Consider the following 144,179-nt stretch of genomic DNA (forward strand, 5'->3'; position numbering starts at 1 on the left):
GGATATATCACTATTTATTACACCACCGACCTCTCTGCAGAACATCGCTCCTCCACCTCCTGACAGATACATAGTGATATATCCTGCAGATTATTACACCACTGACCTCTCTGCAGAGCATCGCTCCTCCACCTCCTGACAGATACATAGTGATATATCCTGCAGATTATTACACCACTGACCTCTTTGCAGAACATAGCTCCTCCACCTCCTGACAGATACATAGTGATATATCCTGCAGATTCTTACACTACTGACCTCTCTGCAGAACATCGCTCCTCCACCTCCTGACAGATACATAGTGATATATCCTGCAGATTATTACACCACTGACCTCTCTGCAGAACATCGCTCCTCCACCTCCTGACAGATACATAGTGATATATCCTGCAGATTATTACACCACTGACCTCTCCGCAGAACAACACTCCTTTACCTCCTGACAGATACATAGTGATATACCCTGCAGATTATTACACTACTGACCTCTCTGCAGAGCATCGCTCCTCCACCTCCTAACAGATACATAGTGATATATCCTGCAGATTATTACACCACTGACCTCTCTGCAGAACATCGATCCTCCACCTCCTGACAGATACACAGTGATATATCCTGCAGAATATTACACCACTGACCTCTCTCCAGAACATCGCTCCTCCACCTCCTGACAGATACATAGTGATATATTCTGCAGATTATTACACCACTGACCTCTCTGCAGAACATCGCTCCCCACCTCCTGACAGATACATAGTGATATACCCTGCAGATTATTACACCACTGACCTCTCTGCAGAACATCGCTCCTCCACCTCCTGACAGATATAGTGATATATCCTGCAGATTATTACACCACTGACCTCTCTGCAGTACATCGCTCCTCCACCTCCTGACAGATAGTGATATATCCTGCAGATTATTACACCACTGACCTCTCTGCAGAACATCACTCCTCCACCTCCTGACAGATACACAGTGATATATCCTGCAGATTATTACACCACTGACCTCTCTGAAGAACATCGCTCCTCCACCTCCTGACAGATAGTGATATATCCTGCAGATTACTACACCACTTGACCTCTCTGCAGAACATCACTCCTCCACCTCCTGACAGATACATAGTGATATATCCAGATTATTACACCACTTACCTCTGTGCAGAACATCGCTCCTCCACCTCCTGACAGATACATAGTGATATATCTTGCAGATTATTACACCACTGATCTCTCTGCAGAACATCACTCATCCACCTCCTGACAGATACATAGTGATATATCCGGCAGATTATTACACCACTGACCTCTCTGCAGAACATCGCTCTTCCACCTCCTGACAAATACACAGTGATATATCCTGCAGATTATTACACCACTGACCTCTCTGCAGAACATCACTCCTCCACCTCCTGACAGATACATAGTGATATATCCTGCAGATTATGACACCACTGACCTGACTGCAGAACATCACTCCTCCACCTCCTGACAGATACATAGTGATATATCCTGCAAATTATTACACCACTGACCTCTCTGCAGAACATCGCTCCTCCACCTCCTGACAGATACATAGTGATATATCCTGCTGATTATTACACCACTCACCTCTCTGCAGAACATCACTCCTCCACCTCCTGACAGATACATAGTGATATATCCTGTAGATTATTACACCTCTCACCTCTCTGCAGAACATCACTCCTCCACCTCCTGACAGATACATAGTGATATATCCTGCAGATTATTACACCACTGACCTCTCTGCAGAATATCGCTCCTCCACCTCCTGACAGATACATAGTGATATATCCTGCAGATTATTACACCATTGACCTCTCTGCAGAGCATCGCTCCTCCTCCTGATACATAGTGATATATCCTGCAGATTATTACACCACTGACCTCTCTGCAGAACATCGCTCCTCCACCTCCTGACAGATACATAGTGATATATTCTGCAGATTATTACACCACTGACCTCTCTGCAGAACATCACTCCTCCACCTCCTGACAGATACATAGTGATATATCCTGCAGATTATTACACCACTGACCTCTCTGCAGAACATCGCTCCTCCACCTCCTGACAGATACATAGTGATAAATCCTGCAGATTATTACACCACTGATCTATCTGCAGAACATCGCTCCTCCACCTCCTGACAGTCACATAGTGATATATCCTGCAGATTATTACACCACTGACCTCTCTGCAGAACATCGCTCCTCCACCTCCTGACAGATACATAGTGATATATCCTGCAGATTATTACACCACTGACCTCTCTGCAGAACAACACTCCTTTACATCCTGACAGATACATAGTGATATATCCTGCAGATTATTACACTACTGACCTCTCTGCAGAGCATCGCTCCTCCACCTCCTGACAGATACATAGTGATATACCCTGCAGATTATTACACCATTGACCTCTCTGCAGAACATCGCTCCTCCACCTCCTGAAAGATACATAGTGATATATCCTGCTGATTATTACTCCACTGACCTCTATGCAGAACATCACACCTCCAACTCCTGACAGTCACAGTGATATATCCTGCAGATTATTACACCACTGACCTCTCTGCAGAACATCGCTCCTCCACCTCCTGACAGATACATAGTGATATATCCTGCAGATTATTACACCACTGACCTCTCTGCAGAACATCGCTCCTCCACCTCCTGACAGATACATAGTGATATATCCTGCAGATTATTACACCACCGACCTCTCTGCAGAACATTGCTCCTCCACCTCCTGACAGATACATAGTGATATATCCTGCAGATTATTACACCACTGACCAATGCAGAACAGCGCTCCTCCACCTCCTGACAGATACATAGTGATATATCCTGCAGATTATTACACCACTCACCTCTGCAGAACATCACTCCTCCACCTCCTGACAGATACATAGTGACATATCTTGCAGATTATTACACCACTGACCTCTCTGCAGAACATCGCTCCTCCACCTCCTGACAGATACATAGTGATATATCCTGCAGATTATTACACCACTGACCTCTCTGCAGAGCATCGCTCCTCCTCCTGATACATAGTGATATATTCTGTAGATTATTACACCACTGACCTCTCTGCAGAACATCGCTCCTCCACCTCCTGACAGATACATAGTGATATATCCTGCAGATTATTACACCACTGACCTCTCTGAAGAACATCACTCCTCCACCTCCTGACAGATATATAGTGATATATCCTGCAGATTATTACACCACTGACCCCTCTGCAGAACATCGCTCCTCCACCTCCTGACAGATACATAGTGTTATATACTGCAGATTATTACACCACTGGCATCTCTGAAGAACATCGCTCCTCCACCTCCTGACAGATACATAGTGATATATCCTGCAGATTATTACACCACTGACCTCTCTGCAGAACATCGCTACTCAACCTCCTGACAGATATATATTGATATATCCTGCAGATTATTACACCACTGACCCCTCTTCAGAACATCGCTACTCCACCTCCTGACAGATACATAGTGATATATACTGCAGATTATTACACTACTGGCTTCTCTGCAGAACATCTCTCCTCCACCTCCTGACAGATACATAGTGATATATCCTGTAGATTATTACACAACTGACCTCTCTGCAGAACATCGCTCCTCCACCTCCTGACAGATACATAGTGATATATCCTGTAGATTATTACACCACTGACCTCTCTGCAGAACATCTCTCCTCCACCTCCTGACAGATACATAGTGATATATCCTGTAGATTATTACACCACTGACCTCTCTGCAGAACATCGCTCCTCCTGACAGATACATAGTGATATATCCTGCAGATTATTACACCATTGACCTCTCTGCAGAACATCACTCCTCCACCTCCTGACAGTCACATAGTGATATATCCTGCAGATTATTACACCACTGACCTCTATGCAGAACATCACAACTCCACCTCCTGACAGTCACATAGTGATATATCCTGCAGATTATTACACCACTGACCTCTCTGCAGAACATCGCTCCTCCACCTCCTGACAGATACATAGTGATATATCCTGCAGATTATTACACCACTGACCTCTCCGCAGAACATCACTCTTTTACCTTCTGACAGATACATAGTGATATATCCTGCAGATTATTACACTACTGTCCTCTCTGCAGAACATCGCTCCTCCACCTCCTGACAGATACATAGTGATATACCCTGCAGATTATTACACCATTGACCTCTCTGCAGAACATCACTCCTCCACCTCCTGACAGTCACATAGTGATATATCCTGCAGATTATTACACCACTGACCTCTATGCAGAACATCACACCTCCACCTCCTGACAGTCACATAGTGATATATCCTGCAGATTATTACACCACTGACCTCTCTGCAGAACATCGCTCCTCCAACTACTGACAGAGTCATAGCGAAAAATCCTGCAGATTACTACACCAGTGTCCGCTCTGCAGAACATCGCTCCTCCACCTCCTGACAGATACAAAGTGATATATCCTGCAGATTACTACACCAGTGTCCGCTCTGCAGAACATCGCTCCTCCACCTCCTGACAGATACATAGTGATATATCCTGCAGATTATTACACCACTGACCTCTATGCAGAACATCGCTCCTCCACCTCCTGACAGATACAGTGATATATACTGCAGATTATTACACCACTGACCTCTGCAGAATATCGCTCCTCCACCTCCTTACAGATACATAGTGATATCCTGCAGATTATTACACCACTGACCTCTCTGCAGAACATCACTCCTCCACCTCCTGACAGATACATAGTGATATATCCTGCAGATTATTACACCACTGACCTCTGCCGAACATCGCTCCTCCACCTCCTGAAAGATACATAGTGATATATCCTGCTGATTATTACTCCACTGACCTCTCTGCAGAACATCGCTCCTCCACCTCCTGAAAGATACATAGTGTTATATCCTGGAGATTATTACACCACTGACCTCTCTGCAGAACATCGCTCCTCCACCTCCTGACAGATACATATACATGGTGATATATCCTGCAGATTATTACACCACTGACCTCTCTGCAGAACATCGCTGCTCCACCTCCTGACAGATACATAGTGATATATCCTGCAGATTATTACACCACTCACCTCTCTGCAGAACAATCGCTCCTCCACCTCCTGACAGATACATAGTGATATATGCTGCAGATTATTACACCACTGACCTCTCTGCAGAACATCGCTGCTCCACCTCCTGACAGATACATAGTGATATATCCTGCAGATTATTACACTAACCTCTCTGCAGAACATCGCTCCTCCACCTCCTGACAGATACATAGTGATATATCCTGCAGATTATTTCACCACCGACCTCTCTGCAGAACATTGCTTCTCCACCTCCTGACAGATACATAGTGATATATCCTGCAGATTATTACACCACTGACCTCTCTGCAGAATATCACTCCTCCACCTGACAGATGCATAGTGATATATCCTGCAGATTGTTACACCACAGACCTCTGCAGATCATCGCTCCTCCACCTCCTGACAGATACATATTGATATATCCTGCAGAGTACTACACCAGTGTCCGCTCTGCAGAACATCGCTCCTCCACCTCCTGACAGATACATAGTGATATATCCTGCAGATTATTACATCACTGAGCTCTCTGCAGAACATTGCTCCTTCACCTCCTGACAGATACATAGTGATATATCCTGCAGATTATTACACCACTGACCTCTGCAGAGCATCGCTCCTCCACCTCCTTACAGATACATAGTGATATCCTGCAGATTATTACACAACTGACCTCTCTGCAGAACATCGCTCCTCCACCTCCTGACAGATACATAGTGATATATCTTGCAGATTATTACACCACTGACCTCTGCAGAGCATCGCTCCTCCACCTCATGACAGATATATAGTGATATATCCTGCAGATTATTACACCACTGACCCCTCTGCAGAACATCGCTCCTCCACCTCCTGACAGATACATAGTGATATATTCTGCAGATTATTACACCACTGGCCTCTCTGCAGAACATCGCTCCTCCACCTCCTGACCGATACATAGTGATATATCCTGCAGATTATTACACCACTAACCTCTCTGCAGAACATCTCTACTCCACCTCCTGACAGATATATATTGATATATCCTGCAGATTATTACATCACTGACCCCTCTTCAGAACATCGCTACTCCACCTCCTGACAGATACATAGTGATATATACTGCAGATTATTACACCACTGGCTTCTCTGCAGAACATCGCTCCTCCACCTCCTGACAGATACATAGTGATATAATCTGTATATTATTACACCACTGACCTCTCTGCAGAACATCGCTCCTCCACCTCCTGACAGATACATAGTGATATATCCTGGAGATTATTACACCACTGAACTCTCTGCAGAACATCGCTCCTCCACCTCCTGACAGATACATAGTGATATATCCTGCAGATTATTACACCACTGACCTCTCTGTAGAACATCGCTCCTCCACCTCCTGACAGATACATAGTGATATATCCTGCAGATTATTATACCACTGACCTCTCTGCAGAACATCGCTACTCCACCTCCTGACAGATATATATTGATATATCCTGCAGATTATTACACCACTGACCTCTCTGCAGAACATCGCTCCTCCTCCTCCTGACAGATACATAGTGATATATCCTGCAGATTATTACACAACTGATCTCTCTGCAGAATATCACTCCTCCACCTACTGACAGAAACATAGTGATATATCCTGCAGATTTTTACACCACTGACCTCTGCAGAACATCGCTCCTCCACCTCCTGACAGACACATAGTGATATATCCTGCAGATTACTACACCAGTGTCATCTCTGCAGAACATCGCTCCTCCACCTCCTGACAGATATATAGTGATATATCCTGCAGATTATTACACCACTGACCTCTCTGCAGAACATCGCTCCTCCACCTCCTTACAGATACATAGTGATATATCCTGCAGATTATTACACAACTGACCTCTCTGCAGATTTTCACTCCTCCACCTACTGACAGATACATAGTGATATATCCTGCAGATTATTACACCACTGATCTCTGCAGAACATCGCTCCTCCACCTCCTGACAGATACATAGTAATATATCCAGCAGATTATTACACCACTGACCTCTGTGCAGAGCATCACTCCTCCACCTCCTGACAGATACATAGTGATATATCCTGCAGATTATTACACCATTGACCTCTGTGTAGAGCATCACTCCTCCACCTCCTGACAGATACATAGTATATATCCTGCAGATTATTACACCACTGACCTCTCTGCAGAGCATCGCTCCTCCACCTCCTGACAGATACATAGTGATATATCCTGCAGATTACACCACTGAACTCTCTGCAGAACATCACTTCTCCACCTCCTGACAGATACATAGTGATATATCCTGCAGATTATTACACCACTGACCTCTCTGCAGAACATCGCTCCTCCACCTCCTGACAGATACATAGTGATATCCTGCAGATTATTACACCACTTATCTCTCTGCAGTACATCGCTCCTCCACCTCCTGACAGATACATAGTGATATATCCTGCAGATTATTACATCACTGACCTCTCTGCAGTACATCGCTCCTCCACCTCCTGACAGATAGTGATATATCCTGCAGATTTCTACACCTCTGACCTCTCTGCAGAACATCACTCCTCCACCTCCTGACAGATACATAGTGATATATCCAGATTATTACACCACTTACCTCTGTGCAGAACATCGCTCCTCCACCTCCTGACAGATACATAGTGATATCCTGCAGATTATTACACCACTGATCTCTCTGCTGAACATCACTCATCCACCTCCTGACAGATACATAGTGATATATCCGGCAGATTATTACACCACTGACCTCTCTGCAGAACATCGCTCTTCCACCTCCTGACAGATACACAGTGATATATCCTGCAGATTATTACACCACTGACCTCTCTGCAGAACATCACTCCTCCACCTCCTGACAGATACATAGTGATATATCCTGCAGATTATTACACCACTGACCTCTCTGCAGAACATCGCTCCTCCACCTCCTGACAGATACATAGTGATATATCCTGCAGATTATTACACCACTGACATCTCTGCAGAACATCGCTCCTCCACCTCCTGACAGTCACATAGTGATATATCCTGCAGATTATTACACCACTGACCTCTCTGCAGAACATCGCTCCTCCACCTCCTGACAGATACATAGTGATATATCCTGCAGATTATTACACCACTGACCTCTCCGCAGAACAACACTCCTTTACCTCCTGACAGATACATAGTGATATATCCTGCAGATTATTAAACTACTGACCTCTCTGCAGAGCATCGCTCCTCCACCTCCTAACAGATACATAGTGATATATCCTGCAGATTATTACACCACTGACCTCTCTGCAGAACATCGCTCCTCCACCTCCTGACAGATACACAGTGATATATCCTGCAGAATATTACACCACTGACCTCTCTCCAGAACATCGCTCCTCCACCTCCTGACAGATACATAGTGATATATCCTGCAGATTATTACACCACTGACCTCTTCAGAACATCGCTCCCCCACCTCCTGACAGATACATAGTGATATACCCTGCAGATTATTACACCACTGACCTCTCTGCAGAACATCGCTCCTCCACCTCCTGACAGATATAGTGATATATCCTGCAGATTATTACACCACTGACCTCTCTGCAGTACATCGCTCCTCCACCTCCTGACAGATAGTGATATATCCTGCAGATTATTACACCACTGACCTCTCTGCAGAACATCACTCCTCCACCTCCTGACAGATACATAGTGATATATCCAGCAGATTATTACACCACTGACCTCTCTGCAGAACATCGCTCCTCCACCTCCTGACAGATACATAGTGATATATCCTACAGATTATTACACCACTCATCTCTGCAGAACATCGCTCCTCCACCTCCTGACAGATACATAGTGATATATCCTGCAGATTATTACACCACTGACCTCTCTGTAGAACATCACTCCTCCACCTCCTGACAGATACACAGTGATATATCCTGCAGATTAGTACACCACTGACCTCTCTGCAGAACATCGCTCCTCCACCTCCTGACAGATACATAGTGATATATCCTGCAGATTATTACACCACTGACCTCTCTGCAGAACATCGCTCCCCCACCTCCTGACAGATACATAGTGATATACCCTGCAGATTATTACACCACTGACCTCTCTGCAGAGCATCACTCCTCCACCTCCTGACAGATACACAGTGATATATCCTGCAGATTATTACACCACTGACCTCTCTGAAGAACATCGCTCCTCCACCTCCTGACAGATACATAGCGATATATCCTGCAGATTATTACACCACTGACCTCTCTGCAGTACATCGCTCCTCCACCTCCTGACAGATAGTGATATATCCTGCAGATTACTACACCACTGACCTCTCTACAGAACATCACTCCTCCACCTCCTGACAGATACATAGTGATATATCCAGATTATTACACCACTTACCTCTGTGCAGAACATCGCTCCTCCACCTCCTGACAGATACATAGTGATATATCCTGCAAATTATTACACCACTGATCTCTCTGCAGAACATCACTCATCCACCTCCTGACAGATACATAGTGATCTATCTGGCAGATTATTACACCACTGACCTCTCTGCAGAACATCGCTCTTCCACCTCCTGACAGATACACAGTGATATATCCTGCAGATTATTACACCACTGACCTCTCTGTAGAACATCACTCCTCCACCTCCTGACAGATACATAGTGATATATCCTGCAGATTATGACACCACTGACCTCTCTGCAGAACATCACTCCTCCACCTCCTGACAGATACATAGTGATATATCCTGCAAATTATTACACCACTGACCTCTCTGCAGAACATCGCTCCTCCACCTCCTGACAGATACATAGTGATATATCCTGCTGATTATTACACCACTCACCTCTCTGCAGAACATCACTCCTCCACCTCCTGACAGATACATAGTGATATATCCTGTATATTATTACACCTCTCACCTCTCTGCAGAACATCACTCCTCCACCAACTGACAGATACATAGTGATATATCCTGCAGATTATTACACCACTGACCTCTCTGCAGAACATCGCTCCTCCACCTCCTGACAGATACATAGTGATATATCCTGCAGATTATTACACCATTGACCTCTCTGCAGAGCATCGCTCCTTCTCCTGATACATAGTGATATATCCTGCAGATTATTACACCACTGACCTCTCTGCAGAACATCGCTCCTCCACCTCCTGACAGATACATAGTGATATATCCTGCAGATTATTACACCACTGACCTCTCTGCAGAACATCACTCCTCCACCTCCTGACAGATACATAGTGATATATCCTGCAGATTATTACACCACTGACCTCTCTGCAGAACATCGCTCCTCCACCTCCTGACAGATACATAGTGATATATCCTGCAGATTATTACACCACTGATCTCTCTGCAGAACATCGCTCCTCCACCTCCTGACAGTCACATAGTGATATATCCTGCAGATTATTACACCACTGACCTCTCTGCAGAACATCGCTCCTCCACCTCCTGACAGATACATAGTGATATATCCTGCAGATTATTACACCACTGACCTCTCCGCAGAACAACACTCCTTTACATCCTGACAGATATATAGTGATATATCCTGCAGATTATTACACTACTGACCTCTCTACAGAGCATCGCTCCTCCACCTCCTGACAGTCACATAGTGATATATCCTGCAGATTATTACACCACTGACCTCTATGCAGAACATCACACCTCCAACTCCTGACAGTCACAGTGATATATCCTGCAGATTATTACACCACTGACCTCTCTGCAGAACATCGCTCCTCCACCTCCTGACAGATACATAGTGATATATCCTGCAGATTATTACACCACTGACCTCTCTGCAGAACATCGCTCCTCCACCTCCTGACAGATATATAGTGATATATCCTGCAGATTATTACTCCACCGACCTCTCTGCAGAACATTGCTCCTCCACCTCCTGACAGATACATAGTGATATATCCTGCAGATTATTACACCACTGACCAATGCAGAACATCGCTCCTCCACCTCCTGACAGATACATAGTGATATATCCTGCAGATTATTACACCACTCACCTCTGAAGAACATCACTCCTCCACCTCCTGACAGATACATAGTGACATATCCTGCAGATTATTACACCACTGACCTCTCTGCAGAACATTGCTCCTCCACCTCCTGACAGATACATAGTGATATATCCTGCAGATTAATACACCACTGACCTCTCTGCAGAACATCGCTCCTCCACCTCCTGACAGATACATAGTGATATATCCTGCAGATTATTACACCAATGATCTCTATGCAGAACATCACACCTCCACCTCCTGACAGTCACATAGTGATACATCCTGCAGATTATTACACCACTGACCTCTCTGCAGAACATCGCTCCTCCACCTCCTGACAGATACATAGTGATATATCCTGCAGATTATTACGCCACCGACCTCTCTGCAGAACATTGCTCCTCCACCTCCTGACAGATACATAGTGATATATCCTGCAGATTACACCAGTGTCCGCTCTGCAGAACATCGCTCCTCCACCTTCTGACAGATACATAGTGATATATCCTGCAGATTATTACACCACTGACCCCTCTGCAGAACATCGCTCCTCCACCTCCTGACTGATACATAGTGATATATACTGAAGATTATTACACCACTGGCCTCTCTGCAGAACATCGCTCCTTCACCTCCTGACAGATACATAGTGATATATCCAGCAGATTATTACACCACTGACCTCTCTGCAGAACATCGCTCCTCCACCTCCTGACAGATATATAGTGATATATCCTGCAGATTATTACACCATTGACCCCTCTTCAGAACATCGCTACTCCACCTCCTGACAGATACATAGTGATATATCCTGCAGATTGTTACACCACTGACCTCTCTGCAGAATATCACTCCTCCACCTACTGACAGATACATAGTGATATTATCTGAAGATTGTTACACCACTGACCTCTGCAGAACATCGCTCCTCCACCTCCTGACAGATACATAGTGATATATCCTGCAGATTACTACACCAGTGTCCGCTCTGCAGAACATCGCTCCTCCACCTCCTGACAGATACATAGTGATATATCGTGCAGATTATTACACCACTGACCTCTCTGCAGAACATCGCTCCTCCACCTCCTGACAGATACATAGTGATATATCCTGCAGATTATTACACCACTCACCTTTCTGCAGAACATTACTCCTCCACCTCCTGACAGATACATAGTGATATATCCTGCAGATTATTACACCACTGACCTCTCTGCAGAACATCGCTCCTCCACCTCCTGACAGATACATAGTGATATATCCTGCAGATTATTACACCACTGACCTCTCTGCAGAGTATCGCTCCTCCTCCTTATACATAGTGATATATCTGCAGATTATTACACCACTGACCTCTCTGCAGAACATCGCTACTCCACCTCCTGACAGATACATAGTGATATATCCTGCAGATTATTACACCACTGACCTCTCTGCAGAACATCGCTCCTCCACCTCCTGACAGATACATAGTGATATATCCTGGAGATTACTACACCACTGACCTCTCTGCAGAACATCGCTCCTCCACCTCATGACAGATACATAGTGATATATCCTGCAGATTATTACACCATTGACCTCTCTGCAGAACATCACTCCTCCACCTCCTGAGAGTCACATAGTGATATATCCTGCAGATTATTACACCACTGACCTCTATGCAGAACATCACAACTCCACCTCCTGACAGTCACATAGTGATATATCCTGCAGATTATTACACCATTGACCTCTCTGCAGAACATCACTCCTCCACCTCCTGACAGTCACATAGTGATATATCCTGCAGATTATTACACTACTGACCTCTATGCAGAACATCACAACTCCACCTCCTGACAGTCACATAGTGATATATCCTGCAGATTATTACACCACTGACCTCTCCGCAGAACATCACTCCTTTACCTCCTGACAGATACATAGTGATATATCCTGCAGATTATTACACTACTGACCTCTCTGCAGAACATCGCTCCTCCACCTCCTGACAGATACATAGTGATATACCCTGCAGATTATTACACCATTGACCTCTCTGCAGAACATCACTCCTCCACCTCCTGACAGTCATATAGTGATATATCCTGCAGATTATTACACCACTGACCTCTCTGCAGAACATCGCTCCTCCACTTCCTGACAGATACATAGTGATATATCCTGCAGATTATTACACCACCGACCTCTCTGCAGAACATTGCTCCTCCACCTAATGACAGATACAGTGATATATCCTGCACATTATTACACCACTGACCTCTCTGCAGAATATCACTCCTCAAACTACTGACAGAGACATAGCGAAATATCCTGCAGATTACTACACCAGTGTCCGCTCTGCAGAACATCGCTCCTCCACCTCCTGACAGATACATAGTGATATATCCTGCAGATTACTACACCAGTGTCCGCTCTGCAGAACATCGCTCCTCCACCTCCTGACAGATACATAGTGATATATCCTTCAGATTATTACACCACTGACCTCTATGCAGAACATCGCTCCTCCACCTCCTGACAGATACAGTGATATATCCTGCAGATTATTACACCACTGACCTATGCAGAATATCGCTCCTCCACCTCCTTACAGATACATAGTGATATCCTGCAGATTATTACACCACTGACCTCTCTGCAGCATCACTCCTCCACCTCCTGACAGATACATAGTGATATATCCTGCAGATTATTACACCACTGACCTCTCTGCAGAACATCGCTCCTCCACCTCCTGACAGATACATAGTGATATATCCTGCAGATTATTACACCACTGACCTCTCTGCAGAGCATCGCTCCTCCTCCTGATACATAGTGATATATCCTGCAGATTATTACACCACTGACCTCTGCCGAACATCGCTCCTCCACCTCCTGAAAAATACATAGTGATATATCCTGCTGATTATTACTCCACTGAACTATCTGCAGAATATCACTCCTCCACCTCCTGACAGATACATAGTGATATATCCTGCAGATTATTACACCACTGACCTCTCTGCAGAACATCGCTCCTCCACCTCCTGAAAGATACATAGTGATATATCCTGCAGATTATTACACCACTGACTTCTCTGCAGAACATCGCTCATCCACCTCCTGACAGATACATAGTGTTATATCCTGGAGATTATTACACCACTGACCTCTCTGCAGAACATCGCTCCTCCACCTCCTGACAGATACATAGTGATATATCCTGCAGATTATTACACCACTGACCTCTCTGCAGAACATCGCTGCTCCACCTCCTGACAGATACATAGTGATATATCCTGCAGATTATTACACCACTCACCTCTCTGCAGAACAATCGCTCCTCCACCTCCTGACAGATACATAGTGATATATGCTGCAGATTATTACACCACTCACCTCTATGCAGAACATCGCTCCTCCACCTCCTGACAGATACATAGTGATATATCCTGCAGATTATTATACTAACCTCTCTGCAGAACATTGCTTCTCCACCTCCTGACAGATACATAGTGATATATCCTGCAGATTATTACACCACTGACCTCTCTGCAGAATATCACTCCTCCACCTGACAGATGCATAGTGATATATCCTGCAGATTGTTACACCACAGACCTCTGCAGATCATCGCTCCTCCACCTCCTGACAGATACATAGTGATATATCCTGCAGATTATTACACCACCGACCACTCTGCAGAACATTGCTCCTCCACCTAATGACAGATACAGTGATATATCCTGCAGATTATTACACCACTGACCTCTCTGCAGAATATCACTCCTCCAACTACTGACAGAGACATAGCGAAATATCCTGCAGATTACTACACCAGTGTCCGCTCTGCAGAACATCGCTCCTCCACCTCCTGACAGATACATGGTGATATATCCTGCAGATTACTACACCAGTGTCCGCTCTGCAGAACATAGCTCCTCCACCTCCTGACAGATACATAGTGATATATCCTGCAGATTATTACACCACTGACCTCTATGCAGAACATCGCTCCTCCACCTCCTGACAGATACAGTGATATATCCTGCAGATTATTACACCACTGACCTTTGCAGAATATCGCTCCTCCACCTCCTTACAGATACATAGTGATATCCTGCAGATTATTACACCACTGACCTCTCTGCAGAACATCACTCTTCCACCTCCTGACAGATACATAGTGATATATCCTGCAGATTATTACACCACTGACCTCTCTGCAGAACATCGCTCCTCCACCTCCTGACAGATACATAGTGATATATCCTGCAGATTATTACACCACTGACCTCTCTGCAGAGCATCGCTCCTCCTCCTGATACATAGTGATATATCCTGCAGATTATTACACCACTGACCTCTGCCGAACATCGCTCCTCCACCTCCTGACAGATACATAGTGATATATCCTGCAGATTATTACACCAGTGACCTCTCTGCAGAACATCGTTCCTCCACCTCCTGAAAGATACATAGTGATATATCCTGCAGATTATTACACCACTGACCTCTCTGCAGAACATCGCTCCTCCACCTCCTGACAGATACATAGTGATATATCCTGCAGATTATTACACCACTGACCTCTCTGCAGAACATCGCTGCTCCACCTCCTGAAAGATACATAGTGATATATCCTGCAGATTATTACACCACTGACCTCTCTGCAGAACATCGCTGCTCCACCTCCTGACAGATACATAGTGATATATCCTGCAGATTATTACACCACTCACCTCTCTGCAGAACAATCGCTCCTCCACCTCCTGACAGATACATAGTGATATATGCTGCAGATTATTACACCACTCACCTCTATGCAGAACATCGCTCCTCCACCTCCTGACAGATACATAGTGATATATCCTGCAGATTATTATACTAACCTCTCTGCAGAACATCGCTTCTCCACCTCCTGACAGATACATAGTGATATATCCTGCAGATTATTTCACCACCGACCTCTCTGCAGAACATTGCTTCTCCACCTCCTGACAGATACATAGTGATATATCCTGCAGATTATTACACCACTGACCTCTCTGCAGAATATCACTCCTCCACCTGACAGATGCATAGTGATATATCCTGCAGATTGTTACACCACAGACCTCTGCAGATCATCGCTCCTCCACCTCCTGACAGATACATAGTGATATATCCTGCAGATTATTACACCACCGACCTCTCTGCAGAACATTGCTCCTCCACCTAATGACAGATACAGTGATATATCCTGCAGATTATTACACCACTGACCTCTCTGCAGAATATCACTCCTCCAACTACTGACAGAGACATAGCGAAATATCCTGCAGATTACTACACCAGTGTCCGCTCTGCAGAACATCGCTCCTCCACCTCCTGACAGATACATGGTGATATATCCTGCAGATTACTACACCAGTGTCCGCTCTGCAGAACATAGCTCCTCCACCTCCTGACAGATACATAGTGATATATCCTGCAGATTATTACACCACTGACCTCTATGCAGAACATCGCTCCTCCACCTCCTGACAGATACAGTGATATATCCTGCAGATTATTACACCACTGACCTTTGCAGAATATCGCTCCTCCACCTCCTTACAGATACATAGTGATATCCTGCAGATTATTACACCACTGACCTCTCTGCAGAACATCACTCTTCCACCTCCTGACAGATACATAGTGATATATCCTGCAGATTATTACACCACTGACCTCTCTGCAGAACATCGCTCCTCCACCTCCTGACAGATACATAGTGATATATCCTGCAGATTATTACACCACTGACCTCTCTGCAGAGCATCGCTCCTCCTCCTGATACATAGTGATATATCCTGCAGATTATTACACCACTGACCTCTGCCGAACATCGCTCCTCCACCTCCTGAAAGATACATAGTGATATATCCTGCTGATTATTACTCCACTGACCTATCTGCAGAACATCACTCCTCCACCTCCTGACAGATACATAGTGATATATCCTGCAGATTATTACACCAGTGACCTCTCTGCAGAACATCGTTCCTCCACCTCCTGAAAGATACATAGTGATATATCCTGCAGATTATTACACCACTGACCTCTCTGCAGAACATCGCTCCTCCACCTCCTGACAGATACATAGTGATATATCCTGCAGATTATTACACCACTGACCTCTCTGCAGAACATCGCTGCTCCACCTCCTGACAGATACATAGTGATATATCCTGCAGATTATTACACCACTCACCTCTCTGCAGAACAATCGCTCCTCCACCTCCTGACAGATACATAGTGATATATCCTGCAGATTATTACACCACTGACCTCTCCGCCGAACATCACTCCTTTACCTCCTGACAGATACATAGTGATATATGCTGCAGATTATTACACTAACCTCTCTGCAGAACATCGCTTCTCCACCTCCTGACAGATACATAGTGATATATCCTGCAGATTATTTCACCACCGACCTCTCTGCAGAACATTGCTTCTCCACCTCCTGACAGATACATAGTGATATATCCTGCAGATTGTTACACCACAGACCTCTGCAGATCATCGCTCCTCCACCTGCTGACAGATACATAGTGATATATCCTGCAGATTACTACACCAGTGTCCGCTCTGCAGTACATCGCTCCTCCACCTCCTGACAGATACATAGTGATATATCCTGCAGATTATTACACCACTGACCTCTCTGCAGAACATTGCTCCTCCACCTCCTGACAGATACATAGTGATATATCCTGCAGATTATTACACCACTGACCTCTGCAGAGCATCGCTCCTCCACCTCCTTACAGATACATAGTGATATCCTGCAGATTATTACACAACTGACCTCTCTGCAGAACATCGCTCCTCCACCTCCTGACAGATACATAGTGATATATCCTGCCGATTATTACACCACTGAACTCTGCAGAGCATCGCTCCTCCACCTCATGACAGATATATAGTGATATATCCTGCAGATTATTACACCACTGAACCCTCTGCAGAACATCGCTCCTCCACCTCCTGACAGATACATAGTGATATATACTGCAGATTATTACACCACTGGCCTCTCTGCAGAACATCGCTCCTCCACCTCCTGACAGATACATAGTGATATATCCTGCAGATTATTACACCACTGACCTCTCTGCAGAACATCGCTACTCCACCTCCTGACAGATATATATTGATATATCCTGCAGATTATTACACCACTGACCCCTCTTCAGAACATCGCTACTCCACCTCCTGACAGATACATAGTGATATATACTGCAGATTATTACACCACTGGCTTCTCTGCAGAACATCGCTCCTCCACCTCCTGACAGATACATAGTGATATATCCTGTAGATTATTACACCACTGACCTCTCTGCAGAACATCGCTCCTCCACCTCCTGACAGATACATAGTGATATATCCTGGAGATTATTACACCACTGACCTCTCTGCAGAACATCGCTCCTCCACCTCCTGACAGATACATAGTGATATATCCTGCAGATTATTACACCACTGACCTCTCTGCAGAACATCGCTCCTCCACCTCCTGACAGATACATAGTGATATATCCTGCAGATTATTACACCACTGACCTCTCTGCAGAACATCGCTCCTCCACCTCCTCACAGATACATAATGATATATCCTGCAGATTATTACACCACCGACCTCTCTGCAGAACATTGCTCCTCCACCTCCTGACAGATATATATTGATATATCCTGCAGATTATTACACCACTGACCCCTCTTCAGAACATCGCTACTCCACCTCCTGACATATACATAGTGATATATACTGCAGATTATTACACCACTGGCTTCTCTGCAGAACATCGCTCCTCCACCTCCTGACAGATACATAGTGATATATCCTGGAGATTATTACACCACTGACCTCTCTGCAGAACATCGCTCCTCCACCTCCTGACAGATACATAGTGAGATATCCTGTAGATTATTACACCACTGACCTCTCTGCAGAACATCGCTCCTCCACCTCCTGACAGATACATAGTGATATATCCTGGAGATTATTACACCACTGACCTCTCTGCAGAACATCGCTCCTCCACCTCCTGACAGATACATAGTGATATATCCTGGAGATTATTACACCACTGACCTCTCTGCAGAACATCGCTCCTCCACCTCCTGACAGATACATAGTGATATATCCTGCAGATTATTACACTACTGACCTCTCTGCAGAACATCGCTCCTCCACCTCCTGACAGATACATAGTGATATATCCTGCAGATTATTACACCACTGACCTCTCTGCAGAACATCGCTCCTCCACCTCCTCACAGATACATAATGATATATCCTGCAGATTATTACACCACCGACCTCTCTGCAGAACATTGCTCCTCCACCTCCTGACAGATACATAGTGATATATCCTGCAGATTATTACACCACCGACCTCTCTGCAGAACATCGCTCTTCCACCTCTTGACAGATACATAGTGATATATCCTGCAGATTATTACACCACTGACCTCTCTGCAGAACATCGCTCCTCCTCCTCCTGACAGATACATAGTGATATATCCTGCAGATTATTACACAACTGATCTCTCTGCAGAATATCACTCCTCCACCTACTGACAGAAACATAGTGATATATCCTGCAGATTACACCACTGAACTCTCTGCAGAACATCACTTCTCCACCTCCTGACAGATACATAGTGATATATCCGGCAGATTATTACACCACTGACCTCTCTGCAGAACATCGCTCCTCCACCTCCTGACAGATACACAGTGATATATTCTGCAGATTATTACACCACTGACCTCTGTGCAGAGCATCACTCCTCCACCTCCTGACTGATACATAGTATATATCCTGCAGATTATTACACCACTTATCTCTCTGCAGAACATCGCTCCTCCACCTCCTGACAGATACATAGTGATATATCCTGCAGATTATTACACCACTGACCTCTCTGCAGTACATCGCTCCTCCACCTCCTGACAGATAGTGATATATCCTGCAGATTACTACACCACTGACCTCTCTGCAGAACATCACTCCTCCACCTCCTGACAGATACATAGTGATATATCCAGATTATTACACCACTGATCTCTCTGAAGAACATCACTCCTCCACCTCCTGACAGATACATAGTGATATATCCTGCAGATTATGACACCACTGACCTCTCTGCAGAACATCCCTCCTCCACCTCCTGACAGATACATAGTGATATATCCTGCTGATTATTACACCACTCACCTCTCTGCAGAACACCACTCCTCCACCTCCTGACAGATACATAGTGATATATCCTGTAGATTATTACACCTCTCACCTCTCTGCAGAACATCACTCCTCCACCTCCTGACAGATACATAGTGATATATCCTGTAGATTATTACACCACTGACCTCTCTGCAGAACATCGCTCCTCCACCTCCTGACAGATACATAGTGATATATCCTGCAGATTATTACACCATTGACCTCTCTGCAGAGCATCGCTCCTCCTCCTGATACATAGTGATATATCCTGCAGATTAATACAACACTGACCTCTCTGCAGAACATCGCTCCTCCACCTCCTGACAGTCACATAGTGATATATCCTGCAGATTATTACACCACTGACCTCTCTGCAGAACATCGGTCCTCCACCTCCTGACAGATACATAGTGATATATCCTGCAGATTATTACACCACTGACCTCTCCGCAGAACAACACTCCTTTACCTCCTGACAGATACATAGTGATATATCCTGCAGATTATTACACTACTGACCTCTCTGCAGAACATCGCTTCTCCACCTCCTGACAGATACATAGTGATATACCCTGCAGATTATTACACCATTGACCTCTCTGCAGAACATCACTCCTCCACCTCCTGACAGTCACATAGTGATATATCCTGCAGATTATTACACCACTGACCTCTCTGCAGAACATCGCTCCTCCACCTCCTGACAGATACATAGTGATATATCCTGCAGATTATTACACCACTGACCTCTCTGCAGAGCATCGCTCCTCCTCCTGATACATAGTGATATATCCTGCAGATTATTACACCACTGACCTCTGCCGAACATCGCTCCTCCACTGCTGATTATTACTCCACTGACCAATCTGCAGAACATCACTCCTCCACCTCCTGACAGATACATAGTGATATATCCTGCAGATTATTACACAACTGACCTCTCTGCAGAACATCGCTCCTCCACCTCCTGACAGATACATAGTGATATATGCTGCAGATTATTACACCACTGACCTCTCTGCAGAACATCGCTCCTCCACCTCCTGACAGATACATAGTGATATATCCTGCAGATTATTACACCACTGACCTCTCCGCCGAACATCACTCCTTTACCTCCTGACAGATACATAGTGATATATCCTGCAGATTATTACACTAACCTCTCTGCAGAACATCGCTTCTCCACCTCCTGACAGATACATAGTGATATATCCTGCAGATTATTTCACCACCGACCTCTCTGCAGAACATTGCTTCTCCACCTCCTGACAGATACATAGTGATATATCCTGCAGATTATTACACCACTGACCTCTCTGCAGAATATCACTCCTCCACCTGACAGATGCATAGTGATATATCCTGCAGATTACTACACCAGTGTCCGCTCTGCAGAACATTGCTCCTCCACCTCCTGACAGATACATAGTGATATATCCTGCAGATTATTACACCACTGACCTCTGCAGAGCATCGCTCCTCCACCTCCTTACAGATACATAGTGATATCCTGCAGATTATTACACAACTGACCTCTCTGCAGAACATCGCTCCTCCACCTCCTGACAGATACATAGTGATATATCCTGCAGATTATTACACCACTGACTTCTGCAGAGCATCGCTCCTCCACCTCATGACAGATATATAGTGATATATCCTGCAGATTATTACACCACTGACTCCTCTGCAGAACATCGCTCCTTCACCTCCTGACAGATACATAGTGATATATACTGCAGATTATTACACCACTGGCCTCTCTGCAGAACATCGCTCCTCCACCTCCTGACAGATGCATAGTGATATATCCTGCAGATTATTACACCATTGACCTCTCTGCAGAACATCACTCCTCCACCTCCTGACAGTCACATAGTGATATATCCAGCAGATTATTACACCACTGACCTCTATGCAGAACATCACAACTCCACCTCCTGACAGTCACATAGTGATATATCCTGCAGATTATTACACCACTGACCTCTCTGCAGAACATCGCTCCTCCACCTCCTGACAGATACATAGTGATATATCCTGCAGATTATTACACCACCGACCTCTCTGCAGAATATTGCTCCTCCACCTAATGACAGATACAGTGATATATCCTGCAGATTATTACACCACTGACCTCTCTACAGAATATCAATCCTCCAACTACTGACAGAGACATAGCGAAATATCCTGCAGATTACTACACCAGTGTCCGCTCTGCAGAACATCGCTCCTCCACCTCCTGACAGATACATAGTGATATATCCTGCAGATTACTACACCAGTGTCCGCTCTGCAGAACATCGCTCCTCCACCTCCTGACAGATACATAGTGATATATCCTGCAGATTATTACACCACTGACCTCTATGCAGAACATTGCTCCTCCACCTCCTGACAGATACAGTGATATATCCTGCAGATTATTACACCACTGACCTCTGCAGAATATCGCTCCTCCACCTCCTTACAGATACATAGTGATATCCTGCAGATTATTACACCACTGACCTCTCTGCAGAACATCACTCCTCCACCTCCTGACAGATACATAGTGATATATCCTGCAGATTATTACACCACTGACCTCTCTGCAGAACATCGCTCCTCCACCTCCTGACAGATACATAGTGATATATTCTGCAGATTATTACACCACTGACCTCTCTGCAGAGCATCGCTCCTCCTCCTGATACATAGTGATATATCCTGCAGATTATTACACCACTGACCTCTGCCGAACATCGCTCCTCCACCTCCTGAAAGATACATAGTGATATATCCTGCTGATTATTACTCCACTGACCTATCTGCAGAACATCACTCCTCCACCTCCTGACAGATACATAGTGATATATCCTGCAGATTATTACACTACTGACCTATCTGCAGAGCATCGCTCCTCCACCTCCTGACAGATACATAGTGATATACCCTACAGATTATTACACCATTGACCTCTCTGCAGAACATCGCTCCTCCACCTCCTGACAGATACATAGTGTTATATCCTGGAGATTATTACACCACTGACCTCTCTGCAGAACATCGCTCCTCCACCTCCTGACAGATACATAGTGATATATCCTGCAGATTATTACACCACTGACCTCTCCGCCGAACATCACTCCTTTACCTCCTGACAGATACATAGTGATATATCCTGCAGATTATTACACTAACCTCTCTGCAGAACATCGCTCCTCCACCTCCTGACAGATACATAGTGATATATCCTGCAGATTATTTCACCACCGACCTCTCTGCAGAACATTGCTTCTCCACCTCCTGACAGATACATAGTGATATATCCTGCAGATTATTACACCACTGACCTCTCCGCAGAACAACACTCCTTTACCTCCTGACAGATACATAGTGATATATCCTGCAGATTATTACACTACTGACCTCTCTGCAGAGCATCGCTCCTCCACCTCCTGACAGATACATAGTGATATACCCTGCAGATTATTACACCATTGAACTCTCTGCAGAACAATTGCTCCTCCACCTCCTGATAGATACATAGTGATATATGCTGCAGATTATTACACCACTGACCTCTCTGCAGAACATCGCTCCTCCACCTCCTGACAGATACACAGTGATATATCCTGCAGATTATTACACCACTGACCTCTCCGCCGAACATCACTCCTTTACCTCCTGACAGATACATAGTGATATATCCTGCAGATTATTACACTAACCTCTCTGCAGAACATCGCTCCTCCACCTCCTGACAGATACATAGTGATGTATCCTGCAGATTATTTCACCACCGACCTCTCTGCAGAACATTGCTTCTCCACCTCCTGACAGATACATAGTGATATATCCTGCAGATTATTACACCACTGACCTCTCTGCAGAATATCACTCCTCCACCTGACAGATGCATAGTGATATATCCTGCAGATTGTTACACCACAGACCTCTGCAGATCATCGCTCCTCCACCTCCTGACAGATACATAGTGATATATCCTGCAGATTACTACACCAGTGTCCGCTCTGCAGAACATCGCTCCTCCACCTCCTGACAGATACATAGTGATATATCCTGCAGATTATTACACCACTGACCTCTCTGCAGAACATTGCTCCTCCACCTCCTGACAGATACATAGTGATATATCCTGCAGATTATTACACCACTGACCTCTGCAGAGCATCGCTCCTCCACCTCCTTACAGATACATAGTGATATCCTGCAGATTATTACACAACTGACCTCTCTGCAGAACATCGCTCCTCCACCTCCTGACAGATACATAGTGATATATCCTGCAGATTATTACACCACTGACCTCTGCAGAGCATCATTCCTCCACCTCATGACAGATATATAGTGACATATCCTGCAGATTATTACACCACTGACCCCTCTGCAGAACATCGCTCCTCCACCTCCTGACAGATACATAGTGATATATACTTCAGATTATTACACCACTGACCTCTGTGCAGAGCATCACTCCTCCACCTCCTGACTGATACACAGTATATATCCTGCAGATTATTACACCACTTATCTCTCTGCAGAACATCGCTCCTCCACCTCCTGACAGACACATAGTGATATATTCTGCAGATTATTACACCACTGACCTCTCTGCAGTACATCGCTCCTCCACCTCCTGACAGATAGTGATTTATCCTGCAGATTACTACACCACTGACCTCTCTGCAGAACATCACTCCTCCACCTCCTGACAGATACATAGTGATATATCCAGATTATTACACCACTTACCTCTGTGCAGAACATCGCTCCTCCACCTCCTGACAGATACATAGTGATATATCCTGCAGATTATTACACCACTGATCTCTCTGCAGAACATCACTCATCCACCTCCTGACAGATACATAGTGATATATCCGGCAGATTATTTTACCACTGACCTCTCTGCAGAACATCGCTCTTCCACCTCCTGACAGATACACAGTGATATATCCTGCAGATTATTACACCACTGACCTCTCTGCAGAACATCACTCCTCCACCTCCTGACAGATACATAGTGATATATCCTGCAGATTATGACACCACTGACCTCTCTGCAGAACATCACTCCTCCACCTCCTGACAGATACATAGTGATATATCCTGCAAATTATTACACCACTGACCTCTCTGCAGAACATCGCTCCTCCACCTCCTGACATATACATAGTGATATATCCTGCTGATTATTACACCACTCACCTCTCTGCAGAACATCACTCCTCCACCTCCTGACAGATACATAGTGATATATCCTGTAGATTATTACACCTCTCACCTCTCTGCAGAACATCACTCCTCCACCTCCTGACAGATACATAGTGATATATCCTGCAGATTATTACACCACTGACCTCTCTGCAGAACATCGCTCCTCCACCTCCTGACAGATACATAGTGATATATCCTGCAGATTATTACACCATTGACCTCTCTGCAGAGCATCGCTCCTCCTCCTGATACATAGTGATATATCCTGCAGATTATTACACCACTGACCTCTCTGCAGAACATCGCTCCTCCACCTCCTGACAGATACATAGTGATATATCCTGCAGATTATTACACCACTGACCTCTCTGCAGAACATCACTCCTCCACCTCCTGACAGATACATAGTGATATATCCTGCAGATTATTACACCACTGACCTCTCTGCAGAACATCGGTCCTCCACCTCCTGACAGTCACATAGTGATATATCCTGCAGATTATTACACCACTGACCTCTCTGCAGAACATCGCTCCTCCACCTCCTGACAGATACATAGTGATATATCCTGCAGATTATTACACCACTGACCTCTCCGCAGAACAACACTCCTTTACCTCCTGACAGATACATAGTGATATATCCTGCAGATTATTACACCATTGACCTCTCTGCAGAACATCACTCCTCCACCTCCTGACAGTCACATAGTGATATATCCTGCAGAATATTACACCACTGACCTCTATGCAGAACATCACACCTCCAACTCCTGACAGTCACAGTGATATATCCTGCAGATTACACCACTGACCTCTGCAGAACATCGCTCCTCCACCTCCTGACAGATAAATAGTGATATATCCTGCAGATTATTACACCACTGACCTCTCTGCAGAACATCGCTCCTCCACCTCCTGACAGATACATAGTGATATATCCTGCAGATTATTACACCACCGACCTCTCTGCAGAACATTGCTCCTCCACCTCCTGACAGATACATAGTGATATATCCTGCAGATTATTACACCACTGATCTCTGCAGAACATTGGTCCTCCACCTCCTGACAGATACATAGTAATATATCCTGCAGATTATTACACCACTGAACTCTCTGCAGAACATCGCTCCTCCACCTCCTGAGAGATACATAGTGATATATCCTGCAGATTATTACACCACTGATCTCTCTGCAGAGCATCGTTCCTCCACCTCCTGACAGATATAGTGATATATCCTGCAGATTATTACACCACTGACCCCTCTGCAGAACATCGCTCCTCCACATAGTGATATATACTGCAGATTATTACACCACTGGCCTCTCTGCAGAACATCGCTCCTCCACCTCCTGACAGATACAAAGTGATATATCCTGCAGATTATTACACCACTGACCTCTCTGCAGAACATCACTCCTCCACCTCCTGACAGATACATAGTGATATATCCTGCAGATTATTACACCACTGACCTCTCTGCAGAACATCGCTCCTCCACCTCCTGACAGATACATAGTGATATATCCTGCAGATTATTACACCACTGACCTCTCTGCAGAACATCGCTCCTCCACCTCCTGACAGTCACATAGTGATATATCCTGCAGATTATTACACCACTGACCTCTCTGCAGAACATCGCTCCTCCACCTCCTGACAGATACATAGTGATATATCCTGCAGATTATTACACCACTGACCTCTCCGCAGAACACTCCTTTACCGCCTGACAGATACATAGTGATATATCCTGCAGATTATTACACTACTGACCTCTCTGCAGAGCATCACTCCTCCACCTCCTGACAGATACATAGTGATATATCCTGCAGATTATTACACCATTGACCTCTCTGCAGAACATCACTCCTCCACCTCCTGACAGTCACATAGTGATATATCCTGCAGATTATTACACCACTGACCTCTATGCAGAACATCACACCTCCAACTCCTGACAGTCACAGTGATATATCCTGCAGATTATTACACCACTGACCTCTCTGCAGAACATCGCTCCTCCACCTCCTGACAGATACATAGTGATATATCCTGCAGATTATTACACCACTGACCTCTCTGCAGAACATTGCTCCTCCACATCCTGACAGATACATAGTGATATATCCTGCAGATTATTACACCACTGACCTCTGCAGAACATCGCTCCTCCACCTCCTGACAGATACATAGTGATATATCCTGCAGATTATTACACCACTGATCTCTGCAGAACATTGTTCCTCCACCTCCTGACAGATACATAGTAATATATCCTGCAGATTATTACACCACTGACCTCTCTGCAGAACATCGCTCCTCCACCTCCTGAGAGATACATAGTGATATATCCTGCAGATTACACCACTGATCTCTCTGCAGAGCATCGCTCCTCCACCTCCTGACAGATATAGTGATATATCCTGCAGATTATTACACCACTGACCTCTCTGCAGAGCATCGCTCCTCCACCTCCTGACAGATATATAGTGATATATCCTGCAGATTATTACACCACTGACCCCTCTGCAGAACATCGCTCCTCCACATAGTGATATATACTGCAGATTATTACACCACTGGCCTCTCTGCAGAACATCGCTCCTCCACCTCCTGACAGATACAAAGTGATATATCCTGCAGATTATTACACCACTGACCTCTCTGCAGAACATCACTCCTCCACCTCCTGACAGATACATAGTGATATATCCTGCAGATTATTACACCACTGACATCTCTGCAGAACATCGCTCCTCCACCTCCTGACAGATACAGTGATATATCCTGCAGATTATTACACGACTGACATCTCTGCAGAACACCGCTCCTCCATCTCCTGACAGATACTTAGTAATATATCCTGCAGATTACACCTCTGACCTCTCTGCAGAACATCGCTCCTCCACCTCCTGACAGATACATAGTGATATACCCTCCAGATTATTACACCACTGACCTCTTTGCAGAACATCGATCCTCCACCTCCTGACAAATACATAGTGATATATCCTGCAGATTATTACACCACTGACCTCTTTGCAGAACATCGATCCTCCACCTCCTGACAGATACATAGTGATATATCCTGCAGATTACACCACTGACCTCTCTGCAGAACATCGCTCCTCCACCTCCTGACAGATACATAGTGATATATCCTGAAGATTACACCACTTACCTCTCTGCAGAACATCGCTCCTCCACCTCCTGACAGATACAGTGATATACCCTCCAGATTATTACACCACTGACCTCTCTGCAGAACATCGATCCTCCACCTCCTGACAAATACATAGTGATATATCCTGCAGATTATTACACCACTGACCTCTCTGCAGAACATTGCTCCTCCACCTCCTGACAGATACATAGTGATATATCCTGCAGATTATTACACCACTGACCTCTGCAGAACATCGCTCCTCCACCTCCTGACAGATACATAGTGATATATCCTGCAGATTATTACACCACTGATCTCTGCAGAACATTGGTCCTCCACCTCCTGACAGATACATAGTAATATATCCTGCAGATTATTACACCACTGACCTCTCTGCAGAACATCGCTCCTCCACCTCCTGAGATACATAGTGATATATCCTGCAGATTATTACACCACTGATCTCTCTGCAGAGCATCGCTCCTCCACCTCCTGACAGATATAGTGATATATCCTGCAGATTATTACACCACTGACCTCTCTGCAGAGCATCGCTCCTCCACCTCCTGACAGATATATAGTGATATATCCTGCAGATTATTACACCACTGACCCCTCTGCAGAACATCGCTCCTCCACATAGTGATATATACTGCAGATTATTACACCACTGGCCTCTCTGCAGAACATCGCTCCTCCACCTCCTGACAGATACAAAGTGATATATCCTGCAGATTATTACACCACTGACCTCTCTGCAGAACATCACTCCTCCACCTCCTGACAGATACATAGTGATATATCCTGCAGATTATTACACCACTGACATCTCTGCAGAACATCGCTCCTCCACCTCCTGACAGATACAGTGATATATCCTGCAGATTACACCTCTGACCTCTCTGCAGAACATCGCTCCTCCACCTCCTGACAGATACATAGTGATATACCCTCCAGATTATTACACCACTGACCTCTTTGCAGAACATCGATCCTCCACCTCCTGACAAATACATAGTGATATATCCTGCAGATTATTACACCACTGACCTCTTTGCAGAACATCGATCCTCCACCTCCTGACAGATACATAGTGATATATCCTGCAGATTACACCACTGACCTCTCTGCAGAACATCGCTCCTCCACCTCCTGACAGATACATAGTGATATATCCTGAAGATTACACCACTGACCTCTCTGCAGAACATCGCTCCTCCACCTCCTGACAGATACATAGTGATATACCCTCCAGATTATTACACCACTGACCTCTCTGCAGAACATCGATCCTCCACCTCCTGACAAATACATAGTGATATATCCTGCAGATTATTACACCACTGACCTCTTTGCAGAACATCGCTCCTCCACCTCCTGACAGATACATAGTGATATATCCTCCAGATTCTTACACTACTGACCTCTCTGCAGAACATCGCTCCTCCACCTCCTTACAGATACATAGTGATATATCCTGCAGATTATTACACCACTGACCTCTCTGCAGAACATAGCTCCTCCACCTCCTGAGAGTCATATATCCTGCAGATTATTACACCACCAACCTCTCTGCAGAACATCGCTCCTCCACCTCCTGACAGATAAATAGTGATATATCCTGCAGATTATCTGTCAGGAGGTGGAGGAGCGATGTTCTGCAGAGAGGTCGGTGGTGTAATAATCTGCAGGATATATCACTATTTATTACACCACCGACCTCTCTGCAGAACATCGCTCCTCCACCTCCTGACAGATACATAGTGATATATCCTGCAGATTATTACACCACTGACCTCTCTGCAGAGCATCGCTCCTCCACCTCCTGACAGATACATAGTGATATATCCTGCAGATTATTACACCACTGACCTCTTTGCAGAACATAGCTCCTCCACCTCCTGACAGATACATAGTGATATATCCTGCAGATTCTTACACTACTGACCTCTCTGCAGAACATCGCTCCTCCACCTCCTGACAGATACATATTGATATATCCTGCAGATTATTACACCAATGACCTCTCTGCGGAACTTCACTCCTCCTCCTCCTGACAGATATAGTGATATATCCTGCAGATTATTACACCATTGACCTCTCTGCAGAACATCGCTCCTCCACCTCCTGACAGCTACATAGTGATATATCCTGATTATTACACTACTGATCTCTCTGCGGAACATCGCTCCTCCACCTCCTGACAGATACATAGTGATATATCCTGCAGATTATTACACCACTGACCTCTCTGCAGAACATCACTCCTCCACCTCCTGACAGGTAGTGATATATCCTGCAGATTATTACACCACTGACCTGTCTGCAGAACATCGCTCCTCCACCTCCTGATACATAGTGATATATCCTGCAGATTATTACACCACCGACCTCTCGGCAGAGCATCGCTCCTCCACCTCCTGACAGATACAGTGATATATCCTGCAGATTATTACACCACTGACCTCTCTGCAGAACATCACTCCTCCACCTCCTGACAGATACATATTGATATATTCTGCAGATTATTACACCACTGACCTCTCTGCGGAACTTCACTCCTCCTCCTCCTGACAGATATAGTGATATATCCTGCAGATTATTACACCACTGACCTCTCTGAAGAACATCGCTCCTCCACCTCCTGACAGATACATAGTGATATATCCTGCAGATTATTACACCACTGACCTCTCTGCGGAACATCGCTCCTCCACCTCCTGAGATACATAGTGATATATCCTGCAGATTATTACACCAGTGACCTCTCTGCAGAACATCACTCCTCCTCCTGACAGATACATAGTGATATATCCTGCAGATTATTACACCACTGAACTCTCTGCAGAGCATCACTCCATCACCTCCTGACAGATACATAGTGATATATCCTGCAGATAATTACACCACTGACCGCTCTGCAGAACATCACTCCTCCACCTCCTGACAGATACATAGTGATATATCCTGCAGATTATTACACCACTGAACTCTCTGCAGAGCATCGCTCCATCACCTCCTGACAGATACATAGTGATATATCCTGCAGATAATTACACCACTGACCGCTCTGCAGAACATCACTCCTCCACCTTTTGACAGATACATATATACTGTAGATTCTTGCCCCCCTGACCTTTGCTGCTTCCGCTGGCAGTGTAGTCGTACTTACTTTATTAATGAGTCAGGATGCTGCTCTATTTATCCTTCATACTTTACCTTGCAGCTTGGCAGATGTGAAACACAAAAAGAAACCACAAAATGACAAATGTGCAAAAATACCCTGCAGTAAAAAATATGACAATAATCAGCAAGTGCTGGTAAAAAGATGACAACAAATACAGAGTATTTAGTCGATACGTTTTTTTGCAAAAAAATGTATACCAAGCCACTCCACCTCGTCACGGTAACCCTTAATGGAGCAGTCCCTATCTAATGTATTTAAAACGTGAACATATGAACAGTGTTTAAATGAGCAGGATTAAGACAGGCGCTTCCTAGTATGGGCTCGTGGTGCAAGACGGCTCTTTATGTGCATGTCACACGAGAGGGGTGGGGTTTCTCAAACCATGCAAAAGCAAGGAAAAAAATGTTTTAAAAACACGTGACATGCACAAATGTGAACAAGTCGGTCGGACAGTGGTCACACCACCCACTGACTGAAACACAAGAAGAAAGCACAGAACAACAAATGTGCAAAAATACCCTGCAGTTGGCAGCTTGGCAGATGTGTATAAGCACAAACACAGCAATGTCAGTACATAGAAAGCCGACTATAGACTGAATCACCAGTGATGGGTGGACTGCCTCTTTAAATATGGGGTTCAGCTACTTCAGGTTTTGGGGTGACTTTGGAGAAACATTCTCCCTCCGCAGTAATCAGAGGAGACAGGTCACCCTGTGCTCAGATCCAATGTCATTCACACCCTGGAAAGAATACAGCATTATCCACAGCAGATCTACATTCAGCCTTAACCTCTGCACTGCCGCAGCCTATATGCCAGCAGGAGATGGGTTAACCGCCCCTATAAGCCCACACCTGTTACAGCCTTGTTCTCTGCGGCTGCCGGTCTCATTAACATTCAGTGTTCCTGCTCTGCAGATTATCGCCAAGTAAAGTGCTGGAGCCCAGTGCCGGGCCTTGTGCCCCTAACATTCGCCAACAGCACTCCCAAATATGTGAGGGGTCCTGCTGCCCCCGTATACCCGCTGCTTACACAGCAGCTCCCACACTCTCAGCTCGTAGCCGAAAAGTCAGTGACAAAGGAGCAAAGCCATGAAGTCTGAGAACCCAGATCATGTCCTACTCCAATCAAAACTAAAGCAGCAAAGCTTTTCCCTTCAATTACACCCAAACCTGCATTAAGAGTTACCTCCAGTCACATCCAAAGCCGCATGAAGACTCGCCTCCAGTCACATCCATACCTGAAATGCTTTTACCTCCAGTCACATTCAAAGCTGCATCAATGCTTTTATCTTCAATCACATCCAAAGCTACATCACAGCCTTTACCTCCAGTCACGTCCAAAGCAACAAAGCTTTTATCTCCAGTCTCTAAAGCAGCAGTTAAACTTGTACCTCCAAAAGGAAAAGAAAACACAATTGTGTACACAGCTTTGGATGGGACTAGAATATAACCCTAACATTGTCCTTTACCCTTCAGTAACACTTTTCCACGTGTCGACGATGTCATCAATACCCCTCGGTGAGGTCATCACTTCCTGATGATTTCATTGGCTGCCCTCACAGTATATGTTGGAACCAATTAGATGACCAGGAAGTGGTGACATCATCAGTGGGTGTGTTAAAGCATCCTGCCTAGAAAATCCAGCAAAGTAAAAAAAATAACAATAATCAACTTTATTTCACGCACTGTCAGCACACAATGGACACAGGAAGCAGCAGGCGCCAAGTCAATAAAATTCTTCTTTATTTGACACTCTCATAAAGTCAAGAATCTAAAGAAAGAAAACAGGGGATGATGGGAAAAGGGGGAGGGGAAGAGAGTGAGTGGGAGGGGAATGGTACGACATCCAGTCACCACACTACACGAGAGAGAAGTATTTTCACGGCCCCATCAAGCTAGAGGTTCCAGAAGATTGCGGCTGCGACCAGAGGTCAGCGGAGGTCACAACGGGAGATGAAAACCTAGCTTTTCTGAGAGCCAATGGCGGGAAAGCTCCGCTCCTTCCCAAGGCCACACCCACCACACTCGGCGCCACAGATTCTGAATAGGAAGTTCTTGTTTTTCTTGATGATGCGTCTCGACGGTTTCTGATCTTTTACTTCTTTTTATGAACCACCCAACTTATTTTGGTTGTTTTTTTTAAGCTGCGCCAGCTCAAGAGGGAGCAAAGGTTTTATATTCTTACATCACCGGCTCTGAGAACCACAACCCTCAGCCCATCTCTTTCCACTGCTTGTAGAAGTCTACAACGTTCTTCATCTCAATGCTGGAGCCAGACACGGCCTGTAAAGCAGACTGACAGGAGAAGAGCAGAACAGTGAGCGCAGCTCCGGAGCATAACACAGGCTAACTGTGTACACAGTGACTGCACCAGCAGAATAGTGAGTGCAGCTCTGGAGTATAACACAGGATGTAACTCAGGATCAGTAATGTAATGTATGTACACAGTGACTGCACCAGCAGAATAGTGAGTGCAGCTCTGGAGTATAACACAGGATGTAACTTAGGATCAGTAATGTAATGTATGGACACAGTGACTGCACCAGCAGAATAATGAGTGCAGCTCTGGAGTGTGATACAGGATGTAACCCAGGATCAGTACAGGATCAGTAATGTATGTACACAGTGACTGCACCAGCAGAATAGTGAGTGCAGCTCTGGAGTATAATACAGGATGTAACTCCGGATCAGTACAGGATCAGTAATGTAATGTATGTACACAGTGACTGCACCAGGAGAATAATGAGTGCAGCTCTGGGGTATAATACAGGATGTAACTCCGGATCAGTACAGGATCAGTAATGTAATGTATGTACACAGTGACTGCACCAGCAGAATAATGAGTGCAGCTCTGGAGTGTGATACAGGATGTAACCCAGGATCAGTACAGGATCAGTAATGTAATGCATGTACACAGTGACTGCACCAGCAGAATAGTGAGTGCAGCTCTGGGGTATAATACAGGATGTAACTCAGGATCAGTAATGTAATGTATGTACACAGTGACTGCACCAGCAGAATAGTGAGTGCAGCTCTGGAGTATAATACAGGATGTAACTCCGGATCAGTACAGGATCAGTAATGTAATGTATGTACACAGTGACTGCACCAGGAGAATAATGAGTGCAGCTCTGGGGTATAATACAGGATGTAACTCCGGATCAGTACAGGATCAGTAATGTAATGTATGTACACAGTGACAGCACCAGGAGAATAATGAGTGCAGCTCTGGGGTATAATACAGGATGTAACTCCGGATCAGTACAGGATCAGTAATGTAATGTAATGTATGTACACAGTGACTGCACCAGCAGAATAATGAGTGCAGCTCTGGAGTGTGATACAGGATGTAACCCAGGATCAGTACAGGATCAGTAATGTAATGCATGTACACAGTGACTGCACCAGCAGAATAGTGAGTGCAGCTCTGGGGTATAATACAGGATGTAACTCAGGATCAGTAATGTAATGTATGTACACAGTGACTGCACCAGCAGAATAGTGAGTGCAGCTCTGGAGTGTGATACAGGATGTAACTCCGGATCAGTACAGGATCAGTAATGTAATGTATGTACACAGTGACTGCACCAGGAGAATAATGAGTGCAGCTCTGGGGTATAATACTGGATGTAACTCCGGATCAGTACAGGATCAGTAATGTAATGTATGTACACAGTGACTGCACCAGCAGAATAATGAGTGCAGCTCTGGAGTGTGATACAGGATGTAACTCAGGCTCAGTAATGTAATGTATGTACACAGTGACTGCACCAGCAGAATAGTGAGTGCAGCTCTGGAGTATAATACAGGATGTAACTCAGGATCAGTACAGGACAAGTAATGTATGTACACAGTGACTGCACCAGCAGAATAGTGAGTGCAGCTCTGGAGTATAATACAGGATGTAACTCAAGATCAGTAATGTAATGTATGTACACAGTGACTGCACCAAAAGAATAGTGAGCAGAGCTCTGGAGTATAATACAGAAGGTAATTCAGGATCAGTAATGTATGTACACAGTGACTGCACCAGCAGAATAGTGAGTGCAGCTCTGGAGTATTATACAAGATGTAACTCAGGATCAGTACAGGATCGGTAATGTAATGTATGTACACAGTGACTGCACCAGCAGAATAGTGAATGCACCTCTGGAGTATAAAACAGGATGTAACTACTGATCCGGTACGGATCCTGAGTAATATCATGTATTATACCCCAGAGCTGCACTCACTATTCTGCTTGTAGAGTCACTGTGTACATACATTACATTCAGGATAAGTAATGTATGTACACAGTGACTCTACAAGCAGAATAGTGAGTGCAGCTCTGGGGTATAACACAGGATATAACTCAGGATCAGTAATATATGTACACAGTGACTGCACCAGCAGAATAGTGAATGCACCTCTGGAGTATAATACAGGACGTAACTACTGATCCGGTACTGATCCTGAGTTACATCCTGTATTATACCCCAGAGCTGCACTCACTATTCAGCTGGTGCAGTCAGTGTACATACATTACTTATCCTGTACTGATCCTGAATGTAATGTATGTACACAGTGACTCTACAAGCAGAATAGTGAGTGCAGCTCTGGGGTATAACACAAGATATAACTCAGGATCAGTAATATATGTACACAGAGACTGCACCAATAGAATAGTGAGTGCAGCTCTGGAGTATAATACAGGATGTAAAGGGCCCGTCACATAGCGAGATCGCTGATTTTGTGACGCATCAGCGATCTCTCCAGCGATCTCGCTGTCTGTGACATGTATCAGCGACCGCCCCCCCCGCCGGGTATCGCTGATCGTGCACGATCGTCCTGGGCCATTTTTTGATCGTTGGCCCAGGACATGTGGGCCAGCGGGAGACCATCGATCAGCAAGCTCCCAGCGCTGTAAGCAGACGCTGGGAGCTGGTATCCAAGGTAAATAGCGGGTAACTAAGTGCCGCGCGCGCTTAGTTACCCAATATTTACCTTGGATACCAGCTCTCAGTGCGAGCACGCTGGTATCTAAGGCCTGTTTCACACTTCAGTTTTTTGTGTCAGTTAAAATCCGCCAAAAAGGCGGAAAGCGGATCCGTTCCTAACTGATGTGAACGGATGCCACCGGATCCGTTTTTTTGACGGATCCGCCGAATGAAGAATTTTAAAGGAACCACTGCCGGGAGAGGGGAAAGAGAGAAAGAGAAAGAGAGAAAGAGAAAGAGAGAGAGAAAGAGAATTTTTTTTTTTCCTCTGTCCGCCAGAAATGATTTCAGGGTTAAATTTCCGGCTGACTTCATTCCTCCGGGCATGCGCTCTATAAAAATGCGGATCCTGCAGTAGGAAAAACGTTACATGGTCCGTCCAGGCATCTCGGCGGACGTAAAAAAATTGACGGATCCGCAAAAAAACGGATCCAACGGATGGCCATCCGTCAAGATCCGCCGGTAATGCAAGTCAATGGGGAAAAAAACGGATCCGCCAAAAAAAAAAATGGCGGATCTGTTTTTTTGCAAAAACGGCGGATTTTGACTGATGGTCAAAAACGGAAGTGTGAAACAGGCCTAAGGTACACCAGTGGGTAACTAAGTGACGCGCGCGCTTAGTTACCCGATATTTACCTTAGATACTAGCGTCCTAGCTGTTCCTGATCGCTGGTGAAGCTGCCTGTTTGGCCGCTCACCAGCGATCATGTAGCAAGGCACCAGCGTTCCTGACAAGGTCGTATCGTTGTCGGGATCGCTGGTGCATCGTTTAGTGTGACGGGGCCTTTACTCAGGATCAGTAATGTGATGTATGAACACAGTGACTTCAACACCAGCAGAATACTGAATACAGCTCTGCAGTACAGTGACTGCACTACCTCTGTATACACAGTATTCTGGCATCTGCATGTGACGGTTTGCTTTTTTTATGTCTCCGATTTCTTTCCAGTCCTTTACTTTCTACCCTGCAGATTTCGTGGTTTCTAACGTCTTAGGAAACAAACCTATTTTTGAAATAAGGAACTTGTGGTTTTTGTGTTCTGCAGAGTTTCTACAGAAATCTATATACAGCTGGGACCTATCACAGACAATTCCTGAGCTCTCTAGTCACAGAACTAAACATGGAAACTCTGGAAATCACTGGTAGAAACAGAGGTGGGGGGCACACAGTGCCTCAAGTCTTGGGGATTTGTTTCCTCACCTCCTGTACTATTTGTGAAGTGCTGAAGTTCCCGATGACCCAACCTGGCACTGGGCAAGGACCTACCTGCACAGCGGGTGAGAAACATTCCGGGTCATCGAGCTGGAAGCCAGTTATGATGGTCACCATGCCGGCCGTCTCCTCCTCATTGCTGCCCTGGGACACAGTCAGCTGCTTGCAGCTGTCCAGTATCTTATACAGGTGCCTGTTGGGACATGAGAGGGGTAAGGACTTTCCTATAGAGCTGATCAAATAAGGCAGAGAAGGGGCACGGAGTAAACCAGCGCTCATGATGGAAGCAGCTAGAGAGCCAAAACTTACAGTTCCCCCTTTGTCGCGACCGTGGGGGTCACTTACCAGGCGTCCGTATCCTGACGCTTCAGCTTGTTCCTCTCGAAGATCTTCCCGGCTTCCTTTTGGCAGCGGATATACCTAAAACAACAGAGAGGGCGCGAAGACCGATAAATCCTTACCGCCCTCACGGAGCCGCACCACAATCTCACCCTTACCTGTTCCCCTTCTTAAACTCAGTTTCTAAGTATCGGATGCCGTCACGAGCGCCAGCATTCTCCTTCTTCAGGAAGTCCAAGCTGTCTATAACTGGATGACAGGGAGTGGGGGGGCGGATGGGGGTTATTCAGGTGACCGATGAGACTTGTAGGGATCACTAAACTTTTGCGCCACAGACTTGCTTACCTGTCTGGGGGATGATGATGATGAAGCGCCCACTGTTGGCAAGCTGCCGGATGATGCTCAGATGTTGGCAGAGGGCCTGAGTGTCTGGTACAAGGTACGGAGACATGGCGGACTGAGACTTTGGCTGCTGTAGAGTGCCCTCTAGCTGCGACACCTCAAGCTGCAGACAGAGAATATAGAGGTTCTCGACTGGGAGTACCACATGAGCTGTGGGCCTTGTGTCCTCAGGTATGGTGGTGGGCTTACCTGCAGTCGGAGCTGCGCCATGTCCCTCATGAGACGGTTCCTTCGAGCTTCCTCCTGAGCCTGAAAAGAGACACACGAGTCGTAACATCTTGGCCTCAACATACGAGGGGATCATCTTCATTTCCCACCGGAAGTAAGGCCGATTATTAATAGCAGTGCCAACTGTCACCATCGACCTGACTGCAGAAATCCCGGACTCAAAGCCTGCACAGCTGACATAAAGTGAACCTGTCAACAGGATTGTGCACAGTAACCTACAGACAGTGTCAGGTCGGCGCCGTTATACTGATTACAGTGATACCTGGTGATGAAATCTGTCTTGTGGTTGTTGTGTAATCTTTATATTTGTAGTTTTCAGTTCAGGCCAGGCATTATATTAATCAGTAGAACGGCACCGACCTGACACTGTCTGTAGTTTACTATGCACAATCCTGCTGACAGGTTCCCTTTAATGCTCTGTATCCTGGTCCACCTGATTATTGGCCATTTATAACCCCTTTGAGAACCACGATGGTGCTATGTTACACAGCCAGCATCTGCCTATACCAGCAGCGACCGGAGCCAGCCGAGATCACTGATGGTTAACCATTCACTGCCTGTGTCAGCAGCGACCAGGTGCAGCTCCTATCGCTGACATATAACTGTTTATCATTGACAACAAGACTGTGGCTTATTAAATAAAAAGAAAAGAACAGAAGTTACAATAAAAAAAAAGTTCAATCACCCCCTTTTTCTTGTTCAAAAACGCCTAAAAAAAAAAAAAAGGAAAACCAAATTTTTAACATAAAACATCTGATTTCTATGACCCCTGGCATGGCTGCTTGCCAAAGAGTGAAAGCAGCTGTGTCCAAGAAGAAAGTAGTAAAAAACAAGTAGATCGCCACCAACTGGTATCTTACAGGTACTGCACCCTTACGAGTTGCAGCCCGATCCTATACATGGACAATTGTGAAGGGAGACAAGACGTGCTCACAAACAGAGGAAAATTAAAATTCATAAGACATGTCCCCATCACATTGAACATATGGGAAAGTGTGAAAATTACTTCTAACTGGAGAAGAGCTGGTATTTCAATGTCCTTTGAAATAGGACTACACATTGAGCACCTGGGATTATATAGTTAGGGAGACCGGAATGAATTAAAACAACCTTTAAAGCAGAGACCTCCTGCCATGGACAAGTAATTAAAACAGAATATCTGCTGAGGGGCAAACAGACAAGGAGGCTGAGATCTGTTTAGGGGTAGGAGGAGGAGATGTAAAGAAAATGGAACAATTGCATCTAGCCAGCCCGTCTCTGGGGTCGAGATAGGAATATTGGTGTTTGCAATGATCTGATAATTATGGGAGATACATTTTTGGTGTGGTAACGAAAGGAGAAATATGACGCAGTGATGCACGTCATTGTGGGGCCACTAGAACCCTCAAAGTAAATGACCTATAAATGATGCGAACCAGGCCTTGTTTTAGATCTATGGAACGGTAAAAATCACAAAAAAAAACGATGATAATATCTACCACCTGGAGCCTCCGGGGTCGAAGATATCTTGGAAGTTGGTGATCTCATAAGATTCTAACAGACCCAGCACATCCCACAATCTGCCCCCACATGAGCTCATCAAGGGGAGGTGTGAGGATGTTACTCTGAGCTAATAAAAAGGCAACATACGGGTCTGGGTCATTGGTCAGTCCTTGGAAGACGGTCCGTTATTCCTTTTTATTTTAGGTAATTGTATATACTTTTTTTTTTTTCCATTTTTTATCATCTTTGTATATTACACTGCCCTTTCTGGATTAAATATAACTTGGGGTGGCATCTAGAAGTTGATGAGCTGAAAAAACCTACAAGAAGCAAAATAAACCTAAACCCTGCTATAACTAAATAAGTAAAAAGCAAAAGTACGTTTAAATAAAACAGGGTTCTTAGTAATATGATTTTTGATCAAAAATAGCATAAAAGGCATCCCACCGTCATCAAGGTTACTTTGATCGGGACGGTCCTACACTGTCTAATATTAAAAACCTTACCATGTGTTAGAGTTGACCTCAGGGTTAGAATAATGGGAAATAGAAGGACCAGGTCCCAACCTAAGGACACCAGCCTGGGGAGGCTTTTAAATGTAATTTACAGCTCAAGAGAGGGAGACCACACCCGAGCTTGCACAGAATGCAAAAATACAAAGAAAACACAAAAATTGAGCTTAGTTAAAGTTGTTATACATGCAGCATATGAACACATGTTCACTTTGGCCATAAAACATTGAAAAAACCTACAAGAAGCTTTTTTGCTTTTTACGTATTTAGTTATAGCAGAGTTTATTTTGCTTCTTGAAGGTTTTTTCAATGTTTTCTAGCTAAAGTGAACATGCGTGTATATGCTGCATGTATACAAACTTTAAGCTCAATTTTTGTGTGTTTGTTTTTTTATTGATGAGTTGGCAGTGATCGTACGGGGGTATTATAATTATTTTTATATCTATCCATATCTATCCATCTATATCTTTATCTATGCATCCATCTATATCTAGCCATCATCTCTATATCTATCCATCCATCTCTATATCTATCCACCCATATCTATCTATCCACCCATATCTATCTATCCACCCATATCTATCTATCTATCTATCTATATATATAGCGCTCTGGCAAAAATTAAAAACATCAACTTCTCTACATGTCTGACAGCCATTCCATTCCAGTGTCAGTTGAATTCCAACCAGAGTACACCTCATTCTACTTAATGTGCTTCTGATTAGGTGATCAGCTGAACCAAATCTTATTTAGCGAAGGAAAATATAAAAAAAAACCCTCCTGTGGTGTTCACAATCCTCTTGCAATAGGACAAGCTGGATGGCAAATCAAGTGCTAGTAATATCACAGAAGGAATGAAAAAATAACTTTTAACCATGCCAAAGGAGTTGACAAGTGTTGAGTGAGGAAAAGAAAGGCTCAATTCTGGCTTTACTAGCAGAGGGATACAGTGAGCGCCATGTTGCCTTCATCCTTAAAATTTCTAAGACGGCAGTCCATTACAACAAGGTCAAGCAGTAAACATTGGTGACAACAAAGCTCCAGACCGCCAATGGGCAAAAACGACTCTCCACTGACTGAGATGACCGTCATCTTATTCGAATGTCACTGAGCAACCACAGGATGACATCAAGTGACCTACAAAAGGAATAGCAAATGGCAGCTGGGGTGAAGTACACGGCAATAACAGTTCGCAACAGGCTCCTAGAGGCAGGGCTCAAGTCATGTAAAGCTAGAAAAAAGCCTTTCATCAATGAGAAGCAAAGGAGAGCCAGGCTGAAGTTTGCCAAAGACCATAAAGATTGGACTGTTATGATTGGGTCACCGAGGAGGAGAGCAAGCCCAAGCTAAGCCACAGAAAACCAGAGAGGTTGGTAACTAAGCGGATTGCAGACCCCTGATCCTATTCACACAACTAGCAGTAGCCGTGGAGCGTGCCTACGATGATCCTAGACGCCTCGGCACAGCCGGAGAGCTAACTAAGCCGAAATAAAGGGGAAATCTAAACTGCCCCAGAGCAGACCCCAAAGGAATAGATAGCCCCCAAACATATATTGTCGGTAAGACAAGAAGAAAACACAAACGCAGGTAGGAAAATAGACTGAGCAAACGATGGGGCCCACACTGACTAGAAAGGACAGGAAAGGAAAGACACTGTCTGCAATCACGCAAAAAACCCTGCAAAAAAGTCCAACACGTCTGATGCAAAAAATACTGAAGTCGCACGACTTCGCCCACTATATCAGCACTCTGGTATATTCGGAAAGCAGAGCAAAAAGAGACCAATCTAATAAGGGACAAAAGCAAACTGGCACAAGCAATAACATATGGATGGTGATTCAGCACAGCCCCAGCTGGAGCTGGCTGACCCACACAAAACTGAAATAGACAAAAACAGATCAAATGTGAACAGAATAGCAAATGAACACTTAGCTGAACATGCAGGGACTGAGCTGGAAACTAAGACCTCAGGAGGCAGGAAGAAAATCACCAGCAGGGATAGAGGGAGTCGGCTGTCTTAAATCCCAGTCTGAAACCCCAGATCTCCAAGCGTCGTCCTCATTATCAGGTGGCAAGCCTCTGTTAATCAGATCAACTCCATTACCTCCAGTAACCACCAGAGGGAGCCCAGAAAGAGAACTCGCAACCCCTCTGTCAATATGACTAGCTCCACTACCTTCATTAGTAACCAGAGGTAGGCCAGAAAGCGAATTCACAACAGCATTCCCCCCTTGAGGAGGGGGTCACCGAAACCTCATCCACGCCACCTGGCCGATTAGGATGGGTCCGGTGAAAAAGCACGAACCGATCTATCGGCATGAATGTCAGAAGCAGAGACCCAAGAATTATCCTCCTGGCCATAACCCTTCCATTTGACCAAGTACTGGAGTCTCCGTCTAGCCAAATGAGAATCCAATATTTTCTCTACCTCATATTCCACATTGCCTTTAACCAATACAGGGTCAGGAGGCGCCGCCATAGAAACTACTGGCTCCACAAACCTCTTCAACAGATTTATGAAACACGTTATGGATCTTAAACGTAACTGGAAGAGCCAATCGAAAAGAAACAGGATTAAGGATCTCCAAAATCTTATAAGGTCCAATAAATCTTGGCTTGAACTTTGGAGATGCAACCTTTATAGGAATATTCTTTGATGACAACCAAACCATATCACCCACTTTAAACCGGGGACCAATGGTCCTATGCCGGTTGGAAAACAGTTGGGCTTTTTCCTGAGAGAGGGACAACTTATCCACCACTTGGTCCCAAATCTGCTGCATTCTCTCTATCACAGTGTCCACACTTGGGCAGGTCAAAGATTCCACCTGCCCTGAAGAAAATCGAGGATGAAACCCAAAGTTACAGAAAAAGGGCGACATCAAAGTGGCAGAACTAGATCTATTGTTTAGCGCGAATTCGGCCAAGGGCAAAAATGAGTCCCAGTCACCTGATCAGCAGATGTAAAACATCTCAAATAGGACTCCAAAGTCTGGTTTGTTCTCTCAGTCTGCCCGTTGGTCTGATGAAATGCAGAGAACAAGGATAACTGAATTCCCAGTTTGGAACAAAAAGCTCTCCAAAATCTGGAAACAAACTGGACTCCTCTGTCTGACACAATGTTCTCAGGAATCCCGTGCAACCGAACCACCTGTTGTAAAAACAAGGGCACCAACTCAGAAGATGGCAACTATGGGAGTGGTACAAGATGGAGCATCTTAGAAAATCTATCACAAACCACCCAGATAAGTCATTCTCTGAGAGACAGGAAGATCGGAAATAAAATTCATTGAGATATGGGTCCATGGCCTCCTGGGCACCGGCAGGGGCATCAACAACCCACTAGAACGAGAACAGGGTTTGGACCGAGAACAAGTCCCACAGGACTGCACAAAATTCCTGACATCACAAGATAAGGCAGGCCACCAAAAAGACTGACTCACCAAATCTCTGGTACCAAAAATACCTGGATGACCAGCCAACGCGGAGCAATGAATTTCAGACATTACTCTCTTCCTCCACTGGTCAGGGACATACAATTTTCCCATAGGGCAACGTTCAGGGTTTGTCCTCCTGAAATTCCTCCAGGGCACGTCTCAAATCGGGTGAAATGGCGGAAAGAACTACACCCTCATTTAGAATGGTAGTAGGCTCGGTCACAATAAGAGAATCCACAAAGAAACTCCTAGAAAGAGCGTCCGCCTTAACATTCTTAGTGCCCGGAAGAAAAAAAGGGACCACAAAATTAAAACGTGTGAAAAACAAGGCCCACCTAGCCTTTCTAGGATTCAAGCGTTTGGCTGATTCGAGATAAATCAAATTCTTGTGGTCGGTGAGGACCACAACTTGGTGTCTAGCTCCCTCCAACCAATGTCTCCACTCATCAAATGTCCATTTCATGGCCAACAATTCCCGATTCCCCACGTCATAGTTACGTTCAGTTGGGGAGAATTTTCGAGAAAAGAAGGCAAAGGGATTCATTTTAGAAGTCACCAGATCTTTTGGGGACAAAACGGCTCCTGCACCAATCTCAGAAGCATCTACCTCCACCTGAAATGGGAGTGAGACATCAGGTTGCCGTAGAACCGGAGCAGAAGTGAATCTCCGCTTAAGCTCCTGAAATGCCGAGACTGCCTCTGGAGACCAATTCACCACATCAGCGCCCTTTTTGGTCAGGTCAGTGGTTTGACAATACCAGAAAAATTACTTATAAATTTACGGTAGAAATTAGCAAAACCCAAAAACTTCTGGAGAGCTTTCAAATAAGTGGGCTGAACCCAATCATAAATGGCCTGTACCTTGGCCGGGTCCATTTCAATAGCCGACGGGGATAAAATGAATCCCAAAAATGAAATCCTCTGTACACCAAAGAGGCACTTCAAACCCTTAACATACAGGGAATTTTCCCTCAAAATCAGGAACACAGTCCGGACATGTTCCACATGAGAATCCCAATCGCTGGAAAAGATCAAAATATCATCCAGATAAATGATCAAAAACTTATCCACAAAGTCCCGGAAAATATCGTTCAGAAAAGATTTTAAGACAGAAGGGGCATTAGTGAGCCCAAAAGGCATCACCAGGTACTCAAAATGTCCATCCGGAGCATTAAACGCCGTCTTCCATTCATCCCCGTGCTTGATGCGAATAAGATTATACGCCCCCCTGAGGTTAAGCTTGGTAAACCAACAAGCACTTTTAACTCTGGAAAATAAATCAGAAATCAGGGGTAACGGGTACTGATATTTAACAGTGATTTTGTTATGGGAACGATAGTCAATACAAGGCCTTAATGAACCATCTTTCTTGGCCACAAAAAAGAAAAAAAAAAACAGCACCTAAAGGTGAAGAGGATGGTCTAATATGACCCTTCTTCAACGACTCCTTGATATAAGATCGCATAGCATCATTTTCGGGTACCGATAAGTTGAAAAGCCGACCCTTGGGAAATTTACACCCGGGCATTAACTCAATTGCACAGTCATAACTCCTATGAGGAGGCAAAGACGCAGACTTACTCTCACTGAATACATCAAAAAATCAGCCAAATAGTCAGGAATATCATGAGACTGGGGAGAGGTGGAGAAAACAGGAGTGTCACTAAGAACACACTGACAACCCCAACTCACCACAGACACAGATTTCCAATCCAAAACAGGATTATGAGTCTGTAACCAGGGGAACCCCAGAACAATAGTATCATGCAAATTGTGCAACACCAAAAATTTACAATTCTCTTGGTGGTCCGGGGCGACCCACATTATCATCTAGGTCCAAAACTGGGGTTTATTCTCCGCCAAAGGAGTAGCATCAATACCTCTCAAAGGGATAGGAGTCCGCAGGGGTATCATGGGAAAACCACAACGTTTAGCAAAGTCTAAATCCATCAGATTCAAAGCTGCTCCTGAATCTACAAAAGCCTTAGCGGAAAATGTAGACAAGGAGCAGATCAGAGTAATTGCCAAAAGGAACTTAGGCTGTACACTGCCCACGGCAAATGTGTGAGCAAAACGTTTTTCTCGTTTAGGGCAGACAGAAATAGTAAGAGAGGCGCCCCCACAGAAAAAAACACAGCTTATTACGCCTTCTAAACTCCTGACGTTGCGCCCTAGACAAAACCCTATCACATTGCATGGGTTCAGACGTTCGTTCAACAGGCGGCAACACCTCTCGTGTAGTTCTACATTCACATAAACGCCGATCAACCTGAATGGCCAATGACATAGAATCGTCAAGACCAAAGGGAACAGGAAATCCCACCATAACATCTTTTACGGTTTCTGCCAAACCCTTCCGAAAGAGAGTTGCTAGGGCATCGTCATTCTATTTAGTAAGGACCGCCGACTTTTGGAATTTTTGACAATATAACTCTGCAGAATCCTGAGCCAATAAGGTTTTCTCAGCTTGATCAATAGCATTAGGTTCATCATACAACAACCCCAAGGCTTGAAAAAAATGCGTCCACATTAGTCAAAATAGGATCTCCAGGTGTCAGAGAAAAAGCCGAATCCTGGGGATCGCCACGCAGCAGGGAGATGACAATTTTAACCTGCTGCACAGAGCTCCCCGATGAGTTAGGTTTCAAAGCAAAAAGTAGAATACAATTATTCTTAAAATTCAAAAATTTAGACCGATCCCCAGAAAACACATCAGGAGTAGGAATTTTTGGTTCAACAGCAGATGATTGAGCGAGAAAGGCAGAAATTCCCCGCACTTCAGCAGCGAGCTGCTCAACCCGATCGGACAATTTTGCTTAATCTCCAATAAAGGAAAAATCCTCCTATGGCCCCAGAGAAAAAGGAGGAAAAAATATATAAAAAAATTCTTACTTTTTTTTTTTTTTTTTACAATTCTTTCCTTCTTTTGAATAGCCTAGAGTCTGCGGTTGGGCTGGTGATTCTGTTATGATTGGGTCACCGAGGAGGAGAGCAAGCCCAAGCTGAGCCACAGAAAACCAGAGAGATTGGTAACTAAGCGGATTGCAGACCCCTGATCCTATCCACACCACTAGCAGTAGCCGTGGAGCATGCCTACGATGATCCTAGACGCCTCGGCACAGCCGGAGAGCTAATTAAGCCTAAAGAAAGAAAGGGGAAATCTAAACTGCCCCAGAGCAGACCCCAAAGGAATAGATAGCCCCCAAACATATATTGTCGGTGAGACAAGATGAAAAACACAAACGCAGGTAGGAATATAGACTGAGCAAACGATGGGGCCCACACTGACTAGACAGGACAGGAAAGGAAAGACACTGTCTGCAATCACGCAAAAAACCCTGCAAAAAAGTCCATCACGTCTGATTCAAAAAATACTGAAGTCGCACGACTTCGCCCACTATATCAGCACTCTGGTATATTCTGAAAGCAGAGCAAAAAGAGGCCAATCTAATAAGGGACAAAAACAAACTTGCACAAGTAGTAACATATGGATGGTGATTCAGCACAGCCCCAGCCAGAGCTGGCTGACCCACACAAAACTGAAAATAGACAAAACCTGATCAAATGTGAACAGAATAGCAAATTAACACTTAGTTTCCAGCTCAGTCCCTGCATGTTCAGCTAAGAAGAAAATCACCAGCAGGGATAGAGGGAGTCGGCTGTCTTAAATCCCAGTCTGAAACCCCAGATCTACAAGCGTCGTCCTCATTATCAGGTGGCAAGCCTCTGTTAATCAGATCAGCTCCATTACCTCCAGTAACCACCAGAGGGAGCCCAGAAAGAGAACTCGCAACCCCTCTGTCAATATGACTAGCTCCACTACCTTCATTAGTAACCAGAGGTAGGCCAGAAAGCGAATTGGCACCGGTGGTCTTCCTTTTCCATTCTTGTGCACTTTAATACTACTTTTTTGTACTCTTTTTGTATTATTTATATGATATGTAACTAATAAAATATACTTTTTAAACCGATATACTCCTCTCTCCTCCTCCTTTGTGTGTGTGTGTGTATGTGTGTAATATATATTCATTCCATTTGTTGGAATCTGAGGGGTATATACTTCAGGTGCTTCTCACAAAATTAGAATATCATCAATAAGTTAATTTACTTCACTTCAATACAAAAAATGAAACTCAAACATTATATACAATCACATTACAAACAGAGTGATCTATTCCATGTGTTTATTTCTGTTAATGTTGATGATTATGGCTTACAGCGAATGAAAACCCAAAGTCATTATCTCAGTAAATTAGAATACTTTTTTTTACACCATTAAACATCAAAGTTCATAGTGTGTGCAACTTCCAAGTTCAAAACATCATCAAAAAAAAAAAAAAAAAGAAGTCTATCACTTCCTTCTCACGGCTCACTATATTGCACTTTTATGCATCGTCAATGTTACATTGCTATTACAGCTACAATGCCTGCACTTTGGTTAACTCTTTAATGGATGCACAGTTTATTAATTTTACTGAAACACAAGAATTAGCTGGTTTTTCTTGATATATTAAACACAGAAGTGATTTTGGTTTTCAACTATGATCAATTATACCCCTCTTTTAACCTAGCCAAATTACCTTTTTTCTGGTCACTAGGAGGCTGTTTTTTCAGTCCCATATGCATTTTGTAGCACTTTATACATCCCTGACCATTAACTTAACCATAACTACCTTTTCAGGGGAATTTTTTTCTTTTTGTTATAAATGCTTTTATCATGTATTTTCTGCTTTCTGTACTTTGAATGACCGTTTTTTGCATTTTGCTGTCCCCATTTTATTAAATTTGCTGTACAAATTTTAATGATATATTAATAAAATTGGTGATTTTATGGCATAAAGACTTCCTTTTTTTCGATGATTTTTTTTACACCAGCTTGAAAAATTATTTTAAAATCTCAAATGTTGGCCTACTGAAATGTATGTTCAGTAAATACACTCAATACTTGCACTGGAGAAAAATGGGCGACTGGCAATTCAGAATAGCCCCTGGAGAGGAGCAATGTATATGGTAGACGCCCGGGGAGGGGGAAACAAATTATCTCAAGCTCCAACTCTGGCCATGATCTATAAGGTTTGGGATAGAGGAAAGCACCTGTTGGGTGGTCCCGATTGCTCTTTGTTTACACCATTGTGGCATAATCATAGTCATCTGGAATTTCAAACTTTAGAAGGATGCTCTGATTGGGAGGCGAAGGGGGTGATGACGGTGGCACATATTCAGTCTAATAATACATTAAAACAGTTTGAACAACTGCGCACTGAATTTGACATTCCCCATAGGTTTTTCTACAGATTTTTACAGCTCCGGCATGCGTATGCAGCTCAAATCAAAACTAGAGATCTTAGTATAGACCCTAATCCCTTGACAATGCTGGTGGGGGGCTTGGGCTCCAGAAGAGGACAGATTTCCTCGATCTATAAAATACTTCTCAATGCATTACACAATAAATACCCCCTTTGCACCAAAGCTAGATGGGAGGAGGATGTTGGCCAGCTCTCAGATGATCAATGGGACTATGAGTTGAGTTCAGTGCCCTGTCTTTCGCTATCGGAGGCCCAGAGATTATCGCAGGTGTATCTAATACATAGGAAATATAAAACGCCTGCGTTCTTGCACAAAATCGCGATAATGAGTGACACGTGCTGCCCCCGATGTAGCCTACCTGATGCACACCTTATGCATATGTTCTGGGAGTGTCCTTGGCTTGGACGGTTCTGGAATAATGTTCTGAATACGTTGGCAATAGTTTATGGTACAAGATTGCTCCCTGATCCAAAGGTCTGTGTGCTGGGTATTATGCCGGATATTCCTGTGGAAGACCCGCTGGCGATAGGTATGGCTAGAATTTTATATATAGCACGGAAAACTATTGCCTTGCACTGTAAGCAATCTGCACCCCCGACGGTGGAGGAGTTTATTAATAGAGTCAATAGTACTATAAGGCTGGAAAAAGGAGTGTATATTAAAAGAAAAGCTATCGGAAAATTTGATAAAATCTGGAGCCCCTGGCTTGACACCCCGGGTTTGCCATCCCAAACTTTGTTGCTGGAGAATCTGTTCCCTATGCTTCGTTAATTATGGTACCCCTTGCTCCCTCTTGGTTCCATATGATTTCTTGCTTTATGAATAGGTTTCATGAATATGAAACTGTGTGTGCTTTGTCTCAATTTTGTAAGTTAAAACGGTTTAATAAAAATAATCTGATTTTAAAAAAATGCACTCAATGCTTTGTCTGGGCTCCTTTTGCATCAATTACTGCATCAATGCAGCGTGACATGGAGGCGATAAGCCTGTGGCACTGCTGAGGTGTTATGGAAGCCCAGGTTGCTTTGATAGCAGCTTTCAATTCGTCTGCATTGTTGGGTCTGGTGTCTCTCATCTTCCTCTTGCCAATACCCCATAGATTCTCTATGAGATTAAGGTCAGGCAAGTTTGCTGGCCAATCAAGCACTGTGACACTGTTGTTTGTAAACCAGGTATTGGTACTTTTGGCATTGTGGACAGGTGCCAAGTCCTGCTGAAGAATGAAATTTCCATCTCCAAAAAAATTGTCGGCAGAGGGAAGCATGAAGTGCTCTAAACTTTCCTGGTAGACAGCTGCGCTGACTTGATAAAACACAGTGGACCTACACCAGCAGATGACATGGCTCCACAAACCATCACTGATTGTGGAAACTTCACACTAGACCTCCAGCAGCTTGGATTGTGGCCTCTCCGCTCTTCCTCCAGAGTCTGGGACCTTGATATCCAAATGAAAAGCAAAATTTACTTTCATCTGAAAACAACACCTTGGACCACTGAGCAACAGTCCAGTTCTTTTTCTCCTTGGCCCAGGTAAGACACTTCTGGCATTGTCTATTGGTCATGAGTGGCTTGCCACAAGGAATGTGACTCTTGTTGCCCATGTCCGGGTAACGTCTGTGTGTGGTGGCTCTTGAAGTAATGACTCCAGCAGCAGTCCACTCCTCGTGAATCTCCCTCAAATTTTGAATGACCTTATCTTAATCCTTTCAAGGCTGTGGTTATCCCGGTTGCTTGTGTACCTTTTTCTACCACACTTTTTCCATCCACTCAACTTCCCATTAATATGCTTGGATACAGCACTCTGAACAGCCAGCTTATTTAGCAATGACCTTTTGTGGCTTACCCTCCTTGTGGAGTGTCAATGACTGCCTTCTGGACATCTGTCACGTCAGCAGTCTTCCCCATGACTGTGAAGCTACTGAAACAGACTAAGGGACCTTTTTAAACACTTAGGAAGCCTTTGCAGGTGTTTTTTGTTAATTATTCTAATTTACTGAGATAATGACTTTTGGGTTTTCAGTGGCTGTAAGCCATAATCAGCAACATTAACAGAAATAAAATCCTGAAATAGATCACTCTGTGTAATGACTATATAATATGAGTTTCACTGTTTGCATTTAAGAACTGAAATAAATTCACTTTTTGATGATATTCTAATTTTGTGAGAAGCACCTGTATACGCTCACGGAGAGTCCTCAAAAACCAAAACTAGTAGGGGAAGGAGCTGCGGCCTGGTCAATCACTTGTCAGCCAATTGTGTAATTGTCCTGATGATTGGAGGCAGCAGATTTGCGTTCCCTGACCATTGGTGGAAGCAGTGTGATGGCAGAGCATTTGTGATCTGATTTGAGCAATCATCCCTGTCACTAAAAACTTGCACGATCCCTGTAAGGATTCTGTGCAGAGGATTGAGGATTGGACTCAGCTTTTATTTATACCTGGGACAATACTGTACATGTAGCAGTTACACCACCTCCCCTGCTCATTTTTCTGTCCTATTTGGCAGGGGCCCAATGCACTGCAGCTGTAATTTTGTGGGTGGGGTGGTTGGGAGGACCTGTAAAAACTTGCATGGGGTTACTGTGGGTGACACAATCACTGTGGGGCTCAAGGACAGTGGTGCAGAACACACTCTTATCCGCCCTAAATTTGTGTTCCTTGAAGAACACGTCCCTTGGAAGACCCTGACTGTCCCCAGGTTTGGAGGGTGTTCGCCAACCCTTTCTGATGGCCCGGGATTTTTTGAATTGGGGTGCTGGGAGGGGGGTCCGAGAAACTCCCCACAAATGTTTTATTGGGATTGATCTGGGATGGTTGGTTGCCCAATACATTCCTGACAATCTTCCCAGATAGGGTACGTCATGTGATTAAAATTTTGATAATTTGAAGGTCAATGTGATGGATGATACTCTGTCTATGGTACAGAAGAACTGAGCCATGTCAAGCTGCGGGCAATGCTGTGGAGGATCCCCTAAAAAGGAGCCAGCATGAGTGCTAAGAGAGATGGGGATGGGCATCAGAAGCAGGTGGTCCCGTGCACCTGGATGGTGTCACGACGGATGGTGACATGGCCAATGGTGGCTGCCCTATAATTAACACTGGTCCTGAGGTATTAGGTGAGGCAGGGAAAGTAGTGCCCACAGAATGTCACGGTGGTGGGAATGTAGTGTCCACAGCCTGTCAGGGTAATGGCAAAATGTTGTTATTCCAGAAGACCGCCTACGTAGCCGCTGTCACTCACCGTCAGAGTGCCCAGACATAGGTCACACTCTGCCTTCTGGACCCTCATTAACCAGGACCAATCACTGACCCAGAGCAGATCCCAAAGGGGGACCTGTGAGGTTGGGACCTTAGTGTTGCTTCAGGCTACCTCCAGCCAGGAGTTTCAGACATGTCTGAAGGAAGTGAGTGACCTCATGGAGAAGCCCATCTCCGAGTCACGGACGGAGAGGTTATTGTGGGATCCATGGAGGTTGTGCCCTAAGGTGGGCTTAGGAAACAATCTGTAAATCAGTCTCCCATGCCACCTCAAAAAGAGGGAGGTGTCATAGAGGAAAATTAAAATCCATAAGACTTGTCACCCTCACATTGAACATGTGGATAAGTGGGAAAATTACTTATAACTGCAGAAGAGCTGGCACTTTAACTTACTTTGAAATAGGACTACACAGTGAACATCTGCGATTAATTACAGTTACATCATCTATGTAAAAGATAAAATCACAATAAAAAATATGACAATATATCCCGCCTGGGACCTCCGGGGGTGAAGATGTCCTGTAAGTTGGAGGGCTCATAAAATTCTAACAGACCCAGCACATCCCACAATCCACCCCATATGAGCTGATTAAAGGGAGGTGTGAGGGTGTAACTTTGAACTAATAAAAAGGAGTATATGGGTTTGAGTCACTGGTCAGTATATGGAAGACAGTTTGCTGTGGATTCTGTTCCGTTATTCAAAGACATACTGATTGGGAATTTATATTGTGAGCCCCATCGGGGGCAGCAATGATAATGTGTGTAAACTGCAAAGTGCTGCGGAATGTTAGCGCTACATAAAAAACAGGATTTTTTGTTGCTTACCGTAAAATCTGTTTCTCTGAGCCTTCATTGGGGGACACAGAAACCATGGGTGTATGCTGCTGCCACTAGGAGGCTGACACTATGCAAATAAAAAAGTTAGCTCCTCCTCCGCAGTGTACACCCCACCGACAGGAAGTAGGATGCTCAGTTAGTGAGAAAGCAGTAGGAGAAGCAATCTGTAACGAGATAAAAACAGAAAACACAAATCCATACTGTAACAATATTATACAGTAAACAGTGCTGTTCAACTTGGGAGGGTGCTGTGTCCCCCAATGAAGGCTCAGAGAAACAGATTTTACGGTAAGCAACAAAAAATCCTGTTTTCTCTATCGCCTTATTGGGGGACACAGAAACCATGGGACGTCCCAAAGCAGTCCTCAAGGGGAGGGAACAGCAAATAACCCCATCAGGACGAGGGAGTCACCCTCGTCACCTGCAAGGTCACCTGCGAGGTCTTCTTTACCCCGACCGGCACTTGCCGAAGCTAGGCATGGGTTGTGAGAAACCTTATGGACCTGTGGAGGACCAATGACCGTACTGCAGAGGAGCCAGACGAAGGCCCAAAAAGTACCGCCAGGAGGACACGCACTGCCCGGGCAGTGTGCGTCGTACTGAAAAGAACGCAGTCCCTCCTGGGCCGGCAACCCTACTAATGTCGACCAGAATCCGCGAGCAGACGCTGACCTGAAGGCCAGAGGACCTCTATACCTCAAGCCCGAGCTTGATAAGTACCGTTGCTGTGGCCAGGTAGCCTGATGAGAGCACGCCACGAAGGGAAAATTCGAGGCGGATGAAAGAGAGAGAATTTAGAGAGATGTAGAGTGGACCCTTGACCTACAGGAAGTGTACCACAGCTGCTATAGAGTCTGAGGCGCCCTAGGAGTGGTGGAGAGCCTGAAAGGGAAGGCTACCAACTGAAAAGGAAAATGGACCCGTACGTTGCAAAAGCAGATATCTCCAAAGCCCTGAAGAAATCAGGACCTGGATAAGAGCTTCATGGAAAAATCATGCGATTCGCAGGAGGCAAATGCTGAACGAAGAAAAATTTCCACCTGAGAAAAAAGGATGGTCTCCATCCTAGATCCCGGAAAGGCACGCTGAGGAAAAAGCGCTGAAGTACGACGAGGTTCAGCCTGAGGAAGGAAAGCGCTTGTCCTTCCGGTGACCTCCCCAATAATTAAGCGATTGGAGCTACCCGGAAGAAACGGGAAGCTGGTGAGGGACTTGTTTGGAGATAATTTCGCTCGTGAGATCGAAAGCCAAATGAACCCCTAGAAGGGAACGATGAGGCGAAAACCCATGTTTCCATGCAAGTGGAATTTTTTGGACAGTGAGGACGATCAAATCTTCTGACTGGTCCCCAGCAAGAATGCTCTGATGAGCAAGCTAGGCCACGTGTCTATAGAACTTTGCAACACGAGTGGAGACTAAGACAGGACACTATAAAGCGGCGGATGGTTTCAAGGTTGACCTTGCCAACTACTGTGAGAATTTGCCGTGGAATCTCTGAGGGATGCACTTCTGGGACAGGAAGGACCGTAGTAGTGGGAGACTTGGAACCGTAGGGTTCGTAGTCGCAGAAGTAGAGATATACTAAGGCGCCCTCTTGCTTGGAAACGGCTGAAGCCGTTCTGTGAGAAAATGACGAGGCCTGAGAACAGGCCACTGAGAACCTGCGAAAGAGCCAAACACTGAAAACGTACTGAATAGAACCAGGGGATAATCTGGATCTCATCGCCGCGATGTAGGCTCAGGATGGCTATAAAGAGAGAACTGATTGCTCCACTAAGGAGGTAGAACGGAGACTACTGGATGACTGAGATGCAAAGGGAGATAAATCCAGCACCCCGGGATGAGTGTGGATATGGACAAAAATAGTGTAGTTGGACTTAGAAAAGTGATTAGTCGAGTAAGGAAAGTTCAAGCAAAACATGGAGTATGATAACTGTAAGAAAAGTTGGCTCTAGGTAGATCAAATAGACACCAGAAGACAACTAGGCTGACGAAAGGCAGGTCAATTTGTATGACGATGTAAACGACCGAAACCATCCTGGACCCTCTGGAGCAGGGAGGGGATTACGGTGTGTAGACCTGCTAGCCTAAGTCTAAGACAAAACGCGCCTGAGGATAACAGTGAAAAGATACAATACTAGCCGAAGGAAGAAACGCGTTATCACCAGACTCATTCTTGGATCCAGGACTGGAACAGCTTTTTACCCCGGTCGATGCTTGCGTAGAGTTAGATCCCACTCCTGTGAGGTGGGATACTTTTTCCCGGTCACGGTCAGAAGACCCATGTCTGAGCTGCTGAAGGCTTTACTCGGCGTCTGTAAGAAAGAATAGGTAAGTTTCGACAGATAAGGAGCGTATGGTAGTTTTGTTGCTCGAAGTCCCCTAAAGCAGGCTAGAACTTATAAACTACTATTTGCCAAACATTAAAGATAGGCGGACTACACCGGCAGTAAAGATAGCTTCTGGCAAAAACTCCTGTGGTGCAACTCACACTTAGGGTACAGAACATGCCGCAGTAAAACCGCGACCATCAGTACCTGACCCGAGAGAGTCTGACCCACCTGAAGGTGGAGTATCCAGATATGTTGCTACCAAGATCCGCACTGTGGGACAGAGATCCGTTCTGTTTGGACATGGTAGTGGTTACGTTCAACTGTTAAACCACAGATGTTATTGACAATGAACTATGTAGCCGAGAGGTGTCTTTGACTCACCTGAAAGCGACTTGTAACCGCGGCTGTAGCCTGCTATGAGCAATAAATGCCGGCACCTCACCTCAAGTGGCTTTTAGACGGGACCTTAGGTAAAGGCTGCAAAAGACCGTGAGGAACGTGAGAGAGGACGCTTCTGACTCGCCAGAAAACGGGACAGTATAGCCGGATCGGTATAGTTGATGGCCTCGGGTACGTTTGAGTTACCAGAGAGACGGCGTGTATTGACTAAACATGTCTGATAGAGGACTATTCAAGTGCTCAATAAGGGATAGAGTACTGCTGCAATAGAACACGAAGAACCTGAAGGCGAGAGTGTCTGACTCACCTGAATACGGTACAGAACACCAGTACCACTGGAGCAGTCAACCCCAGACGCGTCTCCACAGTAATACAACCGTTTGAACTACTGTACCTGGTAGGTGATGCCGCCGCGGGATCTCGGCTCCTGCTTACTCACGCCCGCCGCGTCTGAAGCCTGGATAGCGGATATAGCCTAGCTGCCGGGGCAGTCTAGGCCTAGATACCTGACGACATTAGGCAGAATAACGGCTTATGTGTTGCGGTCTAGGCCGGAATACCTGATGGCATTAGGCCGAATAACTGCTTCTGGCTGCGGTCTAGGTCTGAAAACCTGGCGGCATTAGGCAGAATAACGGCTTCTGTGATGCGGTCTAGGTCTGGGTACCTGACGGCATTAGGCAGAATAACGGCTTCTGTGATGCGGTCTAGGTCTGGGTACCTGACGGCATTAGGCAGAATAACGGCTTCTGTGATTCAGTCTAGGTCTGGGTACCTGACGGCATTAGGCAGAATAATGGCTTCTGTATTGCGGTATAGAACTGGGTACCTGACGACATTAGGCAGAATAACGGCTTCTGTGTTGCGGTCTAGGTCTGGATACCTGACGACATTAGGCAGAATAATGGCTTCACGCGTAGTAAGCCGTGCCACGAAGTCTGTAGTAAAGTAGATTCTGACCAGTCAATTCTTATGACTGTAGAACAGTAGGCCTGGGATCAGAAAGAGACTAATCTCTACTCTCTGTTGTGCGCCACGGTTCCAACTTCTGGAACAGCGAGTTGTGGTCAGCTTCTCTATCCACTGAGCCACAGCAGACAATTGCCGGATAACACGGACTTCTATTCAGGTAGAAGTCCGGCCCAAATACTGGAGACGTGAAGAGAAAGAAGCAGCACCCTGTTCTGCTTATAGCAGTATGAAACCAGCGTCCGAAGGGGGCTGCAGAAAATTGAAGGGAGAGTGCCTGTGAGCCGTAGATATGGAGTTGCTATGACAGGACCCCAACGTCTTTATGTGAAGCAATGGCTGAGACTTGCTCTGCTGAAAATCAGGGCACCAATCCGTAATGGCCGAAAAACACAACAACCGTGTGACAAAATCAGATCTCCGACATACTGATGCACTAGAAACTGCGCGGCAGAAGATTACAATTATGCCAGTAATTTGAGTACTATTACGTCAGAGACTGTACAGCTCTAGATAACAGTTACTTCAGAGACCGTACGGCTCGAGAAAAACCTTCAAGTTAGTGACTGTACGGCTCCAGAGACTGTACGACCGGGTCAACTGGGGGCTCCTGGACGGTGGGAGAGGACCACAGCGGAGGAATAGGAGGAGAACGAAGTGGCCTAGAGTTAGACATGAGAACAATCCCACTAAGCGCTGCCAGAAGGTTAGGGGACAGGAGAGCAGAGGAGGGGGGGGGGGGATCAGTCTGCAGTGCAGCTACTTACAGCAGATGTCCTGTATGAGACTTCATGGCTGTAGAGAGAGACAGGCAGGTCCCATAGCTGGATGCGGCTCCACTGTACCACAGCCGGAAAATGGCGTCTGCCAGAATACGCAGGGCAGAACGTGCGTGCTGTGAGGGCGGCCAGAGACCGGGAAGCCCACTCTCAGCTAAACGCGGGGCCCGGAGGAGCAATATGGCGGCGGCTCCCGTCCACAGTCTGAGGATAGCGGTCGGAGCCTGACGCCACACAGGAAGAGGCGAGAGGAGAAACGGGCGGGAAAAGGCCCGCCCGAAGCCGAGAGGAAGGGGGGGCGGAGTCAGCGCTTCCACTAGGCCCAAAATGAAGCCGGGACCTAGATTACAGCCGGCGGCCGCCGGAGCGGGAGACCGCGGAGGACATACAATAGTGCCAAACGGGTCCCCACAGTGGCGCCAGGGTGCTAAAAGTGGCGCAAACAAAGTGCCATGACGCCGCTTAGACAGGCTGTACGGGGCACAAAGAACAGGAAGCCTCTGTGTGCCTAAACCCCCTCTCTTCCCCAAAGGATCTGCAAGGCAGTGCTGAGGCCCCTGAAACCAGTCGGAAGGGTATGAACTGCGCCAGCCGCCCAAACTACTATCTCTTTGAATAAAGGGTTGTTTTGTTTTTTTTTTCCCCCCCTTCTTTCTCCTTCTTATCCCATTTTCTTCACCTCTTCAGTGACTGGGGAGAAAAGAGGGAAAGTGCCTCCTCAATCACGAAAATCGGACATCCAGAATCCATGTTGCGGGACGTCCGTGTCTCCTCGACCGACAGGCTCTGGTGGGCGAGTGGGTGGGAGACGTAGGCAGGACCAGGTATTCTTTCTCTTGTGGGATCACCTAAACACGCGCCTGTGTTAGGGATTTTGGGGTCCTGCCGTCCAGACATATGAGGATACGGGGTGGCAGTACACGCCGTACTCATAGTCTCTGTGTGGGAGTACAGTAGTGACTGTTCACACTGTATCCCTCCGGGAACCTGAAAGAAAACGACGCACATTGAGGTAGATAAGGGTCTAGTAAAAGACCCGTGTCCACCTCCTACTGACACTAAGCTAAACTGAGCATCCTACTTCCTGTCAGTGGGGTGTACACTGCGGAGGAGGAGCTAACTTTTTTATTTGCATAGTGGCAGCCTCCTAGTGGCAGCAGCATACACCCATGGTTTCTGTGTCCCCCAATAAGGCGATAGAGAAATAAAATTGTTATTTTGTCCATAGGAGTGCTTCCCTCCATTAAGCACAGTCATTTCTGTGACCAGGTTTAGCAATTTTCTTTTGTTATTTCTTTTTAGCTAATACAATGGTATATATTGTATTGTCTTGATCCCATTTTCTATCTTTATATAAATTGTTTATAAACATAAATATCTTTATGGACTAAATATATAAAATTGAAACGCTTTGCTCATTTTGCTGTGTAAACCACACCCCTGAAGTCAAACGCTACCTGTAAGAGGTGTCCAATCGGCATGAATAAACGGCTGGTGGTGGCAGCTAGCTTCTTTTGTTTTTGTGGAGTTTGGCAGTGACCATACAAGGTATATATATTTCATGCGTCAGAGGTGTATATACCATATGTTCACTGCGAGTTTCCCAATAACTGGCCTAGTAGTAGTAGCCATGGTCTCAACCATCACATTTCAGCCAAATGCGTAATTGTCCTGAGGCAGTGGAGTTGCGCTCCTCTGACACTCACCATGCGGAACTGGGCCTGAGCCTGGTGAAGGATATTGTCTTGCTGGGTCTCGGCGATGCTGGTGAAGATCCCCAGCTCCGGGTTGTATTGCAGGACGCTGCCCTGCAGATGACTAAGAAAGTGCCCAAAGCTTCTAATGTAACCGCTGCGAGCGATGGACTGTAGAAATGGAAAAATCAGAACAAGGAGAATGGAGCAAACCGAATGGAGGAGGCAGCCGAGCGCTGAAGTCAGGACGTACCTCCTCCAGGACGGTCAGCAGTGGCCACTCCTTCTCGAAGTTGAACCTGCGATGTGCAGCCTTGAGTGGTGGCAGGTTCCTCAGAGCAGCATCTTCGGGGAGTAATATGTGCTGGCTCATGTCCGCCTGCTCCGACTCTTGCAGCAGATTCTGCACATCACCGCACAGGGATATCCCTGGAGAAACGAGCAGATTACAATCAGTTCACGCTACATGGACACAGACAGAAGCTATACAGCTCGGCCCATCCGTAGAGACCCCACAACCCCCATCATGCTCTCACCAGACTCCTGGATCTTGGTCGCAGATGGTAACAGATTCAGAAGCACCGAAAGTCTGTTCCATAAGCTCTGTGAGCTCTGAGAAGGGAGAGTTGAGAAAATGTCAATGCCACCTACTGCTGCACCCCAATAGGGACAATTCAGCCCACCAGTCAAGTTCCTATTAAAAGGCCCAAAGGGCCATGTGAACCTATATGGCCCTATTTTGTCCTCATACAATATGCATTTCATTTCTATTTTTGCCTTGTGTCTCCCATCAGCTTTATTGTAGTGGGCAAAATCACATTACCCACTTGTTTGTTTTCCACCTACATTACCCAAAACCCTCTCCATGCACTCTGTATATTCATATCACAAGCAGGGTCCTCCCATAGATATATCCCATAATCAGTCTTCTTCCTCTTCTGTCAGCTGTATAGTCTTCAGCAAATTGCCCAGTCTCTTCTCCCCTCTGGCAGCTGTACATATAATCCCCAGCAAGTTGCCCAATCCATCTCCTCTCCCCTATCTGGCAGCTGTACATATTAGTCACCAGTAATTTGTCCAGTTAAGCCCCCGTTACACATAGCGATATCGCTAGCAATATCGCTGTAACGTCACCGATTTTGTGACGTTATAGCGATATTGCTAGCGATATCGCTATGTCTGATACTTACCTCCGACCGGCTCCCCCGCTGGTCGCGCGAGAAGGTCCTGGATCATTTCTCATCGGGCGCTTCCTGTGGCGCCGACGAGGAGCGCGTGGACGTCAGGATCTCCGCGTCTGACAGGTAAGTAGCGACCCCCGACCCCTGCGATGTCGCTGGTGAGATCTGCCTGTGTGGCAGCTCACTAGCGACCACTTAGCGATGCACCAGCGATCCATATCGTTGTCGGGATCGCTGGTGCATTGCTAAGTGTAACGGTACCCTAAGTCTTCTTCGTCTTCTTCATCTTCTGGCTGCTGTACATATAATGCCCAGTAATACCCCTTGTGCTCTGGCAGCTGCAAATATAATTCCTAATAAACTCCAGATGTTTTTTCCCAAGCTCTAAGATCTAAAATATGTCCTTAGTCAGGCTACAGCCCCCTCTGGCAGCTGACAAGCAGAATAGAAAGTTCTTACTATTGGCTTCTCAGCAGACTCAGTCAATAGTCAATAGTATGGCATATGTACCCACTGTGGTGCAGAAAGTCACCCCACCTGATGCAGATCAGACTTCCCAGCATCATACCTGTGCACACATGATTATTATATCAGGGTTGGTCCTCAGCCAGTCCAGGAAGACCTTGACACTGGCCAGAAGCCCCTCGTTGGTGATCACCTCTAACCTCTCCTGAAGACTCCGCTCATTGGGACTGGCTTTGTCGCTCTCGACGCTTTCTTCAGATTCTGAGGCGTCTCCTGGGAAGATATCAGGTAGCAGATCCATCAACATACCTGGCCCATGTAGGAGTCTGCGGTGACTACCCTGCGGCCCTCTTACCTTGTTCCATCAGGGTGGTCTCCTCTGCTTCTCCATTCACAAGAGGTTCTGGTACTTTGGCAATAGGGAGGACGGGTTCTGGTTTCACAAAAACATTGGTGAAGGTGGGGGCCAGGCGAAAGCAGCGCTTGGTCTGGAACATTTGGGTAGACATGGCTTGCAGGTTGCTGGCGATGCTCGCTTCGCTGGTGGTGTGACCAGGACCGTTCACAGACTCATGGGCATCAGCCTTGGCAGAACTGGCAGATTTAGCCTCCTCCGAGGAACTGGAAGCCTCCTTGCTTTCCGTCTGACCTTTTGCCTCCTCTCCAGGGTCGTCCTCCATATCTTCAAGGTCGGACCGCGACTCCTGACTGTTCATGTCAGAGTCCGACTCTATATCAAAGGCTGCTTCTTCATCGCTCTTCTCCGACGTACTCTCAGAAATGTCGCTGCCCTTGGCTGATCCGTGGCTGGAGTCAGAATCGAAACCTTCGCTTAAGTCGCTCTCATCCAACTTCCTCACGGGTCTCCTCCTCCGCAGACGGGAGAGACGAGAGTACTTGTGGCTCTTCTTGCTAAGAGGTTTGGCTTGCGTCGGCTTGTTGATCTGGTTCATCTCGGGTTCGGCATCTTTCTCCATTACGTCTGAGACCTCTCTTGATTCTGGGTCATCTGAGGAAGGAATGCACAAATCAAATTGTTACTCCATAATATTGGGGGTCCCAAGTGAGTATGTCCATAAGACATGACTAGAGCACCCACCAGGACTATAATTCTGGAAGGCAGGGACTGAACTCTCCTCCAGCTCCGCCTGAAGTCGGATATTCACGTGGTTCACCAGGTGGGAGAAGAGAGCCAGCGTGAACGCTATGGCGGCACTGTACTGCTTGGAATCTGGCAGGAGGCATGAAGCAAAGACAACTGGAGATCACTGGTTTGTATTGGCTTCCAGAATAAAAATCATTTACATACAAGAAAGCCCCTTTTGGTGAATACTATGGGAACATGGTGCAATGATACGCACCTGCCCTCTTCAGGCTATGGACGCACATCAGACAGATGACCACCATCCTGAAGACCAGCAGGTCGGGCAGGAAGGAATAAACTCCTTCATACTCCTCTTCATCCTCACTGGCCGAGCTCAGGTTGATGGAGGAGGGAAGGTAGAACATGCATAGATTGAAATCCTCCAGGACGGACTGACAGAGAGAGGTGAGCTCCGAATCTACCGAGCTAAGGGAAAAAGGAGACAGGTCACTGACACCATGCAAAACAGCTTAAAGTACACTCTGGTAGCCTGGAAAAACCACAGGACTCTCAGTGGCCCCTGCAATCCTGCCCAGGACGTGTTGCAATCCCGTCCAAGACGTGCTGCCTTCTCGGCAGCCCCACACTCGAAGCCTAGGGAGCACTGCCTTCTCATCGGCCCCGCACTCGACGCCCAGGACGCGCTGCTTTCTCAGCAGCCCCGCACTCGACAACTCTCAGCAGGAGGGGCACAAAAGTTGGGAACCACTCCACTACAGCATGCTTTATAGGAGTATGAAGACACTGACCTGCACTTGGGCTGCAGCAGTCTCTGAAGATACATAAAGCTGACCAGTAACCGCTTAATGTCCTTACACCTGCAGGGAAGGAATGACCATCCATGATTATTAGAACCAAGTCCTTGTGCATCTATCCCGTCAAGCTCCAAACGTCTTAAGGTGACAGAATCATTTACACCGCTTTACTATGAGGGTCTCGTTAAAGGGAAGGTGCCATCCAAAAAAAATTTTTCAGCAAATTAAAAAATGTTAAATAATTAATGTTTAAATTTTGTTAAAAAATATTATCATTTGTTTATAATTTAGCAAAATATGAAAAATAATTTTAAAAGGTTTGGTATTTCCACTTTTATACACTAGGGGTGCAGCTACTGAACTTGTACACTAGATTTCTGTCAAACTAGCTCACATTACTGCACTGCAGTAAATATGGGCTGAATCTGTTCACATGTTTGTGATGTCACTCCTCTCCTCCCCTTCTGGCTGTTTGCTAAGGGATAAGAGAGGATGAGATTTAGGAACACAGTGAGCAGCCATTTTGTTGGTGACAGCAAAGTTATACTGTCAAGTAGACGGTCACCGAGGATGGCAAGCAGCAAGGATTCTGTTAGTTGGTGCTGCTCGCTGTATCATAAACTGGGAAATACACATGCACGCTTACACTCATGCTCAGCCCGACACCCTCATTACTAAGCCGAGAAATAAACACAAACATACAAAAACCTATGCAGACATTGTCACCAGCCTATGTAGGAACATTAACAGAACGAACGTACATAGGCTGTAACCAGACAGGAACTGTTAATTTTAAAGAAAAAAAAAAAGAAAAAAAAATTGCACGGGCTCTCGCGTAATTTTAATAACCAGAAGAGGGAAAGCCAACGGCTGGGGGCAGATGTTTATAGCCTGGGAAGGGGGTAATACCCATGGAGGTTCCCAAGCTATTAATATCAGCTCACAGCTGTATGCTTAGCCTTTACTGGCTATTAAAATGGGGGAACCCCACCCCCCAAAAAAAAAGTGATGTGGGGTACCCCTATAATTAGTAAACAGGCTAGGCAGATAGCTGCAGGCTGATATTAGTAGCCTTGGAAGGGGCCATGGATTCTGCCCTCCAAAGGCTAAAAACATCAGCTCTCAGCCACCCCAGAAAAGGGACATCTATAAGATGCGCCAAATCTGGCACTTAGCCTCGCTCTTCCAACTTTCCCTGTAGCGGTGGCAAGTGGGGTTCATATTTGTGGGGTTGATGTCACCTTTGTAATGTCAAATGACATCAAGCCCACAGGTTAGTAATGGAGAGGCGTCTATAAGACACCTATCCAACTAACCTAACCTACCCAACTAACTAATCCTATAGTTACGTGGTAAATAAAGACACAGCCAGAATAAAGTCCTGTATTTGAAATAATCACAGACTCCTTTAATAATCTTAATTAAACCATAACTACCGAATGCCTAATCCACCAAGGCTAACGACTCCTGCAACAAAAATAAAATATACCACAATATTCCTCACCTGTCCGCCAAGAAGGTAATCCATAATGTCCCACGATGATCCTGATCACTTAGAGAGCAGTCACATCAGTGATGTGGCTGCTCTCAAAGACAGCTGGCGATACACTGACAGGAGGAAATCGCTCCCGCAGTCTATCACTGAGCCACCGTGAGAGTTCACCAGCTGATCAGCTCCGGTGATCTCCCTTACGCACCACTGCTGCGTGGGAAAATTCTCACGCAGCGGTGCCGTGAGATCACCGGAGCTGATGAACTCCGGTGAACTTTCACGGCAGCATAGTGATACACTGCGGGAGCAATTACCTCCTGTCAGTGTATCACCGGCGGCCGGGTAGAAAGATCACATCTCCCGATGTGACTGTTCTACAAGTTGTTAGAACAAAACCGTTGGCACAACCCTGGTAACCGGAGGTGGTGCACAAGTAGGATCACAATCCGTGAACTTCAATTTATATAAACTTGGCACACACCAAAAAGATTCTGATGCAGAAAGGTGGTTTTAATGAATAGCAGTACATACAGACGTTTCGGTCTAGGACCTTCATCAATGTACAATAAGTTGTACTGTGAGCTCTTAGTGACTGGGCGACTGGGCTTTATGGGAGACACCAATACTGCAAGGAGGCACCTGCGGCCGTCCCACGTGGTTCTATAAAACAAATGGACGCAGTATCCACCGCGAATCCAAGGGTGCACCCTTGGATTCGCGGTGGATACTGCGTCCATTTGTTTTATAGAACCACGTGGGACGGCCGCAGGTGCCTCCTTGCAGTATTGGTGTCTCCCTTAAAGCCCAGTCGCCCAGTCACTAAGAGCTCACAGTACAACTTATTGTACATTGATGAAGGTCCTAGACCGAAACGTCTGTATGTATGTACTGCTATTCATTAAAACCACCTTTCTGCATCAGAATCTTTTTGGTGTGTGCCAAGTTTATATAAATTGATGTTCTACAAGTTGGACACTCGGATTACCTGGACTATGGCGGACAGGTGAGTATATGTTTGTTTATTATTTTACATTATTTCTAGGAGACAAGGCCGTCGGGGATTTGGTATAGGTTAGTATAATTTTTTTTTATTTTTACGTGAATATGTATTTAATTTTACTTTAACTGTGAGCACAGGCGCCGACAGATGAGACTACATCTCCCATCAGTGTCACCTGCTGTCATTGTTATCAGTGACACCAGACGTAGCACAATGGGAGCAGTAATCTCATCGGCTCACGCCTGCTTTTTTACCGCAGGTCACCGCTGCGGGTCACAGTCAGCTGCAGGATCACACTGACATCTGCCAGCATGATCCTGGAGCACTGTGACAGACAGTACTGGCGGTAGCGTTACTGCGGGTGACAGTAAGAACTGCGGTGTCATGTTGACATCTGACAGCACGATCGCGCAGCACTCTAATCGGTGGTCTTACCGTTAGCTCCTGTCATCACACTCACTGAGCAGTGTGTGCAATGACAGGGGAAAATAAAGTCCACAGCATACGCTGCGGGCTACAACAAAATGGTCGCGATCTCCTCCCACAGCTGTGACCTGGACAGCCCAAGGGGGGGTGTGCCCAGGTCACAGCTAAGAAGCAGGAGAAGTGGCCTCAATGCAAGAGACTCGGTCGGAGTTTGACTGTTGGCTCCTATGCCCAGGTCTGCCGTAAGTGAGGTGTGCAAGCCCAAGCCCATTATTAATAGATCCCCACATTACACCTCCAGTCCTCACCTCTTCTTGCTCGGTGACAACTTCCGGTTCTCGCTCTTCTTCAGCTGGTGATAGATCTTGGCCGCCTTGTCATACAGTCTCTTCAAATTGCCATATGCGCCTTCAAAGGAGACCTCAGATTGTATACTGTGCGGGGAACACAAAGGGAAAATGTGAGGAAACAATGGAAGATCGATGCCAGGTCTGAGGACTCGGGCCGGAGACATCACTCACCAGCGCAGGTAGCAGTACGTGGCTTCCACATGGTAGTATCGGCTCCCGGCTAACGTGCCAAGCTGGTTAAATGGCATCCCTGAGAAAAGGAGGCAAGACTGAAACACAACTGTCCCTGGAAGTAAGGGCTGGGGGGTACGGCGCTGGCATCAGCTAATAGCCCTCTCACCCATCTGAGGCACGACAGTCAGCGCTTGGTAATAAAATCGCTCGGCTAACTTCTCGGTGTCGACCAGCGCCAGCTCATTCTGATATCGAGCTGGAAAGAGAAGAACATAGAGAAGCGTGAGACAATGTAACAAATCCTCAGCTGTGACAACGTTCTTATTCTTACCCAGATCTCCCAGATACACTAGACACCTGTGGCATGCCATCTGTGCCCACTCCATCTCTTTAGCAGAGGCCAATACCGGCTTTTTGCATCCTGTACAGGGAAAGACAACGCTAAGACCAAGGGACGGCTGCATGCATCACAATTACAAACTACTTTTTGGGCACTGACCGATGAGTGGGTCAGAGACGTGGGTCCAGTCAATGCAGCACTGAAGCTCTAGCTGGTAGTGGGACTGGATGTAGAGCAGGAGGTGCTGGTAGAAGCCCACCCCGGCGATCAGGTGGGTGCGGTAGGCACACTCCAGGGCGCTGCGGCTGTGGATGTGCTGAGGGGGAGACGCGAGGAATTATAACAGATGAACCCCCTCCAAAAAAAAACAAAACCTCCCTGGCCCAAAGTTCACAATATAGTCTCCGGTATGGGGAGGTCTCACCTTCTTGTTGGTCTTGATGAGCTGGATGACTTCGTAGTAGACTTTCCTCCACAGAACTTCCTCTGCTTTCCTGCCATACTCCACAGGGTGAAGGAACATCAGCTTCACGCACAGCTCCCGCAGCCTAGGGGGGAGGGGAACACAACATGGTGACTGGGGTCAAGAGGGGATGTGACTGGGGGTCTAGGACACCTGCCTGAGATGACACTACTGTGTCACATGGTAAAGGTGCAACGCACACCATAACATCCCAACAGGGGCCTCACTTGTTCCGCAGACTGATGTTCTCCGGCTTGAACACTTCCTGATAGGCCGTCTTATTGGAGATGATCAGGTCCAGACGGTGCACAGTCTCCACCACCGCCCTGCAAGACCAAGGGACGCCACAGTAACGATGGATGGGAGGACAGAGCGGTGAGGGGGAGGGGAGGACAGAGAAGGGAGGGGGTGGAAGGGGAGGGCAGGACAGAGAGGGGAGGGGAGAACAGAGAGGGGAGGGGAGGACAGAGAGGGGAGGATAGAGAGGGGAGGGGAGGACAGAGAGGGGAGGGGAGGACAGAGAGGGGAGGGGAGGGGAGGGCAGAGAGGGGAGGGGAGGGCAGAGAGGGGAGGGGAGGGCAGAGAGGGGAGGGGAGGGCAGAGAGGGGAGGGGAGGACAGAGAGGGGAGTGGAGGGGAGGACAGAGAGGGGAGTGGAGGGGAGGACAGAGAGGGGAGTGGAGGGGAGGACAGAGAGGGGAGTGGAGGGGAGGACAGAGAGGGGAGTGGAGGACGGGGAGGACAGAGAGGGGAGTGGAGGACGGGGAGGACAGAGAGGGGAGTGGAGGACGGGGAGGACAGAGAGGGGAGTGGAGGACGGGGAGGAAAGAGAGGGGAGTGGAGGACGGGGAGGACAGAGAGGGGAGTGGAGAGGAGGACAGAGAGGGGAGTGGAGGACGGGGAGGGAAGGATGGGGAGGGGAGGGGAGGACAGGACGGGGAGGGGAGGACAGGACAGGGAGGGGAGGGGAGGACAGGACGGGGAGGGGAGGGGAGGACAGGACGGGGAGGGGAGGGGAGGACAGGACGGGGAGGGGAGGACAGGACGGAGAGGGGAGGACAGGACGGAGAGGGGAGGGGAGGACAGGACGGAGAGGGGAGGGGAGGACAGGACGGAGAGGGGAGGGGAGGACAGGACGGAGAGGGGAGGGGAGGACAGGACGGAGAGGGGAGGACAGGACGGAGAGGGGAGGACAGGACGGAGAGGGGAGGGGAGGACAGGACGGAGAGGGGAGGGGAGGACAGGACGGAGAGGGGAGGGGAGGGGAGGACGGAGAGGGGAGGGGAGGACGGAGAGGGGAGGGGAGGACGGAGAGGGGAGGGGAGGACGGAGAGGGGAGGGGAGGACGGAGAGGGGAGGGGAGGACGGGGAGGGGAGGACAGGACGGGGAGGGGAGGACAGGACGGGGAGGGGAGGACAGGACGACACACAGAGAGGGGAGGACAGGGCGACACACAGAGAGGGGAGGACAGGGCGACACACAGAGAGGGGAGGACAGGGCGACACACAGAGAGGGGAGGACAGGACGACACACAGAGAGGGGAGGACAGGACGACACACAGAGAGGGGAGGACAGGACGACACACAGAGAGGGGAGGACAGGACGACACACAGAGAGGGGAGGACAGGACGACACACAGAGAGGGGAGGACAGGACGACACACAGAGAGGGGAGGACAGGACGACACACAGAGAGGGGAGGACAGGACGACACACAGAGAGGGGAGGACAGGACGACACACAGAGAGGGGAGGACAGGACGACACACAGAGAGGGGAGGACAGGACGACACACAGAGAGGGGAGGACAGGACGACACACAGAGAGGGGAGGACAGGACGACACACAGAGAGGGGAGGACAGGACGACACACAGAGAGGGGAGGACAGGACGACACACAGAGAGGGGAGGACAGGACGACACACAGAGAGGGGAGGACAGGACGACACACAGAGAGGGGAGGACAGGACGACACACAGAGAGGGGAGGACAGGACGACACACAGAGAGGGGAGGACAGGACGACACACAGAGAGGGGAGGACAGGACGACACACAGAGAGGGGAGGACAGGACGACACACAGAGAGGGGAGGACAGGACGACACACAGAGAGGGGAGGACAGGACGACACACAGAGAGGGGAGGACAGGACGACACACAGAGAGGGGAGGACAGGACGACACACAGAGAGGGGAGGACAGGACGACACACAGAGAGGGGAGGACAGGACGACACACAGAGAGGGGAGGACAGGACGACACACAGAGAGGGGAGGACAGGACGACACACAGAGAGGGGAGGACAGGACGACACACAGAGAGGGGAGGACAGGACGACACACAGAGAGGGGAGGACAGGACGACACACAGAGAGGGGAGGACAGAGTGGGAGAGGGGTGGGTGGGTGAGGACAGAGTGGGAGAGGGGTGGGTGGGTGGGGACAGAGTGGGAGAGGGGTGGGTGGGAGGGGACAGAGTGGGAGGGGACAGAGTGGGAGAGGGGTGGGTGGGAGAGGGGTGAGTGGGAGGGGACAGAGTGGGAGGGGACAGAGTGGGAGGGGACAGAGTGGGAGGGGACAGAGTGGGAGGGGACAGAGTGGGAGGGGACAGAGTGGGAGGGGACAGAGTGGGAGGGGACAGAGTGGGAGAGGGGTGAGTGGGAGGGGTGAGTGGGAGAGGGGTGAGTGGGAGAGGGGTGAGTGGGAGAGGGGTGAGTGGGAGAGGGGTGAGTGGGAGAGGGGTGAGTGGGAGAGGGGTGAGTGGGAGAGGGGTGAGTGGGAGAGGGGTGAGTGGGAGAGGGACAGGGTGGGAGGGAGGGAGGGGACAGGGTGGGAGGGAGGGAGGGGACAGGGTGGGAGGGAGGGAGGGGACAGGGTGGGAGGGAGGGAGGGGACAGGGTGGGAGGGAGGGGACAGGGTGGGAGGGAGGGGACAGGGTGGGATTTGACAGAGTGGGAGAGGGGTGGGTGGGAGGGGACAGAGTGGGAGAGGGGTGGGTGGGAGGGGACAGGGTGGGAGAGGGGTGGGTGGGAGGGGACAGGGTGGGAGAGGGGTGGGTGGGAGGGGACAGGGTGGGAGAGGGGTGGGTGGGAGAGGGGTGGGTGGGAGAGGGGTGGGTGGGAGGGAGGGGACAGAGTGGGAGAGGGGTGGGTGGGAGGGAGGGGACAGAGTGGGAGGGAGGGGACAGAGTGGGAGAGGGGTGGGAGGGAGGGGACGGAGTGGGAGGAAGGGGACAGAGTGGGAGAGGGGTGGGTGGGAGGGAGGGGACAGAGTGGGAGGGAGGGGGAGAGGGGACAGAGTGGGAGAGAGGGGACAGAGTGGGAGAGGGGTGGGAGGGGACAGAGTGGGAGAGGGGACAGAGTGGGAGAGGGGACAGAGTGGGAGAGGAGTGGGAGGGGACAGAGTGGGGGAGGGGACAGAGTGGGAGAGGGGGAGGGGACAGAGTGGGAGAGGGGTGGGAGGGAGGGGACAGGGAGGGAGGGGACAGAGTGGGAGAGGGGTGGGTGGGAGGGGACAGAGTGGGAGAGGGGTGGGTGGGAGGGATGGGACAGAGTGGGAGAGGGGTGGGTGGGAGGGATGGGACAGAGTGGGAGAGGGGTGGGTGGGATGGGACAGAGTGGGAGAGGGGTGGGTGGGATGGGACAGAGTGGGAGAGGGGTGGGTGGGGACAGAGTGGGAGAGGGGTGGGTGGGAGGGGACAGAGTGGGAGAGGGGTGGGTGGGTGGGAGGAGACAGAGTGGGAGAGGGGTGGGTGGGTGGGAGGGGACAGAGTGGGAGAGGGGTGGGTGGGAGGGGACAGAGTGGGAGAGGGGTGGGTGGGAGGGGACAGAGTGGGAGAGGGGTGGGTGGGAGGGGACAGAGTGGGAGAGGGGTGGGTGGGTGGGAGGGGACAGAGTGGGAGAGGGGTGGGTGAGTGGGAGAGGGGTGGGTGGGTTGGGAGGGGACAGAGTGGGAGAGGGGTGGGTGGGTGGGAGGGAGGGGACAGAGTGGGAGAGGGGTGGGTGGGTGGGAGGGAGGGGACAGAGTGGGAGAGGGGTGGGAGGGAGGGGACAGAGTGGGAGAGGGGTGGGAGGGAGGGGACAGAGTGGGAGAGGGGTGGGAGGGAGGGGACAGAGTGGGAGAGGGGTGGGAGGGAGGGGACAGAGTGGGAGAGGGGTGGGAGGGAGGGGACAGAGTGGGAGAGGGGTGGGAGGGAGGGGACAGAGTGGGAGAGGGGTGGGAGGGAGGGGACAGAGTGGGAGAGGGGTGGGAGGGAGGGGACAGAGTGGGAGAGGGGTGGGTGGGAGGGGACAGAGTGGGAGAGGGGTGGGAGGGGACAGAGTGGGAGAGGGGTGAGTGGGAGAGGGGTGGGTGGGAGGGGACAGAGTGGGAGAGGGGTGGGTGGGAGGGGACAGAGTGGGAGAGGGGTGAGTGGGAGGGGACAGAGTGGGAGAGGGGTGAGTGGGAGGGGACAGAGTGGGAGAGGGGTGAGTGGGAGAGGAGTGAGTGGGAGAGGGGTGAGTGGGAGAGGGGTGAGTGGGAGAGGGGTGAGTGGGAGAGGGGTGAGTGGGAGAGGGGTGAGTGGGAGAGGGGTGAGTGGGAGAGGGGTGAGTGGGAGAGGGACAGGGTGGGAGGGAGGGGACAGGGAGGGAGGGAGGGGACAGGGTGGGAGGGAGGGAGGGGACAGGGTGGGAGGGAGGGAGGGGACAGGGTGGGAGGGAGGGGACAGGGTGGGAGGGAGGGAGCGAACAGGGTGGGAGGGAGGGAGGGGACAGGGTGGGAGAGGGGTGGGTGGGAGACGGGTGGGTGGGAGGGGACAGGGTGGGAGAGGACAGGGTGGGAGAGGGGTGGGTGGGAGGGGACAGGGTGGGAGGGGACAGGGTGGGAGGGGACAGGGTGGGAGGGGACAGGGTGGGAGAGGGGTGGGTGGGAGGGGACAGAGTGGGAGAGGGGTGGGTGGGATTTGACAGAGTGGGAGAGGGGTGGGTGGGATTTGACAGAGTGGGAGAGGGGTGGGTGGGAGGGGACAGACTGGGAGGGGACAGAGTGGGAGAGGGGTGGGTGGGAGGGGACAGAGTGGGAGAGGGGTGGGTGGGAGGGGACAGAGTGGGAGAGGGGTGGGAGAGGGGTGGGTGGGAGGGAGGGGACAGAGTGGGAGAGGGGTGGGAGGGGACAGAGTGGGAGAGGGGTGGGAGGGAGGGAGGGGACAGAGTGGGAGAGGGGTGGGAGGGAGGGAGGGGACAGAGTGGGAGAGGGGTGGGAGGGAGGGAGGGGACAGAGTGGGAGAGGGGGGACAGAGTGGGAGAGGGGTGGCAGGGAGGGGACAGAGTGGGAGAGGGGTGGGAGGGAGGGGACAGAGTGGGAGAGGGGTGGGAGGGAGGGGACAGAGTGGGAGAGGGGTGGGTGGGAGGGAGGGGACAGAGTGGGAGAGGGGTGGGTGGGAGGGAGGGGACAGAGTGGGAGAGGGGTGGGTGGGAGGGAGGGGACAGAGTGGGAGAGGGACAGAGTGGGAGAGGGGTGGGTGGGAGGGAGGGGACAGAGTGGGAGAGGGGTGGGTGGGAGGGAGGGGACAGAGTGGGAGAGGGGTGGGTGGGAGGGAGGGGACAGAGTGGGAGAGGGGTGGGTGGGAGGGAGGGGACAGAGTGGGAGAGGGGTGGGTGGGAGGGGACAGAGTGGGAGAGGGGTGGGTGGGAGGGGACAGAGTGGGAGAGGGGTGAGTGGGAGAGGGGTGGGTGGGAGGGAGGAGACAGAGTGGGAGAGGGGTGGGTGGGAGGGGACAGAGTGGGAGAGGGGTGGGTGGGTGGGAGGGGACAGAGTGGGAGAGGGGTGGGTGGGAGGGAGGGGACAGAGTGGGAGAGGGGTGGGTGGGAGGGGACAGGGTGGGAGAGGGGTGGGTGGGAGGGGACAGAGTGGGAGAGGGGTGGGTGGGAGGGGACAGAGTGGGAGAGGGGTGGGTGGGAGGGGACAGAGTGGGAGAGGGGTGAGTGGGAGAGGGGTGGGTGGGAGGGGACAGAGTGGGAGAGGGGTGAGTGGGAGAGGGGTGGGTGGGAGGGGACAGAGTGGGAGAGGGGTGGGTGGGTGGGAGGGGACAGAGTGGGAGAGGGGTGGGTGGGTGGGAGGGGACAGAGTGGGAGAGGGGTGGGTGGGAGGGAGGGGACAGAGTGGGAGAGGGGTGGGTGGGTGGGAGGGGACAGGGTGGGAGAGGGGTGGGTGGGAGGGGACAGAGTGGGAGGGAGGGGACAGAGTGGGAGAGAGGTGGGTGGGATGGAGGGGACAGAGTGGGAGAGGGGTGGGAGGGAGGGGACAGAGTGGGAGAGAGGTGGGTGGGAGGGAGGGGACAGAGTGGGAGAGGGGTGGGAGGGAGGAAGGGGACAGAGTGGGAGAGGGGTGGGAGGGAGGGAGGGGACAGAGTGGGAGAGGGGTGGGAGGGAGGGGACAGAGTGGGAGAGGGGTGGGAGGGAGGGGACAGAGTGGGAGAGGGGTGGGAGGGAGGGAGGGGACAGAGTGGGAGAGGGGTGGGAGGGAGGGAGGGGACAGAGTGGGAGAGGGGTGGGAGGGAGGGAGGGGACAGAGTGGGAGAGGGGTGGGAGGGAGGGAGGGGACAGAGTGGGAGAGGGGTGGGAGGGAGGGGACAGAGTGGGAGAGGGGTGGGTGGGAGGGAGGGGACAGAGTGGGAGAGGGGTGGGTGGGAGGGAGGGGACAGAGTGGGAGAGGGGTGGGTGGGAGGGAGGGGACAGAGTGGGAGAGGGGTGGGAGGGAGGGGACAGAGTGGGAGAGGGGTGGGAGGGAGGGGACAGAGTGGGAGAGGGGTGGGTGGGAGGGATGGGACAGAGTGGGAGAGGGGTGGGTGGGAGGGATGGGACAGAGTGGGAGAGGGGTGGGTGGGAGGGATGGGACAGAGTGGGAGAGGGGTGGGTGGGAGGGATGGGACAGAGTGGGAGAGGGGTGGGTGGGAGGGAGGGGACAGAGTGGGAGAGGGGTGGGTGGGAGGGAGGGGACAGAGTGGGAGAGGGGTGGGTGGGAGGGAGGGGACAGAGTGGGAGAGGGGTGGGAGGGAGGGAGGGGACAGAGTGGGAGAGGGGTGGGAGGGAGGGGACAGAGTGGGAGAGGGGTGGGTGGGAGGGGACAGAGTGGGAGAGGGGTGGGTGGGAGGGGACAGAGTGGGAGAGGGGTGGGTGGGAGGGGACAGAGTGGGAGAGGGGTGGGTGGGAGGGGACAGAGTGGGAGAGGGGTGGGTGGGAGGGGACAGAGTGGGAGAGGGGTGGGTGGGAGGGGACAGAGTGGGAGAGGGGTGGGTGGGAGGGGACAGAGTGGGAGAGGGGTGGGTGGGAGGGGACAGAGTGGGAGAGGGGTGGGTGGGTGGGATGGGACAGAGTGGGAGAGGGGTGGGTGGGTGGGAGGGGACAGAGTGGGAGAGGGGTGGGTGGGTGGGAGGGGACAGAGTGGGAGAGGGGTGGGTGGGTGGGAGGGGACAGAGTGGGAGAGGGGTGGGTGGGTGGGGACAGAGTGGGAGAGGGGTGGGAGGGAGGGGACAGAGTGGGAGAGGGGTGGGTGGGAGGGAGGGGACAGAGTAGGAGAGTGGTGGGTGGGTGGGAGGCAGGGGACAGAGTGGGAGAGGGGTGGGTGGGTGGGAGGGAGGGGACAGGGTGGGAGAGGGGTGGGAGGGAGGGGACAGAGTGGGAGAGAGGTGGGTGGGAGGGAGGGGACAGAGTGGGAGGGAGGGGACAGAGTGGGAGAGGGGTGGGTGGGAGGGAGGGGACAGAGTGGGAGAGGGGTGGGAGGGAGGGGACAGAGTGGGAGAGGGGTGGGAGGGAGGGGACAGAGTGGGAGAGGGGTGGGAGGGAGGGGACAGAGTGGGAGAGGGGTGGGAGGGAGGGATGGGACAGAGTGGGAGAGGGGTGGGTGGGAGGGATGGGACAGAGTGGGAGAGGGGTGGGTGGGAGGGATGGGACAGAGTGGGAGAGGGGTGGGTGGGAGGGATGGGACAGAGTGGGAGAGGGGTGGGTGGGTGGGGACAGAGTAGGAGAGGGGTGGGTGGGAGGGAGGGGACAGAGTGGGAGAGGGGTGGGTGGGAGGGAGGGGACAAAGTGGGAGAGTGGTGGGTGGGTGGGAGGCAGGGGACAGAGTGGGAGAGGGGTGGGTGGGTGGGAGGGAGGGGACAGGGTGGGAGAGGGGTGGGAGGGAGGGGACAGAGTGGGAGAGAGGTGGGTGGGAGGGAGGGGACAGAGTGGGAGGGAGGGGACAGAGTGGGAGAGGGGTGGGTGGGAGGGAGGGGACAGAGTGGGAGAGGGGTGGGAGGGAGGGGACAGAGTGGGAGAGGGGTGGGAGGGAGGGGACAGAGTGGGAGAGGGGTGGGAGGGAGGGGACAGAGTGGGAGAGGGGTGGGAGGGAGGGGACAGAGTGGGAGAGGGGTGGGAGGGAGGGATGGGACAGAGTGGGAGAGGGGTGGGTGGGAGGGATGGGACAGAGTGGGAGAGGGGTGGGTGGGAGGGAGGGGACAGAGTGGGAGAGGGGTGGGAGGGAGGGGACAGAGTGGGAGAGGGGTGGGAGGGAGGGGACAGAGTGGGAGAGGGGTGGGTGGGAGGGAGGGGACAGAGTGGGAGGGAGGGGACAGAGTGGGAGGGAGGGGACAGAGTGGGAGAGGGGTGGGTGGGAGGGAGGGGACAGAGTGGGAGAGGGGACAGAGTGGGAGAGGAGTGGGAGGGGACAGAGTGGGAGAGGGGTGGGAGGGGACAGAGTGGGAGAGGGGTGGGTGGGAGGGATGGGACAGAGTGGGAGAGGGGTGGGTGGGAGGGATGGGACAGAGTGGGAGAGGGGTGGGTGGGAGGGATGGGACAGAGTGGGAGAGGGGTGGGTGGGAGGGATGGGACAGAGTGGGAGAGGGGTGGGTGGGAGGGATGGGACAGAGTGGGAGAGGGGTGGGTGGGAGGGATGGGACAGAGTGGGAGAGGGGTGGGTGGGAGGGATGGGACAGAGTGGGAGAGGGGTGGGTGGGAGGGATGGGACAGAGTGGGAGAGGGGTGGGTGGGAGGGATGGGACAGAGTGGGAGAGGGGTGGGTGGGGACAGAGTGGGAGAGGGGTGGGTGGGAGGGGTGGGTGGGAGGGGACAGAGTGGGAGAGGGGTGGGTGGGTGGGAGGGGACAGAGTGGGAGAGGGGTGGGTGGGTGGGAGGGAGGGAGGGGACAGAGTGGGAGAGGGGTGGGTGGGAGGGGACAGAGTGGGAGGGAAGGGACAGAGTGGGAGAGAGGTGGGTGGGAGGGAGGGGACAGAGTGGGAGAGGGGTGGGAGGGAGGGGACAGAGTGGGAGGGAGGGGACAGAGTGGGAGAGGGGTGGGTGGGAGGGAGGGGACAGAGTGGGAGAGGGGTGGGTGGGAGGGGACAGAGTGGGAGAGGGGTGGGTGGGTGGGAGGGGACAGAGTGGGAGAGGGGTGGGTGGGTGGGAGGGGACAGAGTGGGAGAGGGGTGGGTGGGAGGGGACAGAGTGGGAGGGAGGGGACAGAGTGGGAGAGGGGTGGGAGGGAGGGAGGGGACAGAGTGGGAGAGGGGTGGGTGGGAGGGAGGGGACAGGGTGGGAGAGGGGTGGGTGGGTGGGAGGGGACAGAGTGGGAGAGGGGTGGGTGGGAGGGGACAGAGTGGGAAGGAGGGGACAGAGTGGGAGAGAGGTGGGTGGGAGGGAGGGGACAGAGTGGGAGAGGGGTGGGAGGGAGGGGACAGAGTGGGGGAGGGGACAGAGTGGGAGAGGGGTGGGTGGGAGGGGACAGAGTGGGAGAGAGCGGACAGAGTGGGAGAGGGGTGGGTGGGAGGGAGGGGACAGAGTGGGAGAGGGGTGGGAGGGAGGGGACAGAGTGGGAGAGGGGTGGGAGGGAGGGATGGGACAGAGTGGGAGAGGGGTGGGTGGGAGGGAGGGGACAGAGTGGGAGAGGGGTGGGTGGGAGGGAGGGGACAGAGTGGGAGAGGGGTGGGAGGGAGGGGACAGAGTGGGAGAGGGGTGGGAGGGAGGGGACAGAGTGGGAGAGGGGTGGGTGGGAGGGAGGGGACAGAGTGGGAGGGAGGGGACAGAGTGGGAGAGGGGTGGGTGGGAGGGAGGGGACAGAGTGGGAGAGGGGTGGGTGGGAGGGAGGGGACAGAGTGGGAGAGGGGACAGAGTGGGAGAGGAGTGGGAGGGAGGGGACAGAGTGGGAGAGGAGTGGGAGGGAGGGGACAGAGTGGGAGAGGGGTGGGAGGGATGGGACAGAGTGGGAGAGGGGTGGGTGGGAGGGATGGGACAGAGTGGGAGAGGGGTGGGTGGGAGGGATGGGACAGAGTGGGAGAGGGGTGGGTGGGAGGGATGGGACAGAGTGGGAGAGGGGTGGGTGGGAGGGATGGGACAGAGTGGGAGAGGGGTGGGTGGGAGGGATGGGACAGAGTGGGAGAGGGGTGGGTGGGAGGGATGGGACAGAGTGGGAGAGGGGTGGGTGGGAGGGATGGGACAGAGTGGGAGAGGGGTGGGTGGGAGGGATGGGACAGAGTGGGAGAGGGGTGGGTGGGAGGGATGGGACAGAGTGGGAGAGGGGTGGGTGGGAGGGATGGGACAGAGTGGGAGAGGGGTGGGTGGGATGGGACAGAGTGGGAGAGGGGTGAGTGGGAGAGGGGTGGGTGGGAGGGATGGGACAGAGTGGGAGAGGGGTGGGTGGGAGGGATGGGACAGAGTGGGAGAGGGGTGGGTGGGAGGGATGGGACAGAGTGGGAGAGGGGTGGGTGGGAGGGGACAGAGTGGGAGAGGGGTGGGTGGGAGGGGACAGAGTGGGAGAGGGGTGGGTGGGAGGGGACAGAGTGGGAGAGGGGTGGGTGGGAGGGGACAGAGTGGGAGAGGGGTGGGTGGGAGGGGACAGAGTGGGAGAGGGGTGGGTGGGAGGGGACAGAGTGGGAGAGGGGTGGGTGGGAGGGGACAGAGTGGGAGAGGGGTGGGTGGGTGGGGACAGAGTGGGAGAGGGGTGGGTGGGTGGGGACAGAGTGGGAGAGGGGTGGGAGGGATGGGACAGAGTGGGAGAGGGGTGGGTGGGAGGGATGGGACAGAGTGGGAGAGGGGTGGGTGGGAGGGATGGGACAGAGTGGGAGAGGGGTGGGTGGGAGGGATGGAACAGAGTGGGAGAGGGGTGGGTGGGAGGGGACAGAGTGGGAGAGGGGTGGGTGGGAGGGGACAGAGTGGGAGAGGGGTGGGTGGGAGGGGACAGAGTGGGAGAGGGGTGGGTGGGAGGGGACAGAGTGGGAGAGGGGTGGGTGGGAGGGGACAGAGTGGGAGGGAGGGGACAGAGTGGGAGAGGGGTGGGTGGGTGGGAGGGGACAGAGTGGGAGAGGGGTGGGTGGGTGGGAGGGGACAGAGTGGGAGAGGGGTGGGTGGGTGGGAGGGGACAGAGTGGGAGAGGGGTGGGTGGGTGGGAGGGGACAGAGTGGGAGAGGGGTGGTTTGGGAGGGGACAGAGTGGGAGAGGGGTGGGTGGGTGGGAGGGAGGGGACAGAGTGGGAGAGGGGTGGGTGGGAGGGGACAGAGTGGGAGAGGGGTGGGTGGGTGGGTGGGAGGGGACAGAGTGGGAGTGGGGAGGGGACAGAGTGGGAGAGGGGTGGGTGGGTGGGAGGGGACAGAGTGGGAGAGGGGTGGGAGGGGACAGAGTGGGAGAGGGGTGGGAGGGGACAGATTGGGAGAGGGGTGGGAGGGAGGGGACAGAGTGGGAGAGGGGTGTGAGGGAGGGGACAGAGTGGGAGAGGGGTGTGAGGGAGGGGACAGAGTGGGAGAGGGGTGTGAGGGAGGGGACAGAGTGGGAGAGGGGTGTGAGGGAGGGGACAGAGTGGGAGAGGGGTGTGAGGGAGGGGACAGAGTGGGAGAGGGGTGTGAGGGAGGGGACAGAGTGGGAGAGGGGTGTGAGGGAGGGGACAGAGTGGGAGAGGGGTGTGAGGGAGGGGACAGAGTGGGAGAGGGGTGTGAGGGAGGGGACAGAGTGGGAGAGGGGTGTGAGGGAGGGGACAGAGTGGGAGAGGGGTGGGAGGGAGGGGAGAGAGTGGGAGAGGGGTGGGAGGGAGGGGAGAGAGTGGGAGAGGGGTGGGAGGGAGGGGAGAGAGTGGGAGAGGGGTGGGTGGGAGAGGGGTGGGAGGGAGGGGACAGAGTGGGAGAGGGGTGGGAGGGAGGGGACAGAGTGGGAGAGGGGTGGGTGGGAGGGGACAGAGTGGGAGAGGGGTGGGTGGGAGGGGACAGAGTGGGAGAGGGGTGAGTGGGAGAGGGACAGGGTGGGAGGGAGGGGACAGGGTGGGAGGGAGGAGACAGGGAGGGAGGGACGGGACAGGGAGGGAGGGAGGGGACAGGGTGGGAGGGGTGGGAGGGGACAGGGTGGGAGAGGGGTGGGTGGGATTTGACAGAGTGGGAGAGGGGTGGGTGGGATTTGACAGAGTGGGAGAGGGGTGGGTGGGAGGGGACAGAGTGGGAGAGGGGTGGGAGGGGACAGAGTGGGAGAGGGGTGGGAGGGGACAGAGTGGGAGAGGGGTGGGAGGGGACAGGGTGGGAGAGGGGTGGGTGGGAGGGGACAGGATGGGAGAGGGGTGGGAGGGGACAGAGTGGGAGAGGGGTGGGAGAGGGGTGGGTGGGAGGGAGGGGACAGAGTGGGAGAGGGGTGGGTGGGAGGGAGGGGACAGAGTGGGAGAGGGGTGGGTGGGAGGGGACAGAGTGGGAGGGAGGGGACAGAGTGGGAGAGGGGTGGGTGGGAGGGAGGGGACAGAGTGGGAGGGAGGGGACAGAGTGGGAGAGGGGACAGAGTGGGAGAGGGGTGGGTGGGAGGGAGGGGACAGAGTGGGAGAGGGGTGAGTGGGAGGGAGGGGACAGAGTGGGAGGGAGGGGACAGAGTGGGAGAGGGGTGGGAGGGAGGGGACAGAGTGGGAGAGGGGACAGAGTGGGAGAGGGGACAGAGTGGGAGAGGGGACAGAGTGGGAGAGGGAGGGGACAGAGTGGGAGGGAGGGGACAGAGTGGGAGAGGGGACAGAGTGGGAGAGGGGTGGGTGGGAGGGAGGGGACAGAGTGGGAGAGGGGTGGGTGGGAGGGAGGGGACAGAGTGGGAGGGAGGGGACAGAGTGGGAGAGGGGTGGGTGGGAGGGGACAGAGTGGGAGAGGGGTGGGTGGGAGGGGACAGAGTGGGAGAGGGGTGGGTGGGAGGGGACAGAGTGGGAGAGGGGTGGGAGGGAGGGGACAGAGTGGGAGAGGGGTGGGAGGGAGGGGACAGAGTGGGAGAGGGGTGGGAGGGAGGGGACAGAGTGGGAGAGGGGTGGGAGGGAGGGGACAGAGTGGGAGAGGGGTGGGAGGGAGGGGACAGAGTGGGAGAGGGGACAGAGTGGGAGAGGGGTGGGTGGGAGGGATGGGACAGAGTGGGAGAGGGGTGGGAGGAAGGGATGGGACAGAGTGGGAGAGGGGTGGGAGGGAGGGAGGGGACAGAGTGGGAGAGGGGTGGGAGGGAGGGGACAGAGTGGGAGAGGGGTGGGAGGGAGGGGACAGAGTGGGAGAGGGGTGGGAGGGAGGGGACAGAGTGGGAGAGGGGTGGGAGGGAGGGGACAGAGTGGGAGAGGGGTGGGTGGGAGGGAGGGGACAGAGTGGGAGGTGGGTGGGAGGGAGGGGACAGAGTGGGAGAGGGGTTGGAGGGAGGGGACAGAGTGGGAGAGGGGTGGGTGGGAGGGAGGGGACAGAGTGGGAGAGGGGTGGGTGGGAGGGAGGGGACAGAGTGGGAGAGGGGTGGGTGGGTGGGAGGGGACAGAGTGGGAGAGGGGTGGGTGGGTGGGAGGGGACAGAGTGGGAGAGGGGTGGGTGGGTGGGAGGGAGGGGACAGAGTGGGAGAGGGGTGGTTGAGTGGGAGAGGGGTGGGTGAGTGGGTGGGTGGGAGGGGACAGAGTGGGAGAGGGGTGGGTGGGAGGGGACAGAGTGGGAGAGGGGTGAGTGGGAGAGGGGTGGGTGGGAGGGAGGGGACAGAGTGGGAGGTGGGTGGGTGGGAGGGGACAGAGTGGGAGAGGGGTGGGTGGGTGGGAGGGAGGGGACAGAGTGGGAGAGGGGTGGGTGGGTGGGAGGGGACAGAGTGGGAGAGGGGTGGGTGGGTGGGAGGGAGGGGACAGAGTGGGAGAGGGGTGGGAGGGAGGGATGGGACAGAGTGGGAGAGGGGTGGGTGGGAGGGATGGGACAGAGTGGGAGAGGGGTGGGTGGGAGGGAGGGGACAGAGTGGGAGAGGGGTGGGAGGGAGGGGACAGAGTGGGAGAGGGGTGGGAGGGAGGGGACAGAGTGGGAGAGGGGTGGGTGGGAGGGAGGGGACAGAGTGGGAGGGAGGGGACAGAGTGGGAGGGAGGGGACAGAGTGGGAGAGGGGTGGGTGGGAGGGAGGGGACAGAGTGGGAGAGGGGACAGAGTGGGAGAGGAGTGGGAGGGGACAGAGTGGGAGAGGGGTGGGAGGGGACAGAGTGGGAGAGGGGTGGGTGGGAGGGATGGGACAGAGTGGGAGAGGGGTGGGTGGGAGGGATGGGACAGAGTGGGAGAGGGGTGGGTGGGAGGGATGGGACAGAGTGGGAGAGGGGTGGGTGGGAGGGATGGGACAGAGTGGGAGAGGGGTGGGTGGGAGGGATGGGACAGAGTGGGAGAGGGGTGGGTGGGAGGGATGGGACAGAGTGGGAGAGGGGTGGGTGGGAGGGATGGGACAGAGTGGGAGAGGGGTGGGTGGGAGGGATGGGACAGAGTGGGAGAGGGGTGGGTGGGAGGGATGGGACAGAGTGGGAGAGGGGTGGGTGGGGACAGAGTGGGAGAGGGGTGGGTGGGAGGGGTGGGTGGGAGGGGACAGAGTGGGAGAGGGGTGGGTGGGTGGGAGGGGACAGAGTGGGAGAGGGGTGGGTGGGTGGGAGGGAGGGAGGGGACAGAGTGGGAGAGGGGTGGGTGGGAGGGGACAGAGTGGGAGGGAAGGGACAGAGTGGGAGAGAGGTGGGTGGGAGGGAGGGGACAGAGTGGGAGAGGGGTGGGAGGGAGGGGACAGAGTGGGAGGGAGGGGACAGAGTGGGAGAGGGGTGGGTGGGAGGGAGGGGACAGAGTGGGAGAGGGGTGGGTGGGAGGGGACAGAGTGGGAGAGGGGTGGGTGGGTGGGAGGGGACAGAGTGGGAGAGGGGTGGGTGGGTGGGAGGGGACAGAGTGGGAGAGGGGTGGGTGGGAGGGGACAGAGTGGGAGGGAGGGGACAGAGTGGGAGAGGGGTGGGAGGGAGGGAGGGGACAGAGTGGGAGAGGGGTGGGTGGGAGGGAGGGGACAGGGTGGGAGAGGGGTGGGTGGGTGGGAGGGGACAGAGTGGGAGAGGGGTGGGTGGGAGGGGACAGAGTGGGAAGGAGGGGACAGAGTGGGAGAGAGGTGGGTGGGAGGGAGGGGACAGAGTGGGAGAGGGGTGGGAGGGAGGGGACAGAGTGGGGGAGGGGACAGAGTGGGAGAGGGGTGGGTGGGAGGGGACAGAGTGGGAGAGAGCGGACAGAGTGGGAGAGGGGTGGGTGGGAGGGAGGGGACAGAGTGGGAGAGGGGTGGGAGGGAGGGGACAGAGTGGGAGAGGGGTGGGAGGGAGGGATGGGACAGAGTGGGAGAGGGGTGGGTGGGAGGGAGGGGACAGAGTGGGAGAGGGGTGGGTGGGAGGGAGGGGACAGAGTGGGAGAGGGGTGGGAGGGAGGGGACAGAGTGGGAGAGGGGTGGGAGGGAGGGGACAGAGTGGGAGAGGGGTGGGTGGGAGGGAGGGGACAGAGTGGGAGGGAGGGGACAGAGTGGGAGAGGGGTGGGTGGGAGGGAGGGGACAGAGTGGGAGAGGGGTGGGTGGGAGGGAGGGGACAGAGTGGGAGAGGGGACAGAGTGGGAGAGGAGTGGGAGGGAGGGGACAGAGTGGGAGAGGAGTGGGAGGGAGGGGACAGAGTGGGAGAGGGGTGGGAGGGATGGGACAGAGTGGGAGAGGGGTGGGAGGGATGGGACAGAGTGGGAGAGGGGTGGGTGGGAGGGATGGGACAGAGTGGGAGAGGGGTGGGTGGGAGGGATGGGACAGAGTGGGAGAGGGGTGGGTGGGAGGGATGGGACAGAGTGGGAGAGGGGTGGGTGGGAGGGATGGGACAGAGTGGGAGAGGGGTGGGTGGGAGGGATGGGACAGAGTGGGAGAGGGGTGGGTGGGAGGGATGGGACAGAGTGGGAGAGGGGTGGGTGGGAGGGATGGGACAGAGTGGGAGAGGGGTGGGTGGGAGGGATGGGACAGAGTGGGAGAGGGGTGGGTGGGAGGGATGGGACAGAGTGGGAGAGGGGTGGGTGGGAGGGATGGGACAGAGTGGGAGAGGGGTGGGTGGGAGGGATGGGACAGAGTGGGAGAGGGGTGGGTGGGATGGGACAGAGTGGGAGAGGGGTGAGTGGGAGAGGGGTGGGTGGGAGGGATGGGACAGAGTGGGAGAGGGGTGGGTGGGAGGGATGGGACAGAGTGGGAGAGGGGTGGGTGGGAGGGATGGGACAGAGTGGGAGAGGGGTGGGTGGGAGGGGACAGAGTGGGAGAGGGGTGGGTGGGAGGGGACAGAGTGGGAGAGGGGTGGGTGGGAGGGGACAGAGTGGGAGAGGGGTGGGTGGGAGGGGACAGAGTGGGAGAGGGGTGGGTGGGAGGGGACAGAGTGGGAGAGGGGTGGGTGGGAGGGGACAGAGTGGGAGAGGGGTGGGTGGGAGGGGACAGAGTGGGAGAGGGGTGGGTGGGTGGGGACAGAGTGGGAGAGGGGTGGGTGGGTGGGGACAGAGTGGGAGAGGGGTGGGAGGGATGGGACAGAGTGGGAGAGGGGTGGGTGGGAGGGATGGGACAGAGTGGGAGAGGGGTGGGTGGGAGGGATGGGACAGAGTGGGAGAGGGGTGGGTGGGAGGGATGGAACAGAGTGGGAGAGGGGTGGGTGGGAGGGGACAGAGTGGGAGAGGGGTGGGTGGGAGGGGACAGAGTGGGAGAGGGGTGGGTGGGAGGGGACAGAGTGGGAGAGGGGTGGGTGGGAGGGGACAGAGTGGGAGAGGGGTGGGTGGGAGGGGACAGAGTGGGAGGGAGGGGACAGAGTGGGAGAGGGGTGGGTGGGTGGGAGGGGACAGAGTGGGAGAGGGGTGGGTGGGTGGGAGGGGACAGAGTGGGAGAGGGGTGGGTGGGTGGGAGGGGACAGAGTGGGAGAGGGGTGGGTGGGTGGGAGGGGACAGAGTGGGAGAGGGGTGGTTTGGGAGGGGACAGAGTGGGAGAGGGGTGGGTGGGTGGGAGGGAGGGGACAGAGTGGGAGAGGGGTGGGTGGGAGGGGACAGAGTGGGAGAGGGGTGGGTGGGTGGGTGGGAGGGGACAGAGTGGGAGTGGGGAGGGGACAGAGTGGGAGAGGGGTGGGTGGGTGGGAGGGGACAGAGTGGGAGAGGGGTGGGAGGGGACAGAGTGGGAGAGGGGTGGGAGGGGACAGATTGGGAGAGGGGTGGGAGGGAGGGGACAGAGTGGGAGAGGGGTGTGAGGGAGGGGACAGAGTGGGAGAGGGGTGTGAGGGAGGGGACAGAGTGGGAGAGGGGTGTGAGGGAGGGGACAGAGTGGGAGAGGGGTGTGAGGGAGGGGACAGAGTGGGAGAGGGGTGTGAGGGAGGGGACAGAGTGGGAGAGGGGTGTGAGGGAGGGGACAGAGTGGGAGAGGGGTGTGAGGGAGGGGACAGAGTGGGAGAGGGGTGTGAGGGAGGGGACAGAGTGGGAGAGGGGTGTGAGGGAGGGGACAGAGTGGGAGAGGGGTGTGAGGGAGGGGACAGAGTGGGAGAGGGGTGGGAGGGAGGGGAGAGAGTGGGAGAGGGGTGGGAGGGAGGGGAGAGAGTGGGAGAGGGGTGGGAGGGAGGGGAGAGAGTGGGAGAGGGGTGGGTGGGAGAGGGGTGGGAGGGAGGGGACAGAGTGGGAGAGGGGTGGGAGGGAGGGGACAGAGTGGGAGAGGGGTGGGTGGGAGGGGACAGAGTGGGAGAGGGGTGGGTGGGAGGGGACAGAGTGGGAGAGGGGTGAGTGGGAGAGGGACAGGGTGGGAGGGAGGGGACAGGGTGGGAGGGAGGAGACAGGGAGGGAGGGACGGGACAGGGAGGGAGGGAGGGGACAGGGTGGGAGGGGTGGGAGGGGACAGGGTGGGAGAGGGGTGGGTGGGATTTGACAGAGTGGGAGAGGGGTGGGTGGGATTTGACAGAGTGGGAGAGGGGTGGGTGGGAGGGGACAGAGTGGGAGAGGGGTGGGAGGGGACAGAGTGGGAGAGGGGTGGGAGGGGACAGAGTGGGAGAGGGGTGGGAGGGGACAGGGTGGGAGAGGGGTGGGTGGGAGGGGACAGGATGGGAGAGGGGTGGGAGGGGACAGAGTGGGAGAGGGGTGGGAGAGGGGTGGGTGGGAGGGAGGGGACAGAGTGGGAGAGGGGTGGGTGGGAGGGAGGGGACAGAGTGGGAGAGGGGTGGGTGGGAGGGGACAGAGTGGGAGGGAGGGGACAGAGTGGGAGAGGGGTGGGTGGGAGGGAGGGGACAGAGTGGGAGGGAGGGGACAGAGTGGGAGAGGGGACAGAGTGGGAGAGGGGTGGGTGGGAGGGAGGGGACAGAGTGGGAGAGGGGTGAGTGGGAGGGAGGGGACAGAGTGGGAGGGAGGGGACAGAGTGGGAGAGGGGTGGGAGGGAGGGGACAGAGTGGGAGAGGGGACAGAGTGGGAGAGGGGACAGAGTGGGAGAGGGGACAGAGTGGGAGAGGGAGGGGACAGAGTGGGAGGGAGGGGACAGAGTGGGAGAGGGGACAGAGTGGGAGAGGGGTGGGTGGGAGGGAGGGGACAGAGTGGGAGAGGGGTGGGTGGGAGGGAGGGGACAGAGTGGGAGGGAGGGGACAGAGTGGGAGAGGGGTGGGTGGGAGGGGACAGAGTGGGAGAGGGGTGGGTGGGAGGGGACAGAGTGGGAGAGGGGTGGGTGGGAGGGGACAGAGTGGGAGAGGGGTGGGAGGGAGGGGACAGAGTGGGAGAGGGGTGGGAGGGAGGGGACAGAGTGGGAGAGGGGTGGGAGGGAGGGGACAGAGTGGGAGAGGGGTGGGAGGGAGGGGACAGAGTGGGAGAGGGGTGGGAGGGAGGGGACAGAGTGGGAGAGGGGTGGGAGGGAGGGGACAGAGTGGGAGAGGGGACAGAGTGGGAGAGGGGTGGGTGGGAGGGATGGGACAGAGTGGGAGAGGGGTGGGAGGAAGGGATGGGACAGAGTGGGAGAGGGGTGGGAGGGAGGGAGGGGACAGAGTGGGAGAGGGGTGGGAGGGAGGGGACAGAGTGGGAGAGGGGTGGGAGGGAGGGGACAGAGTGGGAGAGGGGTGGGAGGGAGGGGACAGAGTGGGAGAGGGGTGGGAGGGAGGGGACAGAGTGGGAGAGGGGTGGGTGGGAGGGAGGGGACAGAGTGGGAGAGGGGTGGGTGGGAGGGAGGGGACAGAGTGGGAGGTGGGTGGGAGGGAGGGGACAGAGTGGGAGAGGGGTTGGAGGGAGGGGACAGAGTGGGAGAGGGGTGGGTGGGAGGGAGGGGACAGAGTGGGAGAGGGGTGGGTGGGAGGGAGGGGACAGAGTGGGAGAGGGGTGGGTGGGTGGGAGGGGACAGAGTGGGAGAGGGGTGGGTGGGTGGGAGGGGACAGAGTGGGAGAGGGGTGGGTGGGTGGGAGGGAGGGGACAGAGTGGGAGAGGGGTGGTTGAGTGGGAGAGGGGTGGGTGAGTGGGTGGGTGGGAGGGGACAGAGTGGGAGAGGGGTGGGTGGGAGGGGACAGAGTGGGAGAGGGGTGAGTGGGAGAGGGGTGGGTGGGAGGGAGGGGACAGAGTGGGAGGTGGGTGGGTGGGAGGGGACAGAGTGGGAGAGGGGTGGGTGGGTGGGAGGGAGGGGACAGAGTGGGAGAGGGGTGGGTGGGTGGGAGGGGACAGAGTGGGAGAGGGGTGGGTGGGTGGGAGGGAGGGGACAGAGTGGGAGAGGGGTGGGTGAGTGGGTGGGTGGGAGGGGACAGAGTGGGAGAGGGGTGGGTGGGAGGGAGGGGACAGAGTGGGAGGTGGGTGGGTGGGAGGGGTCAGAGTGGGAGAGGGGTGGGTGGGTGGGAGGGGACAGAGTGGGAGAGGGGTGGGTGGGTGGGAGGGGACAGAGTGGGAGAGGGGTGGGTGGGTGGGAGGGAGGGGACAGAGTGGGAGAGGGGTGGGTGAGTGGGTGGGTGGGAGGGGACAGAGTGGGAGAGGGGTGGGTGGGAGGGAGGGGACAGAGTGGGAGAGGGGTGGGAGGGAGGGAGGGGACAGAGTGGGAGAGGGGTGGGAGGGAGGGAGGGGACAGAGTGGGAGAGGGGTGGGAGGGAGGGAGGGGACAGAGTGGGAGAGGGGTGGGAGGGAGGGAGGGGACAGAGTGGGAGAGGGGTGGGAGGGAGGGGACAGAGTGGGAGTGGGGTGGGAGGGAGGGGACAGAGTGGGAGAGGGGTGGGAGGGAGGGGACAGAGTGGGAGAGGGGTGGGAGGGAGGGGACAGAGTGGGAGAGGGGTGGGAGGGAGGGGACAGAGTGGGAGAGGGGTGGGAGGGAGGGGACAGAGTGGGAGAGGGGTGGGTGGGAGGGGACAGAGTGGGAGAGGGGTGGGAGGGAGGGGACAGAGTGGGAGAGGGGTAGGAGGGAGGGGACAGAGTGGGAGAGGGGTGGGTGGGAGGGGACAGAGTGGGAGAGGGGTGGGTGGGAGGGGACAGAGTGGGAGAGGGGTGGGTGGGAGGGGACAGAGTGGGAGAGGGGTGGGTGGGAGGGGACAGAGTGGGAGAGGGGTGGGTGGGAGGGGACAGAGTGGGAGAGGGGTGGGTGGGAGGGGACAGAGTGGGAGAGGGGTGGGTGGGAGGGGACAGAGTGGGAGAGGGGTGGGTGGGAGGGGACAGAGTGGGAGAGGGGTTGGAGGGAGGGGACAGAGTGGGAGAGGGGTGGGTGGGAGGGAGGGGACAGAGTGGGAGAGGGGTGGGTGGGAGGGAGGGGACAGAGTGGGAGAGGGGTGGGAGGGAGGGGACAGAGTGGGAGAGGGGTGGGTGGGAGGGATGGGACAGAGTGGGAGAGGGGTGGGTGGAAGGGATGGGACAGAGTGGGAGAGGGGTGGGTGGGAGGGATGGGACAGAGTGGGAGAGGGGTGGGTGGGAGGGAGGGGACAGAGTGGGAGAGGGGTGGGAGGGAGGGGACAGAGTGGGAGAGGGGTGGGAGGGAGGGGACAGAGTGGGAGAGGGGTGGGAGGGAGGGGACAGAGTGGGAGAGGGGTGGGAGGGAGGGGACAGAGTGGGAGAGGGGTGGGAGGGAGGGGACAGAGTGGGAGAGGGGTGGGAGGGAGGGGACAGAGTGGGAGAGGGGTGGGAGGGAGGGGACAGAGTGGGAGAGGGGTGGGAGGGAGGGGACAGAGTGGGAGAGGGGTGGGTGGGAGGGGACAGAGTGGGAGAGGGGTGGGTGGGAGGGGACAGAGTGGGAGAGGGGTGGGTGGGAGGGGACAGAGTGGGAGAGGGGTGGGTGGGAGGGGACAGAGTGGGAGAGGGGTGGGTGGGAGGGGACAGAGTGGGAGAGGGGTGAGTGGGAGAGGGGTGGGTGGGAGGGGACAGAGTGGGAGAGGGGTGGGTGGGAGGGGACAGAGTGGGAGAGGGGTGGGTGGGAGGGGACAGAGTGGGAGAGGGGTTGGAGGGAGGGGACAGAGTGGGAGAGGGGTGGGTGGGAGGGAGGGGACAGAGTGGGAGAGGGGTGGGTGGGAGGGAGGGGACAGAGTGGGAGAGGGGTGGGTGGATGGGAGGGAGGGGACAGAGTGGGAGAGGGGTGGGTGGGTGGGAGGGGACAGAGTGGGAGAGGGGTGGGTGGGAGGGAGGGGACAGAGTGGGAGAGGGGTGGGTGGGTGGGAGGGAGGGGACAGAGTGGGAGAGGGGTGGGTGGGTGGGAGGGGACAGAGTGGGAGAGGGGTGGGTGGGTGGGAGGGAGGGGACAGAGTGGGAGAGGGGTGGGTGGGTGGGAGGGAGGGGACAGAGTGGGAGAGGGGTGGGTGAGTGGGAGAGGGGTGGGTGAGTGGGTGGGTGGGAGGGGACAGAGTGGGAGAGGGGTGGGTGGGAGGGAGGGGACAGAGTGGGAAAGGGACAGAGTGGGAGAGGGGTGGGTGGGAGGGGACAGAGTGGGAGAGGGGTGGGTGGGAGGGGACAGAGTGGGAGAGGGGTGGGTGGGAGGGGACAGAGTGGGAGAGGGGTTGGAGGGAGGGGACAGAGTGGGAGAGGGGTGGGTGGGAGGGAGGGGACAGAGTGGGAGAGGGGTGGGTGGGAGGGAGGGGACAGAGTGGGAGAGGGGTGGGAGGGAGGGGACAGAGTGGGAGAGGGGTGGGTGGGAGGGATGGGACAGAGTGGGAGAGGGGTGGGTGGAAGGGATGGGACAGAGTGGGAGAGGGGTGGGTGGGAGGGATGGGACAGAGTGGGAGAGGGGTGGGTGGGAGGGAGGGGACAGAGTGGGAGAGGGGTGGGTGGGAGGGAGGGGACAGAGTGGGAGAGGGGTGGGAGGGAGGGGACAGAGTGGGAGAGGGGTGGGAGGGAGGGGACAGAGTGGGAGAGGGGTGGGAGGGAGGGGACAGAGTGGGAGAGGGGTGGGAGGGAGGGGACAGAGTGGGAGAGGGGTGGGAGGGAGGGGACAGAGTGGGAGAGGGGTGGGAGGGAGGGGACAGAGTGGGAGAGGGGTGGGAGGGAGGGGACAGAGTGGGAGAGGGGTGGGTGGGAGGGGACAGAGTGGGAGAGGGGTGGGTGGGAGGGGACAGAGTGGGAGAGGGGTGGGTGGGAGGGGACAGAGTGGGAGAGGGGTGGGTGGGAGGGGACAGAGTGGGAGAGGGGTGGGTGGGAGGGGACAGAGTGGGAGAGGGGTTGGAGGGAGGGGACAGAGTGGGAGAGGGGTGGGTGGGAGGGAGGGGACAGAGTGGGAGAGGGGTGGGTGGGAGGGAGGGGACAGAGTGGGAGAGGGGTGGGTGGATGGGAGGGAGGGGACAGAGTGGGAGAGGGGTGGGTGGGTGGGAGGGGACAGAGTGGGAGAGGGGTGGGTGGGAGGGAGGGGACAGAGTGGGAGAGGGGTGGGTGGGTGGGAGGGAGGGGACAGAGTGGGAGAGGGGTGGGTGGGTGGGAGGGGACAGAGTGGGAGAGGGGTGGGTGGGTGGGAGGGAGGGGACAGAGTGGGAGAGGGGTGGGTGGGTGGGAGGGAGGGGACAGAGTGGGAGAGGGGTGGGTGAGTGGGAGAGGGGTGGGTGAGTGGGTGGGTGGGAGGGGACAGAGTGGGAGAGGGGTGGGTGGGAGGGAGGGGACAGAGTGGGAAAGGGACAGAGTGGGAGAGGGGTGGGTGGGTGGGAGGCAGGGGACAGAGTGGGAGAGGGGTGGGTGGGAGGGAGGGGACAGAGTGGGAGAGGGGTGGGTGGGAGGGAGGGGACAGAGTGGGAGAGGGGTGGGAGGGAGGGGACAGAGTGGGAGAGGGGTGGGTGGGAGGCAGGGGACAGAGTGGGAGAGGGGTGGGTGGGAGGGAGGGGACAGAGTGGGAGAGGGGTGGGAGGGAGGGGACAGAGTGGGAGAGGGGTGGGAGGGAGGGGACAGAGTGGGAGAGGGGTGTGAGGGAGGGGACAGAGTGGGAGAGGGGTGTGAGGGAGGGGACAGAGTGGGAGAGGGGTGTGAGGGAGGGGACAGAGTGGGAGAGGGGTGGGAGGGAGGGGAGAGAGTGGGAGAGGGGTGGGAGGGAGGGGAGAGAGTGGGAGAGGGGTGGGTGGGAGAGGGGTGGGAGGGAGGGGACAGAGTGGGAGAGGGGTGGGAGGGAGGGGACAGAGTGGGAGAGGGGTGGGAGGGAGGGGACAGAGTGGGAGAGGGGTGGGTGGGAGGGGACAGAGTGGGAGAGGGGTGGGTGGGAGAGGGGTGGGTGGGAGAGGGGTGAGTGGGAGAGGGGTGAGTGGGAGAGGGGTGAGTGGGAGAGGGACAGGGTGGGAGGGACGGGACAGGGAGGGAGGGAGGGGACAGGGTGGGAGGGAGGGAGGGGACAGGGTGGGAGAGGGGTGGGTGGGAGGGGACAGGGTGGGAGACGGGTGGGTGGGAGGGGACAGGGTGGGAGGGGTGGGAGGGGACAGGGTGGGAGAGGGGTGGGTGGGATTTGACAGAGTGGGAGAGGGGTGGGTGGGATTTGACAGAGTGGGAGAGGGGTGGGTGGGATTTGACAGAGTGGGAGGGGACAGAGTGGGAGAGGGGTGGGTGGGAGGGGACAGAGTGGGAGAGGGGTGGGAGGGGACAGAGTGGGAGAGGGGTGGGAGGGGACAGAGTGGGAGAGGACAGGGTGGGAGAGGGGTGGGTGGGAGGGGACAGGGTGGGAGAGGGGTGGGTGGGAGGGGACAGGGTGGGAGAGGGGTGGGTGGGAGGGGACAGAGTGGGAGAGGGGTGGGAGAGGGGTGGGTGGGAGGGAGGGGACAGAGTGGGAGAGGGGTGGGTGGGAGGGAGGGGACAGAGTGGGAGAGGGGTGGGTGGGAGGGGACAGAGTGGGAGGGAGGGGACAGAGTGGGAGAGGGGACAGAGTGGGAGAGGGGTGGGTGGGAGGGAGGGGACAGAGTGGGAGAGGGGTGGGAGGGAGGGGACAGAGTGGGAGAGGGGTGGGAGGGAGGGGACAGAGTGGGAGAGGGGTGGGAGGGAGGGGACAGAGTGGGAGAGGGGTGGGAGGGAGGGGACAGAGTGGGAGAGGGGTGGGAGGGAGGGGACAGAGTGGGAGAGGGGACAGAGTGGGAGAGGGGTGGGTGGGAGGGATGGGACAGAGTGGGAGAGGGGTGGGTGGGAGGGATGGGACAGAGTGGGAGAGGGGTGGGAGGGAGGGATGGGACAGAGTGGGAGAGGGGTGGGAGGGAGGGGACAGAGTGGGAGAGGGGTGGGAGGGAGGGGACAGAGTGGGAGAGGGGTGGGAGGGAGGGGACAGAGTGGGAGAGGGGTGGGAGGGAGGGGACAGAGTGGGAGAGGGGTGGGAGGGAGGGGACAGAGTGGGAGAGGGGTGGGAGGGAGGGGACAGAGTGGGAGAGGGGTGGGAGGGAGGGGACAGAGTGGGAGAGGGGTGGGTGGGAGGGGACAGAGTGGGAGAGGGGTTGGAGGGAGGGGACAGAGTGGGAGAGGGGTGGGTGGGAGGGAGGGGACAGAGTGGGAGAGGGGTGGGTGGGAGGGAGGGGACAGAGTGGGAGAGGGGTGGGTGGGTGGGAGGGAGGGGACAGAGTGGGAGAGGGGTGGGTGGGTGGGAGGGAGGGGACAGAGTGGGAGAGGGGTGGGTGGGTGGGAGGGAGGGGACAGAGTGGGAGAGGGGTGGTTGGGTGGGAGGGAGGGGACAGAGTGGGAGAGGGGTGGTTGAGTGGGAGAGGGGTGGGTGAGTGGGTGGGAGGGAGGGGACAGAGTGGGAGAGGGGTGGGAGGGAGGGAGGGGACAGAGTGGGAGAGGGGTGGGAGGGAGGGGACAGAGTGGGAGAGGGGTGGGAGGGAGGGGACAGAGTGGGAGAGGGGTGGGAGGGAGGGAGGGGACAGAGTGGGAGAGGGGTGGGAGGGAGGGAGGGGACAGAGTGGGAGAGGGGTGGGTGGGAGGGAGGGGACAGAGTGGGAGTGGGGTGGGAGGGAGGGGACAGAGTGGGAGAGGGGTGGGAGGGAGGGGACAGAGTGGGAGAGGGGTGGGAGGGAGGGGACAGAGTGGGAGAGGGGTGGGTGGGAGGCAGGGGACAGAGTGGGAGAGGGGTGGGTGGGAGGCAGGGGACAGAGTGGGAGAGGGGTGGGTGGGAGGGAGGGGACAGAGTGGGAGAGGGGTGGGTGGGAGGGAGGGGACAGAGTGGGAGAGGGGTGGGTGGGAGGGAGGGGACAGAGTGGGAGAGGGGTGGGTGGGAGGGAGGGGACAGAGTGGGAGAGGGGTGGGTGGGAGGGGACAGAGTGGGAGAGGGGTGGGTGGGAGGGAGGAGACAGAGTGGGAGAGGGGTGGGTGGGAGGGAGGGGACAGAGTGGGAGAGGGGTGGGTGGGAGGGAGGGAGGGGACAGAGTGGGAGAGGGGTGGGAGGGAGGGGACAGAGTGGGAGAGGGGTGGGTGGGAGGGATGGGACAGAGTGGGAGAAGGGTGGGTGGGAGGGATGGGACAGAGTGGGAGAGGGGTGGGTGGGAGGGATGGGACAGAGTGGGAGAGGGGTGGGTGGGAGGGATGGGACAGAGTGGGAGAGGGGTGGGTGGGAGGGAGGGGACAGAGTGGGAGAGGGGTGGGAGGGAGGGGACAGAGTGGGAGAGGGGTGGGAGGGAGGGGACAGAGTGGGAGAGGGGTGGGAGGGAGGGGACAGAGTGGGAGAGGGGTGGGAGGGTGGGGACAGAGTGGGAGAGGGGTGGGTGGGGACAGAGTGGGAGAGGGGTGGGGACAGAGTGGGAGGGGACAGAGTGGGAGAGGGGTGGGTGGGAGGGAGGGGACAGAGTGGGAGAGGGGTGGGTGGGAGGGGACAGAGTGGGAGGGGACAGAGTGGGAGAGGGGTGGGTGGGAGGGGACAGAGTGGGAGAGGGGTGGGTGGGAGGGGACAGAGTGGGAGAGGGGTGGGTGGGAGGGGACAGAGTGGGAGAGGGGTGGGTGGGAGAGGGGGGGGAGGGAGGGGACAGAGTGGGAGAGGGGGGGGGAGGGAGGGGACAGAGTGGGAGAGAGGTGGGAGGGAGGGGAGGAGTACGGGGAGGGAGGCATTCTGCAGCATCACTTCCACCGTCCCCTCATCCTCTCACCTGTACAGCCGCTTAGTGTGCAGCACCTTGGCCTCTGGCTCGCTGCTGCTCTCAGCGGCCCCCTGGCTCATGACTGCGGTCAGCTCTACGCCTCCGTGTCCGCCATATCTGTGTCACGGCCAAACACCGCGAGAGCTCGGGAGGCGTCACCGTACGGCGCAAAGTGGGAGGGGCTAAAATGAGAATGACGTTCCCGAGCAGAGCGCGGGAAACGTGCACTACTGAAATTTCACCACAGAAAGGAGCGCGTAGGGAGTATACAGTGCGGTGGGGTAACGTGTACAGGGAGTATACAGTGCGGGGGTTATAACGTGCACAGGGAGTATACAGTGCGGTGGGGTAACGTGTACAGGGAGTATACAGTGGGGGGGGACATGTACAGGGGAGTATACAGTGGGGGGGTACATGTACAGGGGAGTATACAGTGGGGGGGACATGTACAGGGGAGTATACAGTGGGGGGGGGACATGTACAGGGGAGTATACAGTGGGGGGGACATGTACAGGGGAGTATACAGTGGGGGGGACATGTACAGGGGAGTATACAGTGGGGGGGTACATGTACAGGGGAGTATACAGTGGGGGGGACATGTACAGGGGAGTATACAGTGGGGGGGGGACATGTACAGGGGAGTATACAGTGGGGGGGGGACATGTACAGGGGAGTATACAGTGGGGGGGGGACATGTACAGGGGAGTATACAGTGGGGGGGGGACATGTACAGGGGAGTATACAGTGGGGGGGGGACATGTACAGGGGAGTATACAGTGGGGGGGGGACATGTACAGGGGAGTATACAGTGGGGGGCGACATGTACAGGGGAGTATACAGTGGGGGGCGACATGTACAGGGGAGTATACAGTGGGGGGGACATGTACAGGGGAGTATACAGTGGGGGGGACATGTACAGGGGAGTATACAGTGGGGGGGACATGTACAGGGGAGTATACAGTAGGGGGGGACATGTACAGGGGAGTATACAGTGGGGGGGGACATGTACAGGGGAGTATACAGTGCGGGGGGGAACATGTACAGGGGAGTATACAGTGCGGGGGGGAACATGTACAGGGGAGTATACAGTGCGGGGGGGAACATGTACAGGGGAGTATACAGTGCGGGGGGGAACATGTACAGGGGAGTATACAGTGCGGGGGGGGAACATGTACAGGGGAGTATACAGTGCGGGGGGGAACATGTACAGGGGAGTATACAGTGTGGGGGGGGAACATGTACAGGGGAGTATACAGTGCGGGGGAAACATGTACAAGGGAGTATACAGTGCGGGGGAAACATGTACAAGGGAGTATACAGTGCGGGGGAAACATGTACAAGGGAGTATACAGTGCGGGGGAAACATGTACAAGGGAGTATACAGCGCGGGGGGAACGTGTACAGGGGAGTATACAGTGTGGGGGGAACGTGTACAGGAAGTATACAGTGCGGGGGGGGACATGTACAGGGGAGTATACAGTGTGGGGGTCTAACACATACCGGAGAGTATACAGTAAGATGGCAAAACTAATTTGTATTTCGTCCTGCCAGTAAAGCTTCTTTGAATCTGAATCTTGGTCCCCCCCCCCCCCCCCAGCTATCCCACACTGATAGATCCACATACACTATGAAGATTCCCTGTAGCCCCAACACTTTGACTCCCCCCCCCCCCCCCCAGCACCCTGTATAGTATGATGGTCCACTTCACAGCCCCCCATATAGCCTCCTATATCGTATGATGGTACTCTTTACATACTATGATTGTACACTTCACCGCTCCTATGAAGTATGATGGTTCTAACTACACTGTACGGTATGACTGTCCACATCACAGCCCCTTATATACTATGATTATCCAACTCACAGTGCCCTATATAGTGTGATTGTCCCCTCACAACAACTAAAAATAAATTAATAATAATAAAATTAAAAAAAAACGGAAGGAATGTGAGGTAGATGGCAACTTTGTGCTGTCACAACTGTTAACAGTATGCGGGTCTTGATGCAGATTCTGATAATGTAGGAGACAAAGCGGACCATGATCAGACAGACCCTTCTGGCATTTGCCAAATCGCCAGTCCGGCCCTGGTAACAGGTACTGGGGAGTATACGGTGCGGGGTGTAACAGATGTCGGGGAGTATATGGTGCGGTGGGTATGTGTGTAACGTACTGAGGAGTATACAGTGCGGAGGGGGGTGTAGTACCGAGGAGTATACAATGTGGGGAGGTGTAACGTACCGGGTAGTATATAGTGCGTGGGTGTAACATGTACGGCGTAGTATACGAGTGAATGTCATAGACTGCGAGATATGCCATGGACTTCTATGGCCCCCACCCTGGATCTGCCCCCATCCACCTTTCCTACAGCCCCTTCCCAACATCCCTACAGTCCCTATCCCTATTTCCTTTTGTACACTTGCTTTGGCAAAACTAATGTGTATTTAGTCCTGCCAATAAAGCTTCTTTGAATCTTGAAGTATGCAGTGCTGGGGTGTAACTGGTAGCAGGTGTATACGGTTCGGGAATGTAACAGGTACCGGAGAGTATAGATTGCGGGGGTGTAACGGGTACCGTGAAGTATATGGTGCGGGGGTATAATGGGTACCGGGGAGTAAAAAGATGTGGGAAGGTGTAACGCACCGAGGAGTATATAGTGCATGGGTGTAACATGTACGGGGTATTATACTGTGTGGGGGTGTACCGGGTACCGTGGAGTATACGGTGTGGAGGTGTACCGGGTACCGTGGAGTATACGGTGTGGGGGTGTAACGGGTACCGTGGAGTATACGGTGTGGGGGTGTAACGGGTACCGTGGAGTATACGGTGTGGGGGTGTAACGGGTACCGTGGAGTATACGGTGTGGGGGTGTAACGGGTACCGTGGAGTATACGGTGTGGGGGTGTAACGGGTACCGTGGAGTATACGGTGTGGAGGTGTACCGGGTACCGGGGAGTATACGGTGTTGGGGTGTACCGGGTACCGTGGAGTATACGGTGTGGAGGTGTACCAGGTACCGGGGAGTATACGGTGCTGGGGTGTCACGGGTACCGGAGAGTATACGGTGCTGGGGTGTAACTGGTACCGTGGAGTATACGGTGCGAGGGTGTACCTGGTACCGTGGAGTATACGGTGCGGGGGTGTGACGGGTACCGTGGAGTATACGGTGCGGGGGTGTGACGGGTACCGTGGAGTATACGGTGCGGGGGTGTGACGGGTACCGTGGAGTATACGGTGTTGGGGTGTGACGGGTACCGTGGAGTATACGGTGTTGGGGTGTGACGGGTACCGGGGAGTATACGGTGTGGGGGTGTGACGGGTACCGGGGAGTATACGGTGTGGGGGTGTAACGGGTACCGAGGACTATACGGTGTGGGGGTGTAACGGGTACCGTGGAGTATACGGTGTGGGTGTAACGGGTACAGTGGAGTATACGGTGTGGGGGTGTAACGGGTACCGTGGAGTATACGGTGTGGGGGTGTAACGGGTACAGTGGAGTATACAGTGTGGAGGTGTACCGGGGAGTATACGGTGTTGGGGTGTCCTGGGTACCGGAGAATATACGGTGCTGGGGTGTAACTGGTACCGGGGAGTATACGGTGCGAGGGTGTAACTGGTACCGGGGAGTATACGGTGCGGGGGTGTAACAGGTACCATGGAGTATACGGTGTGGGGGTGTAACGGGTACCGTGGAGTATACGGTGTGGGGGTGTGACGGGTACCGTGGAGTATACGGTGCGGGGGTGTGACGGGTACCGTGGAGTATACGGTGCGGGGGTGTGACGGGTACCGTGGAGTATACGGTGCGGGGGTGTGACGGGTACCGTGGAGTATACGGTGCGGGGGTGTGACGGGTACCGTGGAGTATACGGTGCGGGGGTGTGACGGGTACCGTGGAGTATACGGTGCGGGGGTGTGACGGGTACCGTGGAGTATACGGTGCGGGGGTGTGACGGGTACCGTGGAGTATACTGTGCGGAGGTGTAACGGGTACCGGGTAGTATACGGTGCGGGGGTGTAACTGGTACCGGGGAATATACTGTGCTGGGGTGTAACTGGTTCTGAGAAGTATAAGGTGCGGGGGTGTAACATGCATTGTAGTGCATAGTGTATGTTGTGCTGAAGTGGAATTTAGGGGATTATTGGGAGAAGCTTCTTCTGTTACTGATTACTCTTGTTTCCTTTTGTTATTGTCTCTGGAGGAGGTGTGCTTATATATCAGGTATTGTGTGCGGACCACGGGGGAGGAGAGTAATGTGGGCTGCTGCTATTGTGATGGCTACCTTCATTATTAGATGTGTTCACTGCTGTTTATTTCTCTCCACTCCTGCAGGTAAGAAAGGGTTAAGCATAATAGCTCGGCCTCCCTGAGCAGTGGCCCAGCCCTTTGCACACACCTCTGGCAGGTAAATAGGAAGAAGTGCTTGGATATTGGAGGGGCTGTTACAGGAAGGAAGGTGAGCTTACAGCCGATGCTCGGGTCGGGAATGAGGTATGTCACCTGAGACTATAGATCTGGAGAGACTGGTAAGATATTTTTGACAGTCGCAGGTTATGGCTGCTGATAGCTTTCAACATATCCAGTGGCAACGGAAGTGTCTGCTGCTTATGACAAGGAACAAAACCTTCTGTAGATGTCAAGGTGAAATATTCTAGGTCTAGTGATTATTGCCTTAAATCGAAGTGTCATTTGGCCGCTGAGCATAAGGGTTTATTGCTCGTCTATGGGACTACTTATGTTTTTTTATCCGAGTGTCGCAAGTGACCGGTCACACCAGTTTACCACAGGAAGCTGTCTCTCCAGTAAAGTGGTATGACCTCATGCATTTCACATTTTTCCTAGTAACGAGCTGCAGGCATCCACATTGTATATGTGACATTGTAGCAAAAGCGCAGCAGACTGCAAAATTCAGTCTTGAAAACAGTAGGAAATTTACCGAAAAAAAAAAAAAGGTTGTTTACTCATATGATAGTACATTATCTACTCCCAAAAAATGTAAATTCTCTCCAAATTGACTTGCAAATCCATCAGCAGCAGGGGTAGACTTACCGCATGTACAACCTTAGTATAAAGTGTACTCAGTTATGTATAGCACAGTCTCCCTTAGTATATAGTGTACTTGCTTATTATGTAAAGCGCTATCGCTCAATTTATAATGTAGTCATTTTTTATGTATAACACAGTCCCTTAGTATATAGTGTACTCACTTATTATGTATAACACCATCGTTGGTTACATAGTTTCCTCTTTTATTATGTATAACACCATCCCTTATTACGTACCATCCTCTCTAGTTATATATGCTGCCGTCCCTTATTATATAGCTTCCTCTGCTGTTATGTACAGTGCTGTCTCTTACATAGTGTATTCTTGATATTTTTGTTATTCACAGCGCCCTCTTTTATTACATAGTCCCCTCTCTTGTTAAGGGCCTGTCACACTAAGAGATATCGCTAGCAATATCGCTATAACTAGTGACGTTATAGCGATATTGCTAGCGATATCTCTATGTCTGATACTTACCTACAACCCGCTCCCCCGCTGGTTATCGCTGATCGCGCGAGAACAGGCTGCACTGTTTCTCGTCGTCAGCTTCCTGCGGCGCTTCCTGCTGTGACGACGAGCGACGCGTGGAGCCGGGCGGGAAGACGCAGGATCGCCTGGTGTGACAGGTAAGTAGCAATCCCCGTCCCCAGCGATGTCGCTAGTGAGATCTGCCTGTGTGGCAGCTCACTAGCGACCACTTAGCGATGTACCAGCGATCCTGACAGCGTCATATCGCTGGTCGGGATCGCTGGTACATCGCTAAGTGTGACAGTACCTTTAGATATAAAATGACTGCTGATGGGGAGGAGCCAATGACCAGACTACCAGTCCATCAGCTCCGCCATTAGAAATGAAGCTTTTCCATGCTCCATCAGCCATCAATGCATAATATACAGCTAACAAGACAGGATGGTATGTAATAAAAAACAGGGATCTATATAATCCAATATGTAAGGGATGGTGCTGTGCATATTAAGAGAGGGCACTGTATAATAAGGGACAGGAATATACATAATAAAGGAGACTATGTAATATATATATATATATACACACACACACACGTATGTGTGTGTGGCTATATATAATATATCTTTGTTGCCATAAAAGGAGGGGGACCCAGACACATTTCTTGCACAGGGGCCCCAAGCTGTCAGTGTTCACCCCTGATCAGCAGGTATCTTGTCAAAGATTGGATCAGTAGAGGGTCCCCTCCAATCTGCAGGGCCTCACTATCCTGTCACATTAAGTATTATTATTTATTTATATCGCGCCATTGATTCCATGGTGCTGTACATAAGAAGGGGTAATATACAAATACAGATATCACTTACAGTAAACAAACTAACAATCACAGACTGATATAGAGGGGAGAGAGGACCCTGCCCTTTCAGACTTACATTCTACAGGATGGTGGGGAAGGAGACGGTGGGTTTGAGGGTTGCAGCAGCTCCAGTGATGGTGAGGCGGTAGCTCCAGTAGTGGTGAAGAGGCAGCGTGGATCATTGCAGGCTGTAGGCTTTCCTGAAGAGATGGGTTTTCAGGTTCCGTCTGAAGGATCCGAGTGTGGTTGATAGCCTGACGTGTTGGGGCAAAGAATTCCAGAGGATGGGGGCTATTCGGGAGAAGTCTTGGAGACGGTTGGGTGAGGAGCGAATAAGTGTGGAGGAGAGAAGGAGGTCTTGGGAGGATCGGAGATTACGTGAGGGAAGGTATCGGGAGATTAGTTCAGAGACATATGGGGGAGACAGGTTATAGATGGCCTTGTAGGTCAGTATTAGTAATTTGAATTGGATACGCTGAGGGATTGGGAGCCAGTTAAGAGATTTGCAGAGGGGAGAAGCGGAGAAGTAGCGAGGAGAGGGATGAATTAGTTACGCAGCAGAGCTAAGGATGGACTGGAGAAGTGCGAGGTTGTTAGCAGGGAGGCTACAGAAAAGGATGTTGCAGTAGTCAAGACGGGAGATGATGAGGGTATGCACAAGCATTTTAGTAGAGTGAGGGTTGAGGAAGGGACGGATTCTGGAAATATTTTTGAGCTGGAGGCGGCAGGAGGTGGAGAGAGCTTGGATGTGCAGTTTGAAGGGCAGGGCAGAGTCGAGGGTTACTCCGAGGCAGCGGACTTCCGGTACGGGGGAAAAAGTGATGTTGTCAATTGTTATAGATAGGTCAGGTAAGGAAGATCTGTGAGTTGGGGGAAAGATGATAAGTCAGATTTGTCCACATTCAGTTTGAGGAAGCAGGAGGAGAAGGAGGAGGATATGGCTGATAGACATTCCAGGATTTTGGAGAGCAGGTAGGTGACTTCTGGGCCAGAGAGATAGATCAGAGTATCATCGGCATAAAGGTGGTACTGGAATCCGTAGGACTGTATGAGTTGCCCCAGGCCAAGTGTATAGATTGAGAAGAGTAGGGGTCCTAGAACAGAGCCTTGCGGGACTCCAACAGAGAGAGGGTGGGATGAGGAGGTAGTGTGGGAGTGGGAGACGCTGAATGTGCGGTTGGAGAGGTATGAGGAGATTCAGCATAGGGAGAGGTCTTTGATGCCAAAGGAAGAGAGGATCTGTAGTAGGAGGCAGTGGTCAACTATGTCGAAGGCAGAGGACTGGTCTAGAAGCAGGAGTATAGAGTATTGTCCGTTGGCTTTGGCTGTAAGGTAAGGGCAGTCTCAGTGGAGTGATGGGGGCGGAAACCAGATTGTAGGTTGTCAAAGAGCAGGTTAGATGAGAGATGGGAGGAAAGTTCAGAGTGGACGTGCTGCTCCAGGAGTTTGGAAGAGAATGGGAGCAGTGATATTGGGCGATAGCTGGACATAGCGGTTGGGTCGAGGGTTGGCTTTTTGAGGAGAGGCTTGATTGTGGCATATTTGAAAGTAGAAGGGAAAGTACCGGAAGTTAGTGATAGGTTGAAGAGGTGGGTTAGAGATGGGATAAGAATGGTGACGAGGTTGGGGAGGAGATGGGATGGGGTCGAGTACACAAGTGGTGAAGTGTGATTTGGAGAGAAGATGAGCAAGCTCCCCTTCTGTGATGTTGGATAAGGAGGTTATGGGGTTTGGGCATTGGTTTGGTATACAAAGGGGTTGTGGTGATTGAATAATAAAGAATTGCCGTGTTTGGTCTATCTTGTTTTTGAAGTGCTCAGCGGCAAAGTCCTCAGCAGAGATTAGGGAATTTGGAGGGGGCAGTGGAGGAGGGAGATAAAAGTATTGAACAACTGTTTAGGGTTGTGGGATAAGAAAGATACAAGGGATGTAAAGCAGGCCTGTTTAGCAGAGGTGAGAGCTGATTTGAATTCAAGTGTTGCTTGTTTGAGAGCAGTGAAGTCGTCTTGGGAATGCGTTTTCTTCCAGTGCCCTTCAGCAATTCTGGATGCTTGACGAAGCTTTTTAGTGGTGTTATTGTGCCAGGGTTGTCTATTGATTTGTCGCACTCTGTTATGCATGACAGGGGCGACCGAGTCGATGGCTGATACAAGAGTGGCATTGTACTGTAGAAACTAGTGGCAGTGTCTGTGTCGTGGTGTGAAGATATGGAGGACAGTGGTAGGATAGAGTCAGAGAGTGTGTGAGTGTCAAGATGTGCAAGGTTTCTGCGGGGGTGCGCGTGTTGCTGGACATGGGTGACAGGTGAGGCGGACATGTTCAGATTACAATTAAAGCCGCACTGACTCTCTATTATTAAGGTGTGGTGGTTTTCTGTAGCATAATGATGCCTTTCTTTGGTTTGGATAACAGCACGAAGATTTCTAGCTCAGCTCCTGTCTTGACTCAGATGGGGCAAATATCATCCCTATGACATTAGGCAGTTTCCAGCTCTTAATCAAGCTTGTAACATCATCAAGATAATTACCTATAATAAGGATGAGGATATGAGTTCAGGAGAAAAGCTTATAGGCGAAGTGTATAGTAGTTAGATTATTGTTCACAGGAGCAGTATTATAGTAGTTATATTCTTGTACATAGGAGCAGTATTATAGTAGTTATATTCTTTTACATAGGGGGCAGTATTATAGTAGTTATAATTCTAGTACATAGGGGTAGTATTATAGTAGATATATTGTTGAACATAGGGGGCAGTATTATAGTAGTTATATTCTTGTACATAGAGGCAGTATTATAGTAGTTATATTCTTGTACACAGGGAGAAGTATTATAGTAGTTATATTCTTGTACATAGAGGCAGTATTATAGTAGTTATATTCTTGTACACAGGGAGCAGTATTATAGTAGTTATATTCTTGAACATAGGGGGCAGTATTATAGTAGTTATATTCTTGTACATAGAGGCAGTATTATAGTAGTTATATTCTTGTACACAGGGAGCAGTATTATAGTAGTTATATTCTTGTCCATAGTGGGCAGTATTATAGTAGTTATATTCTTGTACATAGGAGTAGTATTATAGTAGCTATATTCTTGTACATAGGGGCAGTATTATAGTAGTTATATTTTTGTACATAGGGGGCATTGTAATCTCTGTTCGCCTTCTTGTCCTGTTTTGGGAGAGCCGTTCACAATTAAACCTTATAATATCAGCTGTGACTGGAGTTGGTGCATGATGTCATGTTGTAAATTAGTGCATGTAATTTAGGAAGATCTAATTAATTCCTCCTCTTGTTTTATTACCAGTTCAGCTGCTGTGAAGAAATCATTGAGAATTGGCACATAAGTGTTTGGGGATAGTCCTAGGCCTGTCAGATGCCATGTCAGCACTCACGGTGTAAATGTCCTTTTATGACCTGTCGTAAACATTAAGAAGAAAAAAATGGCCGAAACTCAGAATGTCATCCCAGAGCTGGACTCTATAGAGGAGAGGGGGTTTGATTCTGTAGACTTTCTCACTTTGCAAAAGATTCCAGAGAAAAAGGTCCGTAGTGTCGGCTTTTATGAACTGGATGTCCTAAAGAACACGTATGAAGAAGAAGACCTCACCGACCATATGAAATCTGAAGTTGCAGAAGATGAGGAGAAAAAAATTCCAGAAGACCAAGGTGACGGGGATGATGTTCAGGACAGTCAACGTCAAGAGAATAACGACTCACCTACCAACTACTTAGACAAGACACTGCCCTCGTCTCCGCAAAATTGTCGAAAACAGAGCAATCCGACATGTCTTTGCAAGGAATGTGTGGAGAACTACATGAATATGTGCGAGAATTGTACAGAGATGGCATTAGATGATGGGGAGAAGGAAGATGCTGATGTCGCTAGTGATGATGAAAAGCCTCTCAGAAGCGGCTCAGAGACTTCAAACTTCTCTGAAGACGATTTTGTGGGCACCAAGTATGAAGATGCCCAGGTGACCTTGCCCTACCCCGATGACAAGCGAGCACCTGAATGTATAGCGAGGTTGAGCAATGCTGGCTTGTACGACCCCAGTGAAGACCTTAATGCGAAGCAGGAGGAGGATAATAACTCACAGGTGGTCATCAGAGCAGCTTTTTTTGTTGAACACCCACCTTATGAGGAGCAGAAGAAGAATGTCAGTATGGATCTGTGTGAAAATGTGGATGTGGAAAAAGGAGATCCCGAGAGCGAGCCCTTAATTCGTCTCACCCGGAGGTCTGTAGAGAGGGAGACTGAACATCCGGGCCTCTGCCTGTGTCACTTGGCCTGCCTGAAAGTTGTGGGATCCTTCGTCCTCTCCATGGTTATTTTCCCGGCCTTGCTCTATGCTGCGTACGCTTGGCTGCCTTTCGATGCTCCGCTCATATCAGATGTGCCTTCCAGACTCGTGTACACCTTAAGATGCTCGGCCTTTGCCTCATTCCCCATCATTCTGGGTAAGAAATATTCCTGACAAATTTTCAACTAATGGGTATATTCCGAACACACAAGGCTGTGGTTACACTCTGTCTATTGACTTTGTATTGTGGCATCATTTCTGCATGATGAACATAAATTGTCTGTTTTGCTGTCTCTTCCTTCTTCAGGTGTTATGATTCACGGAGTTTCACGTCTTTGTGCTTCTTCCTACGATCCATTTAAACCCAAAGAGCGAGAAGTAACAATACACCGGCGGTTTGTGAAGCAGAGCACCTTTCTTTTCGTCTTGTTCTTCTTCAACCTCTCGGTGTTGGCCACCTACCTACCCCAGCAGCAGCTGAAGTTCATCCCGCTCCTCACCTGTCTCTTCTCTTTATCCCAGTAAGTCCTTTACCTTCTAGACACACGGCCGACTTACATTCATAATATATCCTGGTCATAATTAGGAATGTAATTAACTATAGCCCATTGTCTGAACTGTGTTGTAATTTGATGACTGCATCATACCTTATATTTTTCCTGTACAGCCGAGCACAACTTTTTAAACATTTTACCCTCACTGTTTTATGTCCTATGTTACAGGCTGATTTACTGGCTCTCCTTTGCTGTTGGGCGATCCTTCCGCGGCTTTGGTTATGGCCTGACGTTCCTACCGCTGCTCAGCATGATGATCTGCAATCTCTACTTCATGTTTGTCATCGAGCCAGAAAAAATGGTCTTTTTGGGTAACGGAGTCGTACCCCAGCATTGATGGCAGACCACTGCTCACTACTAGATGTTTGCCATCGTCATCTTCGCAGCTTCCTCACCTTAAGTGGTGAGGATGATGGCTGATAGTATGTCTTTGACTAATGAATGCTACTGCAGGTTTGGGGATATTTGAACAGAGACTTCTTATAGTCACTGCCTACAAACACTTACACAAAGTCTTCCTTAAAAGCAAAAGATCACCATCTAGTCCCTAGTAAAATGCACCACCTAGTGCCCCTTTCCTAATAGGCAAATGGATCTTGCATGGTTCAGGACATCTCATGACCAGTTATGTCTGCTCACTAATTTGCAGCATTATGGATTTTGCAATTTGAATTGTTAAAAAAACTTAATTGCTCTCGCAACCTGCAATTCTCTTAACACTGTCACTGAAGGAAAATGTGTTCTCTGCCTACCAGTCTATTTTCTGGTGGTCCTGATGCTCTGGCATAAAAGGTTTGCGGTGGTCTTCCTCTCTGTAGCAGGTATATTGCACTAGTTTTATATAAATGAGACGATTCTCTTGAATCGACCTCATTACAGTTATTTATTAGGAGCCTTCTGATCAGTTGTGAATAAAATGTATTGTTACAATAGTCATGACTTAGTGTTAATACTATCCAACGGAATGTGAATGCAAAAGATCAGCGGTGATATCACTGAGAATGCCTCCTATCTATCACTAGAGATCAGCGGTGACATCACTGAAAATGCCGCCTATCCAGGGCTGCTGTTAGTGGGAGTGGAAGTATTTAGACTCTAAAAAAAAAAAATATATATATATATATATATATATATAAAACACGTCTGCAACTGGAGCGTGTGGTTTGTCATTATATCCTACGTCTAATTCAAGGACTGATTCATCAAACCATTTACATTAGAATTAGGGCTTTTACAAAGTCGGTGGGATGGGGTTGTGGTGACCGTCACCTGTCAAATTCATGACAAATCTTACTCCAACATGGATTGGAGGATTTGAAGCAAGGTGCATGCAGCTCATCTGATGCTCCTGAGTGAACAACACTGATCTTGATGAATCTGGTCCATTGACTTTTAGAAGAATAGGAAGTGCTATAGTTCATATCTTCATCATCTCCGATGGGAAAATTTGCAGATTAAATTTCCCAGAGGAGCATAGCATGGACTAAAAGTTTCCTTATGCCAATCTGACTCTCTCCATAAGGAGAGACGTTACCTCTTAAACCTTTGGCTCTCCTAGGGATGTGATGTTATCTAGACTGGCTCCTAGTTTTACTTTGGGTGGTAACCCAGGTGAATGCTGGGAGGAAGACTGGGTATCCATGGCTTATACTGTGGGAGCTCAATAGTTCCTTGTTCTCTCTGTGGCCTTCTGGCTTGGAGGAATAGGGATGCTTATAAGGGGCCATCTTCTATTTCAGTGTGCTGTGGTGGACTGTATACTTATTACATATTATTCAAAAGACAATTTGCTTATTTTCTAGAGGATCTGTGCATGGCCTCTAAGTTTCCATACACTGGCTTTGCACGCTCCACAAGGAGGCTTCTCGTTCAGCCAAATCAGACTTCTTGCTTTGCTCCAAGGAGGAGCATACACCATTCAATCAGCCAAATCGGACCTCTTGCTTTGCACTGAGGATGGGCATACACTAGACATGAGCGAATATTTCAATGTTCGGATTACGTTCGCCAAATTTGCAATATTCGCTGAATAATTCGTTGAATATTCGCTGAACATTACAGTCCATGGGAGGCAAAAATAAAAGCATGCACAGCACCTTATAATTGCCCCAAATGCTGCCAAAACACATGAAATGAGGCACATACACCAGGAAAAGTGGCCTTAATTAACCCACAGTACAGATTTTAGCATGGCACTGCAGCAATCAGCCAGGCATGAGAGGTATCAGGGTTTAGGACAGCATTTACAGCTTTCAATAGAACTTCACAGTAAGACGAGATGGGTGAGGCATCGGTGTAGGACCCCTTTACTGGGAGCCCTGATACCACATGCAACACCTCTATCTCTTTTCATTCTGAGCCACACTCAGGTGGCACAAATATCAGTTTTCTAGGCTTCCATTGTCCAAAAAATTTAAGGATAGTAACATGGGTAGTTGAGCCCAAGGAATTGGAGGCCTGATGGTCTCTGAGGCCTACTGCTATAAGCAACTCGCATGAAAGAGACTCAAGCAGGAGTCTATACATTTACAAAAATTAGTGGCAGACACCAACAAAGTGTCATCAATTGCAATAAAGTAGAATTAGTATAGCGGGGACCGACACCTCTTCTACTACAGTCAATCCAGCAGATGGAGACTGTAACTGGCAAGGTCGTGGAATCGCTGTTCCGTTTCCCTCTGAAAGTCAGGAAGGGACTTAATTAGGTGGCCTACCAAATCCTTACTTGGACAAGTGGCAGCAGGCGAAAAATGCGACCCAAGGAGGCACAAAGAGGTGGAACCAGGTGCTACTCCATGGCTGACCTACAGAATGTGGCAGCTGACCACCTAAAGCGGGTAAGCTGCTAAGGCCCAAAGGAGGGATGAAAAATGCAGGCATGCACTGTAGGGACTCTGGATCCACTGGTGCAGATGGGACTGGCTGAGGAACAGAAAAGCACCGGCAGGTGCGGGCTGGACTGGCTTATGGACAGAAGAACGCAGACAGGTACAAGCAGATGGGTACAGGGTAGACAAGCAGACGGACAAGGGGAACCTGACAAATTAACAACGTAGCTCAGGCACCTCCATGTTGGATGAGAAGCCTTAAATAGAAGGTATCACCCAGCTATAGGTTGGGAATACCTTAGGTTGATGCAGGCCGTCCCTTTAAGAGGGATGGCGCTTGCAAGTGGGCCTTCTAAGCATAGTTCCCGGTCCTATAACTGAACTTTGGTGGACACCGACACAGAGGGGGCGAGATGAGGAGGTGGTCTGTGAGTGGGAGACACTGAATGTCCTGTCAGGTACAAGGTGTTCCAACAAAGGGCCAAGTCTGTAATGTCAACAGATCAGAAAGTCTGTAGTAAGAGGGAATGGTCCACTGTGTCAAAGACAGATGCCAGGGGAAGGAGGACAAACTTGTGTCGCTTTTATTTTGCAGTTAGTAGGTCGTTGATGACTTTAGTCAGAGCACTTTCAGTGGAATGGTGCAGTCAGAAGTCAGATTGTACATGGTCAAAGAGGGAGCAAAAGGAGAGTAGTTTGGCATAGGGGAAAAATGATATGGGGCGATAGGTAGATACAGAGGATGGGTGTGATCGAGGTATGTTTCAATCAGGATGGAAGACACCAGTTGTTAGAGACAGGTTGAAGAGGTGGGTTATGCTTGTGATGAAGACTGGTATAATTTGGAATGATGTGAGACGTTATTGTGTCAAGTTCACAGGTGGTGAGGCAAAGTAGTCAGCTGAGAGGAGAGGGAGGGGGAACTGTTAGACATAGGAAAGAATTGAAAGTACTGAATAGCTGTTTAGGGTTGTGAGACAGGTATGATATGAGGGATGAGAAGTCGGTTTGTTTTGCTGCAGTCAGAATTTGTGCAGCATTTTTACAACTTTTGTTACTGGATGGCAACTCCGCTCCCTTTCTTTTGCAGCCGTACAACGGTACTCTTTGTAGATGAGGGCCAGAAAGAACATGTGCTGCAGTAGATGGCAAGCGATGCATCAAGTGGTCTCTGCTCTTCTTCCTCCACCTTAACATCACACACAGTACAGTCCTCAGTGATGGCACCCAAATTAATCTTTTTTTCCCCACATCACAACTCTCCAAGCGCACAACTGACTGTTGGGAAACACAGGTGACTGAGTCTGCAGATCTCTTCACACATTGTATGCCATGTGCATAAGAATGTACTCTAAAGATTCCGAGAGTCAAGAGGAGGAAATCATCTGCACCGATGGCCAAATTTTTTCTGACATATCTATGTCCGGACGAAATTTTGCCCGAGCATAAACCAAACTCTCTTCCTACACACCATAAGATGGAAAACTAAACTACTAGACAACAGGGGTTGGAGAACTAAACAAGCAGGGTTGTGGAATTAAACCACTACACACCATACAATGGATAACTAAACTAATATACAACAGGAGTTGGAGAACTAAACTACTAAACAGCTATGATTGCAGAACTAAACAAATACACACCAGAACATGGAGAACTAAACTATTAGACACCAGGGGTTGGAGAACTAAACTACTAAACAGCTAGGGTTGTAGAACTAAACCACTACTCACCATACAATGGATAACTAAACTAATAGACAACGGGTTGGAGACCTAAACTACTAAACAGCTTGAGTTTGAGAACTAAACTACTACACACCAGGGGATGGAGACTTAAAGGGGTTGTCCGGGCTTTTCACATAATCTCAGTGCATGTCTTGGCTGCAGAATTATGACAATAAGTAATTTACTTTCTGTCACTAGTTTGCACAGTTTTCTAGATATTCTGAACAGAACGTCCAAGGCGGGGTGTGTTATGGCACTGAAATGAGAACTAGTCGTAACCTCCCACTCTACTCCAAACATGCCCTCTACCGCAACAACCCCACCCTCCATAGCTACAGGCCCTCCCCGACCACATGAAGCAACCCTCATCACACAGTAACAAATCCTCCCCCTCTAGCAGCCTCACTGCAGAGAGCAGACCACCCAGCTGCTCCTCCCCCAGACACACGCTGAACAGTGATCTATGGAAAGTGAAACTAGTGAGGAGGAGGGAAAATCGTCCTGCATTCTGGGCCACTCCATGATTACAATACATAACTCTTTATCAGTAATTCCATCCATCACTGTCCCAGGCAGCTGACAGCAGTGAGAACAGACTGTGTGATGGCCAGTGATGGGGGTCTGCAGCTTCTAATCTGCACAGGGGATGGCAGTCACTGATGTAATCTGTTGTGTGACAAAGCCTCTGCTGTTTGAATGAGACAGCTCTGTGTCACTGATGTCTGCACACAGCAGCAGATTTGGTGCAGTGTATGTGTGAACACTGTCTCTAATGACACAAATACTGATGGGAGCAGCCTGTCCCAGAATACAGGACGATTCTTCATGTGGAGGGGGAGGGCCTGTAGCTATGGAGGGTGGGGTTGTTGCTATAGAGGGCATGTTTGGAGTAGAGTGGGAGGTTACGACTAGTTCTCATTTCAATGCCATAACACACCCCGCCTTGGACTTTCTGTTCAGAATATCTAGAAAACCGTGCAAACTATTGACAGAAAGTAAATTACTTATTGTCATAATTCTGCAGCCCAGATATGTACTGAGATTATGTGAAAAACCCGGACAACCCCTTTAACCCCTTCACTACCAAGGGTGGTTTGCACGTTAACTCCCGGGCCAATTTTTACAATTCTGACCACTGTCCCTTTATGAGGTAATAACTCTGAAACGCTTCCATGGATCCCGGTGATTCTGACACTGTTTTCTCATGACATATTGTACTTCATGTTAGTGGTAAAATTTCAATCAAATAACTTGCGTTTATTTGTGGAAAAAAATGGAAATTTGGCGAAAATTTTGGAATTTTCCAACTTTTGAATTTTTATGCCCTTAAATCACAGAGATACAGCACACAAAAAACTTGATAAGTATCATTTCCCACATGTTTACTTTACATCAGCACAATTTTGGAACCAAAATTTTTTTGTTAGGAAGTTATAAGGGTTAAAAAATTGACAAGCAATTTCTCATTTTTGCAACACCATTTTATTTTTACGGACCACATCACATTTGAAGCCACTTTGCGGGGTCTATATGATAGAAAATACCCAAAAGTGACACCATTCTAAAAACTGCACCCCTTAAGGTACTCAAAACCACATTCAAGAAGTTTATTAACCCTTTAGGTGCGTCACAGGAATTTTTTGAATATTTAAAAAAAAAATGAACATTTAACTTTTTTTCATAAAAAAAATACTTCAGGTTCAATTTTTTTTATTTTACCAAGGGTAACAGGAGAAATTGGACTGCAAAAGTTATTGTGCAATTTGTCCTGAGTACGCTGATACCTGATATGTGGGGGGGAACCACTGTTACGGCGCATGGCAGAGCTCAGAAGGGAAGGAGCGCCGTTTGACTTTTTCAATGCAAAATTGGCTGGAATTCAGATCGGTTGCCATGTCGCGTTTGGAGAGCCCCTGATGTACCTAAACAGTGGAAACCCACACAAGTGACCCCATTTTGGAAACTAGACCCCCCAAGGAACTTATCCAGATATGTGGTGAGAACTTTGAACCCCCAAGGGCTTCACAGAAGTTTATAACATACAGCTGTACAATTAAAAAATCATATTTTTTCCACAAAAATGATCTTTTCACCCTCAATTCTTATTTTTCCAAGGGTAACAGGACCCTAAAAGTTATTGTGCAATTTGTCCTGAGTATGCCGATACCCCACTTGTGGGGGTAAACCACTATTTGGGCGCATGGCAGAGCTCGGAAGGGAAGCAGCGCATTTGACGTTTTTGGCTGGAATTGAGATCGGACACCATGTCGCGTTTGGAAAGCCCCTGATGTACCAAAACAGTGGAAACCCCCCACAAATGACACCATTTTGGAAACTAGACCCCCCAAGGAACTTATCTAGATGTGTGGTGAGAAATTTGAACCCCCCCAGTGCTTCACAGAAGTTTATAATGCCTTGGCGTGAAAATAAAAAAATCGTATTTTTTCCACAAACATGATCTTTTAGCCACCAATTTTTTTATTTTCCCAATGGTACCAGGAGAAATTGGACCCCAAAAGTTGTTGTCCAATTTGTCCTGAGTACGCTGATACCTAATATGTGGGAGAAAACTACTGTATGGGCACACGTCGGGGCTCAGAAGGGAAGTAGTGATGTTTTGGAATGCAGACTTTGATGGAATGGTCTGCGGGTGTCATGTGCGTTTGGAGAGCCCCTGATGTACCTAAACTATTGAAACTCCCCACAAGTGACCCCATTTTGGAAACTAGACACCCCACAGAACTTATCTAGATGTGTGGTGAGCACTTGGAACCCCCAAGTGATTCACAGAAGTTTATAACGCCCGGGCGTGAAAATAAAAAAATCATTTTTTTCCACAAAAATGATATTTTTGCCCCCAATTTTTTTATTTTCCTAAGGGTAACAGGAGAAACTGGACCCCAAAAGTTGTTTTGCAATTTGTCCTGAGTAGGCTGATAACCCATATATGGGGGTAAAACACTGTGTGGGTGCATGGCAGAGCTTGGAAGGGAAGGACCACCATTTGACTTTTTCAACTCAGAATTGGCTGGAATTGAGATCAGACGCCATGTTGCATTTGGAGAGCACCTGATTTGCCCAAACAGTGGAAATCCCCCAATTCTAACTCCAACCCTAACCCCAACACACCTCTAACCCTAATCTCAGCCCTAACCCTAGCCCTAACCCTAATGGGAAAATGGAAATAAATACATTTTCTTTTAATTTTATTATTTTTCGCTAACTAAGGGGGTGATAACGGGGGTTTGAGTTACTATTTATATTTGGCAGCTGTCATAGGCTAAAAGACGCTTTTTATTGTAAAAATAGTTTTTGCATCACCACATATTGAGAGCTATAATTTTTCCATATTTTGACCCACCGAGTCATGTGAGGTCTTATTTTTTGCGGGACGAGTTGACGTTTTTATTGGTACCATTTTCGGGCACGTGACATTTTTTGATCGCTTTTTATTCCGATTTTTGGGACGCAGAATGAACGAAAACCAGCGTTTCATGAATTTCTTTTGGGCAGTGCGTTTACACCGTTCGGGGCGTGGTAAAATTGATAAAGCGGTTTTATTCTTCAGGTCAGTACGGTTACAGCGATACCTCATTTATGTCTTTTTTTATGTTTTGTCGGTTTTATGCAATGAAAACTATTTTATATAAAAAATAATTATTTTTGCATCGCTTTAATCTGCGAGCTATAACTTTTTTATTTTTTCGCTGATGACGCTGTATGGTGGCTCGTTTTTTGCGGGACAAGATGACGTTTTCAGCGGTACCATGGATATTATATGCGTCTTTTTGATCGCGCGTTATTGCACTTTTTGTTCGGCGGAATGATAATAAATCATTTTTTGCTTCGTTTTTTATTTTTAATTTTTAAGGGGTTCGCTAAAGGGGTTAACTAATGGGACAGTTTTACAGGGCAGGTCGTTACGGACGCCGCGATACCAAATGTGTACTTTTATTGTTTGTTTTTTTTATTTCCAAAAAATGAATTTATTTGGGAATATTTTTTTTTTCTAATTTATTTAGCGATTTTTAAAAAAATTAATTTTACATTTTTTTTTTTTTTTATTTTTTTTTTAACTTTATTAGGTTGTCCCAGGGGGGACATCACTGTCCTGTGACAGATCGCTGATCTGTCACATCACAGATCACTGTGACAGATCAGCAATCTGTCACAGGCAGTGCTGCAGACTTCATCATGCCTGCGCTTTGCAGGCACTGAGGAGGTCAGCTCCCTACAGGCCCCCGAAGGTCCCAGTCGCCATCTTGGATCCGGGGACCTGTAGGGAAAGAGATCCCCGCAGCAGCGCTACACATTGCGCTGCTGTGGGGGACTCAGGGAAGCACGGAGGGAGCCCCCTCCCTGCCGATGCTTCCCTTTAACCCTTGGTACACCACGATCGTGTTTGATCACGGTGTGCAAGGGGTTAACGTGTCGGGGGCGGTCCGTGACCGCCCCTGACACATTGTGCCGGGTGTCAGCTGTGATAATCAGCTGACACCCGGCCGTGATCAGCAGCGCTCACCACGTGAGCGCCGCTGATCTCACTAGATGTACTATTCCGTCCTTGGGACTTAGGTTCCAGGTCACATGGACGGAATAGTACGTCCAATGCAGGTAAGGGGTTAAAGCACTAGACAGCAAGGTGTCACTAGACACCAAGTCTTGGAATCCCCAGGGCTTGTGGAACAAACCTCTGTATCTATTACTTCCTCCAGTGCTTCTGCCTCCTACACCTTTTTTAGGACCTCCACCTGTGTCCTCAACCTCTCCCTTAATGAAACGAATGTTACAACACTGCAGAGGGAATCCCCCACCTCTGTACTGCGCAGCCACAGCTCACCGCAATCAGGCAGTGTTTAAGTTAATATGCCTTGCAGATGGCAGTCATACAGATCAACAGTTGTGGACAGCTGTCCATGCCGAGGTTGAGCAATGGCTGCCTACACTCAACTTGGAAGGTCGTGTGCAATAACAGTGCAAACCTGGTGGCAGCCCTAAGCCAGGCCAATCTTACGTGCCTTGCATGGCTTGCATCTTCAACCTACTGGTACAGCAATTCCTACACCATGGTCCCAGCATGGATGTGCTGCTGTAGAAAACACTGTTGTTGTGTGTTCACTATCACCTTTCCCTCTAAGTTGGTATAGAGATCTTTTGGACTACCGGTTAACCGATTGATATGTGGAGTGCCCAGAAAGTGGAATTCAACTCTGCACATGTTGCAGCGACTGTGGCAGTAGCGCCTAGACCTGGTGCAGTATGACATTTTGCATAGCCTGGCACATTGCAGTAAAGACGTGGTGCAATTCACTCTTGTGTAGTGGACACAGAAGAAGGACCTCTGCACCCTTCTGCATGTTTTCGAAATGGCTGCTAAGATGGTTAGTGGTGACGATGCCATCATCAGCATCACTATTACTGTCATCTAAATGCTGGGCCACACTTTAAATAGTCTGGGTGAGGAGGTTGTGGTGGTCCCGGTGGGAGATGAAGAAGCATAGGAGGATGCTTTTAGGATTAACAATATCTCTAAGTTCAGGTCTTTCGTCTCACAGGCGGTTGCCATGGGAGAAACAAATGGAGGAGGAACAAATGGTGAAGGACCATGAAAATGATGAGAAGGAAGAGGTGATGGACACGCAACAGTTAGGATATGAAGAGGATAATGATTCCCACTCTGTTGTCCATGGTTGCCACAAGAGGAAGGAGGAAGAAAGCTTGGGTGCTATCCCTCCACCAACACACTGTGGAGTTGGGCCTCATGAAAGAGACCGACCCATGTGTGCCCTCTTGCAGCACTATCCCCAGCATGATTGTTATCCGTAAAGTTTTGATTTGAAATAGTGTTCACTGCTGGATGCTAGTGTATTCTATCCATGATGCAAAAGTACATTTTGCCAGTTGCCTCCCTCCTCCCAAAAAAGGGACCCGTCCAGTCTACAGTATCAAAATATGCTTCAAGACAATCTTGACAGTGGTTTTCCCCAAGACAGCAGTGACGCACACAGTTTGCATCACAGTGATAGGCTTCTAACCACAGAAACGTTGAATCGTCAACGCAAAAACAGCAGCCTTGCAGTGCTGGAGTCCTGTGTTCCAACCCCACCAAGGACTGAATCTGCAAAGAGTTTGTATGTCCTAACCCTGTATGCAAAGGTTTCCTAGCAGTACTTATTTTTCTACCCACACTCCAAAGACATACAGATAATAATTTTGATTTTGAGTCCCAATGGTGATAGTGGCAGCAATGTCTGTAAAGTGAATTTTGACTTAATGGTGCTACATAAGTGATAAAAAAAAATTTGAAATTGATGCTCAGCCACACTCAGATGGCACAAATATCAGTTTGTAGATTACTATTGTCAGAAAAATGTAAGAATAGTAACACAGGTAGTTGACTCAATGAGAGTGGAGGACTGCCAGTCTCGGAGGCCTACTGCTACAGGCAACACACATGAAGGAGACTCAACAAGGAGTCTACACATTTCCAAAAATGTATTGGCAGACACCAACAAAGTGACATCCATTTCACTGTATAATAATAGTATAATAGGGACCGACAAATCTTCCACTGCAGCCAACCCAGCAGATGAACACCCAACCAGGATTGTTCACATTTCAAAAAATTAGTTGCAGACACCAACAAAGCGGCATGAATTTCATCACAGCAGAAATAATATAATAGGGACCGAAACATTGTCCACTACACCCAATTTAGCAGATGGACAATCAAACAGGAATGTTCACATTTCCAAAAATTAGTGGTAGACACCAACAAAGTGGCATCAATTTAACCACAGTAGAAATAGCATAATAGGGACCGAAAGGTCTTCCACTACACCCAACTCAACAGATGGACAGTTGGACACCCAACCAGGAGTGCTCACATTTCAAACAATTAGTGGTAGACATCACCAAAGTGGCATCAATTTCACCAGAGTAAAAACAGTATAATGGGGAGCGACATCTCTTCCACTTAGCGTAGCTCCCGGGGGGGCAGAGGGGGCGGTCGCCCCAGGCCCTGCGCTCTGAGGGGGCCCACCCGTAGCTGCCTCCGGTCAATGATTATCTTTTATTTCCCCTGCTTTTGTACTGCGCATGTATCTAAAGTAACATGCACAGTACAAACGTGATCACGGGGAGTCAGAGAGAAGGAATGACAGGCATCCAATCAGAGTGCAGGGAGTGACTCATGTGACCGCTCTTCTGCAGTCTGTGGAAGAGAGGGGGAAGAGAGGTCACTCACCCAATCCTGGCTGAGCGCACTCTCCTTCAAAGCTCCCAGAGGATACACTGGACACAGCATGAGGACTGATGAGTATCTTAGCACATGTCATTTACTAGTGTGATTGGGGGTGGCAAATTTACTAAAGATGCACTAAATTAACTTGTACCTTGCTTCGGTTAGCTTGATAAAAGGCTTGACATAAGAAATGCAGTCGTCCATAGATTTTTTTTTTTTTAAACACGTGCAGTTTTTGGTTTTGGAGTACACGGAGCACATAGCCAGAAATACCGTACATCCAGCAGGAAGAAACCATCTTTATTTCTAGTGATGAGCGAGCACTAAAATGCTCGGGTGCTCATTGCGCGGATCGAGCAAATTGTAATACTAGGGTACTCGGACAGAACAACAAGCCCAATGTAAGTCTAAGGGAGACCCGAGTATTGTTACCGCGATCCCCCCGGGGGTCCTTTTAAGGTCTAAAAACATCAGAAAATGATGGAAACACTGCTCAAATGACACGGGGACATCATGGGGTTGTGTGGTCAACAGTTGCTCACTATGGGCCTGATTCACCATCTCTCTTGCCTTGATTGACATGGCTGACATCTCCTGTCATCCACTGTCTGTCCAGCTCTCGCACCTGCACAGAAGGGAACAGGAGCTGCGCAGCGCAACAGACTGGATGACATAGGAGATGTCAGTAAAGGCAGGAGGATGGCAATTGTGGGGTCAGAGGAGGCACTGAGCATGGATCATAGACACTCATCTGACTGGACGCTGCTGATTAGCTTACAAGAAGGAGAACGATTATTTTCTTAAGATTGCGAGCGGCTGGAATCTTGCAGGATGGCTTTTAAATGTGGCTAAAAGACGGTGGCTACAGGTCTTACAGATTAAAGGGAGCCTTTCAGCAGGCTGTCCCCATGTAAGGTCCGGCCAGCATCTGTACGCCCTCACATACAGAGTTCTAGAATGCTCTCTATATGTCCCCAATCCTCTATGCAAGGCACAAAAAAGAGCTTTTATTATACTCACAGACGGCGCGGTCTGGGCGTCTCTAGTCTTGATCCGGCGCCTACCCTCTTTTTGTGATCGCTGTCCCGCTTCATGTGGAAGATGCGTCCTACATCATGCATTCAGTGATCTCTATCACACTCCTGTGTAAGCGCACTTATCTTTGCCCTACTGAAGTCAGAGCTCAGTATTGTAGTGCGCATGCACCGGCTTTACTTCCAGGTCATCAGCGCCCTTTAGCCTTTCCCAGCGCATACACGCTACAGTACTTAGCTCTGCTTTCAGCAGCCCAGAGAAAAGTGAGCCTGCACAGGAGCACAATGGGTGACACTGTGTGGATGAAATAGAACGTGTCATCCAGATGAAGCAGTAATGGAGGATGGCGATCTTAAGTCAAGACCAGCTAGGCCTTGGTGAGCGCCATTGGTGAGTACAATGAGAGGTCATTTTTATGCCTTGAAGAGGGGATTGGGGACAGATTTACAGCCTTCCATATAGAGGCTGCCAATGGGGATGCATTACGCTATAGAGGATGCCTATGGGGCTGCATTACATTATAGAGGCTGCGTAAGGGGGTGCATTATACTATATAGTCTTCCTATGGGAAGTGCATTACACTATAGAGTCTGCCTATGGGGAGTGCACTACACTATAGAGTCTGCCTATGGGGAGTGCATGATACTATATAGAGTCTACCTATCGGGAATGCATTATACTATATTGAAGACAATCTGGTGTGTTATGCTATATGGAGGCTATCTAGGGGGTCATCAAACAGTGTGAAGATTATAGTGATGTGGCCATCATACAGTGTTGGAGCCATTTAACAGTTTGGGGATATTAAGGGGTCAGTATAAACAGTGAGGGGGCATTATACTGTGTATAAGAGAGCATCATACTGTGTATAGGGGAGCTGTGCAGGCGGGAGACTTGGGACATTATTAAATGTAAAGTGGGCACTTATTGTTATAGGGGAACTTAGGTGACTGTGACTGTCAAAGGGGCACACACTGGGCATTATTACATTCTAGGGGACAAAATGTGGGAACTGTTTTCTAGGACACTTGCACACGGCATTACTATATTCTAGAGGGTTGCTTTAAAATGTAGAGATCACACAGAACCACACAATAGGTCCAGTAATAGGGACGCATACGGCAGCAGAGGCTCAGCATTGGGGTATCAGTAGGATGAGTTTGTGCAGGTTGGGAATAGTCCCATTGGTGACCGTTGTCACGCTCCCACCTTGGCTGAATGGTGTGAGCCGGGGGGTTGTGGCCCCACTGTGCCACAAACCAGGCTACCCTGTAAGGGGCGTGACTACGACAGCTACCTCGGTCTTCACTGGAGCCTTTGATGGTGAGGTCAGGCTTGTGCGGCAGGTAGCTGTCGGGTGCCAGTCCAGGGTGGTGTCTGGCTGTGGCTGCTGATCCCACTTGGGGACAAGTCACTTGGACAGGTGTGACTAACAGGCAGGCTGACACTGGGCAAGCAGGCACGGCTTGGTACACTGGGAGGCAGGCACGGCTTGGAGACACGGCTTGGAGACACTAGGCAAGCGGGCACGGCTTGGAGACACTGGGCAAGCGGGCACGGCTTGGAGACACTGGTCAAGCGGGCACGGCTTGGAGACACGGCAAGCGGGCACGGCTTGGAGACACTGGGCAAGCGGGCACGGCTTGGAGACACTGGGCAAGCGGGCACGGCTTGGAGACACTGGGCAAGCGGGCACGGCTTGGAGACACTGGGCAAGCGGGCACGGCTTGGAGACACAGGACAGGCGGGCACGGCTTGGAGACACAGAGCAGGTAGGTGACGGCTTGAGACACGGCAAGCAAGAGTGATATATGAGAGAACAGGTTTGGACCTGTTCACACAGGAGGTGCAGGTATGGATATAGGCAGGAAGGAGTGGAATATGAAGGAACAGGTTTGGACCTGTTCACACAGGAGGTGCAGGTATGGATATAGGCAGGAAGGAGTGGAATATGAAGGAACAGGTTTGGACCTGTTCACACGGGAGGTGCAGGTAGACAGAGCCGCAGGAGTGCGGAGTAGGCAGAGCCGCAGGAGTGCGGAGTAGGCAGAGCCGCAGGAGTGCGGAGTAGGCTGGGCTCCAAGGGAGTCGGGAAGGCAGAGCGGCTAGGGAGCCGAGCAGGCAAAGCGGCTAGGGAGCCCAGCGGGCAGAGCGGCTAGGGAGCCGTACACAGATAGAGCTGCAAGGGTGCAGATTCACAGACAGAGCTGCAAGGGTGCAGATGAACAGATAGAGCTGCAAGGGTGCAGATGCACAGACAGGGAGGACACAAGGAAAGACACAGCAGGGAAGGAAGCCACGGACAAGGAGAAAGGGAGATTAAGGTAGGACAGAGTACAGACAGGGTACTGGAACCAAGACTCAAGGGCCAGGATATTCAGCCTCCTGGCAGGCAGACAAGGTACAAGGCAAGACAAGAAGTATTCCTCCAGAGAAGGAGGAAATACACAGAACAGGGCCTGGCTTCCTCAGCAGCACGATACTGAGATTAGACATTGCACAGGCAATGTTTCAGTGGGTGTGGCAAAACTAAATAGTCAAGGGCTCTAGGTGATTGGTCAGGGACAGATTAGGCAGGTGCACCCTGACTGCATAAGAACCAGAGAGTTCTGGCGCTGCCCCCCTATACACACAGTCAGGAAACATGGAGAGCAGAAGCACGGAGCACAGGACTGGCAACAGACAGATTTCACAGCATGGCTTGAAGCAGAAAGTAAGTTGGTGTGCGGGGGATGGGAGGCCATGCAGTGATGCCAGCAGGGTTGTTGCAACCGTGCTGTTGTATTCTCTGCAGCCTGGCTGGAAGAAGTTGTAATGTCGGTCTGGGCCAGATGGAAAAGACGTGAAAAGTGAACGATTCCATCAGAAAGAACGTCAGCTGTAAGTCATATCTGTACTGTAACTCTGCTATGATCTTACATGTTCTGTAGGACTGATATCTATCACTGACCATATGTCGGTAATATTCATGTTGGTCTTTATATAGAGATTATTTTCCGTAACATCGCGGTCATCTACTGAGGTTCTCCTCCACTATTACGGTGCATCACCCAGCTGTAATCAAGGTTACCTGGTTAGGGGCCCACTGAGAAGTTTCGCCCCCCCCCCCCGAGCCAAAACCCTAGCTATGCCTCTGCTTCCACTACAGCCAACCCAATAGATGTACACCCAATCTCGAGTGCACACATTTCCAAAAATAAGTTGGACACACCATCAAAGTGGTATCAATTTCAAGAGATTAGAAATAGTATAATATGGAACGACGCATCTTCTACTACAGCTAACCCAGCAAATGGACACCCAACCAAGATTATACACATTTCCAAAAATTTGTGGGAGACAACAATAAAGTGGCATCAATTTAACCACCTACCCCATTTAGACCTTGAACACCAAGCCTAATCCCCCTTCCACCACGACCTCGCTTTTTCCCAGTCATGACGCTCAGTGCGCTATGAGCACAGTATTAACAATTAAAAATTAGATTTTTTTTACTCTGCACAGCAGAATTTCAGTGTCACTAAATGAGAAAGTGAAATATGGTGTGCTCAATCGAGTTAGTCACAGAAAAAAAAAATTCTGTGTGGATGAAGACTACAGTGGGGCAAAAAAGTATTTAGTCAGTCAGCAATAGTGCAAGTTCCACCACTTAAAAAGATGAGAGCCGCCTGTAATTTACATCATAGGTAGACCTCAACTATGGGAGACAAACTGAGAAAAAAAAATCCAGAAAATCACATTTTTTTTTTTCATTTTATTTGCATAATATGGTGGAAAATAAGTATTTGGTCAGAAACAAGCAATCAAGATTTCTGGCTCTCACAGACCTGTAACTTCTTCTTTAAGAGTCTCCTCTTTCCTCCACTCATTACCTGTAGTAATGGCACCTGTTTAAACTTGTTATCAGTATAAAAAGACACCTGTGCACACCCTCAAACAGTCTGACTCCAAACTCCACTATGGTGAAGACCAAAGAACTGTCAAAGGTCACCAGAAACAAAATTGTAGCCCTGCACCAGGCTGGGAAGACTGAATCTGCAATAGCCAACCAGCTTGGAGTGAAGAAATCAACTGTGGGAGCAATAATTAGAAAATGGAAGACATACAAGACCACTGATAATCTCCCTCGATCTGGTGCTCCATGCAAAATCCCACCCCGTGGGGTCAGAATGATCACAAGAACGGTGAGCAAAAATCCCAGAACCACACGGGGGGACCTAGTGAATGAACTGCAGAGAGCTGGGACCAATGTAACAAGGCCTACCATAAGTAACACACTACGCCACCATGGATTCAGATCCTGCAGTGCCAGACGTGTCCCACTGCTTAAGCCTGTACATGTCCGGGCCCGTCTGAAGTTTGCTAGAGAGCATTTGGATGATCCAGAGGAGTTTTGGGAGAATGTCCTATGGTCTGATGAAACCAAACTGGAACTGTTTGGTAGAAACACAACTTGTCGTGTTTGGAGGAAAAAGAATACTGAGTTGCATCCATCAAACACCATACCTACTGTAAAGCATGGTGGTGGAAACATCATGCTTTGGGGCTGTTTCTCTGCAAAGGGGCCAGGACGACTGATCCGGGTACATGAAAGAATGAATGGGGCCATGTATCGTGAGATTTTGAGTGCAAACCTCCTTCCATCAGCAAGGGCATTGAAGATGAAACGTGGCTGGGTCTTTCAACATGACAATGATCCAAAGCACACCGCCAGGGCAACGAAGGAGTAGCTTCGTAAGAAGCATTTCAAGGTCCTGGAGTGGCCTAGCCAGTCTCCAGATCTCAACCCTATAGAAAACCTTTGGAGGGAGTTGAAAGTCCGTGTTGCCAAGCGAAAAGCCAAAAACATCACTGCTCTAGAGGAGATCTGCATGGAGGAATGGGCCAACATACCAACAACAGTGTGTGGCAACCTTGTGAAGACTTACAGAAAACGTTTGACCTCTGTCATTGCCAACAAAGGATATATCACAAAGTATTGAGATGAAATTTTGTTTCTGACCAAATACTTATTTTCCAACATAATATGCAAATAAAATGAAAAAAAAAACAGACAATGTGATTTTCTGGATTTTTTTTTCTCAGTTTGTCTCCCATAGTTGAGGTCTACCTATGATGTATGATGTAAATTACAGACGCCTCTCATCTTTTTAAGTGGTGGAACTTGCACTATTGCTGACTGACTAAATACTTTTTTGCCCCACTGTATATGACAAAGACGATCTGCTTCAAACAGTTTAAAACTGAGATCTCCAATACTGTATGACTTTAGCAACGGAAGAATTTTTGGGGCCTGTCGATAAGGCCTGTATAAGATTGAGTGGACGCTTGAAACAGTTTAAAAGTGACATGTCCCCTGCTGTATGACTTTCTCAGCTGCTGTATCACGTTTGTAAAAAAAATAAAATTAATTTTAATGTGCAACAGCTCTGCACACAGAATAATTTTAAAGCCACTAATTGAAAAGGTTGGCTATAGCCAGCTGTATCACGTTTATGAACAGAAAAAAATAAATATTTTAATGTGCTTGAGGTCTGCAGACATCTTCATATCACCGCCACAAAAAGACAATGTGGAATATGATGGGCTGTATCAAATTCAGCAACAGAAAAAAAAAATGATTTTTTTTTTTAATGCGCGTTAGGTCTGCAGACAAGTTCATATCACTGCAAACCTATAAACCAGGCTAACACCCACCAATGGTGAAATATAACAAGGGTACAAAGATGTGTGAGTCAGGTTCAGTGCAGGAATAATAAGAATCCTATCAAAAAGAGCACTAGAAGAAACAAATTCTAAAACTTCATTTAAGTAAAAATGAAAATACATAATGTAGGAGCATAACAGGGATGACAGAGAGATGACAAGAGTCAGCCTAAAAAAAGTAGCACCACGGTAACAACCAGGCAATCAAAAACAGAAGCAAGATAAAACAGCAAAGTTCTATTGGTCAGCTCAGCATTGTGCAACATTGGTCAGCATTGTGCAACAGAATGTATCAATTATGTCATAAGAAGGGAGGGTAAATAAAAAAAAACTAAAGATACACTAGACACATCAGAAAAATTCAAGAGGGGGGGCGGGGTCTGCGTGCTGAAGATGGAGGGAGTGTGATTCCAGAGCTCCAGTGACTCCAGACTTACATCGGCTCATATCGGCATTCAGCGGCTGACATGATGACCCGTGGTAGAACTCAGACTCGGTTAATTTAACCCTGACAGGCCTTTACTTATATCAGACTGGTATTTTTATCACGGTGTCCTGTTTGGTAGATTCAGAGGAGTGCTTTCGCCCCCCCCCCTCTTTTTTTGTCTGGGGTGCGTTTACAATCTATTGGGTCACATAATGTATAAATGATTATTGTGAACATGCTTATCTTTATCACTTGACTCCGGACAAAATCTCTCTCCCCTCTTTTCCCTTCTCCTACCTTTATGTGTGCATACCCAGACACTCTTTTTGTCACATTGTTTATGCGTAAATAAATTTTGTATTATTCTTGAAATCATTTTGAGCTTCTATTTCTTTGATGTTTACGATTACATTCTGAGCATTTAACCATATTAATATATATGACTAACATGTGAGCATGCTCAGTTAATACTTTTTTGACATTTTTTCTGAATTGTTTTGGTTTTTCTTGGTATAATTAATTGGTCTAGAGGCTCTTCCACCTGACTATGTGGAATAGTTTTTTGGTTTAATTGGTTTGATTATATTGTGTTTACAGACTCCCGTACAGGTCTTATGGATTATAAGAAGCGTGACAAAGCATGGGTCGCGCAACTTGGTACGGTTTTTGGTGAGACTCAAGATAGGGACAGAGAAGTAGTTGATCTAAAAGACTTGAAGCTGAGGATCAGAGACCTCATAAAAAAACGGGCAAAAATTTGGTGGAACAAAGCCGCTCTTGAAAACTATCTACAGAAGGATATCATCCCTAGAGGTTTGCGTGTCCAACTCTTCCCAACATTAGAAATAGACGATTCCTCTTTTGTTAATAAATGGGAAGACACCCTTACTAAATGTTCTTGAACTTTACTTGAATTACTCATAGGGGCTGACAAAAAATCATTGGAGCTTCTGGAGAAAGATATCGAAATATCACGTGTAAAAATTCAAGAACTAGCCTCTGTTGAGGAAATTAAGAAATTCGATCATATCCTAGAGGAAGATTTGAATAAATGGGAACTAGAGATTCAAAATAACAAAACAAAAAAATAGTTACGTGATCTTGAAGACTATCAACTCAATAAAGTGTATCGGTGGCACGCTAAGCAGGGCACTAAACGCACCAAGGCACCATCAAGATCACAATCAATCTCTAGTATCTCCACCACCTCGGAAGGAGCATGTGGAGATCATTTTTTAGACAAAAGAACTGGAGCAAGCGAGGGTGGTGGTCAACTGAGCAACCATCAGCAGCCCTCTACACCGGTGTCAAAAAAGACCAGATACCCTTACAACATGAGGGAAAAAAGAGGAAGGAGACATTAAAGGTAATTAATTTGTCACATCATGTACTCTCCACCGCACAAGTAGAAGTACTATCTAGAGGCCTTTCTTTTGCACCGGTTGAGGGTTCCGATCACTTCACTCTTATAAAAGATCTTGAACTCTTTGCACGCAAGTTAATTCTGAAGAAACAATTTTCCCCAAGAGCAGATCCTTCATTATCTGTAATTGAATTGCGTGCACTGAGTGACTTGGAATCTCTGGAGGCGGAAAATATGCAAGTTGACAATCCTCTAGTCCCTGTTCATCTTCACCGCCGGTCGCAGGTTTTTCCCCCCTTGTCCGCTTGCCCACAAGTGGAAATTTTTGTTAAATTGGTCAGAGAGGAGATTTCTAAATTAAATTCTTGTATTGTTAATGATAATCTCTCCAGACCACAAAGACAGGCATTGAATTCACTGAAAAAGATGAATGATGTTGTTATTAAGCGGGCGGACAAGGGGGGAAATGTGGTTCTGTGGCCGGTGGAGATGTACGAAGCAGAAGTATTCAAACAACTTAATAATAGGGATTGTTATAGACGCCTTGATTCGATACCTTTGTCAGGATTCCATAGTGAGCTTGCCCATATTCTTGATGATGGGGTTGAAGGTAATATTATTTCTAAAAAGATGAAGGAGGGTTTGCTGCCAGACTTCCCTATAGTCCCCACTTTTTATCTGCTTCCCAAAGTTCACAAGGACCCCCTTTGCCCCCCAGGGAGACCCATAGTCTCGGGACTGGGGGGTCTTTGTGAACCGGCCTGTAGATTCATTGACTTCCATCTTAAGAAATGTGTAGAGACACTCCCCTCTTTTGTACGGGATACTACAGATGTTCTCAGAAGATTGGATGGCCTTGTTTTGGAGGGGGATATGTGGCTTGTTACTTGCGACGTGGAGTCCCTGTACACATCGATATATCACAGTCACGGGATACGGGCTAGTAAATTTTTTCTTCAAATGACCAATTTGGAGTCGAATTTAATACAATTCATATTGGATTTATTACTTTTTATTTTGACTCATAATTTTTTCGTGTTCAAGGACCGCCCCTTCCTACAGCTCCAGTGAACCGCTATGGGGGCTGCTTGTGCACCCTCGTATGCAAATTTGTTCCTCGGGCTCTGGGAGAGGGATACGGTCCTTGACACGCCTGGCCATAACAATGTTGTCTCGTGGCTGAGATATATCGATGATATTTTGTTTATTTGGCAGGGCTCCACGTCGCAATTGGAGACCTTTCTGGGCCTTCTTAATAATAACGACTACAATATTAGATTGACGTGGAAATACAGTCAACAAAATATTGACTTTTTGGATCTTTTGATCTTAAAAGGCCCTGATGGGACACTCCGTACGGACATCTTTCGAAAAAGCACTGCTACGAATGCTTTGTTGCATTATACATCCTCTCATCCCCCAAAATTAAAAAATTCCATCCCAATTGGCCAATTTTTGAGGGCATGCCGCATTTGCTCTGATGAAGCCACTTTTCGACATCAAGCAGGCGATTTATCACGCCGCTTTAAAGATAGGGGTTATAACATCAGAGATATTCATAAGGGCTTCTCTCGAGCAGTATATGCTGATAGAGATATGCTCTTACATAAACCTACCAAAAAAGTGAAAGATGGCAATGATCACACATCACGTTTTATTACTAAATTCAACTCAAATTGGAAGGATATCAATGATATCCTTAGGAGACACTGGTCAATATTATTGACCGATAGAGATTTACGACAACATTTGACTCCATATCCATCTGTTACATGGCGGAAGTCTCCTTCTCTGGGCGATATTCTCTGTCGCAGTCATTATATTCCACCTATAAAGAACCCCTTCCTGAGTTCCAGTAAGGGACCACCTTGGGGATGCTTTCCATGTGGCCAATGCTCAGCTTGTTCTAATATTCTACGAATCAAAGATTTCTCGAACTCTTCAAAACTGAAAAAATTTAAGATTGTCCACCACATTACCTGTAACACAGAGGCGGTGGTATACTATGCCAGCTGCCCCTGTGAGCTTATATATATAGGCATGACGACGAGAGCATTAAAGAAACGCGTGCAGGAACATATCAGGGACATCAAAAACGCGTCAGATTGTCCCGAAACTCATCTTCTTAAAACAATCCCTAAACATTTTTTTGACAAACATAACTGTGATCCTAGGGGTTTTCTAGTTCGGGGCATAGATCATGTTTATATGGGAATTCGTGGTGGTAACCTGAAACAGAGACTACTTCAAAAAGAAACCAGATGGATGACAATCCTCGATACGCTCACTCCTAGAGGTCTCAATGAGGCCATCAGCTTCAAGTCTTTTCTTTAGTAATTTTTAATATTTTTGTTTTTGTTTTTACCTTCACTTAAATGTCAGGGTATTTTTATTGGGTTTTAATTTCTCTCATTTTCTCTCTAGTGTACCCTCGCTTTTGCTGCTGACTGACAATTTGCCTTTGAATGGATTCTTCGTTGTAACCAGTTGGAACTATTCGTCATTACGGACATTTTATATCCCTGAGCACCTTGATGAAGGACATCTTGCGTCCGCTAATCAATACTTCATATAATCTTTGTATATTATGGTTTTTATGCTCTATAATGGCCATGATAATAGTCTGTTTCCATCTATATGTACTGTTCATATTCTAATATAGCAAGACGCTAATATATAACGTTAGATATTATAAGTAGGATTTTTCATGGTTTTGTATTTTTGATACAGATAGGTATCTGATTTGGTTAGATTCCATTTCTGTCTAGAATCCCTTCATTATTTTTAGCCTTGATATAGTCATATAGGCATTATGTCCCCTTTTTGGGTTTTGGGTTGGTAGGCGCAGTGCTCGGTTAATGAGTGGGAGCGATTTCCCTGTTCCAGCTGTGGGTGCGTGTCGGTCCCCTTCCCTCTATTCACGGGCATTTATAGCGCGCCTATCTACTTCCAATTTATATATTTATTATTATTATTTTCATTTTCATTTTTGTTCTAATGGCACAGACGCACTCCACGCATGCGCTGTTTTCCCGCCGTGGTATCGGGGCGACGCGCACGACGCCTGAACGATAGGTGACGATGATCGGCAGATCCTCCTCCCTATCGCTGAGGGCGCGTGTGTGCCTTCCCCGCCCATGGGCGGTGCACAACATGCTGCATGTGCGCCGATTTGTCAAGTCGCTACAGCTGCTGTAATTTAAACCGCTGACGCCGATACTAAAATCACGCCTCCTGATGAAACCACAAGGGTGGTGAAACGCGCGTCGAGGCCTTCGGAAGCGCCGTCTGTTCCCTGCTCCACGGTCACACCGCACCATGTCTGAAGGTAATGCACTCTATTTGTAATGGGTGCGATATTCATGCCAGTACCTTGTTCTGAATAGTGTAGAGTAGAACTTAGCCATTATATATCCTACTCAGACTCGGTTAATTTAACCCTGACAGGCCTTTACTTATATCAGACTGGTATTTTTATCACGGTGTCCTGTTTGGTAGATTCAGAGGAGTGCTTTCGCCCCCCCCCCTCTTTTTTTGTCTGGGGTGCGTTTACAATCTATTGGGTCACATAATGTATAAATGATTATTGTGAACATGCTTATCTTTATCACTTGACTCCGGACAAAATCTCTCTCCCCTCTTTTCCCTTCTCCTACCTTTATGTGTGCATACCCAGACACTCTTTTTGTCACATTGTTTATGCGTAAATAAATTTTGTATTATTCTTGAAATCATTTTGAGCTTCTATTTCTTTGATGTTTACGATTACATTCTGAGCATTTAACCATATTAATATATATGACTAACATGTGAGCATGCTCAGTTAATACTTTTTTGACATTTTTTCTGAATTGTTTTGGTTTTTCTTGGTATAATTAATTGGTCTAGAGGCTCTTCCACCTGACTACGTGGAATAGTTTTTTGGTTTAAAAGGCTTCTCCTCCGCGCCTGCCTGACTTCTTTCTGAGGACTCAGACTGCACATGCAGCAGGGAAAATGGCAGCAGCTTCCCCTCCCACAGGATTATCTCGTTCCCAGGGCTCAGAGAGAGGTGAGACCTCAGCAGATACACATCACAGTAAAGGGGGTTTTACACTAAGCGATATCGCTAGCAATATCGCTAAAACGTCACTGGTTTTGTGACGTTATAGCGATATTGCTAGCGATATCGCTATGTGTGATACTTACCAGCGACCGGCTCCCCCGCTGTCCATCGCTGATCGCGCGAGAATGTCCGGCTCCATTTCTCGTCGGGCGCTTCCTGCTGAGACTTCCTGCTGTGACGACGAGCGACGCTGGAGGCGGGCGGGAGGACGCAGGATCGCTGTGTGTGAATGGTAAGTATCGTGCGCTGCGTCGCTGCTGAATCGCTGTGAGGTCTTTCTGTATGAAAGCTCACTAGCGATCATTTAGCGATGCACCAGCGATCCTGACCGGGTGGGATCGCTGGTCGGATCGCTGGTGCATCGCTAAATGTAAAAGGGCCTTAACTCTGCACCTATGACTAGGGGGGACATGAGGGATTTCCTGGCATCTATAGCACTTCTTTAAGGGAGGACATGCAGGACATGTTAAAGGAGATAAGAGGAGAAGTTAACTCTTTAGGAGCACGTACAGACCACTTAGAAAACAAGATGTCTGAGTATGTTTCTGTTATCAACGCTCTTGTGGATGAGAATCAAGCCATGAAAGGTAGATTGGCAGGGGCATTTGATAAAATACACGATCTGGAGGACAGATCTAGAAGAAATAATCTTCGTATAAGAGGCATCCCAGAGACTATAGGAGATAAAGATCTGGCCCCCTTCCTCCAAAACTATATGCAAGCTGTCCTGCCATCGCTCTCCCCAAGGGACCTGTTAGTTGACAGGGTCCACAGGACGCCCAAACTCAAGCACTTGGATTCGTCTCTCCCCAGGGACACTCTTGCAAGGATACACGTGTATACTACTAAAGAGACCTTTCTGAGACAAATAAGAAATCCTTCTGAGCTTCCTTCTGAGTTTCAGGCACTGCAAGTTTTCCCAGATCTGTCGGCTGCTACGCTGTCTAAGAGGCGGGAATATGCCCACGTCTGCAGAGCCTTAAGGGAGGTCTCCGTGAAATATCGGTGGGGTTTCAATCCTGTGAGGCTTTTCATTACTCATGACGGAAGTACAGTCGTCTGTTCCTCTCCTAAGCAAGCGGAGGAGAAGCTCACGAGCTGGAAGATCCTTTTTTCACCGAGACAAGCTGACACGGGTCGGAAGGTGGCTTCGGAGTGGTCTATGGCTTGACTGTACTGCATGGTATGAGTCTGGATAACTGGACTGTCCTGCTACGCTTCCTAGTGGGCCTTGGATCGTGAACTTTTCACTTCCACCCCCCTCGTAGATCCTTGATCTGCGGATCGTCCGAACTGTTCTGGATGTTTATACGAGTGGCTCTCGTATATTTGACTATGTTTTGGTTTCTTATCTTTTTCTTTTTTACTTTTCCTTTTTTTTTTTGTCTGTTCTCTTTTTTATTTTCTTTTTGGCATCCTTTCGGGTCAATACTCTGGCCCGTCTGTAAGTATATCTGCTCCCATTTTTTCTTCCAGGTTTTTTCCTCCCAAATACCCAGGCATCTATGTGCTACAATGGACTCTCAGTGTATTTGTAGACGTGTTGGTTCTAGCATGCTATATGTGACTATATTAAGTGTGCAGTTCCATTCTGCCGGCAGCACTGTCAACTTCTCATATCAGTATTATGAGTATACAAATCTTATCCTTGAATGTTAGGGGCCTAAATTCCCCTGAAAAACGCTCTATGATGTGGAGGGAGGTGGGGAGGTCACGGACGGATGTTGTCTGCCTTCAAGAAACACAACTATTGGAAGCCGATAATTTCAGGCTTCGACACCCTCACTTCCCCCACATGTTTTTTGCTAATGGTCAGACCAAAAAGGCTGGTGTGTGCATTATGGTGAAACGCACAATAGCATTTCAATTGTTATCACAATATGCTGACTCCGTAGGTAGATGCTTGACAGTCACTTGCCTGCTAAATGGAGAGGTGCACACGTTGACAAATGTATATGCTCCCAATGAAGGCCAACACAAATTTTTGAGAACTACCTTTAATGATATCTCTTTAAAAGCGAAGACTAGCAATATCATATGTGGTGATTTCAATCTCCCCATGAATGCGGACCTTGACTGCTCTTCAGGAAGGAAGAGAACTAGGAGGGGTTTGAACCTCCTATCCCATGAATTTCACCTGCATGATTTTTGGAGATACTCACACGCATCGGAAAGAGATTATACTTTTTATTCTCCTAGGCACTCCACATACTCCCGTATCGACTATTTCTTAATAGATAGTGCGACCCTAAGCAGGTGTCTAAATGCCACTATTGGCCTAATCGCCTGGTCTGACCACGCTCCTGTCTCTCTGACCCTTGCTCTTGCCCACCAGGCTGACCCTGCGTTCAGGTGGCTTCTTCATGACTCATTGCTGCTGAGGGGGGAGGTGGTTGATAAGGTTTCCTCGGAGCTGGAGGGCTACTTTCAAATAAACGATAATGGGGAGGTCTCTGTTGAGACCCTTTGGTCTGCTCACAAAGTGGTGGTTAGGGGGGTTCTCCTACAACAAGCTTCATATTTAAAGAAGAAAAGAGAAGCCAGTAGAGAGGCTCTGCTCTCCCGTTTACATTATTTAGATGCTATTAATAAGGCTGCACATACACCCTCCGACTCTGAGGAGATCTCCCAAATTAGATTTAAATTAAGGGAAAATTTCCTATACAAATATGCATACAATATGAGGAAACTTAAAACTAACTTATATGCTACCGGGGACAGGGCAGGAGCGCTTCTAGCTCGCAGAGTTCGTAAACGGGAGGTCATGTCACGAATTGACCACATATTGGATGAGCAAGGTAGAGCCCTTAGGAACCCACGGGACATAGTGCAAGCCTTTGCTCAATATTACACTGCCCTCTATAATTTAAAAGATGATGCCTCCACCCCTCATCCTGACCAAACATCTATTGATGCATACTTAGATTCTGTTAATTTGCCATGTATTACCATTGACCAATTAAATTATTTAAACGCCCCCTTCGCGGCTGCAGAAATTCAGCAGGCGATTAAACAGACTAAACTTCATAAAGCCCCAGGCCCGGATGGCTTAACGAATGATTATTATAGGACCTTTTCTCAGCAATTAACACCATATCTACAGCATCTGTTCACACACTGGAGAGACGCTGGTACTGTGATGGCCCCTAATTTAGAGGCCACTATTTCCACTATACCAAAACCGGGGAAATCACTCACACATCCCGGAGATTTCAGACCCATTGTTTTGTTAAATTCAGATGTCAAACTGTTTACTAAAATCATAGCATCTAGACTGAAACTAATTATATCGACTATAGTGTCACCAGATCAGGTGGGCTTTGTTGCAGGACGGGAGACGAAGGATGGCATACGACGTATGTTGAATTTGATTAAAATATCTGAGCTGTCTGGCCAACCCAGTGCATTCCTGTCACTTGATGCTGAAAAAGCTTTTGACAGGGTGCACTGGGGATATTTAAGAGCAGTCCTGAAGAAATTTGGACTGTCGGACCCTATATTATCCGCAATCTGTGCCATGTACTTGACCCCCTGCGCCAGGGTTTTGACATCTGGCTTCTTGCCGGCCCGTTCCAGATCACGAACGGTACGAGACAGGGGTGCCCGCTCTCGCCTGTTATTTTTGTGCTGTGCATGGAGCCGCTTGCCGAGCGCATTAGAATGTCGGCGGGCATTTCTGGGATTAGGGTTGGACAGGTGGAGCACAAAGTCGGTCTATACGCCGATGATGTCATTCTATCCTGTGTAAATTTAGAATCTTCGTTTTCTGCGATTCTTTGTGAACTTGGGGAATTTAGCAAGGTCTCATACTATAAACTGAACCCCACAAAATCCCTGTTGTTTCCGGTGGCGGTTCCTTGTGCGGCAAAGACAAGGCTGGAGGCCATTTTTCCGTTTAAGTGGATGAGAGAGGGTATTCCATATTTGGGCATTACACTGACGGGTTCTGAGCAGATTGTGGATAGGAACTTTACTAATTTGGAAATACAGCTTAAGAAACAATTGGAGCAGCTTCATGCTGTCCAGACCTCCTGGATTGCAAGGAGGATTAATGCCTTTAAGATGATTGTCCTACCTAAAATATTGTACCTACTCTGGTGCATACCAATGATAATCCCTAAAAAAAGAATTCTAAGATTACAAACTATGGCATATAGTTATATTTAGTCATATAAAAAGTCTAGGATCTCCAGGGCCCTAATGTATTTCCCGTATAAAAAAGGGGGACTGGGGGTACCTAACTTGTTAAAGTATCATAAAGCCGCTATAATGACGGGACTGAGAGACTGGTGGCAAGCGGACAGAGACCATAAATGGCTTCAAATAGAAAATTATTATGCTACCGCCAGGTCTACCCGATATATTTTGGAGGCTGAAGCTATTAAAACTACTAAATATTCCCCACTTTTGCCAACTATGAAAGCTGCGCTACATCATTGGAGGACAGTGGTCCCATCTCTTATTAAACTATCACGCCACTCCATCTCGTTAAAGGCCCTTGAGATGCATATTCCATACCTTAATCTTCAGTCATGGGTTGCTGTCGGAATTGTGAGTCTGGGAGACCTGGTGGGGAGTGGTGGGTTAATCCTGTTTGACCAACTGGCTGCTGAGTTTCCGGCCACCCAGAGGTGTTTTTATCAATACCTACAAATACGTCATATGTTGCATAATTCACCGGACTCGGTTTTTTTCAATTCACAACTAAATAACACAGTTAACGGTTATTTTCTGCTGCCTGATTCTGGCCCGAGAGGTATCTCATTATTATATAGAGCCCTGAATGACCCGCCGGATAATACAAAACTGCCCTATATGATCAGGTGGGAGCGGGATCTGGGTGTTCTCTCCGAACCTGTTGACTGGGAGGAAGGATTGTGTGAAGTTGTACGGGTCTCTTCATGTGTGAACCATCTGGAGCAGTTGAAAAAGACGCATCTGAGATGGTACCAGTTCCCGGTCCGAACGGCACATTTTGGAGCTGGTTGGTCTGGTGAATGCTGGAGAGGGTGTGGGATGAGGGGTACTCTTGAGCATACTTGGTGGTCCTGTCCGGTGCTCCAGCCTTGGTGGAGGGGTGTTGATTTATTGATCTCACAAGTCTTGGGTATCCAGATGACTCTGACCCCAAGCCAGGCCATTTTACACATTGGCCTGAACGAAATTCCTCATATTCTTAGAGGTACGCTGTCACATACAGTGGGGCAAAAAAGTATTTAGTCAGTCAGCAATAGTGCAAGTTCCACCACTTAAAAAGATGAGAGGCGTCTGTAATTTACATCATAGGTAGACCTCAACTATGGGAGACAAACTGAGAAAAAAAATCCAGAAAATCACATTGTCTGTTTTTTTTTCATTTTATTTGCATATTATGGTGGAAAATAAGTATTTGGTCAGAAACAAGCAATCAAGATTTCTGGCTCTCACAGATCTGTAACTTCTTCTTTAAGAGTCTCCTCTTTCCTCCACTCATTACCTGTAGTAATGGCACCTGTTTAAACTTATTAGTATAAAAAGACACCTGTGCACACCCTCAAACAGTCTGACTCCAAACTCCACTATGGTGAAGACCAAAGAGCTGTCAAAGGACACCAGAAACAAAATTGTAGCCCTGCACCAGGCTGGGAAGACTGAATCTGCAATAGCCAACCAGCTTGGAGTGAAGAAATCAACTGTGGGAGCAATAATTAGAAAATGGAAGACATACAAGACCACTGATAATCTCCCTCGATCTGGTGCTCCACGCAAAATCCCACCCCGTGGGGTCAGAATGATCACAAGAATGGTGAGCAAAAATCCCAGAACCACGTGGGGGGACCTAGTGAATGAACTGCAGAGAGCTGGGACCAATGTAACAAGGCCTACCATAAGTAACACACTACGCCACCATGGACTCAGATCCTGCAGTGCCAGACGTGTCCCACTGCTTAAGCCTGTACATGTCCGGGCCCGTCTGAAGTTTGCTAGAGAGCATTTGGATGATCCAGAGGAGTTTTGGGAGAATGTCCTATGGTCTGATGAAACCAAACTGGAACTGTTTGGTAGAAACACAACTTGTCGTGTTTGGAGGAAAAAGAATACTGAGTTGCATCCATCAAACACCATACCTACTGTAAAGCATGGTGGTGGAAACATCATGCTTTGGGGCTGTTTCTCTGCAAAGGGGCCAGGACGACTGATCCGGGTACATGAAAGAATGAATGGGGCCATGTATCGTGAGTAGAGTTGAGCGATACCGTCCGATACTTCAAAGTATCGTATCGGATGGTATCGGCCGATCTTTAAAAAAAGTATCGGTATCGCCGATTCCGATACCGGAAGTCCCATTCAAGTCTATGGGACTTCCGGTATCGGAATAAGAAAAACCCTTTCCTGCCCTTGTACAGCCTCTCTGGGGTCTGTACGGGCCTTTCGGGGGGCTGTGCCGGCCTGCCAGGGGGTCTGTGCAGGCTCCGGTGGTCTGTGCCGGCCTGCCGGTGGTCTGTGCAGGCTCCGGGGGGCTGTGCCGGCCTGCCGGGGGGCTGTGCCGGCCTGCCGGGGGGCTGTGCAGGCTCCGGGGGGCTGTGCCGGCCTGCCGGGGGGCTGTGCCGGCCTGCCGGTGGTCTGTGCAGGCTCCGGGGGTCTGTGCAGGCATCGTCCGATGGGACTACAAGTCCCATCGGGCGATGCCTGCTACCATGACAGTGATTGACACATTAGCCAATGATGGGACAGTAGTAGTCCCATCATCCGGCTAATGTGTTAAATGTAAAAAAAAAAAATTACATGCTACATACATACAACATGCATACTACATACTACATACATGCTACATTCATACTACATAAATACTACATGCAACATACATACTACATATATACTACATGCATGCTACATACATACTGCATGCTACATACATACCACATATATACTACATACATACTACATGCATGCTACATGCTACATACATAACACATATATACTACATGCATGCTACATACATACTACATGCTACATACTACATATATACTACATGCATGCTACATACTACATGCTACATACATACTACATGCATGCTACATACATACTACATACATACTACATATATACTACATGCATGCTACATACATACTACATGCTACATACTACATGCATGCTACATACATACTACATGCTACATACTACATATATACTACATGCATGCTACATACATACTACATACATACTACATATATACTACATGCATGCTACATACTACATGCTACATACATACTACATATATACTACATTCATACTACATACTACATATATACTACATACATACTACATACATACTACATACATACTACATGCATGCTACATACTACATGCATGCTACATACATACCACATACATACTACATGCTACATACATACCACATATATACTACATACATACAATACATTCATACAATACATACATAGACATACAGTACATATAACATAGAGTAACATACTTACCAATACTTGTCACATTGTTCCCCGAAGCCATTGTCTATTCCGGGATAAATATTAACATAACAAACCACAAAAATACTCACCCACGATCCGAAGCAGTCCACGAGTGTGTCCCACGACGATCTTGGGTAGAGAACTGCAGCATCAGATGATGCTGCCGTTCTCTACGGGCTGCAGGAATCCAATGACGGAAGGTAGGTATCCTTCCGCACTGTATTCCTCCGCCACTTAAAAAAAAAAAGTCCCTAGTCTCACTTTATGCCATTGCTGTGTGGGAAATTCCCACACAGCAATGGCATAAAGTGAGACTAGGGACTTTTTTTTTTTTAAGTGGCGGAGGAATACAGTGCGGAAGGATACCTACCTTCCGTCATTGGATTCCTGCAGCCCGTAGAGAACGGCAGCATCATCTGATGCTGCAGTTCTCTACCCAAGATCGTCGTGGGACACACTCGTGGACTGCTTCGGATCGTGGGTGAGTATTTTTGTGGTTTGTTATGTTAATATTTATCCCGGAATAGACAATGGCTTCGGGGAACAATGTGACAAGTATTGGTAAGTATGTTACTCTATGTTATATGTACTGTATGTCTATGTATGTATTGTATGAATGTATTGTATGTATGTAGTATATATGTGGTATGTATGTAGCATGTAGTATGTATGTGGTATGTATGTAGCATGCATGTAGTATGTATGTAGCATGCATGTAGCATGCATGTAGCATGCATGTAGTATGTATGTAGTATGTATGTAGTATGTATGTAGCATGTATGTAGCATGCAGTATGTATGTAGTATATATGTAGTATGTATGTAGTATATATGTAGTATGTAGTATGTATGTAGCATGCATGTAGTATATATGTAGTATGTATGTAGCATGCATGTAGTATGTATGTAGCATGTAGTATATATGTAGCATGCAGCATGTATGTAGTATGTATGTAGCATGCAGTATGTATGTAGCATGTATGTAGTATGTATGTAGTATATATGTAGTATGTATGTAGCATGCATGTAGTATGTATGTAGTATGTATGTAGCATGCAGTATGTAGCATGTATGTATGTAGTATGTATGTAGCATGCAGTATGTATGTAGCATGTATGTAGTATGTATGTAGTATATATGTAGTATGTATGTAGTATGTATGTAGTATGTATGTAGCATGCAGTATGTATGTAGCATGTATGTAGTATGTATGTAGTATATATGTAGCATGCATGTAGTATGTATGTAGCATGCATGTAGTATTTTTTTTTTTTTTTTTTACATTTAACACATTAGCCGGATGATGGGACTACTACTGTCCCATCATTGGCTAATGTGTCAATCACTGTCATGGTAGCAGGCATCGCCCGATGGGACTTGTAGTCCCATCGGACGATGCTTGCACAGACCCCCGGACATCAGCACAGCCCCCCGGCAGGCCGGCACAGCCCCCCGGCAGGCCGGTACAGACCCCCACAGGGTGCACAGACCACCGGCAGGCCGGCACAGCCCCCCGGCAGGCCGGTACAGACCCCGGGCAGTCCACACAGCCCCCCGGCAGGCCGGCACAGCCCCCCGGCAGGCCGGCAGAGACCCCCGGAAGGCCCGAAATGACGGCGCATCATGATGCGCACACACCGCGCATCATGATGACGTCAGGCCGTCAATCAACTGAACTTCCGATTCCGATGCCGAATTCCGATATTGAAAAAATATCGGAAGTCGGTATCGGAATTCCGATACAGCAAGTATCGGCCGATACCCGATACTTGCGGTATCGGAATGCTCAACACTAATCGTGAGATTTTGAGTGCAAACCTCCTTCCATCAGCAAGGGCATTGAAGATGAAACGTGGCTGGGTCTTTCAACATGACAATGATCCAAAGCACACCGCCAGGGCAACGAAGGAGTAGCTTCGTAAGAAGCATTTCAAGGTCCTGGAGTGGCCTAGCCAGTCTCCAGATCTCAACCCTATAGAAAACCTTTGGAGGGAGTTGAAAGTCCGTGTTGCCAAGCGAAAAGCCAAAAACATCACTGCTCTAGAGGAGATCTGCATGGAGGAATGGGCCAACATACCAACAACAGTGTGTGGCAACCTTGTGAAGACTTACAGAAAACGTTTGACCTCTGTCATTGCCAACAAAGGATATATCACAAAGTATTGAGATGAAATTTTGTTTCTGACCAAATACTTATTTTCCAACATAATATGCAAATAAAATGAAAAAAAAACCAGACAATGTGATTTTCTGGATTTTTTTTTCTCAGTTTGTCTCCCATAGTTGAGGTCTACCTATGATGTAAATTACAGACGCCTCTCATCTTTTTAAGTGGTGGAACTTGCACTATTGCTGACTGACTAAATACTTTTTTGCCCCACTGTATTTTGATAGCTGCTAGAGTGTTGACAGCAGCTAGATGGAAAGATCCCACCCCCCCAGAGGTTGCAGGACTAACTGATAGAATTAGCACTCACTGCCAGCTTGAACTAGCACTTGCTCACTCGATGACGGCCATAATAAAAAGACAGAACATTTGGCACCCCTGGATACATAGTAGACACTCCACGGTTGCCCCGCTCCAGCCTGCTTAGCCGTATATAATTAAGATGCCGGATATTAGATATTGGATATTGGATGTTGTTTGTTTTCTTTCCTTTTTGGAATATATTACTGTACTGCAGAACACTGAGACTTATCATGTGTACTTGCTGTTACACATAGTTCTATCGATGCCACTAATGCCTGTTCCTCCCCTCACCCCTTCCCCCCCCTTCCTTTCCTGTTTTTCATTTGTCGGTCCCCACTTTCTGCTCCTTATTTTCTCCTCTCGTTCCCCTAGTTTCATATATATGGTGGTTGTAACTATGGTTGTCATTGTTTTGACTTGTTTTCTTGTTCAACCTCAATAAAAATAATTGAGAAAAAAAAAAAAAGAAAAATTCAAGAGGCTGACCGCCAACATCAAGTGAAAGTGCAGAGCCAATACCAAAGGTAAAGATAACACATAAGGTCTGATTAGATTACCTGAGGGACCATGGTGCCACCCACCAGCCAATACCAAAGGTAAAGATAACACATAAGGTCTGATTAGATCACCTGAGGGACCATGGTGCCACCCACCCCAATGCACGTTTCGGCGTAGTGCTTTCTTCCGTGGGTATGGCATCACAGGAGAAAGTGGGCTATATATAGAAGGGACAAGCCAATACAGGCGTTTTCATGTAAAACTGTTCTACAGCGGCGCCTGCGCAGTCGGCCACATCCGCAGCACGGCAACACCAAGGACATCATCGGGTGAAAGAAGGCGGGTCACTCGGACGTGCCCACATTGGATCACGTGAGCAGGACCAAGGACACAAGCTCGCCCGGAGCCAAGAAAGACACCTTCAATGATGCCTAGCAACAGGGCGATGGCGCGCATGCGCACAGAACAGGTAAAATGAAACAGAAAACGTAAGACAGAATAAAAAAAAGGGGCAGTGTTAACATACACGGGCATGTCCCATGTTATACAACCATTGTAGTGGAACAAGTAATTGAGTGATTAGAAAATCTCTGCCATCAGAGGATGAGAAGTGACTAGCAGTAACAATGTTGGCACATGCTACATATTTTCCAAAGGCCTGCAACCTTATTGGGACAAACGGGGACCAGACTCCATTGAAAAGATAGGAGATGGATTAATAGGTGAAAAGTACCTCATCACTAGGTGATCACCCAAATTCTTAGACCTCCGGGCTGCAATCGAGGTTTGAGATGGTAAGTATTGTCTCAGAATGGGGTCGGCAAGGAGTATCCACCATGCATCTCCTTCCAATGAGAATGGTACTGTGTCACCAGTCTTCCCTGGCTACTGGTCTTGACTTGAGTGGAGGAATACAAAACTTGATGTCTATCAGCATTCTTAGCCCTATTGTAGGCCTTTTTAATACACCTCTTGCTGTAACTCCGGTCCAAGAATTGGTTTTTCATTTCCTCAGCTTGGGCTTCAAAGGTTTAATTGGACGAACAAATTCTTTTGAGATAGAGGAACTGGCCAGTTGGAATGGCATTAATCACATGAGGTGGGTGGGAAGAAGATGCATGCAGTACATAATTGACCACCGTAGCCTTACGGAAAACAGACAAGAAGAAAGCCATCCACACCCTTCACCACCAGGACATCTAAAAAAAACCAATCTGATGAGAATCAAATTTGTAGGAAAGATGTATGTTCAACTGATTGCTATTCAACTCATGAAAAAAGACTGTAACTCAGATGGTGTACCCCGCCAGATCAGGAAAATATCGTCAATGAAGGGGGCCCAAAATACGACCCACTCCTTCGGAAAGCCCCGATCCGACGAGAATAGATGCCTTTCACTCAACCCCAGGAACAGAACAGGTTAGCGTACGAAGGTGCACATGCAGCACCCATAGCTGTCCCCTCGAGCTGTAGGTAGAAGGATCCATTAAATAAGAAAAAAATGTGAGTCAAAAGGAAGTTCAAAAGAAGAGCCAGAAAATCAATGTCACTGGATGAGAGGTTAGTCAAGTCATAGATAAGACGTGTGACATGGTTCTCAAACCATCCTGGTGGCGAATATTAGTATAAAGTGAATCAACGTCACATGTGACAAGAAGCATGTCCTCGTCATCATGTACGAAGTCAATTTTCTTGAGAAAGTCAGAGGTGTCTATGAGATAAGAAAGGCATAGTCTCCACAAGAGGTTTGAGAAAAGAATCAATATATCTGCCAATGCCCTCCATAAGTCCACCCACCCCAGAGATAATAGGCCTACGTGGAGGGGTCTGGAGGTTCTTGTGAACCTTCGGTAGTAGATATAGAATTGGGATACAGTGGTCCTTGGTCATCAGGATATCGTGAACCTGTGTGGTAATCATGCCACGTCACCACCAGATACAGCCCTCTGTAGAATCTTGTATAACTCATCCTTGTAAGAAATCAGAGGGTTGAATGTTAACTTCTTTTAACAAGAAGGATCCCTGAGTAGACGGTGTGCCTCAGCCAGGTAGAGTTTAGTTGGCCAGATCAAAATGTTCTCCCCTTTGTTAGCTGGTTTAAAGACTACGTTGAGCTGTTTAAGTGTCTTAAGACCGTGTTGTTCAGCTCGGGAAAGATTATTCTGTTGAATTGAGGTAGGAATTGAGTCAAAAGCATTAGAGACAAGTTTAACAAAAATATCTACATTCGGACATAGTGACATGGGGGGGGACTTCCTGGATTTGGGATGTAGGGAAGGAGACACCTTACCCAAAGATGCATTTGTGTGTTCCTGCGTCAATTCCTCCAAAGTTTGAAGGGCTAAAGATGGAGTCACACATAGGAATCTCGCTAGCGAGATCGCTGCTGAGTCACAACTTTTGTGACGTAACAGCGATCTCACCAGCGAGATCGCTGTGTGTGACAGCGATCAGCGAGCGGCCCCCCTGCCGGTATCACTGATCGCTGTAAGAAACCTCTGGACATTTGTTTGGTCGCTGGTCTCCCGCTGGCCAGCACGCATCGCTGCGTGTGACAGGCGGGAGACCAGCGATCAGCTGTAAAAATAGAATTAAAATAAAAAATATTGTTATTCTCACCTTCCGACGTCCTGCGCAGCCATCCTCTCTCCACGCTCCGGTCCCAGTGATCCTTTGCACGAATGACCGCGAGACTTCGCGCTCCCGCGAGACCGTGACTCTCGTGGTCATTCTCGCAAAGGATCACTGGGACCGGAGCGTGGAGAGAGGAAGGCTGCGCGGGACGTCGGAAGGTGAGAATAACAATATTTTTTATTTTAATTCTATTTTTTACAGGGATGGCAAGCGATGCCGGGCGCTTGGCATCGCTGTGCTGATCGCTGGTGAAGCTGTCTGTGTGACAGCTCACCAGCGATCACATAGCGACTTACCAGCGATCCTGACACCTTGATATCGGTGTCGGTATCGCTGGTAAGTCGCTATGTGTGACTCCAGCTTAACTGTTCTTCCGGTAATGGGAAAGCCAGTTGTAATTCCTCATTATGATGCCATTTCTTGAAAAGTTCATATCACTGCCACAACATGACAATGTGGAATACGGTGGGCTGTATCACATTCAACAACAGAAAAAAATTAGATTTTTGTTAAATGCGTGTTAGGTCTGCAGACAGGTTCATATCACCGCCACAACATGACAATGCAAAAAAAGCAAAAAACAATGCAATAACGCGCGATCAAAAAGATGTATATAAATAACCATGGTACCGCTGAAAACATCATCTTGTCCTGCAAAAAACGAGCTGCCATTCAGTGTCATCAACAA

At 49.8% G+C, this 144,179-nt stretch overlaps 3 protein-coding genes across 11 annotated transcripts; 1 reads left to right on the forward strand and 2 right to left on the reverse strand.

The window, feature by feature from the left end:
* Nucleotides 1-33,811: 33,811 nt before the first annotated feature.
* Nucleotides 33,812-94,932, reverse strand: SMG5 (SMG5 nonsense mediated mRNA decay factor). Of its 2 annotated transcripts, none has more exons than XM_073566917.1 (22): nt 94,774-94,932; nt 68,273-68,371; nt 68,007-68,130; nt 67,742-67,898; nt 67,574-67,663; nt 67,409-67,498; nt 67,240-67,318; nt 67,027-67,152; nt 63,795-63,863; nt 63,263-63,471; nt 63,001-63,132; nt 62,257-62,910; nt 62,005-62,174; nt 60,792-60,867; nt 60,509-60,684; nt 60,268-60,426; nt 39,210-39,269; nt 38,964-39,123; nt 38,777-38,867; nt 38,625-38,699; nt 38,334-38,472; nt 33,812-34,385 (listed from the first exon to the last, which is right to left on the reverse strand). In XM_073566917.1, the coding sequence occupies exons 1-22, from the start codon at nt 94,842-94,844 to the stop codon at nt 34,302-34,304; spliced, it is 3,090 nt and encodes a 1,029-aa protein (XP_073423018.1). In that variant the 5' UTR covers nt 94,845-94,932; the 3' UTR covers nt 33,812-34,301. The 2 variants fall into 2 exon arrangements, with proteins under 2 accessions (XP_073423018.1, XP_073423019.1); XM_073566918.1 differs by having other exon boundaries at nt 94,800-94,909.
* On the reverse strand, nt 68,378-69,652 carry LOC141083096 (uncharacterized; the record flags this gene model as incomplete). Its single annotated transcript, XM_073567284.1, has 1 exon — nt 68,378-69,652. A coding segment is annotated over one exon (1,275 nt), but the record flags the coding sequence as incomplete, so codon positions are not given.
* Nucleotides 94,933-94,986: 54 nt separating the features above from the next.
* TMEM79 (transmembrane protein 79) lies at nt 94,987-106,919 on the forward strand. 8 transcript variants are annotated; one of them, XM_073566923.1, is made up of 5 exons: nt 94,987-95,045; nt 99,096-99,289; nt 104,437-105,590; nt 105,741-105,954; nt 106,156-106,919. In XM_073566923.1, the coding sequence occupies exons 3-5, from the start codon at nt 104,573-104,575 to the stop codon at nt 106,322-106,324; spliced, it is 1,401 nt and encodes a 466-aa protein (XP_073423024.1). In that variant the 5' UTR covers nt 94,987-95,045; nt 99,096-99,289; nt 104,437-104,572; the 3' UTR covers nt 106,325-106,919. The 8 variants fall into 8 exon arrangements, with proteins under 8 accessions (XP_073423024.1, XP_073423020.1, XP_073423027.1 ...); XM_073566919.1 differs by having other exon boundaries at nt 99,096-99,254; XM_073566926.1 differs by having other exon boundaries at nt 99,096-99,254; nt 104,442-105,590.
* The last annotated feature ends 37,260 nt before the right edge of the window (nt 106,920-144,179 follow it).

Source organism: Dendrobates tinctorius, unplaced genomic scaffold (genome assembly GCF_039654945.1).
Source record: "Dendrobates tinctorius isolate UK_male_01 unplaced genomic scaffold, ASM3965494v1 ptg000019l, whole genome shotgun sequence".
Taxonomy (NCBI): Eukaryota; Metazoa; Chordata; class Amphibia; order Anura; family Dendrobatidae; genus Dendrobates; species Dendrobates tinctorius.

Excerpts from the sequence above, each read along its gene's own strand:
- SMG5 (XM_073566917.1), bottom strand. The coding sequence starts at position 94,844 with ATGAGCCAGGGGGCCGCTGAGAGCAGCAGCGAGCCAGAGGCCAAGGTG. Across the intron at positions 67,319-67,408 it reads GACTGTCGTGCCTCAGATGG|GGATGCCATTTAACCAGCTT; the intron begins GTGAGAGGGCTA and ends TCCTTTTCTCAG. Across the intron at positions 63,864-67,026 it reads TTGTCACCGAGCAAGAAGAG|GTGTAAGGACATTAAGCGGT; the intron begins GTGAGGACTGGA and ends CCTTCCCTGCAG.
- TMEM79 (XM_073566923.1), top strand. The coding sequence starts at position 104,573 with ATGGCCGAAACTCAGAATGTCATCCCAGAGCTGGACTCTATAGAGGAG. Across the intron at positions 105,591-105,740 it reads CTCATTCCCCATCATTCTGG|GTGTTATGATTCACGGAGTT; the intron begins GTAAGAAATATT and ends TTCCTTCTTCAG. Across the intron at positions 105,955-106,155 it reads TGTCTCTTCTCTTTATCCCA|GCTGATTTACTGGCTCTCCT; the intron begins GTAAGTCCTTTA and ends CCTATGTTACAG.